The sequence below is a fragment of the Malus domestica genome, chromosome 01, assembly GCF_042453785.1.
Source record: "Malus domestica chromosome 01, GDT2T_hap1".
Taxonomy (NCBI): Eukaryota; Viridiplantae; Streptophyta; class Magnoliopsida; order Rosales; family Rosaceae; genus Malus; species Malus domestica.
Window position 1 is genome coordinate 27120476 of NC_091661.1, and position 112615 is coordinate 27233090.

A 112615-nucleotide genomic window follows, 5' to 3' on the forward strand; every position below is an offset into this window, starting at 1 on the left:
ATTTTATCTAATTTTGATATTTCAAATTTATAAGATTATCTCTTTTGGTTTTCCATTATTTTCATCAAGGTGGGAACCCACAACACACAGGCCAAACAAAGTTATTTCTTTTGGAATTTTATCATAGTCTTTATTCAAAACATATGACCCCATATTTATTTTATCTAATTGCATATTCTAACTTTATAATTTTAGTCTTTTGCTTGTTAGACTTGTCTATCTCTATAATTTAGTTTTGATTGACGTTCAAAAAGCATGTTACTTGTGCTAATTGTTTGTTATTTTAAGTTTTCATCTTTAACCAACCTTTTTTTTTCTTCTCAATATACACACATATTTGAAGCTCTTATTATTTAGAGTTTTCGATTCTTAATCTGCATTGATTGTAGGAACATCGTATTGAACAGATGCGCTCCCTTTTACGCACCCAAATTTGATTTCATTTATTTTTTCCTATAAATAGTTTTTAACTCATTAAACATGTTAAAGATATGGGCTTTTAGTTCTCGACCCAAAAACAGAATAAAAAATGAAGTGGGATCAAGCCATGCTTTGCTTTCTTCAAGGGCCTTACCGACCTAGAAACCTTGTCATCCTTTGCTTTCGGACTAGTTTCTTCTTTTTTATTTAGCCTTTATTTTATTTTTATTTTGTGAAACGCGTTCTATCTAGTTTTTTTGTTATAATTTATAAGTGATAAATAAAGTTTGAACTCAAGATGCAATAGATTGAAGAAAAAAAAAAAATCTAACCATTAGGACATTCCATCACTTACAAGGTGACGAGAGCAGGAAAAAAATGAGTAAAAATCACTGATCATTGTATAAATATAGTCAAACACGACAAATAACTCTAGGGTTAATTTGTGAATCTAGGAAATATATAATCTCTTTTATAGAAACAATAAGGACAGTATTGACTTTTCCGATTTTCATTCATGCTGCTTTTACTCAGTTTTACAAGACCTTGCAAAATTTAGGATTAGGTTTAGGTTTATGTTATGTTTGGGTAAGCTGAGTTTTTCTTTATTTTGGATCCGTAATAAGTATTGATAGCAATTAAGCACACCAAACACAGTCTAATCTAATTGTGATTTAGTAGAATAAAACAAGAATTTGCATATATCATTTCCCGCAACGCAAATGGAAGGGATGGAAAATGCAGTCCGGCACTCGTGGGGGAGACAACCAAGGACTTACCACTTCGATATCTTATTTGGAAGAAACTTTTGTGTGTGTGTGTGTGTGTGTATTGTTTTGGTGGAGACAACCAAACGTGTGGTGAAGGAATCATATCCTCTTTGAATATCGAAGTTTGTAGTTAGTGGATGCTGAGATTCAGGTCATTCAAAAGAGGAAGAGAGATCAAAATCTTTAGTTTGTGTAAGAGTTAATAGAACGTAAGATTTAAAATGAGTAATTTGAATCTCTGAATTTGCTGAAAGTCCGTAGATATTCTCAATTCCTGGTGGAGAGACAACCAAACGTGGACTTAACCCTATATATATAACATATTAATTAACATATATGCATATTCTCATCCATCCATAGCGACCAGTACTGCACCAGAACCACATTGGACGTACTGGGGACTCTGCAGCACTATTTTCTTTTTAATCGAGAGCTGTGCGTGCCCAAAGAACGACAGGCTTTTTGCATATGCATCCGTGCAGGATGCAGCTGCTTCAATACATGCATGTACGTATATAACCCATCCATGAACCAAACAAATAAAACAAATATTTTCCTAAAAATTACCCGAGTCTTGGTTTAATTATTACAAAATTCAGCTGTTAGGCTGCAGTTCTGTGCAATTTTTTGTATTGTCATGTTGCAATTTTTCTCTCGTTCTTTTCTGCTCCTTAATAATTAACAGATACGCATCCTTTCTTTTTCGAAATGGCTTTTGTGATCTTGGAATTTGATGGGTCAATTTACTTCTCCAGTGTGGGACTACATGTCTTTTGAATAAGATCACTAACTTTTGAAGCTGTCACGACATCACGTAGTACTGTCTGTAGCAAAAGAAGCAGATTAAATTATTAATCCACTTTTTGCAAATTGCAGTTCTTGACTTGTAGTAGTGGATGTAGTCAAGGAGGAATCCTATTAGTAATTTAGTGCTAGCCTTTGCTTCGTCGTCCTCTTCAGCTTCTGCTAATAATTAGCTTTGGTAATGGCAATATATAAATCAAGAGGTCGCACTTGGTGCGATGGCAAGTGCCTTCGTCCATGAGCGGTAGGTCTCGGGTTCGAGACTTGGGAGCAGCCTCTCCATAAATGGGGGTAAGGCTAGCCGATATTTACCTCTCCCAGACCCTGCTTAAAGCGGGAGACTTGTGCACTGGGTACGACCTTTTAATGGCAATATATAAATCATTGGTTTCAAACACATGGTATTGTGGAAGATCAAAGTTGCGCATATCGAATCTTATAAAATATATAAAATAATGTGACTTTGGATAATTTAAGAGAAATGCCAAGAAGATTCTTAAAAAAATGATTTTTCATAGATTTTTTGTCATTCCACAATTTATTGTCAATATTATGCCAATATTATAAAATAGTATGCCAAAAACATGACGCGGTAGAAAGTTTATAGAGAATTCTATTTTTAAGAGTCTCCTTGGTGAAATTTCAAATTAAAGATGAAGGAGATGTTTTTTGCACTTCCATTTATTTATTCTTTCATTTTGTTCATTGGTTCTCCTTTAATTTGTTCAATCCAACAATTTAGAACAAAAGAAAAGAGTGCAGGCTAGAAGAAGAAAAATAAGTGCGGAAATCATTTCCTACTCGAAAAACTGTTTTACTACGAAAAGGCAAAACTCTTGCTTCAACAAATAATCACCACCTGGATTTGCAAGAGGCCAATACAAACGATGTAAATGTTTGCTTCAGAAAATGGAGAAGCAAAAACATTGTTGTCTGTCATATATATAATACAGAAACCGTGTTTCCAGTACTTAAATTAAAATCAAAGATCAAATAATGGCACTAATGTAGACGTTTTCATTGTCTCAATATTCTTCAAAGTGGAAGTGGTCTTCTCAACCAACAAGTGGAAATAATAAAAATGCCAACGGACTTTAGCTGATACTCCTTGTCAGTTTCTAATTTAGAAGGGACAATTAGGAGGCATATCAAATCAAAAGATAAAAACTGCCCAACAAAACTTCACTTCCTGTGATGAAACCGTATCCTCGCCGGATCCTCTTTGTGAGGATTCCAGCGATTCGTCAATTTTGTTCGTTTATTGTACATGGTGTGATTAGAAATTTTTTAAAATATTTTTATTTAAAATTAAACACGAACAATACTTAACAAAAACTGACTGTATGATGTACGATGAACGGACACGATGAACGGATCCTCACCAAACAAATCCAAAGAGGATCCTGTTGGTCATGTGATATGATTAATGTCTTCCAAGTACACCTATATTGCCAGTCCCATATCAACTTAAACCGCCACCAATTCTGATATTCAAAGACTCTATCATTAAGAAGCAATTGTTATTTAGGTATTGTGAATCAAATATAATTGTCGCACGTTAAAGATGAGACTGTCCATGGATTAATATCAAAGTGAAACGACTCATTCAAAAAATTGATTCTAGTAGTGTCCAATTGCACCAGTACCTTTTGACCACATGAACGGTAAAGTTGGAGTTCAATATTAGTGCAATTGGAAAAGAGTTGAACGACTTGAACCCAACAATTGAATATAAAGTAAATTGTCACAATAAAAGTCTTTTGTGTACAATATGTATATATGACAGCTACACTTAATTAAAATATATCTCCCTTGCTTCCATGACTCTTTTTTCATGTCCCTTCCACTTGTATTTAGCATTATTTTCTATGCATTGCATTGTAAATAGACTATCTTTTTACTACTTAAATAGCTCAAATGGGACTCAATTTTTCTGATCAACTTGTAGTTGACATCGCTCAGCTGGCAGTTATATGCTCCCATCGCCAAGGCTCCCTTTTCCAAAGATAAAAGATCAGAAAAAAGAGAGAGGTAGATGCTCTGTTCACTGTCGCAATTTTCATAAAAAAAAGGATGAAAACTGGAAAGACACTAGTGTAATTGCTCAATCATGATCCATCTTTTAGCCTTTTTTTAGCTAATCTTTTTCATTCCCTAAAAATTCCTAACTTTCTGGAGGCTCAAACAGTCAACTGGGTCATTCACTATTCACTATGATTATTTACCTTGGGTATAGTTTTTTCACACCAATTATGCTTTTGGTAAAATTCGTTAAAATTTTGAGTGCAATGGAGGATGCAAGAATAGATAGATAAATGAGGTAAACAGTAGATTTCAGGTCGAGATTCTCTCCGAATTTTATCATCCAGACTCTAAAGACAAATAATATGAACTACTCAATTGAATTTGACGGTCACCATTAATTTATTACAGTGGCTCACTTGACACAAATTAAGAGCTCTAATCTCTCTTTCATATATAAACTAAAGGTTAAATTTCTTTATCGTCAGGCTTTAAAAATAAACATCCAAAGAGGATTCAAATTCCACGAACTTTAATTTTCCTCATTACACGGTTGAGAAATTTTTTTTTGCCAAGTGTATCCAAGTCAATTCGGAAAGAAGGAAAAATAATAATAATTAGGGGCAAACAACTGGCTTATTAATTTGAGTCAGATAATCATTGACAAATAGAAAAGTCCCAGCATATCGTTGGCCTACAATATATGGATAATACAACAAGGAAATGATATTTAATAACCGACTATTTTATTTTTATTTTTATAAACCGTAGAAGGAGGTACAAACGTTCTTGCTGCTGTATGCGATGACAGAGTCTCCATTTTCAAAGATATCTTTTTGTTAGGAGTGCCATATTATTTATTTCAAACATGTCTAGCATATGAGTGCAGCATACGAAAAGCTGCGTTGAAGTGACTCCACATGGTGCCAAGTGGCATGCGACTTTGATCCAATTTGATTCATTGGTGATGCTTGTTGCTTGGCAATGTAGTCGACCTGCATAAAATGGAGTTGAGAATGGAGATAAGGGACAGTGTTTCATTTGGCATCGTATGATTAGTTTGGAGCACTGTTATCTTGGCGTTTCCGTTTTATAGAAGTCATTATCTTATGTAACTCATTATCCCTGGTAATAAATGATTCACATTCTGCATCATCAAGCTGTATATCCTTTACCTTAATTAATATTTGACTTTGCGCATGATTAGAATAAAAGCAAAACTCATGACAAGTGCAGAAAATTAAACCATTTCAACTGCATGTATATATAGAGAGACAAGCGGGGCTCTGGGAAAGAGGAAAATAAAAGAGCTTTGGAGCAGTGGCTTTTGGGAAGCAGAAAGCATGGTAGAGGATAAGGCTACGGAAGAAACCATGGTAGATGAGGAGAAGGAAATATCATCAGAACCCTTGAAGGCTACTACTCACTTTGTGCTGGTCCATGGCATAAGTCACGGGGCATGGTGTTGGTACAAAATCCGGTGTCTCATGGAGAGTTCTGGCTTCAAAGTTTCGTGTGTCGATCTGAAGAGCGCCGGCCTCGATCAATCCGATGCAAATTCAGTCCTTTCTTTTGATGATTACAACAAGCCACTCCTGGACTTGCTGTCTGCCCTCCCTGAGAATGAAAAGGTCTTTTATTTGGTTCACTAATCATGATTAATTATTTTTTTGTTTAATTATTGGAAACATGATTGGGGTTGTTTTGTCTACTTGATTAATATTTTCTGTGCAGGTAATTCTGGTGGGACACAGTGCTGGAGGGCTGAATGTAACTCAGGCCACTCTCAAGTTCCCAAAGAAAATTCTCTTAGCAGTCTATGTTGCAGCGACAATGCTCAAACTTGGGTTCTCCAGTGATCAAGATTTTAAAGATGTAATATATTTTTTTAATTCCTACTTAATTCCTCTTTTAATTAAACTATATTTTTATTATGATTTAATTTGAATTTAACATGGGAATTAAACTGTGAGTAAGCAGTCATGCATGACAGGTTGAATACAATTTTGATTGGAAATTAGTCTGGTCTGCTGTAGTTTGTAAGATCCCAATGTTGGTAATGGCTGCCAACTGCAATAAAAAACAAAATGGTTGTTCGGCCTTAATTATCTCCTAAGAAATAATTAAATAATTAATTACACCATTAGTCTTTGAAGCACATTTGGTGAGGAAACAAACCCAAAGTTGGTATTGTGGAAACTTATTAAATTTTGATTACAAAGTCATTAGTACTTTTCAATTTTTTTTATTCTATCACAAACAATGCATAGCAATCTTATATTCAAATTAGGGCATCATGTTTCCAATCAAGCCCAAATGATTGAGATGGGGCCAATTACTTTTTTTTTTATTTTTTTTTACAAGTAATAACGGATGTAGAAAAATCGAATTCTGAAGTTCAGTTTCAACGATGAATACTCTTAATTAGTTAACTGAGTTCCAAGTCTTTATAATTAATTAATTTATTGATAATAATGTTTGTTTGAAACAGGGGGTGCCAGATTTATCTGAGTTTGGTGATGTGTATGAGTTAGGGTTTGGATTGGGATCTGATAAACCTCCAACAAGCGCCATTGTCAAGAAAGAATTCCAACGCAAAATCTCATACCAATTGAGTCCTCAAGAGGTATAAATAATATAAACCAATAATTCTATCACAAGTGGATTGAATAATAGGTTGTGCCAGCCTTTTCTTTCTTCTTTTAGTGGTGGGCTCTTGGCAATTTGTGTTAGTCCTTTGCTTTGCTTTTGAAGCAAATTGGATGGTCTTGAACTTGTGCATCAGCATCCTTCACATGATGAATTCCAATATGTGCATGAATTACTTTTTTTTATTTTATATATTTTTTTATAGACTGACGTGTTGAGAAAAATTCTTTTATTCGATCTTTTGTTGTTGTTAATTTTGTCTAATTTATTGACATGGTAAAATCTTAACATGTAGAATCATCATGAAGAGCTTAGATTACTTTAGGTTTTGAGTATGGTTAATTCTTTTGGGTTTAGCTAGGTTAGTTTTTAGTTTGTTCCACATTCCTAAAAGATAATACGTCATGTACAAAATCGCCCTTCACATGATCCTTCACATGATTGATGTACTTGCATTCAAGTTTTAGTTCATCTTAATTAGTATAACATAAACATGTTAGGATTTTCCTATCGATCGTCCATGCACTCGTGTTGATTTCTTCTTGTTGATAAAACGAGAGTCCTACTACGATTAACCGTCAAAGCATGGACTGTCGGTAGCATATGCAGCTCATGCACGCAGGTTAATAATAATATCATCCCGATTTTCCACAGGATTCGACGCTAGCTGCTATGCTTTTGAGGCCAGGACCGCTCTTGGCAATAACGTCAGCCCGTTTCGCAGAGGACAGCATCGTTGACAAAGTGCCGCGAGTTTACTTTAGAACGCTGCATGACCATGTCATAAACCCAGGGCAACAAGAAGCTATGGTAAAGAGGTGGCCACCGTCGGAGGTCTATGTTTTGGATAGTGATCACAGCCCCATGTTCTCCACCCCATTTTTGCTGTTTGGCTTCCTTGTAAAAGCAGCGGCTTCTTTTGGTGGACTTAAATAGTAGCCAGGACTAGGAGCCTGGATTTTTCATAGTTAATTGGATTTTTTTTTTAAATAACATAGGGGAATAAGAACATTTAAATTTCACCAATTGGATGTGTGGGAACAAAGTTGTAATAAAATGATTGTGCATGGTAAACATGAATTTATGTTTTTTATTTTGGGTATAATTAGTATATGAATTATTTGGATACATCTTTGGAGTATGAGACATTTCCAATACATAATTGCTTTTGTTTTTGTTGGTCATTTAAAGTTGAGAAATGAGAATGAGTAAACTATCTGCTAATATCATCGAGTTTTTATATCTTGGTTGTGGTTCTGTGTTGCAAGCTGAGTTAGGAACGATTTTACATGGATTAAGAGTGGCTTCTCTACATAGTTGGTTTCCTCTTATTATTGAGTCTGATTTTAAAAATACAGGAGATATGTTTGGTGAGTTAGCTTGCGATCCTCAGCATCCTCACTTTAACTTGGTGGCTTCTTGGAAATCTTTAATGCATGATGGCAGATGTAGGATTCAACACACTTGGGAACTTGGAAATCTTTAATGCATGATGGCAGATGTAGGATTCAACACACTTGGGAAGGGAACTATGTTGCGGATAAATTAATTAGCAGGAATTGTGTTGGAAAATATTAGTATTTTGATTTATTTGAATGTTTGGTTTACGAGCTTAGTCCGTTAGCATTAGGGTTATGATTTCTTACTCTTTAGGATCATGGTTAGTTTATTATAAATAACATGTTTGTTATTCAGTCGAGAACATGTTAGTCACGATGTAGCCTCTGATGATTTTGTAGCCGTTTCGGCATTCTTAGTTTGTTTAATAATATTCTTACCATTTTGTAGTTTTGTTTGTTGTACATTCTCATATTTAACTTGGTTATTATTCGGGATTATATCGACTTCTCTTCGTTATCAGTGTTTGTCATTGTTTATTTTTCCAGTTTCGATTCGTGGAATATTTTGTTTTTTGGTTGTCATTCATAGTCGAAAAAGATAAAAAAAAAAAAAAAAGAAGAAAAAAAGAGGACGTTTCTGGAATTGAAGTTTGGACCTGTGCCGACGCTGGATCGAGTCGATCCATCCTCTGCTATTGTTCCTGTATACGCTGTTGCCTGTAATCCCGACCAATATCCGCTGCCGTGCTGAACCCACCACCAGCCATCAGCCTTCGTACCAGGCCTGCCCCCTTCGTCCGTATGTGAACCATTCCACATACGCCATCGTTGCACCACTGTACCCATTGTATGCACACCTCCGTTGAATCCACTGCACTCGCAATTGTATTGTTAGTTCTGGAGAAAACCACTGCCCAGAAAGAAAGGTTGAAGGGAAGAAGAAAAGAAAACCGACGAAAAGAAAAGAAAAAAAAAAGGACAAAAAAAAAAAGAAGATCTTTTAGGTTGTTTGTTTTAGGCCCACACGGGCAAAGAATAAAAAATGGTTAAGTTTGTTTTAGGCCCACACAAGTTGTTGGCTTTGTTTTGAAGTTGAGAGTTTTAACAAAACACTTTATTTACTGTTTACTTTTAACGAAAAATCACATTTTTACTTTTCTCTAGTACTATTCATTACACATTTTTTTGTCTCTTTTCATTAAAACTAAAGTTTTTTTGGACTTTTCGTTAGTTTTCCTTTTGAAGTTTGGGGTATCTGCCGTTGTCTTTCGTAATGAATTCTCGAGTGTTCGGAATGTTGACCACTTGAGTGATAGTTGCCAGAATTTTTTGGCATTGTTCGTTTGTTGGTACAATTGAGATATGAATATCTCATCCGTTTAGTGACAGGGAGCACTCATGTGCTTTATTTTCATACTCACATATTAGCATGTAAGAATCGGAATCACTTTGCAAGTTAAGTCAAGTTTGCATGTCTGCCAGTCCGCCTAAAGAAGCCAATTCGCATTTGCTTGTTTGCAAACCCATATCGTATACCGCCATGAGTTTGACCGGGGATGTTGGAAAATATTAGTATTTTGGTTTATTTGAATGTTTGTTTTTCTGGGCTTAGCTCGTTAACATTAGGGTTTTGATTTCTTACCTTTTTGGATTAGGGTTAGTTTATTATAAATAGCATGTTTGTTATTTAGGCGAGAACATGTTAGTCATGATGTAGCATTTTGGGATTTTGTAGCCGTTTCAGCATTCTCAATTTGTTTAATAATATTCTTATTATTTTGTAGTTTTGTTCGTTGCACACTGATATTCAACTCATTGGTCCTTCTTTGGAGTATGGTTGTCATATTTTTGAGGCTCCTCCCCATAGTGTTGGTGGTTTGGTTCAGGGAGATTTATCGGGAGTTACTAGACCAAAATTTGATTAGTTGTTTTAGTTTTTGGTGGCTTTAGGTTTGTACTAAAAAAATGCACGCATCGTATGATGCAGTTATATACGATAACAATTGTATATAATTTTGGAAATTTTTGAAGATTTATCTCTATTAAAAATCGTCCACAATCAAAATTGATCTAAAATTTGAGGAATTTTTTTGAAATAACGTCACATTGACATCTCCTTTTTCGATAAATCAGAAAGACAGTGAGAAAAATGTGATCTAACATGAAAACTATAAACCTTATCGAAAAGGAGACCTTTTTAGGATACACAAATCGCACGAAATATCTCTAAACCATTACTATTTCAGCTTCTGGAACTTTATCTTTGCTAACAATGGCAGCACTAGCTTCAACTGCCTTCTCATATGCACTAACGGCTGTCACACCATTGCCTCCAAAATCATTGTCCTCCCCCGAAACCTCCTTAAGTGACCGGCCCTTTGTCTCCGGCACCAAGAAACTGAAGAAGAATCCGATCAAATTATTCACAGCAAGCGCCTGGATCGCCCTTTGCACCCCTTCAACCTCATGAGTGTAATTCTGCAGCACAAATGCAGCAAGTATAGCCCCCGCTTTGCCCGCGGCCGCTGACACCTCGTGGCATGTGAACCAAAATCTAGCCGGGAAAAGCTCGGCTGACACGATGGAAGCCGTACTGTTGGGTCCAAAGTTTGCAAAAAAAAAATGCCAGCCCATATAACAAAGTGAACAATTTGGTGTGACCCTTGCAGAACTCAAAGGTGGAGTTTTTATCTCACACTCCTCTCCCCTAAGATTTCCGTACTGAAACCCTAGAACTCCCATGAAAATCGACATCAGTACAAACCCCCGAGCTGGATGGTTTTCTTCCAAGCTTGTCAATTGTGAACACAGTAAACCAGTAACCGGGGAACCGTGGCAAAAAGTGCTACTAGCAGCATTGCTCTGGAGAGCTTGTAGACTTCTTCAATTGCATTCATTGCCGAAGCCCTAGGTAAAAGTCCAATTGTTGAGAGAACTTGTCCCACTACTGCACGTGGGTACAATATTCCTTGTCAGCAGACTACCACATGGTTTCGACTCCTGTGCTCTGATGTGTTGCAGCATGGGCAGCAAGCACGCCACCTTTACCACATTTGTTTATTGCATGCATTTGTTTAAATGCATGCGTGTGTGTAAGATGTATATAAAACAAACTGCCATTACAGCAGTCAATGAATCAATACACAACCAAATATTAAACTTAATATGGTATCAGAGCACAGATAATCCTTTGCTCTGCTCTGCCTTCACTCTTCCGCTGCTATACTGTGTACAGCCACAACCTGCTGCAAGCTGCACACTCGCTGCACACTCACTGCAAGCTGCATACTCGCTGCCTTGCCAAGCTACTACACAGCCATCGTCGCTGCACACTCACTGCAAGCTGCACACTCGCTGCACACTCACTGCAAGCTGCATACTCTCTGCCTTGCCAAGCTACTACATAGCCATCGTCGTTGCTCTACCTGCTAGCCATTAAGCACAGCCGCAGAGCACTGCCATTAAGCACAGCCGCAGAGCACTGCCAAGCACAGCCACTGCCTGCCGACATGGCAACTGACTCTTCCAGCAAACACACCATGGCTCTCACTTCCGAGCAATATCACAACCTGCTTGCACTCCTTGATAAGAGCCAATCCAACTCCACATCTAATCATGTCGGTACCACCTCTACTATGAATAATTTGTCAGATAGAGTTTTTTGTGCTTCTGCTCTCAATAAGGGAAGAAACTGGATTTTCGATACAGGCGCCACAGACCACATGGTCTACTCACCAAGCTTAATGACCACAAGTGTTCCGGTATACAATCGACAAGTGCACTTACCCAATCATGCACTTGCCGATGTCACACACATTGGCACAGTTCATCTCTCGAATGATCTCATCCTTCACAACGTGCTTTGTGTTCCATCATTTAAACTGAATTTAATTTCTGTCAGCAAACTCACTAATACCTCCTCTTGCTTTGTCATCTTCACTGATAAAATGTGTCTACTTCAGGGCCAACGATCGGGGAAGATGATTGGGACGGGAACTGAACGAGAAGGACTCTACTACCTTGATAATGTGATGAAAACCAGGTGCAATTCAGCGTCAATTGTTGCCTCTTCTTCTTCTCAGCTTTGGCATCAACGCCTTGGCCATCTTTCCAACACGACCTTACGGCATCTCTCTACTTGCATTAAAAATTTGAATTTTTGTAGCATTGATGATTGTTTGATCTGTCCATTAGCCAAACAAACACGTGCTCCTTTTCCTTTGAGTTCTATCACCACAAAGGCTCCTTTTGAGTTAATTCATGTTGACATTTGGGGAGGTTACCATTTTCCCACTATCACAGGGGCACAATATTTCTTAACTATTGTGGATGATTTCTCAAGATGCACATGGGTTTATTTAATGAATCACAAATCAGATGCACGATCTTATCTCATCACTTTCATCCACCTTGTTGAAACACAATTTTCCACACGAGTCAAGGTTCTTCGTAGTGATAACGGTCCAGAATTTTTAATGACCCAATTTTTTTCAGATAAGGGGATTCTCCATCAAACAAGTTGTGTCTCTACTCCCCAACAAAACGGGGTAGCAGAGCGCAAACACCGCCACTTACTCAATGTTGCTAGAGCCTTACTTTTTCAATCTCATCTTCCTAAGAAATTTTGGGGTGACGCAATCCTCACTGCCACTTATCTCATAAATAGGACTCCCACTCCTCTTCTTCAAGGCAAATCACCCTATGAAATACTTCACCACAAACAGCCAGCGTATGCACATTTGCGAGTGTTTGGTTGCTTATGTTTTTCTTCCACCCACCACCATCGTCCCACAAAATTTGATGCAAGAGCCACACGGTGTCTTTTTCTTGGGTATCCATATGGCACAAAGGGATATCGAGTTTACGACCTTCACACGGGTAAAATCTTTATCTCCCGTGATGTTATTTTCCATGAACATGTGTTCCCTTTTTCATCTTCTGCTGCAGTTTCACCACTTGTGTTTCCACATACTCAAGATACTGCCTGTGATGATCCCATCATTCATCCGTCCATTCTACTGGAGCAGGATTCCGTCGATCCATCCTCTTCTTCGCCGGTGAGTCCTGTTTCGGTTTCATCTCCTTTTCTTTCCACATCACCACCTCGTCTTAAACGACCCACTCATGCACCTGATTATCTTCAACAATATCACATCGACATCAACCTCCCTTCTCGGTCTGTCCCTTCATCTCACTCGGCGTTGACCAAAGTACCAGGTACTCCTTACCCTTTGTCTGATGTCCTCACATACGATCGTTTATCTGCTCGACATCGTGCTTTCACCACTTCCATTTCAGCTGCCATAGAACCCAGCTCATTCTCACAGGCTATACGCGACCCTCACTGGCGTTTAGCCATGGAAGAAGAACTGGCAGCCCTTGCTGCGAATAGGACATGGTCTCTGCAACCATTGCCCCCTGGCAAGAAGCCGGTTGGATGTAAGTGGGTTTACAAAATCAAATTTTGATCCGATGGATCCATTGAGAGATATAAAGCACGCTTGGTTGCCAAAGGTTATAGCCAAATTGAAGGCTTAGACTATCGAGAGACCTTTGCTCCGGTTGCAAAATTGACTACAGTTCGTCTACTCCTTGCTGTTGCCTCGGTCCAACAATGGCACCTCCACCAGCTTGATGTTAATAATGCTTTCCTCCATGGTGATCTTGAAGAAGATGTCTACATGTCCTTGCCTCCTGGTTTCAGACGAAAGGGGGAGACACGAGTTTGTAAACTTCATAAATCTTTGTATGGGCTTAAGCAAGCCTCTCGTCAATGGTTTATCAAACTCTCTTGTGCTCTTAGAAAGGCCGGTTATCAACAATCCAAGGCAGATTATTCATTGTTCGTCCGAAACCATGATGGTAAATTCACTGCCCTCCTTGTCTATGTTGATGATATTATCTTGGCAGGAAATAACATACAAGCAATTGAAGATACCAAGTCTTTTCTTATGAAGCAATTCAAGTTGAAAGACCTTGGCCAATTAAAATATTTCTTGGGCATTGAAATTGCTCGCTCTAGCAAGGGGATCACCCTCTCACAGCGAAAATATGCCCTTGAAATACTTGAGGATGCAGGTCATCTTGGCGCAAAACCAGCCACCTCTCCTATGGAGCAAAACTTATCACTCAGAAAGGACGAAGGACAATGGGTTACTGATCCTTCCTCTTATCGACGACTTGTTGGGAGACTAATCTACCTGACAATCACGCGCCCTGATTTGGTGTATGCTGTCCACATTCTTAGTCAATTTATGGAGAAGCCTCGAACTCCACACTTGGAGGCAGCCCAGCGAGTCTTACGATACGTTAAGCACACACCAGGGCAAGGTATTTTCCTTTCTGCAAGAAGTCCAATTCAATTGAATGCCTTTTGTGATGCGGATTGGGCCAGATGTCGAGACACACGACGTTCTACCACCGGATACTGTGTATTTCTTGGAGAATCCTTGATCTCCTGGAAAAGCAAGAAACAAAATACCGTGTCACGTTCTAGTACAGAGGCGGAGTATCGTTCAATGGCAGCAACTTGTTGTGAAGTCACTTGGTTGAAATCTGTTCTACAAGACTTGGGTATCAAACATAAACGTCCAGTCAAGTTATATTGTGATAATCAAGCGGCACTTCACATCGCTTCGAATCCGGTCTTTCACGAAAGAACCAAACACATAGAAATTGACTGCCATCTTGTACGAGAAAGGGTTCAAAGTGGAATGATCGAGACATCTCACATCTCAACCATGAAACAACCAGCCGACATCTTCACAAAGCCACTGAGCTTATACCAGTTTACGACTTTGCTTTGCAAGTTAGGAATAATCAACATCCATTCCAAACTTGAGGGGGAGTGTTGAGAGAACTTGTCCCACTACTGCACGTGGGTACAATATTCCTTGTCAGCAGACTACCACATGGTTTCGACTCCTGTGCTCTGATGTGTTGCAGCATGGGCAGCAAGCACGCCACCTTTACCACATTTGTTTATTGCATGCATTTGTTTAAATGCATGCGTGTGTGTAAGATGTATATAAAACAAACTGCCATTACAGCAGTCAATGAATCAATACACAACCAAATATTAAACTTAATACCAATGGAAGGATAAATATCCTTCTGAGTTAGCTGGAGGCTGTAAAATGCAATGTCTAGTAAGAACCAGGTGGTGGCGGTACCGAGAAGATGTGTGCCGTGCCGCCTAAGAAACTCCCTAGAAAACAATTCATATGCGGAATTTGGATCAACTAGGGGTTTGGTACCAGATTCTCCGACCGGTATGTCCCTTTCGAGGACTTTAGCCATGTCTGCATTGGCCTTGTCATGACCTCCTGCATCCAAGGCAGTGTACCTTGCAGTCTCGGGCATTTTAGTCTCCCATAGAAGGTCAGAAGGACTGCGCCAGTTCGCGACACAAAATCGCCTTCTGGCTGAGTGGAGAGGACAGGATTAGTCCAAAAATCATCAGCCTGATAGGCTAGCAAGTATAGTTTGGACACGAACATGGCCATGGCTCCTGAAACCAAAATGCCGAATCCTTGCATCGCAAACACAGCTGCAATGAACCCACCCTGGGTTTTTTGGTTGGCGTATTCGGACATGATCACAGCCGAGAGGGGGTAGTCCCCTCCAATTCCAAATCCGAGCTAAAATCAGAAGAAACAGAGAGTTGTGACAACGCCTTGAGCACTGCGGCCAAAGTAAAGGCCGGAGGCCAGAGCACATCCCACCATTGTGACTAATGTGATTCCATAAACTTTTTTTCTACCGAGTTTGTCTCCAAGCCAGCCAAAGAGGAGTTGCCCTGCTAGTCCCGAACAAAGCAACCCCTGTTATGGCATTGTTGATGTGGTTAGGCAGAGCGCGGGGCTTGTTCTTTGAAGGGTCGTAGTAGTAAAGGCGGCCTATGAGTTTTGTGACGGCAGTGATGGCGAGAAGAGGTCATAAGCATCGGTGAAAAATCCCATGCCGGCAATGACAATCGCCTTGTAATGATAGAGTTGAGTCTTGGCATTGTCGAGAGACGAAAATATGGTTTTTTTACCACCTGCCATGGCAGAAAGTTGTGTTTTTCGGCGACGGAGTGACAGATCCGGGGAAGGGTTTGCTAAAGATCTAAGTGATGATTTAAAAAGATCAATGGGGCGGAGATTCCTCTGTTTTGTTTTGGATTTTGGAACTTTGACAGATTTTGATTTTCCTTTCCTATATTTCGAGAAATTTGCACTGTGATTAACGATTAATTTGTTTGAAAAGCCGTTAGTACCGAAAGGACACTAATATCTGGGACAATTTTCTATATATATATGTCTGTCTCTTTCTGTCATTTCTTGTCTGGTATACAAATTGCCAATGCTGAACCAATACATAGTTTTAGAAAGCTTCACATACAAGAAACGTATTCGGATGTATGTAAAATTGGTTGTTTTCTTCATTTTCATACAGATTTCCTCTCAAATAATGCTGAATTTTGTCCGACTGTGGTTATCTTATCATTTTTCATTCGGATGCAAATTGAATTTAATATCGACTTTTTTATAAGCTATATCTGTGTGTCGGAGTATCGGTGTCAAGAATTTGTCTATGTAGGGCTATTAACAGAAATCTTGTACTGCAGGTACCTTGTCTATGTAGGGTTACTAAAATAGCATTCCGTTTCCTTCAGCTCCAGAAACCTTGTGCTGCAAGCAACAAAGATATGTTTATGAAGAGAAGATATAAAAAAATCTCTGATTTGATCATATAACTAGTTAATATGGACATCATTCTACACGCTGAGGCCGGATTGATTTTCAGGAGAATATCCAGAAGAAATGAAAAACGAAAAAATTCATCACAAGAGTAATCTTGGAGACTGGGTTGCTAATTGAGCCACGACGGCTGCTGTCTTCTTCTGGAGCTCTGGCTTGTTTCCTCCGACGAGTTTGTCCACTTGTCTTCCATCTTTAAGAAAAACGAATGTCGGAGTGGCCTTTATATCCCATGAAGTACTCAACTCCTGCAACCCCAGATTAAGGGAAGGAACATTTCATTGGCAGCTGCAATTCTATACATCTGTTCTACGCAAATAATGCAATCAAATAAGAAATCATTTGTACTTACAGCGAGAACGTCAACATCCAAGGTTAGAAATATGATAGAAGGATATTTATCTGCAAGCTCACAGTAGGCTGGTGCAATCATAATACAGGGCCTACACCATGATGCACTGAAATTTGCAACAACCTGTTGGACAGTTTTCAATAGAGAAGATATTATGAGAGAGAAAATTCGGGTTTAGGGTTGCACATCATCTCTTATGAGCCCGATTTTGGTTACATTTGGTGCACGAAGGTTTGCTTGTTTATCGTGATGTGAACAGGTCATTACGTTATGTGAAATAACGGTAAGAAAAGTCACATTACACGAACTCACAATAAGAAATGGTACATTATGCGAATGCACGAAATCAGGAAGTTAAGAGCGCTGCAAACTTACAATTTTTCCATCCTTGATTGCTTCTGATAACTTTTCCTCCCAACTTTCCATGGTCTTTATGAGGTGCACATTTCTGCCGGCAAGATGATGACCCTCTTGATGAACCTCATCGATATTGTGTCCGGAACACTGCAAGAATTGAAGCATTTTGTCGGAAGATATGCAGAAAAATGTCATTTACCTGAGAGGCTTCTAAATTATCATCTGTTTGCATACAAAGAAACTTACCATAGAGCAGCAAATTCCCATTGAGTGTGCACAGATGAACTAGGAATATATTTACCAGAAACATCTATCAAAGTAAAAATGAAAACCTTGTCAGGCAACCAATACATGCTATTGTGACTTCTCGTGTCGATTTGGTCTAGAGACATTCGCTTAGCATAAAATGAAGAAAAAACCCTCAGAAAAAGGGTCCCGTTCTTCATTCCTCCAACTTTTCTCCATGGAAATTTACAGGCAGTGGTACATTTGAAATGAAGAGCAAACAAACATGAACGCCCTCATTTTTCGTATTAATTTGAGCTTTCGAATTTCGATGCCAAGTAAAAAAGATAGACAATACAAGGCTAATTGATGTTAATTTCATGAAACAATAATTTCAATGGTGGAATGCTCATGTGAAATTTTATTAATTACATGAAAAAATATCAAATTATGGAGGATGAAGGGAAATGTTTGATCAAAACAATGGCATTATGTTTGTGGATTAATGAGAAGATTTACCTTTGGCAAGCTTTAATCTTCATGGTGATTAAAGCTTAATCCGCAACCAAGGATAAAGAAAAAAAAAACCCCAGAAATTGGGATTAAGAAGATGGAAGAAAGGGATTATGATAGGAAAGTTGAATTTGTGGACGTCGATTCAAGAAAAATGGGAAAATTATATATTGCTCAAACGACAACAGAGCTGGCTTGCCATATAAGGTGTAATTAACACAAATAATCAGATATTTGGAGTTTTTATTTGGACTAAACAAAAATAATATGACAATATGAAGTAATATTAAGGGTTCGTTTGAAAAGTGTTTCTAAATAACTGAAAGCGCTTTTAGAGAAAAGTTAATGAGTTACAAAGGCAGTATTTCTTGCAAGAAACACTTGTTATGCCCTTCTTGTAGCCTTATAGGAAATACTTTTAAGTAATTTTCCATGATTTACTTGCATTTTTATTAACGCCTTCAAGTTTTTTAAACAGAAGTTATGAGTTGTAAAAAACCGAACTGAAATATGATGAGGGACAATGTTTTGATTTTGTCTTTGATTGATAAATGGTGGAAAAAACCTAGTACGTCCAATTGTTTGCAAAAATAAATTGTTAATGTTTGTTACGGAAAATTAGTTGTCATATTATTTGGAAGTAATTTCAAGTTGAATCGTTTGACTTTACAAACCTAACTATGACTACCATTTTTAGGGGATTGAGTTAGACCCTGCACCAAAATTCTGTGTTCGGTACTCTCATCCTTAATATCGCTTGTATCAATGAGAAAAACCGATTGGAGACATACAGAGTTTTAACTGAATGCAAGTTCTAAAATAATTTTGGTGATTGTGATGCTGAAAACAAAATAGCATTGAACATTATTTCCAAATTTCCAAATTTCCAATTGCATTCTAATGACAATGCTTAAACAGGTAAAAAAGAGTACAAGAGTTTTTTCATGGGGTTTGCACATCAAATTTCGACTCGGAGGATTGCCTAGTTTTCGTGTCGGATTGCCGGAATTCCTCTATCATTCTGACTACTTCATCCATGTTGGGGCGTGTTTCGGGCAATTTTGTTACGCATGCCAGAGCAATCTGCAGCATCTGCACCATCTCTTCTTCACTGTGTTGCTGTTTTAGAAGTTCCAAATCAAAAACCTCAGCTGTCCACTCCTCAAGCACAACAGATTTAACCCAACGCGGAAGATCAACCATGTTGATTATTGACTCAAACATGTAGTCAAAGTCCAAATCTTTGGGCTACTTTTGTGGTCAAAATTGTTGGATGGCATGCTACATGTGGGAAACCAAAATTGGATGCACTTATGCCTAATTCTTTTTGACTTGATGTTAGGCCTTTGGCCATTGATGTCTTTGAGAAGCTTTTCTTTAGCTATAAAAGGAGAGCAAGGTGTAGCTCATAAGCATGGAGAAGTAGAGAAGAACAAGGAAGAGAGAAAAATAGCAAGAAGCCATTTGGCATAGAGAAGAATTTTCTCAAATTGTCTTGTTTTGTATTTTTGGTTTTCTCTTCCTATTGTAAGTGTGAGAGCTTGGGGTTATTTGGGTCTTTGGGAAATTGAGTGATAAACACTATTGTATGTTCTCATTGATTATAGTGGAATACTCCGTCGTCTCCAAACTGGATGTAGGCATTGCCGAACCAGTATAAATCTTGGTGTTCTTGTTGGTGTTGGTTTTATTCTGTTCTGTTTTACTATTCACTTACAGTCGTACGCCGCTTCCGCACAACAAGTGGTATCAGAGCCCAGTTCCGTGAATAGTGTTGGCGCTACAGTTCAGTGAACAGTGAACTGTTACAGTATCTGTGAACAGTATTGTACCTGTGAACAGTGCCGTATTTGTGAATAGTGCCGAGTAGATGGCTGGAGATAAAGATGAATCTGTAAGGAAGGAGTCAGCATCGTCTTCGTCTACATCCAATAGACATCCAACCACTACTACAAGGTTAGAGGTTGATAAATTCAATGGCTCTAATAATTTTGGTATGTGGCAATGTGAAGTTATGGATGTGTTGTATCAACAAGAGTTAGATATGGTTCTGGAAGATAAACCAGAAGATATTGATGACAAGCAGTGGACGCGAATTAATCTTCATGCTTGTGCTGCTATTCGATCATTCCTTGATAAGGAGTTGAAATACCCGTATATGAAGGAAACTTCTGCTAAGGAGTTATGGACGAAATTGGAGGAGAAGTATATGACCAAGAGCGCAGAAAATCGTCTCTTCTTGAAGAAGCGACTCTTCCGATTTCAGTATCGTCCAGGTATCTCTATGCACGAACACCTCAATGATTATAATAAAATACTTGCTGATTTAGCAAACCTTGATGTGAAAATTCCTGACGAGGACAAGGCACTATGTTTGTTAAATTCATTGCCTGATGATTATGATCATTTGACAACTACTCTGTTGTATGGAAAATCCGAGGTGAAACTTGATGAGGTGTCTGCGGCATTGGTGAATCATGAGTGTCGTAAGAAGGAACTGAAGACTCACAATTCACAAACCGAGGCATTTGTTGCAAGGGGTCGAACAGAGGAAAGAAAATCTGGGAAGCGGGGAAAATCTCGTTCAAAGTCACGAGGGAAGTTTCCTGCTAAAGATGAATGTGTTTTTTGTCGCCAAAAGGGTCATTGGAAGAAAGACTGTCCCAAATTGAAGAACAAAGAGAAGGAGAAAGCAGGTTCTGAAGCAAATATTGCAAAATCTGGAAATGATGATGATTTCGAGTTTGCTTTGGCTAGTTCATATGCTGATGGTCACTCAAATGAGTGGATTTTGGATTCAGGTTGCACCTATCATATGTGTCCCATTCGGGAATGGTTTTCTAATTTCAAGGAGCTGGATGGTGGAGTTGTTTTGATGGGTAATGATAATGCCTGCAAAACACAAGGGATAGGCAAAATCTGTTTGAAGATGCATGATGGAACAGTCAGAGAATTAAGTGATGTTCGGTATGTACCGGATATGAAGAAAAATCTCATCTCACTGGGTGCATTGGAATCTAAGGGTCTCAAGATCACCATGGAGGGTGAAGTTCTTAAAGCTGTGTATGGGGCACTGGTGGTGATGAAAGGTATAAGACGAAATAACTTGTATTTCTTGCAGGGGAGTACAATTATTGGTGGAGCAGCTGTCACCGAAGCTGCTGACGCAGATAGCACAGACACCACGAGGTTATGGCATATGCGTCTTGGGCATGCTGGTGAAAAAGCGTTGCAAGGATTGGTGAAGCAAGGCTTATTGAAAGGTGCAAAGGCATGCAAATTGGAATTCTGTGAGCATTGTGTGTTGGGTAAGCAAACTAGAGTAAAATTTGGCACTGCTATTCACCACACTAAAGGCATTCTTGATTATGTTCACACTGATGTTTGGGGACCTTCCAAGAATGCATCTTGGGGAGGTAGCCATTATTTTGTCTCCTTTGTTGATGACTTCTCTAGAAGAATATGGGTGTACACCATGAAGCGTAAAGATGAAGTCTTGAAGATATTCCTGAAGTGGAAAAAGATGATTGAAACGCAAAGCGGTCGAAAGATCAAGACTCTCAGATCAGACAATGGGGGTGAATATAAGTCTGATCCTTTCTTGAAAGTTTGTCAAGATGAGGGTATTGTGAGGCACTTCACGGTTAGGGAGACACCGCAACAGAATGGGGTGGCGGAACGCATGAACCGTACTTTGCTTGAGAAAGTTCGGTGTATGTTGTCTAATGCTGGATTAGGCAAGGCATTTTGGGCTGAGGCACTCACTTATGCAAGCCATCTCATTAATCGATTGCCAGCTGCTGCGAACGAGGGCAAAACGCCCATGGAGGTATGGTCTGGTAAACCTTGTACTGATTACAAGTTTTTACACATATTTGGTTGTCCTGCTTACTATTATGTCAGAGAAAGCAAGTTGGATCCAAGAGCAAAGAAAGCTCTATTTATGGGCTTTAGCACTGGCGTGAAGGGATACCGACTCTGGTGTCCAGATGAGAAGAAATTTGTTGTAAGCAGAGATGTGACTTTTGATGAGGCTGCTATGGTTAATCAGAACAAGCATGAAGGTGAAACTGAAGCGACCAAAACCATGAGGAGCTCAAAGCAGGTGGAGTTACTGAAGACTCCAGTTGTTCCAGTAAGGTCTGATGTTTCAAACACTAGTCCTACAGTTAATTCTGATGATGAGGACGAGGATGATGAAGAGGAGGCACCTACCCAAGAGCCTCCACAGCAACAAGACTATATTGCAACCAGAAGATCGAGAAGGGAAATCCGAAAGCCTGCTCGATTTACTGATATTGTGGCATATGCACTTCCCGTTATTGAAGATGATATTCCATCCGCCTACAAAGAAGCTGTCATGAGTTCAGAGTGCGAGTTGTGGAAGAAATCTATGGATGAGGAGATGAAATCTCTTCATAAAAATAAGACTTGGAAGCTGGTTCAGTTACCAAAGGGGAAGAAAGCAATTGGTTGTAAATGGGTGTATGCCAAAAAGATGGAATCTTTGGGAAAAGACAATGTAAGATTCAAAGCCAGATTGGTAGCTAAAGGCTATGCTCAGAAAGAAGGCATTGACTACAATGAGGTATTTTCTCCTGTAGTAAAACATTCTTCTATTCGTATTTTGTTGGCTTTGGTTGTGCAGTTTGACCTTGAGTTAGCCCAACTTGATGTCAAGACTGCGTTCTTACATGGTGATTTGGAGGAAGAGATTTATATGTCTCAACCAGAAGGTTTTAAGGTTGCTGGGAAAAGCATTGTAAGTAGATATATGCATAATCCAGGAAAAGGACATTGGCAAGCTGTGAAATGGATTCTACGGTATATTCTGGGTACTGTGGATGTTGGTTTATTGTTCCAGCAGGATAAAGTTACTGGTAAATGTGTTGTTGGATATGTGGATTCTGATTACGCAGGTGATTTGGACAAGCGTAGGTCCACTACTGGTTTTGTATTCTCTATTGCTGGAGGTCCAGTAAGTTGGAGGTCGATTCTGCAATCTACAGTTGCTTTGTCGACTACTGAGGCAGAATACATGGCTGTGACAGAAGCTATAAAGGAAGCCATCTGGCTTCAAGGGTTGCTTGATGACTTAGGGGTTCAACAAGACCATGTGGATGTTTATTGCGACAGTCAGAGTGCTATTCATTTAGCAAAGAATCAAGTTCATCATGCACGTACGAAACACATTGACGTGAGGTTCCATTTTGTTCGTGAGATTATTGACGAGGGAGATATTCTTCTTCAGAAGATGGGGACCGCTGACAATCCTGCGGATATGTTAACGAAGCCAGTTTCGTTGCACAAGTTTAAGCACTGCTTAGACTTGATTGGCGTTTGTAAAATTTGTTGATTGCCCCATGGGGGATTGGGAGATGACTATTTGGAGTTCTACTTAGAGGGTTTGAGTCAAGGTGGAGATTGTTGATTATTGACTCAAACATGTAGTCAAAGTCCAAATCTTTGGGCTACTTTTGTGGTCAAAATTGTTGGATGGCATGCTACATGTGGGAAACCAAAATTGGATGCACTTATGCCTAATTCTTTTTGACTTGATGTTAGGCCTTTGGCCATTGATGTCTTTGAGAAGCTTTTCTTTAGCTATAAAAGGAGAGCAAGGTGTAGCTCATAAGCATGGAGAAGTAGAGAAGAACAAGGAAGAGAGAAAAATAGCAAGAAGCCATTTGGCATAGAGAAGAATTTTCTCAAATTGTCTTGTTTTGTATTTTTGGTTTTCTCTTCCTATTGTAAGTGTGAGAGCTTGGGGTTATTTGGGTCTTTGGGAAATTGAGTGATAAACACTATTGTATGTTCTCATTGATTATAGTGGAATACTCCGTCGTCTCCAAACTGGATGTAGGCATTGCCGAACCAGTATAAATCTTGGTGTTCTTGTTGGTGTTGGTTTTATTCTGTTCTGTTTTACTATTCACTTACAGTCGTACGCCGCTTCCGCACAACAAACCACGCAATCATAACCCGGATATTGAAGCGTGGTTTTGCCTGTCAGCCTTTCTAAGAGGAGCACACCAAAGCTATAGACATCAATTTGTGAGTGATTTTCCGCATGTCAGTTGCCTCTGGAGCGCGATATCCCATGGCCCGGGACATGGCTGGAGGGAAGTTCATTAGAGGACACAACCCTGCGTCCGAGATGCAAGCCTCGAGTTCTTGGGTGAGGAGGACGTTTGTGGACTTTATATTGCCATGGCTAGATTTTGAACCCTCGGAATGAATGTGGGCAAGTCCCTTGGCAATTCCGAGCGAAATCTTTACTCTTGAATCCCAGTCTGGTGGAGACCTCCCAGCATCACTGCTTCCTACAAATCCATCGGAACAACAACAACAACAACAAAGCTTTATCCATCGAAACAATGAAAATAAATTAAAGTAACTATAATTAGACTTTAGGATTTAGATTAGGCATCATACCATGCAAGTGTGCAAACAAGCTTCCTGTTGGCATGTAGTTGTACACCAAAGGCTTATCATCTTTGGAGAAATAATAAGCGAGAGGAGGCAGGACATTCTGGTGCTTCCCTACCCTCTCCACCACCTCCATATGCTGCTCAAACTCCCTCTTCCCCACCACAACTTCCCTCAACCGCTTCACCACAACCGTTGTTTCCTCATCCAATACAGCTTTGTAAGTTGTTCCGAAACTTCCTTTGACGAGAACTTCCGCTGACGCTCTCAGCAGATCCTCAAGATCAAAATTGTAATAGCAACCTTCAAAGAAGAACAGCTTGTTCTTCTCAGCCTCTTGCACTCCACTCCCAAAATCCTTAGGCATCTCACCCTTTCCATCACCCGCAGCCTTCCCTTTCAACATCCCGCCACCTACTTTGTTAGTCCGTTTCCAGCAGCATATGACAACAACCAGGACTAGAAGAATAAACACTGCAGAGCACCCAAATGGCATGACAATAATGGATCCCGGGCTGAGTATTTTTATGAGTGTAGCATGGTGATTTTTCAGAATGGTTGGCGAGGGTGGCAAGAAAGCAGAGGATGCAGAAGGGGTAGAGGAGGTGGTTTTAGAACAATTGTTGAGAGGTTCTCCACATAACTGAGGATTCCCAACAAATGAAGAGTTCGAATATTTTTCGAGGGAATATGGAACCGAGCCATTCAAGTTATTGTAGCTCAAATTCAAAAGCTTAAGTGCAGGGAGGTTCAGATTGGGGATGGCTTCAGAGATGAAATTGTTTTGGAGGCACAACGTAGTGAGGCGTGTAAGATTCTGGATTTTGGTTGGAATGCTTCCGGAAAAGGAGTTGAAGGAGAAGTCCAAGACAATGAGGTTGGGAGGCAGAGAGGCAGGAAGCATGCCGGAGAAATTATTGTGTTGGAGGTAAAGGTACTCCAAGGAAGGAATGGATAGGATATCAGAAGGCAGACTTCCATAGAGGAAGTTGGAGCGGAGGCTGAGGACTTGAAGAGTATGAAGCTTCCCTATACTGTTGGAAGGGATGGAACCGAAAAGTCCAATCCCCGGAAGATGGATGGCAGTCACTCGTTTTGTTTAGATTGCAAGTGATTCCAACCCAAGACATGCAAACTGGCGTGGAAGCATTCCAGTTGAGTTTTCGGATGTGGACAACGGTGGCAGCAAAGTTGAGGAGGGCTTGTCTATCCGAGTTCAGGTCAGAAAAAACTGAGGAAGGGAAAGGCGGAATAAGGAAAAGGAAGATAAGCGTGCAAATGGAGACCTGAAGCTTCATGATTTTCTGCTTAGAAAGAAAATGATACAATTAGAAAACTCCGAAAACAAAGTTAAGAATCATGCAGAAGGGATACAGATAGCAGCGAAAATTCATCTACATTTCGGGTTTAGGATGGCAAAGAGTGGCAAAGAACCACTCAATGACTTGGGAAAATCCCAGAGGATTGATCACAACTGTGTTTGAAAAGTGTTGTGCTAGATAAAACGCCTCGCTTTATGCCTTAGCGATTTCAAACTTCGGATCAAACACAACCCAAACAAAAAGGTGATAAAAGAAAACCCACTCAACTCAGCATCAAAGGTCACATAACTTGAGACAGATTCCATTAGGGATAAATAAATATGCTAGCTAGCCTGTCTTAATTCTTATGATTTGAATTTCTTTCAAAAAATTACAGTGGTTGTTCAAATACGAATTCGACGCATTTTTACCTACTAGGAAAGCACAGAAGATTAAAAACAAAAACATGGATTAGTGAAAAGTAATCTCTATATTTAGACGGATTAATCATGGGTTTTTTTTTCTTTTTTTTTTCTTTCTCAAATCTAATTATTACACACATAATTAAGCTAATAACATTATATAGGACACACCAATATCAACTTTATTTGTTCATTAATACTTATAAAGTCATTACACTAGAATTTTCTTTCAAAGAAAATTCTAGTGTATTGACTTTATAAGTATTAATGGCTTTGGTATTAATTAATGAACAAATAAAGTTGATATTGGTGTGTCGTCTATAATGTCATTAGCTTAATTATGTGTGTAATAATTAGATTTAAGAAAAAAAAAAAAAAGAAAAAAAAACCATGATTCCAAACCTCCACAAACCACAAACATGATTTCAACCAAATTTCTTCTTCTACTCCGCCAACACCAACTTCAGCCCATCTTTGCTTTTCACCGAGCAAGCTGCATTGTAGTCCGCCATTGGAATATTAGCATACTTGTCTGCCAGTTGCACCGCAAGCTCATCCTTCTGATCCCACCGCTTCCTTGCGGATTGGGAGCTTCTTGCTCTGGAGCCTTCTGTGGGGCAGATTGAGATGTGCTCGCCCCATGGTGGGTCGGTGCTACCATTAAGGCTTTCCCAAGACTCTCTACATGCGCATTGATAGATTTGCGTGTCTCTGCGGACTCCTTGGAGATCAAAGATCGTAGTGCTGCTATCTCTCTAGAAACTAGCACGCTGAGATTGTTGAATCTGTCCAGCAGTTGTTTTGAGATTTCTCGCTCTGATGCAAATTGAACATTAAGGCGCTCGACTGTCTGGGTGAGGGTGTTAACAATTCCCTCAAGTTTGTTTGCTGCAGACAATTGGTTTGCGAGAAGGACAGCTGACAGGTATATCGATACCTCGGATTGACCCCAATCTGTAGGGCTTGCACAGTTGAGAGTCCACATGTTCTGGATATGCAGATGGTCTAGCATGACTCCTTTCTCACTGGACATGTTTAGAACCATTGTCTCAAATTCTCCTTTATTCCCCCTTGATGGGGTCTTCTTGTAGGTGGGATCTGGATCTCGAGGTTGTCCAAAGAAGTCAAAAGCAATTCCCTTTGGGTCGGTAGGAGGTAAGACTGACTGGGATGGATTTGCCGCAGGAGGTGTCGGTGTGACTTGACTCTCTGTAGGATTGTTGACAGGTATCCCATACATGCTGACTGGAAACTCGCTGGTTGACGAGACAGGGCGATCCGCAGTTGCAGAGCTTGAAGTGGGCTGCCCAATCTGAGGAGAGGTTACCACCGGAGGAGTGGTTGGTGGCAGGTGCGGAGCACTGCCAGGGGCTGTTGTATTAGGAGGAACCGGGTCTTGATCTTGCCAGTTGAATAAAGGACTTGATACATCAGGCGCTAGCGTTATCTGAGGATACGAAATCTGGCCTTGTTTGACTGCGTCCAGCTTCTCCATCATTTCCTTTAGGACTTGTGCTGCAGCGCTTTCGTCTTCAGCAGTCGACATCCTTCTTGACCAATAAATAAAATTCTCAACAAGATACAAAACTTGACAGGTAGAACACTAACGGTGTTCCTCCTCATTAATCATGGGTTTAAATTAACTGGAAAATTTCATGGTTCAAACATATAGAGGAAAAAGGAATGGCATCTCTACCAACTTTTGTAAATTGGGAAAAGGCAAAATGCACCATCTTTAGTCAAAAGAAAAAGAAATAAAGAAAAGAGAGCTTGATCATCACCAAAATATAAGCTACAGTGAACCTTTTCCCCTAAAAGAAAAAAATTATACACTTCAAAGTTTAACACAAGTGGGAAAAGCAATCAAATATACAAAGCAAAATGGTGACAAAGATGGAATCCAAGAAGATAATCTTCCTAAAGAAAAAGGAAAAGAAAAACTAACGAAAATAATTTGAAAACTTTGAGTTTTAACAAAAATGTGTATAAGTGAATAGTATCAGAAGTGACTTTTTAGAGTACAAATATTATTTTCGTTAAACGTGAATAATACCGGAAGTGTTTTGTTAAAACTCCCGAATTTTACATGATTTAGTTGCCTTTTGTTGCAGGTTTGCTAAAAAAAGAACGTTACTTGGTTCTTTACCTGTAACGAGTCATTCATTTTAAACTGTCAATCATTTGCTGATACATATACACAATTGGAGAAGCACGAAAAGAAACGTTACTGCTGCTAAACTGTAAATTGAACAATCCCGAATTCTTACAGGTAAGAAGCCAAGTAATTTCCACGACGTAATTTTAACTTGGGATGATCATTCATGCATTTTGAGCCAAAGTGTTCCTGCAGATCTTACAAAACAAAAGTAAACTTAGTAAAGAACAATGCCAGAAATATCAACTCAGAAATATACAAATACACTGATGCGCTATAGAACTGTGGAAAAGAAGAACTTGTATCTAAAATTTAATCATATGTGGCTCAGAAAAAAAATCTACCTGAAAATCTGATCAATCTGTCACAGATTTCCGTGCTACTTGAAAGTCAAGGTGTGTGAAAATAGTTGAAGAGGCTGAGAGTGAGTGAGACACCAGTTTCTTGCACTTACTTTTCTCAGGACGAAAACCAATGGAAAATGAACTTATTATTTAAATAAAACGGGAATATAATTTTTATTTTCCCCTTAGTTTAATGAAAATAATAATAAATATACCATAATTGATAGAGAAACGGAATTTTTTGATAAATTAGTGATTTTTTTTTCATTTTAAAAAGGGGATAAGTGGGTGCCAAAGTTATAGCAGTCTATTATTTTAGGAGTTGTGAAGACTCACAAAACATTTTAACCTCTCTTGATCACCATCTTGTAGATCACCAACGTAAAAAATCAAACTTAGAACGAGTTGTATAGAATCAGGACTAGAATTCGCTCCGACCACTGAACCACCACGTAGTAATTAATGAATTGGTGATTGGAGGGTAAGAATGTGAGGTATGGAATATAAAGAAAATAATTAAAATATTATTAAATAGAGGGGTCAATTTATTCTTCAACAGTGACGTCGGCAATTATATATAGGAATAACAAACCAGAAAAGCTAAATGCAGCTTTAATATAAAATAGATAAATAAATATACTGCAATGGGGAACAGAATCCATGGAAGCATGCATCACTCAGAGTAAGGACTGAGGAGAGTTGGAATAGGGACTGGAGGGAGAGCAAACTGCTCCCATGTCATTGTCCTGCCTCTTACTCGTCATTTTATTTGGTATTGGTTAGGAGTTGGGACAAATCATTGTTGCACAATTCTTGCCACAAAACTCGCATACTGTGCGCGAAGAGATAAATTTTGGTAGGACTGTGGGATTGGGGTAGTTCTCACATTAAGTACCAGCTTGGTATTGTTGAAATTTTAAACAAAACTGGCATGCGTTTAAGTATTTGGCAAACATTTTAAATTGGTTTTTTTTTTCTTCACAATTTTAGGTAAAAAAAAATCAAAAAACTGGAACTGTAAAGACAGTTTTAGAAAACAGTTATTTTCATCTCATTAACGGGTGAACAGTAACATTTAAAATGAATTTTTCAAGATTACAATTATGCCCTCCTTTCTCTATACGCTATCAGTCTCGAACCAGATCTGAAATTTGGGGCATCCTAAGTGGATTAGTGAGAGGGTCAAGTGTGACCAAAATACATGATTTCTCTTTTTTTTTTTTTTTGAGAGGTGCCTTATATATGATTTTGAGAAGCATCCTACATATGACGTGATCAGACCAATTTTTTTCTCTAGTAGAAGGGCTTGTCCAAGACAAAACCTTTTAAAAAAAATTAAGATTCACACATCTTTAGTTACTATTTCAAATGTTTTTTTTTAAGAAACACGAGTGCTTATCTTTTATTAGAAACACGTCAAAATTTTCATAAAAATTTAAGTGCTTTAAAGAGCCCCTTCTTCAAACGGTATTACAAGCGTGATTGGTTTTATAAAAGTAATGTTGGAGATTGTGATGCTGAAAACACAATAGCATTGAACATTATTTCCAAATTTCCAATTGCATTCCAAAAACAAGATGACAATGCTTAAACAGAAAAAGAAAAGAAAATAAAATAAAATAAAGAGTACTGGATTTTTTTCATGGGGTTTGCACATTAAATTCCGACTCGGAGGATTGCCTAGTTTTGGTGTCGGATTGCCGGAGTTCCTCTATCATTCTGACTACGTCATCCATGTTGGGGCGTGTTTCGGGCAATTTTGTTACGCATGCCAGAGCAATCTGCAGCATCTGCACCATCTCTTCTTCACTGTGTTGCTGTTTTAGAAGTTCCAAATCAAAAACCTCAGCTGTCCACTCCTCACGCACAACAGACTTAACCCAACGCGGGAGATCAACCACGCAGTCATAACCTGGATATTGAAGCGTGGTTTTGCCTGTCAGCATTTCTAAGAGGAGCACACCAAAGCTATAGACATCAGATTTGTGAGTGATTTTCCGCATGTCAGTTGCCTCGGGAGCGCGATATCCCATGGCCCGGGACATGGCTGGAGGGAAGTTCATTAGAGGACTCAACCCTACGTCTGAGATGCAAGCCTCGAGTTCTTGGGTGAGGAGGACGTTTGTGGACTTTATATTGCCATGGCTAGATTTTGCACCCTCGGAATGAATGTGGGCAAGTCCCTTGGCAATCCCGAGCGAAATCTTTACTCTTGAATCCCAGTCTAGTGGAGACCTCCCAGCATCACTGCTTCCTACAAATTCATCGGAACAACAACAACAACAAAGCCTTATCCATCGAAACAACGAAAATAAATTAAAGTAAATATAATCAGACATTAGGATTTAGATTAGGCATCATACCATGCAAGTGTGCAAACAAGCTTCCTGTTGGAATGTAGTTGTACACCAAAAGCTTCTCATCTTTCGAAAAATAATAAGCGCGAGGAGGCAGGACATTTGGGTGCTTCCCTACCTTCTCCACCAGCTCCATATGCTGCTCAAACTCCCTCTTCCCCACCACAACTTCCCTCAACCGCTTCACCACAACCGTTGTTTCCTCATCCAATACAGCTTTGTAAGTTGTTCCGAAACTTCCTTTGCCGAGAACTTCAGCTGACGCTCTCAGCAGATCCTCAAGATCAAAATTGAAATAGCAACCTTCAAAGAAGAACAGCTTGTTCTTCTCAGCTTCTTGCACTCCACTCCCAAAATCCTTAGGCATCTCACCCTTTCCATCACCCGCAGCCTTCCCTTTCAACATCCCGCCACCTACTTTGTTAGTCCTTTTCCAGCAGCATATGACAACCACCAGAACTAGAAGAATAAACACTGCAGAGCACCCAAATGCCATGGCAATAATGGATCCCGGGCTGAGTTTTTTTATGAGTGTAGCATGGTGATTTTTCAGAATGGTTGGCGAGGGTGGCAAGAAAGCAGAGGATGCAGAAGGGGTAGAGGAGGTGGTTTTAGAACAATTGTTGAGAGGTTCTCCACATAACTGAGGATTCCCAACAAATGAAGAGTTCGAATATTTTTCGAGGGAATATGGAACCGAGCCATTCAAGTTATTGTAGCTCAAATTCAAAAGCTTAAGTGCGGGGAGGTTCAGATTGGGGATGGCTCCAGAGATGAAATTGTTTTGGAGGTACAACGTAGTGAGGCGTGTAAGATTCTGGATTTTAGTTGGAATGCTTCCGGAAAAGGAGTTGAAGGAGAAGTCCAAGACAACGAGGTTGGGAGGCAGAGAGGCAGGTAGCATGCCGGAGAAATTATTGTGTTGGAGGTAAAGGTACTCCAAGGAAGGAATGGATAGGATATCAGAAGGCAGACTTCCATAGAGGAAGTTTGAGCGGAGGCTGAGGACTTGAAGAGCATGAAGCTTCCCTATACTGTTGGAAGGGATGGAACCGAAAAGTCCAATCCCCGGAAGATGGATGGCAGTCACACTCGTTTTGTTTAGATTGCATGTGATTCCAACCCAAGACGTGCAAACTGGTGTGGAAACATTCCAGTTGAGTTTTTTGATGTGGACAACGGTGGCAGCAAAGTTGAGGAGGGCTTGTCTATCCGAGTTCAGGTCAGAAAAAACCGAGGAAGGGAAAGGCGGAATAAGGAAAAGGAAGATAAGCGTGCAAAAGGAGACCTGAAGCTTCATGATTTTCTGCTCAGAAAGAAAATGATACAATCAGAAAACTTCGAAAACAAAGTTAACGAATCATGCAGAAGGGATACAGATAGCAGTGAAAATTCGTCTACATTTCGGGTTTAGGATGGCAAAGAACCACTCAATGACTTGGGAAAATCCCAGAGGATTGATCACAACTGTGTTTGAAAAGTGTTGTTCTATATAAAACGCCTCGCTTTATGCCTTAGCGATTTCAAACTTCGGATCAAACACAACCCAAACGAAAAGGTGATAAAAGAAAACCTACTCAACTCAGCATCAAAGGTCACATAACTTGAGACAGATTCCATTAGGGACAAATAAATATGCTAGCTAGCCTGTCTTAATTCTTATGATTGACATAAGAAATTGATTTAATTTCTTTCAAAAAATTACAGTGGCTATTCAAATACGAATTCGATCGATTTTTACCTACTAGGAAAGCACAGAAGATTAAAAACAAAAATATGGACTTTTGAAAAGTAATCTCTATATTTAGACGGATTAATCATGGGTTTAAATTAACTGGAAAATTTCATGGTTCAAACACATAGAGGAAAAAAGGGATGGCATCTCTACCAACTTTTGTAAATTGGGAAAAAGCAAAGTGCACCATCTTTATCCAAAAGAAAAAGAAATAAAGAAAAGAGAGCTTGACTTCACCAAAATATAAGCTGCAGTGAACCTTTTCCCCTAAAAGAAAAAAATTATGCACTTCAAAGTTTAAAACAAGTGGGAAAAGCAATCAAATATACAAAGCAAAGTGGTGACAAAGATGGAATCCAAGAAGATAATCTTCCTAAAGAAAAAGGAAAAGCTCAATATTCTGTGAAAGATGGAGGGTTTGTTGTGTGCTACAGGTTTCCCTTGGTATTGTAGAAGCATGAAAAGAAAAGTTACTTCTGCTAAACTGTAAATTGAACAATCCCGAATTCTTACATGTCAGGAGCCAAGTAATTTCCACGACGTAATTTGACTTGCGATGATCATTCATGCATTTTGAGCCAAAGTGTTTCTGCAGATCTTACAAAACAAAAGGAACAGTGCCAGAAATATCAACTCAGAAATATACAAATACACTGATGCGCTATACAACTGTGGAAAAGAAGAACTTATATCTAAAATTTAATCGCATGAGGCTCAGAAAGAATCTACCTGAAAATCTGATCAATTTGTCACAGATTTCTGTGCTACTTGGAAATCAAGGTGTGTGCAAATAAGCAAAGTATAGGAGGCTGTATAGGGTGAGAGTAAGTGAGATACCATTTTCTTGCACCTACTTTTCTCAGGACTAAAACCAAAGGAAAATGAACTAATTATTTGAATAAAACGGGAATATAATTTTTATTTTCCCCTACGAAAATAAAATAAATATACCATAACTGATAGAGAAACGGAATTATTTGATGAATTGGTGGTTGTTTTTTTGTTATAAAAAGAGGATTAGCTGGTGGTGAAGCTAAGACAGTCTTTTTTTTTTTTTTTGAGTCGGGATGATTCGTAATAGCTTTTCAATTCCTAGTCATCATCCTATGATTCACTAGCGTTAGAAATAGAACTTCGAACCAGACGTGTGAAATATGAACCTAAAATTCGTCACAATCACTGAATCACTATGTGATGGTTAATGTATTGACGATTGGATTCGAGGAGTTATGAGGTAAAAATGTCAGTTATGCAGTATAATTGATATAATTAAATAGAGCACTCAACTTATTCTTCAACAGTAACGTCGGCAACGCAACAGAACATTTCTCAACCAGAAAAGCTAAATGCCGCTTTAATATAAAATAAATAAATATAGTGCAATTAGGAACAGAATCCATGAAAGCATGCTTCAGTCAAAGTAATGAATGAGGAGAGTTGGAAGAGAAACTGGAGAGCAAACTGCTCCCATGTCATTGTCCTGCCTCTTACTTGTCATTTTATTTGGTATTGGTTAGGAGTTGGGAAAAATCATTATTGCACAATTCTTGCCACAAAACTCGCATACAGTATGAAGTTATGAACAGATAAATTTTGGTAAGACTGTCGGATTGGAGTAATTCTCACATTAAGTACTAGTTAAGTATTGCTGAAATTTTTAAAAAAGTTGATGCCTTTTAATTGTTTGGTAAATATCTTAAATCGGCTTTTTCATCTCATAACACGGGTGAACAATAACATCTAAAATAAATTTTTCAAAATTCCAATTCTACCCTCCTTTCTTTGTAGTATTGAAACCAGATTTGAAATTTAGGGCGTCCTAAGTGGATTGGTGGGAGGGGGCTGGTTTGGTATTGCTGTGCTTTGAAAAAAAGCTGCTGTGAGAATAAGCGGTTGTGCTGTGAGAATAAGCGGCTGTGAAATAAATCAGCAGAGCGTTTGGTAAACTTTTTTGTAAAAGTGCTTTTGGAAAGAAAAGCAGTCTGATAGTGGGTCTTTTCATTAAAGGAGCACTGTAGCTCCCATGTGCTTTGAAAAAAAGCCAGTTTTCCAAAGCTGCAAATAGCAGCTTCAGCTTTTTCCTTTGATTTTAGCTTATTCTCACAGCAGCTTCCAAAATAAGCCTTTTTTTTTTTTCAGTTTACCAAACACCTAAAACTCTCACAGCTTTTTTTCATAGGTGCTTTTTTTTTAAGCACCTCACTCCCAAACTAGGTCTAAATGTGGCCAAAATACATAATTTCTCATGCTTTTTGTGAGGTGCCTTGTATATGATTTTGAGATGTGTTATACATATGACGGGATGAGACCAATTCTTTCTCTAGTATAAGGGCTTGTCCAGAAACAAAAACCTTTAAAACTTTTTTTTAAACACAATAAAAATTTCATCAAAAATTGAAGTGCTTTGAAGAGCGCCTAGCAGATACTTCTTCAAACGATATAACAAGCTTGATTAATTTTATAAAATGCTTTTAGTCATTCTAAAAATGCTTACAAACAACTTATAAGTTAGGAAGAGAATAATTCCCTTATACCCTAATAAAAGTATTGAATACCCTTGTAATTACTAATGGGAAATTTTTAATGTTGCTGCGTTGTTATGATGAATTATCAAGCATGATATTATAATTGGAAAGTGATTCTTTTCGGATTTCTTCCATCAAATTCATCCCATCAATCAATTTGAATCTTTAAAATTTGATTAAATAATTAAAAATATGAGATCTCTTTAAAAATTGTAATAACTTTAATCGTTTGATCAAATTTTAAAAATCTAGATTAATTGATAAATTTGATGGAAAGGATCCGAATCTCCTGATTTGACTTCAAACCCAACACTTTACACCACCAGAATTCAGAACCCTAATTAAATAAAAAGAAGTCATCAACTCTCAAATGGTAGGGTCCTTTATAAAGTAAAAGGGTCTAATTTCTGAAACTTTTTTCTGATGGAAAACATGGTCCCTCAACAGAAATTATATCATGGTAAGTTGTCTCTTCCGAGAGTTGGTAATTCCCAACAACTTCAGTACTAGTACTGCCAGGAAAATTGGAATACCAAACTCGTTATTCATAATCAACCATTAACTTTTTATTTTAAGTGCGTCGAATTTTAGACGTTTTATTTATCAATGAAAAGAAAATAGCAAAAGAATAATATCAAACTCGTCAATTAAATGAGTCAAATTTTATACATTTCAGTCATCAATGAAGAGAAAACCTCATGTGAATTATATGATACATCAAACGCATCATCTGTAATCAAGTATTGAATTTGACATTTAATTGAGCCGCATTGATTGATAAGAAAATATAGTATATGAACTAAAGACGAGGAAAGAGATTTGAACTGAAATCAATGTCACTGACCAAGACTAACCTAATTGTATGAGTAGTTTGCTGTTGCTGTTCTCGTATTTGATGGAAAGGGATCCTTTCCGGATCACTTCTATCAAATCCATCCAATCAATAAATTTAGACCTTTGAAATTTGATCCAACGGCTAAAAATAGGGATCCCTTTAAAAATTATAATAACTTTAGTCGTTATATCAAATTTCAAAAACCTGAATTTATTCATTATATGGATTTGATAGAAAGGGATCCGCCGTATTTGATATCCTTTCTCTGTTGATGTTATCAGGCTAATGTTATTGAGACACTCACTGCCGTGCGATGGATGGACAGACTGACGTCGCGTGGCAGTTCTTTCACTTGCAGTTTCAGGCTTGCTTGCTTTGGAGGGACTATTTTGTAGGGTTGCGCACTACGGACAACAGTGAGTGAGATAGAATTAGGGTTTCCGTTCTAATAATACGGAATTTGGTGTAAGAGTTTTTAACACTTGTATTATTGGATCGGACATTACATGACGATGAACCTGTTATATATGTAAGGTGCTATCGAGAAGAAGAGAGCTGGTTTGTGTGTTCCGGCACACGGGCTATGTGGTTCGGAAGCCCATACTGAAGTTTTTCTCCGACTTCGCATGTTAGTCTTTGCAGTTTCATGGATTATGGTTCAACACCGTAGGAGCTTTGAGAACTGAAGCAGATTTAAGAGTGAACTTTATAAGATCATGGGCCGGTTCAAGAACTTGTTTGTTGATTTCATGGAGAAATTGAAAGTTTCAATCACAACTGCTCTCATACCTCCTAAGAATAAGGCTTAAATATTACATCTCATAACGTAAAATTAAAAGTGCTTTATGGCTTCTCCTAACAGCTTTAGGTGTTTTCGGCAGTAGCAAAAAACACCAGTCCCAAATGGGGAGCAACCTACATGGGACGGACGCTACAGCAGTGTATGTAAGACCTTCCCAAATGAAAGGGACACTAACTTGAAAAGAAGAATCGAATTAACTATGTTTGATGACCAAGCAAGAGATCGAATCGAAGGTGCTGGAAAATTACGAGACCTTTCACCCTTCAACCACATAAAAAACAGTCATAACAATCCGAAGTAAGATCACAAAGTTTCGAAAGAGGATGAATATTACAAATCAGAGAAACAAATAATCAAAGCCATTCTTTTTGCTTCAGCTGTTAGTCTGTCATTTTTATTTGCCTCTTTGGCGCCATCTTAACTTCGAAATTTCCAAAGCTGGCTGTTTGTGGTACAAGGTAACTTCAACCAGTAAAACTCAACTCTGCAAAACAATGCAAGGGTAGCCGACACCAACAATCTGATACGATGGCCGAAGACTTGCGCATTATTTACAAACTCTTGTATTTGGAAGGAGCATGAACAAAATCTAGAAAAACAATCACTGTGACGGGGTCTTTTCAAGCTTTTCAATTTCTTCACGGTGCTTTCTTTCGGCCTCCTGAAGTTCTTTTTCAGCATCCTCCTCTTCTTCAATCTGGTCAAGATTATCGAATTCCTTGGATGCAGCCATTGCTTTCACAACCGGATCTCTAAGCTCAGAGATGAGTCCACCACCAACTTTGTACTCTTCTTCATCGCCAATCAGGTACAAACGTTGGTCAGGTCCTGATGCCATGGGAATGTCAACTGCCAGTAGCTTCATATCATACTGCATAAGAAGATGACACCCTTCAATGAGAAAAACTTGGTCATCCAAGTACGGATTTTCAACACCCCATCTACTAACTAACTAATGTAAAGCATCATTTGATTAGTCAAGTCCCAGAGCATGCACTCAATCTGCTCTGTTTGACAGGCACTCCATCTGTTGTTTAACGAGCAAACTTCTACCAGAGGAATCACAGCAGCAGATAGTACACAGACTGCAGTATAATTTTACCAAGATACATTCTTGCATGCACCCAAGGAGATCAAGGAGGAAAATTGAAATAAAAACGAATGCTTAAAAAAAGGTCGTACCCAGTGCTTAAATAAAAACGAATGCTTATGAAGAGAAAAATTTAGGAGCATCCAGCATATCACAAATACAAACCTGGCCTTTTTTCTTCTTTACTTCAACACTAACCAGACCCTTCCTCTCAGAACCTCGCACAGGGAAAATGAGGAAACACCGCTTGCTCCTAAAAGTTGGCTTGAACTTCTTCAATGTAACCCCACCTCCGGACATTACATAGGCTCTTAGATCTGATCCTGAGAGAGGAGCACCCATAACCTCGAGAATCCCAGCAGAAGTATTAAGCTTCCTCATGGCGATTCTATAAACTTTATCAGGATTGATTGTGAATCTCGAGCGGATATGAAGGCCCTAAGAGTAGTAAAAAAGAGCACATAACTCTCAAGTAGTAAACTATAACGAAAAGCAAGATTGTCCTCTAACAGGAAAACAAATACACCGAATAAGAAAATATCACGATTTCAGTTCATGCTATCCTATAGGTAAAGACTTGAACTTTTGATCATACATAGACTCCGAAAAACAGTAAAACTGAACCCATTGGAAAAGAATCTGAATAACTTCATTACAAATCCACCACTAGAGGTTGTAGACTATAGTTCTAAATCATTAACTTGGGTAGCAATTTGTGCATTCTTAGCTACTTATAAATCATTAAATTGACTAGCAATTTGTGCATTCTCAGCTGAGCTACTTATATGTCATTACAAGATCAGCTAGGGATTCAGAGGAACTTACAGCGAATGCGACAATGGCGGTAGAAAGGGCGAGGAAGCCATACTTGGCCATGCCTTCAGAGAGTCCAATGAAGGTGCTAGCAATCCCAAACATGAGCCGCCACAGCAGAGCACACACCAACACTGCGCCGATTCCCAACAGCACCAGATTGTTCCTCTTCCAGAACGCCTCAATCTGCAACCCAATGGCCCCCTGATACCGCGAGAAAGCCGATGACACCGCGGAAAGCGGCTTATCGAACACCTTCTTTGCATCGATTTTGCTGAAATTCGACGGCTTGACGGAGAAGAACCTCATGCCCAGGCCGTAACCGAGTCCCGGCCCGGAGTAGCTTCCGCCACCGCCGCCGGGGACTGGTTTTGGGTGAGAGGGGAATTGGGGAGGAGGCCCATTGGTGGAGTGGTAGCTCCTCCTGGCGGTGGAGAACGGAGGAGGAGACGGAGACGAGGGTTTTGAGATTTGATTGCGGTGGAATCTAAGCAGGCCTTGGATGATCCCAGACGAGGGTTTTGACATTTGAATTTTGGGCGTGCGTGTAATTTGGGGATTCGATTAGGGATTTGGATTCAGCTTCACCAAAATGCAAAGACTTCAGTCGGATTTCGATTTACCAAATTCAACGGCTTTTTTCACCTGCCCGCATTTCCCACCATTAAAAATTGGTAATTTCCTTTTGCTCTCTTCAGTGAAGACTCGTTAGCGCGCGGTCATTTTTGGGAAGCCGCCATGGATTCTGGTAATTAAAAGTTGTTTCCAAAGGAAATAAAAAAAAACCCTGCAAATGGACCTTAAGCTCAATTGGGAGTTTGGTCAAGGGGACATGGCTACAATTCTCACCCCGTTTATTTTGAATTCAGATCCCCTCCGAATCTTGTCTAAACCGAGAGACTGCGTAATCCGAAGTTGGAGAAAAATTTCGACTTTTAATTTTTATGAGGTGGATCAGTGAGATGGACTAGTGATGATTGTAAAATTTGAAATGAGTAGTCTGACTTACTCAGTTTCTTAACTCATAACTATAAGATCCAAACAGGATTTCGATTCGTTTATTTTTACGTTTTATTGAATACATCATGATACTGTAATTTTTCTAACTATTTTGAGCTAGATAATTGTACTATTGTCAATTTCCATACAACATACGTGCTCGTCAACTATGAATCAAATAAAGTGTATACGTGACTTCAGTACTTGCTAATTATATACAAATAAATCTACGCTCTCAATCGAATCGGGATCAAATTATGTTTCTTCCTTTTAAAAAATGAGGCATAAGTAACTACAATTGTTTAGGAGAATCAATGCACGAGGAGATGAATCTTGGATCCCAAGCCATGATAAATTGCACACTATTCTGTACCAAAAAAATCAGGCCCTTGATACAAGGTTAACTCGAGCAACCGTGTTGCTAGTCCGACGGCGGTCGGGAGTCGAAATCGTTCACAGAATAGTAGACCGACAGTGGTCAGGATGCAACGAGTGGCAAAATAACTCCAAATAGACCTGTAAATGGGTTGGGTTTATCAGGTTTGAATTGGGTTCAATCCGACCCGTTAAGTTAACAGGTCATCTGAACCTAACATGTTAAGCTAACGGTCATCCGAACCCGACCCGTTAAACTAACGGGTCACCCATTAACACCCGTTAACAATTATTATTATTATCTTTTTGCATAAAGTTTGTTTTTTGTTGTCAAGACTTTATTGAAATTACTAAAACATTATCAACTAACAGGTGCTAACGGGTTGAACCAAAGTGACCCGTTATTTAACGGGTTCATCCGTTAACAACCCGACCCGTTAAACATCCACCCAAATACTAATATTAACGGGTCGGGTCCAAAATGTCAAGTCTACCTCCAAAGAATGCTCAACAAAATGATAAACCAACATTTAGTGAAATGATACTGCGTGTTTAGATAAGTCTAACCAGCGTTCACAAATCGCAAATACCATATACCATATTCGTTTGATTCGAACCAGACGAACCCCAAAAGAAATACTCAGCATGAGTTCTACATAGATGCTATGATAAAAGCAATATCATACTTTCAAGCAGTCGATGGGGCAGGTTGAGTGAGGAATGCTTTTCCGGGTTGACGGTTGGCCAGAGGACCATGGCATCTAAGAAGCTGCACAATCAAATATTAAGAATCATTAGTTACGAAGGGCTGCACATACATGTAAACCCTTCGGACACTAAAGTAAATGATAAGGTTGAAGAATGACAACACAGAAATCGGCATCCAACCTTTCCATTTTTGATAACTTGCATAACAAATAATAGAATGTAGGATATAATGAAAAAATCGTGTATTACCTTAGCGTTAACGCCATCTGGCTGGATTCGGCCTTCCTTCTTGTAATTCACGTAATCAGCACGGCTAAACTTAGTGAAACCCCTGAGAGAAAGGATATCAAGATGTTGTGCCTTGGCCCGTTTGTCAGTGCGGAAACGAGATTCAGATTACAACCTCACCAAAATCACACTCAGTTGAACAGAATAAAATACAAGAAATAAAGACACCAAGAGAATTACGAGGTTCGGCAAAAACCTGCCTACGTCCCCGGAGAGATATTGCTCTTCACTATGAGAATAACTAGTACAAAATATACATGAGTTAAATTGACATAACCCAAATCCCAATCTCTTGTACACTCACAGAATTTTTCCAAGAGCCTCACTCTTCCCAAGAGTTTCTCACTCTCACTCTATTTTCTTTTCCCTATGTGTTTTCCGGATGCTCTCTCTCTCCCTCTCCCCTTCGGCTCCTTGCAATTAAATGGACAGAAAAGTGAGTCAACTTCTCCTTTTTTTCATAGACACAATGATGATCCATCATGCTCCCTTTTCTCAAAACCCAAAACCACTTTCGGCATGCAAATGGGAAATGAATAAAAAATGCCAAAACAAAGGAATCCCATGAAACATCATCATTGTCTTCTACTATTAGCCAAAATGAGATATGGACATATTTGGCCACTATTCCGAAAGCATAACACACAAAGTCACATAATTGTTAACAGCTCAAAATATGAGCCAATCACAACAATCTCCACCTTGGCGAATATACTGTGCAAAAAATCCTTGCACCCATCACCAAAGTCCATTGGCCTTAAGTACCAGCATACACACTCTGAATAAACCTCGTTGGTCCTGTTCCGATTCAGTCACTGCCAATGCATGTGCAGCTGCTGCAAGCTAAAAATCACAATTTTAGTTTCAGACAGGATCTCGACACATCCTCGTCTCCTCCAACAGTTTTTTTTTTCCCCTTCTTTATTGTCTGCAACCTGGAAACTTGTCAGTGCACCCATTTCCAGCAACACCCGTCGAGCCAGACAAATATTCCTCACACTTCTCCTCCTTCAGGACCATCTCATCACCTGTGAATCCCATAGCTCCACCTGCTGCAAAACCCCTGCAACACTTGAGACTATACATCACCAGGAGAAGTGTTGCTTCGAGTACCTAGAGGGCATACTCGAAGTCTTCTGCCACAAAATTGCTACTACTCGGACCAAGATCATCCTTTCTTTTTCTCAAAGGACAATTTATCTTTTTATGCCCGAATTCTTTGCAGTTGTAGCATTGTAGACCCTTGCCTCCGGAACCGGATTTGAACCTGTTGTCTCTCTCAGATCCTTCTCCCAATTTTCTTCCACGATTCCAACCTTGAACAGCTAAAGCAGTGTCGTGCCCACCATCAACAATGGTCTTCTTCTTTTGTGTATCATAAGACACCAAAGAAGCCTGCACCTGCTCCAAACTTACTGTAATTTTCCATGCAGTAAAGTTTCACAAGGTTCTTAGACAAATCTGAAAGTGAGGTAAGAAGAAAGAGGCCTTTGTCTTCTTCCTCAACATCAACTTTCGCAGTTGATCTAAGCATCCCTGAACACGACTTCCATTTCTTCAGGCTTCCATTACTCTCCTTTACCAAGAGTAAAACCGCATCTCCCATTAAACTGCTCAACTGAAAAATTCTTGGTGAACAACAAATCTGGACCTCCAACGAACCAAAGCCTCCAACGATGCTCTGATACCAATTGTTGTGCCTTGGCCCGTTTGTCAGTGCGGAAACGAGATTCAGATTACAACCTCACCAAAATCACACTCAGTTGAACAGAATAAAATACAAGAAATAAAGACACCAAGAGAATTACGAGGTTCGGCAAAAACCTGCCTACGTCCCCGGAGAGATATTGCTCTTCACTATGAGAATAACTAGTACAAAATATACATGAGTTAAATTGACATAACCCAAATCTCAATCTCTTGTACACTCACAGAATTTTTCCAAGAGCCTCACTCTTCCCAAGAGTTTCTCACTCTCACTCTATTTTCTTTTCCCTATGTGTTTTCCGGATGCTCTCTCTCTCCCTCTCCCCTTCGGCTCCTTGCAATTAAATGGACAGAAAAGTGAGTCAACTTCTCCTTTTTTTCATAGACACAATGATGATCCATCATGCTCCCTTTTCTCAAAACCCAAAACCACTTTCGGCATGCAAATGGGAAATGAATAAAAAATGCCAAAACAAAGGAATCCCATGAAACATCATCATTGTCTTCTACTATTAGCCAAAATGAGATATGGACATATTTGGCCACTATTCCGAAAGCATAACACACAAAGTCACATAATTGTTAACAGCTCAAAATATGAGCCAATCACAACACAAGAAGCATCAGCAACAAAAACTGAAGGATTCTTTCGTGAACAACGTCCCGAACAACTAATTGCTACTCTGAGTTCTGGTAGATAATAACTTTAAGGTTCCACCTAGAAATCTACTTATTTCCAATAAAATTTAAAGCCTATGGCACATTGATACAAAATTCCGTAAGAAGCATACCATCTCGAAAAAATCAAATTGCATCAAGGCTTGAACTTGCAAGGCAGAAACATAAAAAGGCAGAATAACAAAAGCATACCACTTCCTGCTGACAATAATCTTTTGGCGACCAGGAAACTTGAACTTTGCACGGCGGAGGGCCTCCTGTGCATGTTGACTGTTGCTATCCCTGCAGCGAACAGACAAGAGGACTTGCCCGATAGCAACTCGAGCACATGTTCCCAGTGGCTTGCCAAACGCACCTCTCATTCCAGTCTGGAGCCTATCAGCCCCAGCGCATGAAAGCATCTTGTTGATGCGCAGAACATGGAACGGATGCACCCTCACTCTCAAATGGAAAGTATCTTTCCCAGCATACTTTGTCATGTACTTGTTGCAAGCGATGCGAGCTGCCTCAAGCGCCTCACTCGAGACATTCTCCTTCTCCCAACTCACAAGATGCACACAGAAGGGGAACTCATCAACACCCCTCTTCTTCATTCCAACATCATAAATTCTGATCTTGGGATCAGGGACACCGCGACAGAAACGCGATTTCGGGTATGGCTTGTTCTTAATCTGCCTATAGCACCTCGCAGGCCCTACAACATTACCAACCAGAACCAAATTATCACCAAAACATGATTACGGCACAAAAGACTTTACAAATATCCAATCTAAACGAATCACATTTATACAAATCCAATTAAAAAACAAACGATCTTCTCACGCAACCAAGAAATTGCAAATTTTACACAGAAATTAATCATAGTAAACCGAAATTACAGCATCTTAATAACAGATAATCTCAGTATTAACAAACTAATCACGTACAAAATAATCCCATTTCTGTATCAAAAACAGAAATCTACGTAAAAATCGTTTAACCACACAAAATTCAGAGAAAGATTACGAAAATCGGTTCGATTAAAAACATCAAAATCCATCCAGCACTAACAAAATGGTAAACTCGATTGGATCTTAACATATAAAATTCGATGGATACATGTATAATACATCGATGTGCGAAGAAGGAAGAAATAATAACAGGAAAAATAAGATAAAAGCAAGAGAGAAGAACTCACTCCTTCCCATGGCGAGCTCTTCGATTCTCCTCCTCCTGTTTACGCTTCCGGGAAGAGCACGCCTCACAAACCTTATCACAGGCTTTTTATACTCGGTAACCCCGCGAAAACCCTACTCCGGCCTAAGTGGTTTCATCATAAAGGCCCAACTAAAGAGGCCCAAAATACTTTTCGATTCGGGTTGACCCGGTTCTGAACTGCTGTGCGTCCGATTGCCTGCTTGCTGCCTGCTTATGCATTTCATCTCTTCCGCTGCCTGGTTGGTCGATCCGGTCATTTCCTACATGATTGGTGAACGCGTTACTAAAATAAAGGGATTTCGGATCAATGTGTTAATGAGTTTATCGTTATCATTTATTAGGTAATCCGTTAACACGTCAAATCATTATTTTGTCACCAATAACAACTCAACAAGATGTTATTTGCTCGATTAGACAATAAACATGATAATTTCTTGTATAACTTGTTAACTAGACATGAAATGAAATGACACTTTAATAATCGTGTCGTTATTGGGTTACTTGTTAAGAACCAGTTAAGATAACGAATTTAACACAACATAATCAATTAAGATAACGAATATGACACAAAATCAATATAAACACGATAAACACGACCTATTTGCCAGGTAGTAGCCTAGTAGGTAATAGCTTACACACAACTCGCCAAGTGGCTTGCATAGCTTAGCGATACGTGTAAAGCTAATACCGACGTGGCCCTCTTTGCTGCCTGTTTGTGTATTTTATTTCGGTTCCGGATCTCTTTCTATCAAATTCACCTAATTCGAAATCTGAATCGTTAAAATTTGATCTAATGCTTACAAACCTCCAAACAGATATCCCTTTAAAGTTATAATAAAGGTAATATGTATCTATCGGCCCGATCCGAACAGGTGGATTTGGTGGAAAGGGATTTCATTTCTTCAGCTTCTAGCTCCTACCAACTGAACTGTTAACCAAAACTCGGAGGATTCCAGAAAAAAACTCCAAGAAACGGAAGATGAAAATCCATCACGTAGCTTGCTTGGAGGACAACTACTCGTACCTGTAAGCCCAAATCCCCACTTTTCATCTCAATTTCTGGTTATCCTGATTAGGGTTTTATTAATGCTTAATTATTGATCATTTCTAAATTCATTTGTTATTGATGATTAGAATTGTTGACGAGAGTACAAAAGAAGCGGCGGTTGTGGATCCAGTTGAGCCTGAGAAGGTTCTGAAAGCAGCCCAAGAACACGGCGTCGATGTCAAGCTCGTCCTCACCACTCACCACCACTGGTATGTTTAGACTTCCTCATCCAATTTACCATTCAATCCCTCATATTCATACTGATATATATATATTTGTTTTGGATATTTTTATGGGGATATATATCTTAGTTGGGTAGATGATTGAATATTTATGCTCACCACCCTAATACAGGTGGTTGGATATTTGGAAAAAAAAAATTAAACCACTTGTATTATGACACTTGTTGTATTGGGGGCGTGTTCCCGGCACACTGAAAAGTTCTCATGATGGTGAAGCTCAACACCCTATTTATCTGGGAGATGAGTTTAATTTTTAAGATATGTGCAATAGATAGACACAAATCTCAAAATTTAAATTCATCCAACGGTGATAAATATGGTGGTGAGCATTATCACAACTTGAGGGTGGTGAGCAAAAATGCACCGGCCACACATGGTGTGGTTTAATTGTGTTTGCTGTTGTGCTGATACTGAATATATGTGATAGGGATCACTCTGGTGGGAATGAAAAGATAAAGCAGTTGGTGCCAGGGATTAAGGTGTATGGCGGTTCTATTGATAATGTGAAGGGCTGCACCGATAAGGTAGAAAATGGTGATAAGATTTCGCTCGGGGCTGATGTTCACATATTGTGTCTTCACACACCTTGGTATACGCCTTCCTACAGATTTTTCATTCGTCAGTATCTAGTTTTCTTAAATCTTCTATGTGATGGACAATATGTTAGTCTCTTTGCACTAATTCCTTGCCTATTTTTGGACTGCGTGCTTTGTAAATAGCAACAGCGTATCATTGCCTTTCGGTTACATGAATGTTTTCAAGCTCTGCATTTGTTTGGGATCGAAGCATGGGTGCATATAGTTGTGATAGAGAATAGGAATCAAAGCCTGGCAATCTAAAAATATATATTTGAGTCGTAGAACCGGCTGATCAATTGATTTGTTGCTTCCATGCTATCTTAGCAAATTGTAATTCTACGTTGCCCTTTAAGCTTGATGGTTTATTTAGTGGATTATTTAACCTTTTCAATGTATGTACCATAACCTTTTCGATGTTTATAATTTCGGTCTTGCTTTCACCAGCCACACTAAAGGTCACATAAGTTATTATGTGACTAGCAAAGAGGGAGAGGACCCAGCTGTTTTTACTGGAGACACACTGGTAAGTTTGCATACTTGAGTTCCTTAGTCTAAGTTTTTATCTGAATGCATTGTGCAAAATATATGAGTTATTGCCTTGCATAATGAAGTCGATATCTCGTCTGTCATGGATTTCCAAATAGTTTGAATTGAAGGGCTAAATTTCATGAATGGTGTCAGTTTAGGGGGCTATATTTTATCTTTAGCCCTTGCCCTTACCATTAGACATGCTCTTACTGTCCTGTGTGTAGTTCATTGCTGGTTGCGGGAAATTTTTCGAAGGAACCGCAGAGCAGATGCATCAATCGCTATGCGTAACTTTGGCTTCATTGCCAAAGCCAACTCAAGTTTACTGTGGCCACGAGGTAAAAGAAGATTCTGGTTATAGTGACATAGTCAAAACTATTAAAAGTTGTATTCAGAGCAGAAACGTAATGATAAGTTTTGTATTGGTCCAGTACACTGTGAAGAACTTGCAATTTGCTCAAACGGTTGAACCGGACAATGCGAAGATAAAGCAGAAGCTATCATGGGCACAGCAGCAGCGTGAAGCAGGCCTTCCCACAGTTCCTTCAACCATAGAGGAAGAGATGGAGACAAACCCTTTTATCCGTGCCGATCTACCAGAGCTTCAGGTTTGCTTATTCTCCTACCATTTCATGGTTCCCAATTGGAATAAAATAACGATGAAATCTTATGGAAACTGATGTCACAGTTTGCAACTGAACCCAAAGTGTTGTCCAACAGCACGCATTCTATCGCCAAGTTGTGCCATACACTGCATCCTTATGAAGAAATATTTACTTGTTTTACAGGAAAGGGTCGGTTGCAAAACCGCCGTCGAAGCTCTTCGGGAGATAAGGCAGCGGAAGGACAATTGGAGGGGCTAATCGATGCTCCGTTCATGTCATCTTTCTTTCGGTTTTTCGTTTCAACAGAAATCGGACCTTATATATGTAAAGACAATATCTTTTGTTATTGTAACTTGTTGGTTGGACCATGAATGTCTGTAAAACATATGCCGACCGTCGACACCTAAAACTGTTGCTTTTGATGTATTATTATTGGCTTTATTATTTGTTGATTTCGGCCAACCTACCCCATGAGAGTGGGCAGGTAAGTTGATTATTGTTTGATTTCTGGTCTCTTTTTTTATTAAAATATAACTTGATGGCGTCATTTAATATTACGGTCTGTTTGATTTTCCTTAAAGACGAGTTTAAATTAATATTATTTGTTTGAAAAAAAAATAGAAAATATAGCCTGGTGGGGCCTTTTCTTCTCCTACAAGTAATCTCGTAATTCTAATCCAAATTATGAATTTTCTTTTATATAAAATGACCCTCATTAAAGAAATTAAATAAAAGCATATGGCACCTGGGAAGTGCAATTGAAAAAAGAGAAATAATTAGTGGAGTCGTTGGTCGATTGCATTGTCCAAACTCTGGATAGGGATTGAATCGGTTTCACCCTAAAATTGAGAACATGTCAACTACGATAGAATCGTTTGGTTTAGTTTTAACAAATAATTGAAGAAATCGAACCAAACTGAAGAAATTCCGGACAGTTAAATCGTTTTCACCCTAAAATTGAGAATGTATCAATTACAATAGAATCGTTCGATTTAGTTTTAAAAAAGAATTGAAAAAATTGAACCAAACTGAAGATATGTTGGATAGTTAGATTTAGGCAGTGTTTGCCTTCAACTTAATAATTTTTTTTCTTTTGCATTTTTCAACTATTTTTAGTAGTGTGTTACAATTTTCATTTGTTTAGCAAATCATCCTACAAGTTAACAAGTGAGCAAACTTCAAACTTCAACATTTAACAATTTCTTGCACTTCAAAATTGTTATCTAATAACAAACCAATGAATATACTGCACGTGCAAACCATAATAATTTAAAGATTAATACGTAACTGAATAATTTAGTGCTCGTTTGGATGTACTTTTAAAATGTCTGAAAACGCTTTTGGTTAAATTGATTTTGAGTACCAAAAGCACTTTAAGTGCTTTTTGAAAGAAGCATCAGATGTGTGCTTATTGCAGGAAGCACTTAAAAGTGTTTTTTCAAAATCCACTTGGATTTTTACTAAGGATTTGTATCAAAAACATTTTTACCAGAAGCACTTTCAGTCATTTTAGAAGCACATCCAAACAAGTCCTTAATTTAATTGAGGCTAATTGATTTGATTCGATTCTCTTGCCATTTTAATCAAAATGAAAACTAATGAAAATGGCTTGAAAATTTTGAGTTTTAACGATAAGGACAAAATAAAGGGTAAAGTAAATAGTAACAAGATTGACTTTTTAGTATAAAAATATGATTTTTTACTAAAATAAACAGTACTGAAAACTTTTTGTTAAAGTTTCTTTTATCAAAACCAAGGTATTAAATATCGGTAATATCGGAAATATCGGTATTTCGAAAACACGGAAATATCGATGGAAATATCGGTAAAATATCGATATTGATAAAAATTACATGGAAACCACGGAAATTGTAAGAAAAACTTGGAAATTTTTATTGAAACTTTGTAGGATGTTTATTTAGTCAATTATCTATTAGTTTATCACAAAAAATTGGAAGAAAATGCATTGCATGATGGATTTAACTGATTTAAGTTGATTATATAGCGAGCTGGCAAACATTGTGAGTGTAGAAAACATGTAGTAATTAATGAAAGAAATTTAAACACACCATAATCATTTATATATAATGCAAATTTTCAAAGTATAATTCGTGAATTAATGTCTAATTGATGATAAATAGAAAAGACTCTAATATGGAATTAACCTTCACCTTGTCCATTTGTTCTAACGCTTAAAATAAACTATGGATATTAACTTAAAAACGAAAATTTTTAACTTGACACAAAAATTAAAAACCTAAAATTTCTTATTTCCCACCCTCAAACTTAAATCACACATTGTCCTCAAGGTGTGAAAAATAAATAAATAAAAAATAAATAAACTGTAAATAAAAAGAACCTAAACTCAAATAAATATACTAAACTAAATAAAAACAGGAAAAGAACACAAAAAAAAAAACTAAAGAGAACTGAACTAACAGAAAAACAAAAGAAAAAAAAATTAGATATGAATTCACATGGGATGCTCTGCATCCCTCTGTCTCGAGACCAGAGCCGAGCCAACGGCTCTTTGCATCAACCCCGAGCCCAAAACAGCCCTTGATGTCCTTTCCATTTTTTTATTGTTTTGTAGAAACCAAAACAGCCTTTTAGAAAAAGGAGAAAGGCTCTCTCTCTTAGACCCCTCACTCTCTCTCAGTTTAGTTCTCAACTCTATCTCGTTCTCTCACTCCCGTTCTCTCACTCCATTTCCCCGATCGCACCCACACCCAGGCACACCCAAATTTGTCCACCCCGATGCCAGCGCAGCATCTCCACCACCCTCATGAACCTTCCCTCCCTCTCCTCCGTCTCTGGGAAGCATGGCGACGCGCAGAGGAACGCCGATGACCCCAAGGACACCCAGATCCGGCGAGGCCGTGAGTGTCGAGCCACTTTCCGAACACCTCCGATCGTTTCACGGCAAACGGAAGTTATAAAAACGTTCATCTCGTCTTCTATTTCATTTTCATACCTAGATCGGAGTCTAGGGTCCTGTTTTACAGTCGGCTGGAGCTTCTACAGCTCCGGCGTTCTTCTCCGAGAAGCCTGTTTCGATATTATCGTTAATTTCGATAATATCGCGATATTATCGATAATATCGCGATATTATCTCGAAAACCATTTGGATAGTCCAAAAAAAATTGGTACCCCTGAAAACCGATAATATCGGCGATATATCGCCAATATTATCGGCATTTCGGACCATGATCAAAACCAAATCAAATCAGCCAACCTGATAGACTGGTCAATCCGTTTGAACTGACCGGTTCGGCAAGTTCGACCGGATTGGTACCACGCCAAGGGTGGGGCAAAGTCAACACGTTACTGCTAACAGCCAAAACATTGGCCAATGCAATGACGATGAATAAATAAAGGAATAAATAAATAAAGGAATAAATAAAATAAAATAAAAAAACGAAAAGCAAGACAGAAAAAAGAGGGGAGGGGAGGGACCAGTGAGGAAGCCGACGACGCGTAGCTTGCCGTTCATCTTACTCGAGCAAGAAAACTAAAGCTTTGATCCCCAAATTTTGGTTCAAGCTTTGGAATTTCCAGTCGCAGCTCTCCAAGTAAATAGGGCGGGCCCGTTTTATTCAGTCTGGTCTGTCGTTTTTTGACTGTTTCTTCTTCAACGGTCGGTCGTCTCTGAATCCGTACGTTTCGTCGGTACAAAACCGAAAGGTTGGTTCTTCTGAAACCCCAAAGGAAGAAAATTTAGGGTTTTCGGTTTTCATGGAGGTTTCTTCCGGAAGTAGTAGTCCCGCCAGTGGGGGAGCCACTGGGAATAACAGCAACAGTAATAGCAATACGTCGTCGTTCGGGTCTATGCAATTCCCCGCCCTCCGGTTCTTCCAGTCGCCGCTCTCATTCGTATTGGATTACTCCGGAATACTCTCTCCCAGCTCTTCCCGCCGCGATTCCGATGTTCCGGTGGTCAACGCTGGAGTCGTTGCCGATTCTCGGCCACACTCCCCTACGGCCTGCACCTCCGGGTCGAGCAACACCAGGGAGGTTTCAATTCGGATTATCGGCGCCGGCGAGCATGTGGACCGTGGGAACGGGGGTGCGACGGTGCCGGTTCAAGGGGAGGAGAATGGTGGTTCGCTGGGTAGGGTTCAATCGTTGGATAATCAGGTGGGTATGGTCAATGGGGTCGGGTCGGACGAGAGAGTCCCCTTGGTGGCTCCGTCGTCTCCGGAACACGCTGGGGATACTGGGAATGGCGCGGAGGATAGTTCTAGGGATTCTGCACACCAGAGATATGATATTCAGCAGATAGCTAGGTGGATTGAGCAGATTCTTCCGTTTTCGTTGCTGTTGCTCGTCGTCTTCATTCGTCAGCATTTGCAAGGTACTCACTTTCACCACCTGCTTACTTCAAATTCCAAGTGCCGATTGTGGGTTATTCTAGTTGTTCTTAATTTGCAGTTATCTATAATTTGCAAGGATTTTGGCTTTAGTTTTAAGTTTGAATCAACTTAATGTGACGAAAAACTTGGCCTTTGCTTTGTAAATGTGCAGCTGTAGTGTTTTCGGTTCTGTTTATGTTACTTTAGAGGGCCTATTCTTTGCATTCTCTAGTATATCTTTGTTTTGCAATCATTCTCTTGGCCCATTTGGAGTTGAGTCACATCCATGTTCTATGGTAACGTTAACTGTTTCTAATAGTCGGTGACATAAAACAGAAATGCTAGCTTTAGGGAGCTCAGTGCCTTGTTCTTTTATCAACTATCATAGAGATGCCAATGTGAGAGACTGTAACATCGTATACAAACACTTAAAATCTTGGTAACAAGTTTTCTTCCGCCAGGCTCATGCTGAATAGTTTTCTGTCCTAAGAATAACTTAAGTCCGAATATTAAGCCTATCGGGTGCTAAAAATATCCTTTCTCGTAAGTAGTGTGATTAAATTGTCAATGGCATTATCTATATGCAAATGAATGGCAATCACTTTTTCACCTAAATTGAGTTAATGTACTTCTCTTGCATTTTTTTTTCAATTATTGCAGAGCTGTATTCATTTGTTTTTTGGGTTGAGAACTTGCAGGTTTCTTTGTCACTATATGGGTATCAGCTGTCATGTATAGGTCAAATGATGTTGTTAAGAAGCAGACTGCTCTAAAGGTGATGTAATACGTCTTTAATTCTATGAGATTGTTTTGTTCATTCTTCCGCTCTGAGATATGCTCAATTGCTAGATCAAATATCTTAAACAGTCATTGGTTTCTGCAGGGAGATAGAAAAATCTCAGTTCTTGCAAGTATTGCCGGTGCTTTTATGCTTCATGTAGTAGGTGTTTACTGGTGGTATCGAAGTGACGATCTTCTATTCCCATTGGCAATGCTTCCTCCAAAAGCAATACCACCTTTCTGGCATGCCATATTCACCATTTTGGTAAATGGTAAGGAGACGGTCTTTTTTGCTGTAATTAATTTCTGAATACAATTGTTTTACTAATATATTAGATGTAGGGAATCTGTTGCAACCGTAAGAAGAGGATGTAGTGGATGTGGGGATAGAATGACAATATGTTTCAAGTTTTGTATTGAAATCATCAACTTATCAACTTAGAACTTATCTGTTAATGTGGGGTTGAGCAGTCGCTTTTTCTGGTTCTATATAGAATTCATGCTTCTGTCCTCTGTTTGTCCCGTTCATGTTGCCTGTTTATTTGCACTATGCCACTGGCCCACTGCTATTCTAGTGCAATACTTGTCTTTCTTTGAATTTGTGGTAGAGTTTCTCTAAATTCTATTACTTTCAGATACCATGGTGAGGCAGGCAGGGATGGCTTTCAAGTGTTTGTTGCTTATATACTACAAGAATGGCAGAGGCCATAATTATCGTCGGCAGGTGATATGATACTGAGACTATGAATTTCCATAATCATATCATCTTCAAGTATCTCATAATTTGGAGTTACTCTCTGAACGTTGTTATCTCATTTTGAAGGGTCAAATGTTAACTGTAGTTGAGTATACACTGCTGCTGTACCGGGCTTTGTTACCAACACCTGTTTGGTACAGATTTTTCCTTAACAAAGACAATGGGAGCCTCTTCTCCTCACTTACAACGGGATTATATTTAACTTTTAAGCTAACATCTGTTGTTGAGAAGGTAAGCCTATAAATAGTAAGCTTTTGTAGTGGAAATAATGATATACTTTTGGCACTTGAATTGGATCAATTAGTTATATTTTGTTGCATTGCTTTAGGTCCAATCCTTTTTTGCTTCCATAAGAGCATTGTCACGAAAGGATATCCATTATGGGTCTCATGCAACATCAGAACAGGTATGACATCAAATTGAATTATTTGATTTACTTTGGATTCTGGAAAGGGTTGAGATCACTTTTTTCTCTCTATGAGTTATAGCCTCAAGTTATATCCTTCATTACCCAAGGAAAAAAAGCTCTACCCATCCTTTATGCATCCTTGTTTAATGTTAATCTTTGACCTACTACTCTTGGTTTTTATTTTCCTGATACCGAAGTAGAATCTAGTTAGTAACATATATTTTGAAGTTTATAAGTTTTAATCTTTTATTTATAAGTAACCTCTTCCTGCCTTTTGGTAGTAGTGTGCGGTTAACTTGTTTACTGGAACAACTTTGAGGTTTCTTTCCTAGCTTGAATCAAAACTTTGATATCTCTTTTCATGCTAAGAGTTCATCTAAAAAACAATGATGATTTTCCATGTATGTGCACATATGTTTTTATGCATGCAAGCATGTCTATGAAATGGCCGGTTAGAGCTTAACATTTGTCACCTAGAAAGGTGGGTAGTTTCAGTTTGGTTCCTCCCTTGCTTCTGTATGCATTAATCCATGTTTAGTGTTACATGGTGAATACTGTTATTGTTTTTCTGCCTAAGTTGTTACTTGTGCATTCTAGCTCACACGTATATTGAATCAGGTAAACGCAGCGGGAGACCTTTGTGCCATTTGCCAGGAGAAGATACATGCTCCGATTCTGTTGCGCTGTAAACATATTTTCTGCGAGGATTGTGTCTCTGAATGGTTAGCTTATTTACCTTATGTTTCTCATCAAGTTTTAAAATCAATGATCGCAATATTATATCAGAAATATTGGAATGTGAGTTTCTTATGGTTTGTCTTGTAATGCTTCTTGCGTGTTGTTTATAAGTATTAATGATGAGCCAAATATCTCTCTTTAAAAGGGTCATGGCCTTGGAACAAAATTCTGCCTGCGGCAAGTTTCGCTTTGCGCCAAGTAGTTTGGGACCCATCTATTTGCTAGTTGGGTCAACTGCATGACACTTTTTGTGGATGTTGTTGGTTCGTGGTTGAACTAGAATCCTACTAGGTCACTACTGGCTGCGGCTAGTATGTTTCAACTGTTTTACAATGTCGTAGTGCTTCGCTTATGTTCACCTTTTAACCCTTTCAACTAACTGACAACTACTTACCTTTTTTCAGGTTTGAGAGAGAAAGAACTTGCCCGCTATGCAGGTCAGTAGTAAAACCTGCGGATTTGCGAACATTTGGGGATGGATCAACGAGTTTATTTTTCCAGTTTTTCTAAACTCCGAGTGTTCTACCTGTGGAGCGTAGATATATGAGCAGCGTTCTTGAGACGGTCTCGCTTTGGTTTTGTTATATAGGCAAAAATGAATGTATGTCTGATAGCATTGTATCATCATCAGGTTGCCTCCAGGTAATCAGATGGAAAGGTATAACTAGAGGAGACGAGATGCGGATCGATATTATGTCAATATGTTGCAATCATGAGGTCATCCATGATCCGAATGGATGATGAAAAATAGTAGATGCAAAACCGTGGCCTCTGATAGCCGGGGGACCCCTTTTCATGTGTTATCTTCTTTGTATAGATACGACTCTCCTCTCTCTTCACTAATAATTACAAGTTATTCTCATGCATCTCTCTGATCGCGGACACAATACCTCATCTACATTGTATTTTGGTCACACTCGACTCCTGTGTCCTGTAACTGCGGACTAAAGAATTCTTCCTGTTACGAGAAACCGAATAGGGGTTTTATACAAAGGTGAAGTGATTAACAGCTGAGGCACTTGCACTATTTCCGATGTGAGATTAGCAAGTAACAAAAGATCGAGGTTAAATGAGTTAGAAATAATCTAAAAGAATATTGCCTGACAAAAAAGGGAAAACAAAAATTATTAGAGTATGAAATGCACTCCTTACATAACCTTTACAAGGACATAAATAAAAGAGTTGCTAATCCCTTCACATGTTTACACATACTTTGATTGGGTAAAGTTATGAATCCGCAAAAGAAGAAATGAGAATGAGATCAAGAAGCCTCCCAGTTAATATGATCTTTTATTTATATTGCATTGGATTATGGATTTGAAGTATTCTTGATTTTCATACATTGGATTACGGATTTGTAGCGAAACCCTTTTTATATATTCCACATGTTAGTAAACTTAAGATAATTAGAACGTGAAATAATTATAATACTCATGTTTTAGTAAATGCGGGAAAATAAAAAAATTGGAACGACCGATATCATTTCACGTAAGTGAACATGCTATTGCATAATCCTTTCAAAACCCTCCATTTAATCATCTGTAGGGCTCATTTCTAACTATTGTCCAATTGCCTTGCTATTTGAAAATTCCTCCAAACATGCCATTACACTTCATGACGTTGCTGCATGCCACGAAATGCAATATATAAGAAGCCTAAGTGGTCCATTAGCTTTTGCATTAAAAGTCAATGAACCTTTTAAGGAGGTTTTTTTTTTATATGAGTGACATGAATCTAATAAGGATAATGCCGGATCCAGAATTGTTGGTGGTCCAATGACATAGCCTGGCTTGCTGTTGCTGCTCCCCACAGTATATGGCTCCAGAATTGTGGAATCAAAGTCGTACCATCCTCGTCATCCGTCCAATCTTCATGTCTTTTTTTAGTGCTGAAAAAAGTAATACAAAAACGGCTCATGCATTCACACATTTGGTCAATAATCCAATATTTTACTTGTTCACTTTCCTTATGCTACTCAAATAGTTTCAACTTGTGTCTTTTGGGACCACAATTTGGCAAAATCCTTTATTTGTTTTTGCGTCATGGATCTTTGGCTGAGGAGTTGACGCCTATAATTTGCATCATTTGGTTATTGCTTCTTGGGCATTGGAAGTTTCTGACTGCTATCAGTTTATTACATATTTCCCCTTCATGTTTACCAGCAATAGAGCTTTCGAAGAATCTTTGGACCAGCAGGCTAGGGTTTCCCCCAACATCTTTACTAATAAGCATCTATTTCCTTCTTGTACTTGTAACTTGATAGGCCTACTTAAAGAGTTTTTTTAGAATAGTTAATGATATGTTTGACATTGCTTCTAAAAGGGTTAAAAGTTTTTTCTTTTACAACTAATTAAGAACACTTCTGATTACATCTAACATAAAACTCAAAGAGCTATAGTTTGTAAAAGCTTTTTTGGAAAAACACTAGCTAGACTCAAACATGTTCAAATTTTAAACGCTTCTAGCATAAACGTTTTTTAACAAAAGTGCTTTCTACATAAAATAGTCATAGACTGTGGTGCTTCTAAAAAATCAAAAGCGCTTTTAGGATATCAAAAGCACTTTTATATATAATAGCGTTTGATATAGAAAAGTACAATGCTTTTATGTGAAACACATTGTTTCTTACAAAAGTTCCAATATGTTTCTAATAAAACCGATTCTAACAAAACCCTAAAACATCAGCACCCTCAAACATTCTCGTTGTAATTTGATTTCTAGTTGGCCATTACACTAAAACCAGACTGAAAATTGAGACCATCTGGTTTTTTGGTGGTGGCAACGATAACGTAGGACTGTCGTTCAGCAATTGATTTGATTCTTGCGCACTTCCCCATTGAGCAATGAGTGTGTAGATTTTATGCCATGGTGAAAAATGGGAATATTGCAGTCTCTCAGAGGCTCAGACATTGTATACAATATGATGATGGCAAACAAGACTAAGCTAAAAAAATGCACAGATGCCCGTCTGGTTTCCACAATCAGAGAACCGACTGAATTTGTGCATTCCCTCTTTAACACCCAACACAATCAGAATCTGGAACTGTAGCTATAGCTACGTCCGAACTCGATGATGGAATAACTGTGCTAGGCAAGGGCTATGGCTGTCATGTAAATTTGTCCATTTTTTTAAAAAAAATTCATCCCAAAGGAACAGTGCCTATGGTGAAAAAATTGTTAACAATGATAGCATTTCTCGTACATAAAGTGAAACAGGATGATGGTAAAACCTGTCTCGGTAGAAAATGATAAAAAGAACATGACGTGACTCATGAATTTGATTGTGTCTTTTGTGCGTACATACCAACCCTAAAACTGAAGGGATCCCCCCCTACTGGCTACTACTGCCACTGTGGTATTTACTGTTTAGAAACAGAACAATTTACATCCTTCATTGATTGCTGCAGAGGCTTTGAAAAGAAAACCCCAAGTGGTAGCTACAGTGGGAGTGGGACTGTGATAGTGCACGCAGACGCAGTAGGCTCTCAGACAGAGACGTGGGCTGTCGGTTGTACACATTCCATAATATTTTTTTGGGTTAATTGTATTTTACACAAGAAGTTTGGGAGTTATTTGTAAAATCCGCTACGAGTTGCAATTTTTGCATAATAAATCACATAGTTTCTGAATTGTATTAATTTAACGTCTTTGTCAATTTTACGGTCTAATTAAACTTTAAATGTTGATGTAGCATAGACTTGATGTACATTTTAAGCAGATGTTGACCATCAATTTTAGTGTTTAGTCTATGTTACATTAGCACTTAACGTCTAATTAGTTGGTGAAATTGACGGAGATGTTAAATTGGTGCAATTCAAAAACCACGTAGTGTGATATAATGTAAAAATTTAAACCACGTGTTTCATTTTGCAAACGACATCCAAATGTGTAACATACACTTAACCCTATTTTTACCATATTTTCTTGTCTTTCTTCAAATAAATTGCTTTGTACAAGATGATGCTTTCCTGCAGTGGTGGAAGTAAATGTATATGGGAAAGAGATCCTTTCCGGATCTTTCCCTTTAAACCCAGGAATCAAGTGATCTGAATCTTTAAAATTTGATCAAACGGTCAAAAATTATAATAGTTTTTGAAAGTTTTTACTAACTTTTCTGTTTTTAGCCATTCGATCAAATTTTAAAGATCCGGATCACTTGATTCTTGGATTTTGAAGGGAAAGATCCGAAAATAATCTCCTTCCATGTATATGTGGTGGAAATCACATTTGTGTTGATTTTTTTTGGGTCAAATTAGGATTGATGTATGTTATGTACCATGATAACAGAAGGCTACAGTACAAACTCCAAACTCATATCCAATCCATGTCTATATATATATGTGTGTGTGTGTATTCTTGTCCTTTGTTTGCGTCAGCCAAATTGTTGTTTACATGTGCGTGTTGGGGTGGGTGAGTGTGACTCTGTGTGTGTGTGTTTGAGAGAGAGAGGAGAGACTGCTTAGAATTATCTCTCACAAATCCTTCCATGTTTACCTTCATGACTATCTTACAGCGAAAACTCTCCTGAAAGCAGAAAAGTGACCACCTCTCTCCTCTCTGGCCTGCGTGAGATTTCCTTAGATCTTGAGTCGCTTTCCTCTGTCTGACTCTCATATGGCCAATGACCCATCATTTCCTTTTGCCTTAAGACATATTAAAACTCTCCCTCTCTCTCTCTCTCTCTTCTCGGCAACTCCCTTTTCTTCTTCACCTGCCAGGAAAATAAATATGGATTAGGGTTTTGAACAACGCTACAACGCTTCTAATTACTTAGATTCTAGGGTTTCGTAGTAGTCTCTTCCACTATTTTGTGCACTGTTTGTGGATCCTATATTCTGCAGACATGGACTACTACTAGCTGCTTGGAAGTTTCATCACAAATCAATGGTTTCTTTCCTCTCTCTATATATTGGTACTTAAGTAGTTTTTATTGGGATTGGGGGATTTTACTCTCTTCTAGCTGCAGTACTTTGGTCTGATATTGTATTTGGTCATTTGAATTTTGTTTAAATTGATTTAGTCTAAAGCAGAAAATGGGTTTTATTTGTAAGATTTAAGTCTGTTTATATTACTATTAGCCTCTTCTTTTAAGTGATATAGTGTTCTCGTATGATTAGGCCTCTTTGTGTTTCAGTTTGCTACAGATTCACTTGTTAGCTTAGCCTCCTCAAAGAACGAATTTTTTTTTTTTGAACTGTAAAAAAATATGCCATCTTCTATTTAAATTCACTTAACGAGTTATTTTTCAACTGTAAATTTATATGCTCGTGATGAAACTTGGGTTCTTAATCAGTAAACTACTCTAGATTTCTGAAATAGACAGTCTTAATTTATTTTAGCCTTCTGGGAGAATCTGAGACAAACATAACTTTTAAATTGTGCGTGTTGGACCTACTCAATGAATTAGAAAATTTTGTGGGTAGTGATAAATAGCCATATTTGGGACTGAGAAAAGAATTCGCACTTTCTGAATCTATATATCTTTACCTATTTAGATCTTCCCCTTTCCCCTTAAGAATCCATAGAAAGGATTAGGGTTGCTCTTAATTAAGCTAAACCTTGGGCATTTTTTTAATGGAAACAGCTCTCGATATAATGAAATAGCAAGCTAGCCCTCTTCCATATGAAAATTTGACTAAACGAATTCAATGTCTCTTTTTTGGACTAAGAATTCAATATGTGTTTGTTTTTTATTTGCAGATGCTGATGTTGCTTTCATTGATTTCAGTTCGTCGTAGTGAAAGTGGTGCAGTTACATGGTGGGTTTAATTTACATGAGCTTAATTTATTGGTTTCTATGAATGTCAGAAAGCAACTTTAAAGTAGTAGTACGACGAATTGAAGGAGTGAATGTGTAGGGCAGTAGAAATTAAACTGTTGCATGGTGGGTTTTGCTTTATTTATTGATACAAAATTACTATCCAATATATTAATTAGGTCTAAAATTACATGGTGAGTAATGAAGAAATGGTGAGAGAGAGCTTTCCTCAGTCCACTCATGGATAGGATTTGATAGGGTTGTCGAAGTAGCTGCCGACTCATTCACTCAAGCACTCAGTAGAGATTAAAGGAGTATCCGGTCTTATTACTTTCCTTCATTCCTGCTGCACATTCATATGTTGCTCTCAGATGTGGCACTTTCGGACCGGACTAGAAGCGGCTGCAGATGGACCATCATCGAATGTGGGACTTATGCCTTTCCGAAATCATCAGACAATTTGCTACTGTGGTTGTGTGAATGATGCGGGAGATATTTTACATCCCTCTTTCTCTGCGCTTGGACTGAAGGGAGCTCCTCCTTTCCATTCTCTCCACTTTTCTCCTTACTTTAGTTAAGGTTTAGCTGCCAAAATTTTAATTAGTTTCATATGCTTATATTTCAGTTAAAAGAGTTGATCATTATCATCGTATCATCGTCACTCTTTCCCATATCTTACGTGCTTAAGTTAAGTGATGATTAACCATTTGATATTCTCTCGCGAGAAATACTGTTAGCAACTGTCAATCTGACCCGTTGATTAGGTGGTCTCTTGTTGAAAAGTGTAGTTCAAATTTATAGTTCGGCAAGTAAATTGTCGGATGTATACATGCACTTGTTTTGTTTCAATAGTAAAAAGCCCGTCCTGAATTTCGGACTGGGATCACCTCCTAATCTCAGCTTTCGGAGTAAACTGAACAAAACATCTCATCCTTCCATTTTCATCTTGCTTTGTTTTGTGTGAGAATTTTTAAATGTTTAAATTTATTTTTGGTCATAGTATAAAAAATGGAAGAATGGGATGCTTTGCACAGTTTGCTCTGGAGGTGTGATCCGGAGATGATCCCAGTTACTGAACTTCATGGGTTCTACTTTCTAGTAGGTGTACTCTAGCTAGGACTAATGAAGGGGCCTACGTCGAGTGCCTTCTCTTGTCCATTGAGTTGATCACAGCTTTCCCATTGTCCTCCTGTAATCAGTTTACCCAGTCCCTTTCATTTCCTCTACTTTTTTCACCCGACAAGTAAATCTTGGTCAGGTGCTTTTATCTCTATTTACCTTCCCATTTTTCTAGATAATGTTTTCAGTCAGTAACTTTTCCCTTTTCCTCATGTACTTCAAAGTTCAAATCATGTGCATGCCATGCCAGTAACATGCAGCAGCATCAAGCATTGCATGTATATTAGCCAAGCATTCACCATTCATAACATTTCACTGAAAATTTTCCATGAATCTATGCTCTTTTTTTTAGGTTACAGGAAATTGCGTTTTCTGCAATATTGGCCAAGCATTGCTCTGCTTATTTGTGTGTGTGTGTGTATACGTATATACGTATTATATAAATATATATATTTATGTATATTTGAGGCAGAAGGCCTCGGTTCTCTCATTCTTGCATTGCATGTGTTCATCGAAAGACGTACCTTTTGTCACATTTTTAACTTCATCTGGAGTTGAGCCGTCCGGTCTTCTATGCTGTCTTGTCTTTCGTTGATTTATTATTAATTTTTAATTACAGCGATTTATCTAGTAATAGAAGATGCTTAATCCGTACTTAACCAAATACTTTAAAAATAATTGCCATATTTGTGGAACAAATAAGGAAATTAAAGCCAGCATTTTATATATTCGAATCAAAGCTTTGTTGGAGTTGGGTCTGGTTTTTTTTAGTTATTTCTGGAACTGGACTGTGAGTGGTGTTTAAAGTTTGATTATGTAGCGATGTGATGACTGTATATTTCCATATTTGGAACGAATGGAGTTCATGCCTTAAGTCCTCTTTTGGAAATCAGCTTTTGTTTTAAGGCAAATTGCAGAGACAAGCTTGGAGTGCGTCCACTAATATCTGTAGAATGTGCTGCAGACTGAACTAGGTTGTTTTAGCATTGTGATCCTTTTATTATTTATTTTTCTTTAGGAGTTTCAAGTTCCAATGTGGTTGATGCAGCTCCAGTACTGTCGTTTATTAGGATCAAGTTCAAATTTATTGTTTTATTATGGACTATAATTTAAGTTAAGTTTTGAAAGAAATGCTAGAGAATCTTTTCAATAGTAAGGTATTTCATGGATTCTTTATCGTCTCATAATATAATGTTAATTTTATATTAATATTATAAAATATTGTGTAAAAAATATGAGTGGGTAGAGCGTCAATGGAGTCTCCTTAACAATACTCATTCTGTAAATTATATGACCTAATTGTTGATGATTGAATTATTACCTAAGTTTTGATTAACATGCCTATTTTATGTATGTGACTTATAATATGGTTTACAAATTTGGTTTGAAAAATAATCAAAACTCATTATTTTCACCATTTACACCAATCTTTTTGTGTGTTTTTTTTTTGGGTAATGATAAATGACCAGTATTTGCTGGTGGTAATTCAATTATAAAGCAGTTAAGAACATAGAATTTTTAGGGTTTGGGGTTTAGAAAGAATATTAAATGATGAAAATAGAAAATATAATTTTAAATACAATATTGCTAGTCTATTAAGAGACTAACTATATCTCATTTCCCTTAATGTGGATAATATCGTTTGTTTAAAAAAACAAAAAAGACTTGCAATTTGAAAATGTGAGTACAAGGTTGCTAGCATTTTCATATAGGCCAAATCGGATTAATAGTCTTCGTGGTCATAGGGTATTCGGAGGATTGCCTATGTGGTAAAAAAATTAGGATTTAAATTCTTGTGGTGAAGATTATTAGCAAAATTAACCTAAAAAACAAACTTGTGTCCAACTTAGTTAAGTATAAGGATAAAAATGTCCAACCACACTCTTTATTTCTGCTAGCCTTCTGTTCCTCTCTCTCTCTGTCTGTGTAATTATACATCCACGATGCAATGCAAGGCCACGATCGGATCAAATGCAGTATCTCCACTTCCAATTCCACCTTTGATAGTTCCCCGAAGCTTCTCCATACCTTCAAGCAGTCAAAGAGCAATGGCATTGCATGTAGCAAGACATTTGGAGTCTCCTTAAGTTCCAGGCAAGGCTGAAGAAGTTGTTTCACCTCCATTGTCGCCAATTTCCCTATCAAACCTCAAACCAGTATCAAATGTTTCTGAAGTGGCCTCTCAATCTAGTCCGATTCGAGGTTAGCGTGCGTTTTTCAGTATTTTCCTCACCAGTTGATGTTCCCTTCTTAGAAGTTAGAACTAAATTGCTCCAGCACCGGACATATATATGATGGGGGGTGGATGTTGGAACAGTTTGTGCTTCATTCTTCTTGCCATCTAATTTATTATTTGTTGGTTTGGCAGCTGATGAACTGGGATTTGTTGGTTCTCAATCTAGTTCGATTCTAGGAAGCTCATGAAGCTCGCTTATCTTGGGTGAAGAAACAAGGGGAGGTGAAGCACAAGGGGATACCTTTGGAGATGAAGAAGGTTGGGGATTTGGTAAATGAGATAGCATTCCGGAAACTAGTTGTGGTAGTTCAGCTCGCGAGGAGACGCGTGTTGATCCGATCGTGGCCTTGCATTGCACTGTGGAGGTATAATTACGCAGACACAGAGAGAGGAAGAGAAGGCTAGCAGAAATAAAGAGTGGTTGGACATTTTTATCCTTATACTTAACTGAGTTTAACAGAAGTTTGTTTTTTGGGTTAATTTTGCTAATAATCATCACCACAAAAGTTTAAATTCTAATTTTTTTACTGCATGGACAATCCTTCGAATACCCTATCGCTGGGGACTATTAATCCAATTTTGCCTTTTATATATCATTTGCATTAGATGATCAGTTTTCACTCCTCGAATACAACTTTTAACAAAAAGGAAAAGGAAAGAATAAATACTCATTTTAGCCTCTCATCCGTCCTTATTCAATCTTGATAATTACCCCTGGATTGGCTACCGAATCACCAATTAGGAGTAAGATTTTTTTCTCTTTTAATTCCCTTCTCATTTCCTCTCATCCTCTTACATTTTTCATTTTGTTTTTTTTTTTATAAAAAAAAAATTAATATAAGATGTTGATATGATTTAATCGTGACTGTTTAAATAAGAAGAAATGATATACAAAAAAGGGAGAAAAGCCTACTCTCCGCTTGGATATTAGGTACGGCAGTCTCACCTGTTCGATGGCTAACACCAAGAGAAAAATAAAAAAAAGATCGTTGGAGCTTTTGTTCTTGAATTTCGACCTAATTGGGGTTTTATTTCCTAAATTTAAAATCCGTGAATATGGTTCAATTTATGAACTTATCACAACTAAATCAATAGTCATTTTGGATAATTCTGTCAAAACTTTCGCGTTTTATATGTCCTTTAAAATCTTTTGTTTCTAGATTAAGGTTTTAGTGAAGTCAATAAAAAATACTATTAATAAAGAATGTGCTTGCTATACTTGTGTGTATCTAATATAATTACCATATCGACTATCACATGGTAATTGTATTAATACATGAATGAGGATCCTCTTTGTGAAGATTTTGAGAATCCTTAAATCATGTTCGTTCATCGTATATCGTGCGATTAATTTTCGTCATGTACTGTTCATGTTTAATTTTAAATACAAATATTTAAAATGATTTCTGACTGCACAATGTATAATGAACGGATATGATTTGAGGATCCCCATAATCTTTACAAAGAGAATCCGGAGAGGATACTCATTCTTAATACATATATTCATATGAACTATTATGGCCCTGAAATAATGATGATACAAAATACATGTTGTTGTGGTCTATTTTATCTGACAGATGGACTAGGGCCGGCGGCAGAGAGAGAGAGGAGAGAGATGTGTGTTTGTAGATTTGTAGGGGAATGTGTGTGTTGTTATCCCTCCTACATTGTGCCTTTATTTATAGTAGTAAAGGGAGAGAAGATATTCCTTCTCCTCCAAGTAATACAAGTTGTAATAGGAAAGGATAACTAGAATCAAATCTTATCTAGGATTTACACAATCATACTTAAACTAGGAATGTTTACAACACTCCCCCTTGAGTGGGTAAATACTCAAGGTAGATTCAGCATCATGCAGAAGTTGAGGAAGTCGACTCGTCGGCAATGATTCCAAGGAACAACGCTTATTCTCATTAAGGTAGGAACTTGCATAAGTAGTAAGTCTCACTAAAAAACCCTAAGGCTATGGCAAAAACCCAAGTAGGGACAAAATCCATAGTCTAAGGAAAAATGCGTGAGAAATGCAAAGTCAAAAGAAACGTCTACAGGACGTCATCAGGGATATGACCAGCCCAAGGTGGGTGCCTCGTTAAAACCTAGTTAGGTAGCAAAAACCCAGTGGGAAAAATGCTCCTAATCGTAGGGAAAAAGAGTACATTAAGATCAAGCAAGTATCCAGAAGATACTCCCCCTGAGTTTGACATAATTCCACAGAGAAATAGCAAAGTTACAACTCAGAAAGTTTACGCATACCAATTCCATGAACAAGCTTCTGAAACGTCGCCTTCGGTAATGATTTGGTGAAGAGGTCGGCCAGATTGTCTTGTGATCGGATTTGCGTGACTTCAATCTTCTGATGCTCTTGTTGTTGATGTGTAAAGAAGAACTTCGGCGCAATATGTTTGGTGTTGTCTCCTTTGATGTAACCCTTCTTGAGCTGTTCGATGCAAGCTGCGTTGTCTTCAAAAATCGTCGTCGGGGCATTAACGGCGGGATGAAGATCACAGGAGCTTCGAATATGACCCACTACTGCTCTCAACCAAAAGCATTCCCGAGTTGCTTCATGTAAGGCGAGAATTTCAGCATGGTTAGACGAAGTGGCAACTAAGGTCTGTTTAGTTGACCTCCAAGATATTACGGTGCCTCCAACGGTAAAGACATAACCCGTCTGAGAACGCGCCTTGTGCGGATCAGATAAGTATCCAGCGTCGGCATAACCAACAAGGCGAGAATCAACCCAATGAGCATAGGGTGCGGCATCACTCGAGGATTCGTAGGGATAGAATAAGCCCAAATCCGTAGTACCCTTAAGGTAACGGAAGATGTCTTTCACGCCAGTCCAATGTCTGCGTGTTGGTGCATTGCTGTATCTTGCCAAAAGATTAACAACGAAGAAGATGTCGGGTCTAGTGCATTGAGCTAAGTACAATAAAGCGCCTATCGCACTTAGATAAGGAACTTCAGGCTCCAAAATCTCTTCATCATCCTCCTTCCTTCGGACGGAAAGGATCTCGCTTTGCATCTAGCGTACGAACGACCATAGGAGTACTCGAAGACTTCGCTTTATCCTCATTAAAACGGCACAACACCTTCTGGGTGTAGTTCGATTGATGTACTAGGATTCCATCCGAACAATGCTCTATCTCGAGACCGAGACAGTATCGAGTCTTACCTAGATCTTTCATCTCAAATTCCGACTTCAGGTGCGAAGCAGTTCTCGCGAGCTCTTCAGGAGTTCCGATGAGATTCATGTCATCGACATATACTGCAACAATTGCAAATCCGGAATGTGACTTCTTAATGAACACACAAGGGCATAGTTCGTTATTCACATATCCCTGACTAGTCAAATACTCACTTAAACGGTTATACCACATTCTTCCGGATTGTTTCAAACCGTATAGTGAACGCCTCAGCCGAATTGAGAGCGTGTTCCGGGGTTTGGAAATATTTGAACCAGTCAATGTAAGTCCTTCGGGAACTTTCATATAAATTTCCGTATCAAGATCCCCATAGAGATACGCGGTTACTACGTCCATCAGCTGCATATCCAGTTTTTCGGAAACTACCAAACTGATAAGGTATCGAAAAGTAATCACATCCATAACGGGTGAGTAAGTTTCGTCATAGTCAATCCCGGGGCGTTGTGAGAAACCTTGTGCTACAAGACGAGCTTTGTAACGCACAATTTCGTTCTTCTCATTACGCTTCCGAACGAAAACCCACTTGTAGCCAACGGGCTTCACATGTGGAGGAGTAGGAACTACAGGTCCAAACACCTTACGTTTCGCAAGTGAATCAAGTTCGACTTGGATTGCTTGTTTCCAGTTTGACCAATCAGCTCTACGTCGACATTCATCAACGGAACGCGGTTCAATGTCATCGCTCAACATGATCTCAGTAGCTACTGCAAATGCTAATGCATCGTCAACAATCATCTCATTTCTACGCCACACATCATCTAAGCTAGCATAATAGACCGAAATCTCACGATTCTCGGGAGGAGGATTCGTCTCTTCAAGGACGCTTCCATAATCTAGAATTTCCTCATGAGTTGGGTAAAATGAGTAAGTGATAGTCGGATTCACGGTAGGCTCTTCAGGACCTTGTGCCGTGGTTTTCCTCTTCCGGGGGTGTGAATCCTTTGAACCAAGGGGTCTGCCACGCTTTTGTGTAGGGGCAGATGATTGGCTAGCCGCTAATGTACGTGGATCACCAGAATTGGCGTCCCGGGCTTCCAGGAGGGTAATCCGTCGTACATTTGGTACATCCATCTTTGCAGGCGTATTCGCAGCTGGAATATGTGATCTTGTCACGCGCGCTAGATCGGTGAAAGCATCTGGCATGCTCTGAGCTATGCTCTGGAGATCTAATATGCGCTGCACTTCAGCTTCAGACTGAGCGGTGCGGGGATCTAAATGAGACAAAGTGGGAGTCGTCCACGATAATTCGCGTCGTTCATTAGGAATGTTGACGTTCTTATCTCTCCCTAACGACGGGAAGACTGTCTCATAGAAGTGACAATCCGCGAAACGAGCGGTAAACAGATCGCCTGTCAAAGGTTCTAAGTAACGAATAATCGAAGGAGAATCATATCCGACATAGATTCCCATCCTTCGCTGAGGCCCCATTTTTGTACGTAAGGGCGGCGAGATCAGCACATAGACCGCACAACCAAAAACGCGCTGATGCGATATGTCGGGTTCGCATCCGGTGACCAACTGAAGGGCACTAAATGGTTGTGTCGCAACAGGCCTCAGGCAGACCAACTTTGCTGCGTGCAATATTGCATGGCCCCAAGCAGCGATCGGGAGCTTGGTACGTATGACCAACGATCGAGCAATCATTTGTAAACGCTTAATGAAAGCCTCTGCCAGGCCGTTCTGGGTGTGAACATGGGGTACATGATGTTCAACTTCAACCCCAACCGACATGCAATAGTCATCAAAAGTTTTAGATGTGAATTCTCCAGCATTATCCAATCGAATAGATTTGATCGGATAATCAGGGTGGTGAGCCCTGAGCTTGATAACCTGAGCCAACAGTTTGGAGAATGCAGCGTTCCTTGTGGACAACAAGCACACGTGTGACCAACGTGTAGAAACGTCAACCAAAACCATAAAATATCTAAATGGTCCGCAGGGAGGTTGAATCGGTCCACAAATGTCCCCCTGAATCCGTTGTAGAAAAATGGGAGGATTCGAACGAATCTTGTCATAAGAAGGCTTAGTAATAAGCTTTCCCATAGAACATGTTTGACATGCAATTTCATGGATCGAACCTAAGCTTCGGGTTAGTGGATGCCTGTGTGAAGTTTTGAGGATACGGCGCATCGCTATTCGTCCAGGATGTCCCAAACGATCATGCCAAAGTGTAATTTCGTGCGCGGTCCCTGTGGTAGGGCCGGCCACATAGTGGCATTCTATGGGGCGTATGGTCGTAGTATACAAACCACTCGGGTTATGCTCCATCTTCTCTAGAATACACTTCTGGCCATATTCGTAGGAAGTTACGCACAGAAATTCAACTCCGTTTTCTACGTGGGTTTCAGCGTGGTAATTGTTATCTCTAATGTCCTTGAAACTTAGTAACGTTCTTCCGGAACGTGGAGAATAGAGTGCCTCAGCAATGGTCAAGATTGTACCATTGGACAACATTATACGTGCCTGACCGTATCCTTCGATCAGGTTGGATGGGCCTGAGAGGGTTGTCAGAGGTGCATTCTTAGGTACGAAGTTAGTGAAATAGATGCGTTCACGCAAAACAGTATGCGTGGTTGCACTATCTGCCAGACAACTAACTTTCCCACTAGTCATACCTAGAATGAAAAATTAATTTGAATCGGTCACATGCATAAAAGTTTATAAAAACAAGTATCAATTCAAAATAATTTCATTTATTCAAGGAAAAAACTTAATATCCAAAATAAATCGCCAACTAATAATCCAAAACATAAAGGAAAATTGTTCAAAATCAACCAAAAACAAGGGGGGGTTCGGCCACAAGGTGGAATTCGGCCCCAATTGTCTTATTTTAACTGAAAAATAAGTCTATGTCTAAGAGTCTAATCTTCCATAGGAGTGGTATCCTCCTGAAAATCAGAAACCTCCATCTTTGTAGTCTCCGGTTCGTCCACTTGCAGGAAGTTTGATTCAAACTTCGTACGACGAGAATGATATGCATCCACAACCTTCTTGGGAGCACGGCAAATACGGGACCAATGGTCCTTGGAACCACAACGATAGCACATATCGTCATTCATTGTGGCAGGTGCTTTGCCCTTATTCTTGAAGTTCGGGGCCTTGGGAGCGAGGTTTGGGCGCTTCTGGGCTTTGTTTCCTCCCTTGGATGGGCCTTGGCTCTGTTGACCTTGGTGGGATGGCTTCTGGCCGCCCTTACCACGCCTCTTTTGGCGTTTTGGGTGCTGATTAGTGCTATAATGTGCTTCAGGCACATCAGTAGCCCCAGTAGGTCGAGCTTGATGATTCTTCATCAACAGCTGGTTCTGCTTTTCAGCAAGAAGTAAAACAGAGATCAAATCCGAGAACTTAGTGAACTTCTGAGCTCTATATTGTTGCTGCAGGACAATATTAGAAGCAGAGAAGGTCGAGTAGGTCTTCTCCAGGAGATCCTCTTCAGTCAAAGTTTCATTGCAAAACTTGAGAAGTGATCGGATTCGACAAACTTCAGAATTATATTCATTCACAGACTTAAAGTCTTGGAAGCGCAAGTGCTGCCAGTCGTGTCTTGCTTCAGGCAAGAATATGTCATTTTGGTGATCGAAACGATCAGCCAAAGCGACCCATAATGCACATGGATCCTCCTCAGCAAGGTACTCAGTTTGCAGAGCGTCATGAATATGTCTTCGGATGAAGATCATAGCAGTGGCTTTTTCAGCTTCGCCAACAGGTGCATCCGTTGCTTCTTCAATAGCAGGATGCAAGTTCTTTGCAGTGAGGTGGAGCTTCACATCTTGAACCCACTTGAGGTAGTTCCTTCCAGAAACCTCTAAAGCGGTGAAGTCGAGTTTGTTCAAATTCGACATGGTCCTATCAAAATAGATGGACAAGATGTGGTTAGTGTAATGGAGAAAAATCAATCCATTCACATAGGAGTAGAACATACAGGTTCTAATAGACATGTATTGATTTAATTTTGCATGAAAAACTTCGGGTTTTCATGGGTGATATGTTTAAGTGAAAACTTCGGGTTTTCTAACAAGACATGTGTATAAGAAACTTCGGGTTTCAAAGTAATTATGAACTTCAGGTTCATATATTCCTGCAGGCAAACACAAATATATATGCAAACAAATATGCAAAGAATATATGCAGAAATATTGTATAATGATAAGTGAATTAATTTATTTTTGGTCTTCGGGGCCAAATTAAAGTGTGGGTGAAAATATAAAAAACCCATATTATTTAAAAAAAAATTAAATAATAAAATCTCGGGGCCTAAAAGTATAAGCCAAGAACCCTCGGGTGGGATTACAGGCCCACGGGGTGAGAAGAGGGGAATGGGCTGCTGTGTGCAGCCCTAAAATTATTATTATTTTTTTTCGTTTTTTTTTTTTTTTTTTTTTGTATTCAATTATATTATATGCATGTATAATTTTAATGAATCACATATTTACGTGGATGCATATGCAAATAATAGTTTCAATGCATGTACATATGTAGGATTCAATTCATGACAAATATCAAATTCACATAATTGTAGCAATTTTGATTATGAAGCATACACAATTTATGTAGAATCTAAAATACGTTAAACGTAAAGTTGGGTCATGCATCATGGTGAATGTTCATGCTATCAGGGCTTGCAAAATATCGAGTTAAAAGCCGTTGTTTAGAAAGAACCTGATTGCGTGATGATATAGATGAACTGGTTTGATGCAGAAAAATTATTTCTTCAATTTCGGCTTTCATCTTCAAGCTTGTATCACGTTCAACATAAGAAGAAAAATAAATTGAATCAATAACAATATATGAATTCAATAAAATCAAGATTTAATCAATTAAAAATAATTGAAACGTAATACTCCCTTGATTGTAGACGAATAAATTCTCTTTAAATTCTTCTAAGCACATCGTGAAGAGCGTGCTGATAACGTGTTGTGGTCTATTTTATCTGACAGATGGACTAGGGCCGGCGGCAGAGAGAGAGAGGAGAGAGATGTGTGTTTGTAGATTTGTAGGGGAATGTGTGTGTTGTTATCCCTCCTACATTGTGCCTTTATTTATAGTAGTAAAGGGAGAGAAGATATTCCTTCTCCTCCAAGTAATACAAGTTGTAATAGGAAAGGATAACTAGAATCAAATCTTATCTAGGATTTACACAATCATACTTAAACTAGGAATGTTTACAACACATGTAAATATTGTGACTAATTGAGACGAGAAAGAACCTTATAAATATCAGTTCAAAGACCAAAACACCTAATTGGGCTAATTTTCAATAAAAAAAAGTTTTTAATCTTAAAATGGTTATTAAGATTGTCATTACTATTTACTTTAATCATTGATATTGCCAACCGTCAACTATTTTGGTCATGCCATAAAAAATCTCCATTCAATTGAGGGTATTTTTGTAAAATCAACATTTTCACTTGAATTTGTGGTTTTTTCAATTTAACTGAGATTTTTTTACAAAAGAACCAAAATGACGATGAACAATCTCATAGTCACATTTGTTGATTTTAAGGGGGGTGTATTCAATTGAGATTTTGAGGGATTTTAATTCTTTTAATGAATCCATGGGTATTCAATTAGGATTTTAAGTGATTCTCTGTAATTCAATGTGTATTCAATCAGAATTTTAAGATAATTTATTAAAATCCTTAGAAATCCGGGTGTATTCAATTATAATTTTAAAAATGTTTATAACATTCCAGGTGTATTCAATTAGAATTTGAATTTAAAGAATTTAGAAAAGTTGAGGAATTAGAGGAAATTAGAGAGATTTTGTAGTGTATTTTAAGCATCCACAAATCTCACCTCTCCCCATGAGATTTCAAGGGAATTGAATCAAAATTTTACATGAACTCTCTACAAATCAGTTAAATTTCATAAAAATTTATAGATTTATAAATCCATTAAAATCTTTTAAATTCCTAATTGAATACACATCCTAAATCTTGGTGACCCAAGGGAAGAGTTATAACAATCGCATGACTATTTCGGCTAGAACAAACCTTAAAAAATTAAAACTAAATAGAGAGGGGAAAGGAAATAAAAAGAAAAAATCTAAAATAAAATAAAAAGTGGAAAAACAGACGTCTCCTTGTCGTCTCCTCTCGCCTCGTCTGGTGCGGATGGCCAGTTTCGGATCGAAATTCAGCAATCGACTCTCAAACTATGAATCTAATTTCGTCTCCTTCCTGCTGTTCTCCTCCACTCCCCTCCTCTCTCTTTCTCCCATGCATATAATTAATTAATTCGATTAGTCATTTTTTGTTTATAGAACATCTGCGGCTCGAAGAAAGATTCAATTTTTTGCTGATCACTGACGATGTAGCAACTGTAAGTTTGTGAAAATTCGTAATTTTGGTTATTGATTGCTGGAATATGATCCTATCTGAAAATCAAGCTGTCCAGATTTACTTGATCATGATCTTCTCATTGCTTTTACTGTGAAAAGATGGATAATTTATTGCAAAATGTGCTTAATTTATTGGTGATCTGCTAGGTTTTAAATCCAATTAGTTTAATCTGGTAATGGGTATTGGAGATTTTCTTTAAAGGATGATAATTTATATAGAATTTGTAAGTTTTATCTCTTTCGGGTTACTTTTTGTTTCGAATTAGTTGGATTTAGCATTCTTCACAATGTTGATTTGATATTGTTATTCAGTTTTTATACTTTCTGTTTGACATTGTTGCTCCTGATGAGTAATTGGTCATCTCCTCTCAGCTTTAGTAACTGATATAAACAGCTTTTCTTGTATTTGAAGAATTTAGCATTGAATTTTTTATTTTTTATTTATTGGAATGGCAGAGTTGATATTGTGGTTATCCATCTTTGATTCGGGGTTATCTGTCGTGTCGCATGATTTTTGATTGTGGAAGTGGGTTGTAACTTGTAAGTGAGCCTGATTCCGACATGAGTTCAACAGTGTCAACATCTCGAGGAATACATTCACCTGCAAGGCTTGCCATGCACGAATCACCGGATTCTGGGGCTTCTGGTTCTTTTAGCCCGCTTGAACCAGACACTAATGACAGTGAAACGGAGTTGCTCTCACTGTTTTGGAATCAAGACAACGGTTGCTTCTCTGCCGGCACAAGCAATGGATTTCGCATCTACAACTGCGAGCCTTTCAAAGAAACTTTTAGACGTGATTTGAAAAGTGGGGGATTCAAAATTGTGGAGATGCTATTCCGATGCAACATTCTTGTACTTGTTGGTAGCGGGGACAATTCACAATATCCGCCTAACAAGGTTATGATTTGGAATGATCATCAGAGCCGATGTATTGGTGAATTTTCATTCAGGTCTGAGGTTTGTGCAGTAAAGTTAAGGCGCGATCGCATAGTAGTTGTTCTTGAGCACAAGATATATGCTTATAACTTTATGGATATGAAGCTGCTGCATCAGATTGAGACTGTAGCAAATCCTAGGGGATTGTGCTGCCTTTCACACCATCCAAATACATCTGTGCTGGCTTGCCCAGGCCTTCAAAGAGGACAAGTTCGAATTGAGCATTTTGGGCTGAACGTGACGAAGTTAATCAATGCTCATGATTCTCATATTGCATGCTTCTCCCTGACAATGGACGGGCTGCTTCTTGCAACTGCTAGTAATAAGGGTACTTTGATAAGAATATTCAACACAATGGATGGGACTCATTTACAAGAGGTAGCATATTGCATGTGAACTTTTAGTAATATGTTATGGTTGTTCTTCAAGTTTATGATGAATGGGTTCAGATTCTGTATGACAAAATGAATTTTTTAAACTAGCATGCTGTGAATTACCGAATAGAAGAACAAAGTTCATTTGTATTTATATATTAGTCTATTGCCTTTCTGTAGGTACGCAGAGGAGTGGATAGAGCAGAAATTTACAGTATTGCTCTCTCCCCAAATGTCCAGTGGTTGGCAGCATCAAGTGACAAGGGTACCGTGCATATATTCAGCCTCAGAGTTAGAGTACTCGGGGAGGATTTATCCGCTCATAATTCTGCTCAAGGGCCAGCAATGTTTCAGCAGAACTCTTCAAATTCCCCGGATCCTCTTATTTCTCCAAACACCAGTGCCAATTCTAGTTCATCATTGTCTTTCATGAGAGGTAATAAAATTGTGCTCAAAATTTATTTTCAAGACTACCATGTGTCATCTGCTTGGATACTACGTGTCTACGTGTTAAAGTGTGTAAGGGACTTTGGTTTGGATTTCTCCGTAACTTCTTGCCCTTGAACGGTTTTAAGTGTTTTCTTCTAAAACTAATCTTTTGGACAATTGCAGGGGTTTTACCAAAATATTTTAGCTCCGAATGGTCATTTGCTCAGTTCCACTTGCCAGAAGACACTCAATTCATTACCGCATTTGGTTCTCAAAACAGTGTCATCATTGTTGGCATGGATGGGAGGTATGCTCTCTCTTTGTGTGTGCATGTATGTGTTTCTATTTGTCCTTGCATTTTCCGCTGGCCTAAAATAGTTGAAATATTCGAGTAATTATTCCTCAACGGTTCATCTAGGCCCATGATTGAAATTATAAGTTATTCCTCAACAGTTCATCTAGGTCTGTGATTGAAATTATAAGTAGTTTTTGTTTCGTAATGAAGATTACTTAAAATCGATCCCCCTTAAGTTTTCCCCTTTTTTTTTTTACCAATTCATTTGTCCCCTTAAGTGTTTTCTTCACTTGGTGTGATGGCAAGTGCCTTCGCCCATGAGCGATAGGTCTCGGGTTCGAGACTTGGGAGCAGCCTCTCCATAAATGGGGGTAAGGCTAGCTGACATTCACCTCTCCCAGACCCTGCGTAAAGCGGGAGCCTTGTGCACTGGGTACGACCTTTTTTATTTGTCTCCCACCCCTGCTTCACTGATTTTTTTTCTTCTTCTGGTTTATCAGTTTCCACAAATGCAGTTTTGATCCAGTGAATGGAGGTGAGATGGTGCAGCAGGAATATGTACGCTTTCTAAAAACCGAAAGCAGGCCAAGATAGAATTTCGAATGATTCATTCAACCATACATTCTTTCATCCCTTGTAAATATTGATTCGGAATCTCTGTTGGATGTAAATATTTGGAAGAGTTATGTTCCTTTTCACCGCATCTCGTAAAATAAAGCAATCTTTATAGCTACATTGCCAGAAGCAAAACCTGTCCCATAAATTGCTAGGATTATCAATCATAACAGTGTTGTTTCAGCTTCAGAAACGGCACAATACATTGAAACCGAAACAATCTGGTTTCTCGAACAATCTTGATCGTGCATTTTGTCCAAATGTTCCAAGTTCTGGCTTGAAAAATCTCAGTCCAATACAATGGTTGTATGGGAAATCCTTGTATATTGAAGAATAATACAATATCTGTAAAACCCCTTCCATTACAGATCGCTGTTTGGATGTTTAATAGTTGTAATTAAAAAGCAACCAACAAATGTTCATTTCATAATCTGAAGCTAATTACAATCATGGTCAGAAAGGAGGATCAGTTGATATGGTAAGACTAGCATCTTGTAAGCCAGAAGGAACATCGAATCCTGACATGAAGTCATCACCAAAGATCACAGCACCTGCCGCCAGCGCTCCAGCACCGATTCCCATTCCAACACCAGCTGCTCCTCTACGGCCCGGCGGTGCTCCAGATGCTGGCATATTGATATATGTCTCCTGCATTCGATCTGTTCTCGGGATAAAAGTAGGTATGTAGCCAACATTAGAAGGCGGGGGAGGCGGTGATGGAGTTCTAGGCGGCTGATAGCTCGGCCCGCCTGCTGGTGGGTAGCTTGGCCCCCCTGCTGGTGGGTAGCTTGGCCCCCCTGCTGGGGGGTAGCTTGGTCTGTTTGCTGGCAGGTAGTTTGGTCCGCCTGCGGGCGGGTAACTGGTTGCGCTGGCTGGTGGGTAACTTGGTCCGACTGCAGATGGATTGGAATAGTTTGGAGGGAAAGGCATTGGTTGTGCATATGGGGAGTTGATACGGAATTGATCTTCCGGCCTTTGTTGTCGAGCTACAGGTCGTATCGCTGGTGCAGATCCGTCTCCGGTAGCCAAGGTGATAGTAATGCTGTTATCCATAGGTCCTCCTTCACTGCCTAAAAACAGAATTGAAGTCGATAACCACATCACATTCGAAACTCAATTTATACAAGATCTTTCGAAGTTTTTCGATGAATTATGAATACCTGTGTACGAGCTTCGAGCTTCCATATCCTCAGAAATACGTATTGAGACATCGACGAACCCTTGAGGTTTGTTGGAATTCTTTTTCCGCAACTGGTAGCTCCCAACTTCTTCAGCTCCATGCCTCGGAGCCTCAGAGTTCTTGTTATGCTTAGCCAGAAACTCTCTCAGGACAATAGTTGCCGTCCCCTGAAGCTTTTCCCGGAGGAAGATAGGCTCTCTGCTGTACACCTCAACGTGCAGCGCCAGATCCTGCAAGTCCGCCTCCGAGCCCTCAATCAAGGTAGCAAACTTGGTTCTCCACACCGGATTCTCATTTCCAGAAGCATCAATCTTGGTGCAGTACTTGTTATTCGGATTAGTCCACCCAACAGCATACCACTGGAGCTTCCACAACGAAGACGAACGCCTGAGCCCTCGGGCGGATATCAAGCACACTTCAACCCAGAGCTTCCCCATGCCAGGCTAGTTGAAGGAAAGGGAGGAGCTGAGAGACAACTTTCTTGAAGAAAAAGAAGGGAAGCTGTTTAAGCATTATCTAAACTGCTACTTTACTTTGGAGGTGAGATAACTTTTATACCGTACCGACATTGTGGGGTAACGATAACCCCTTTTGTCAAACTTCTTTTCCCAGCCAAAAGTGCTTCACAGATGGGCAGGAATCGGTAATTAACAATACAAAAAACACACATGACGAATTGAGCATGTAATAAAGTTAAAAACAATATCGGCGTTGTTAGAGTAGGGCTCAACGGATCCACCGATCCAAAAATCCAACATGATATCAGAGCCAGGTTTGAGCCTCTGCAAGCCAATGAGCTTGTCACCAAGAAGGAAACAAGCTAGGACTCTTAATAGAGAGCCGACCTCTGAGTTCCATTGAAAACAAGTCTGGACTCTTAACATAGAGCCGATCTCTGAGTTTCAATTGCTAATGTGTGGATCTTCATGTGTGAACCACTAAATGGGGTTACACGTGAGGGGGAGTGTTGGAATCCCACATCGACGGGTGCAAAAGAAAACAATGGGTTTAAATATGATTGCCTCGAGGCATTTTGTGATTAAATCTCACACCTGACGGATTGCTCAATTCTAACTCATATCCTAAAAAATCCAACAAATATGACTTTGAAGGCTATCTGTAACAATGAGACTATTAGTCTTACAGGTAGACTAGCTTACTCCCTCCCTCCTTCAAGAGAAGAGTCCATTTTGGGTCTCGAATGTCGATGCTTCAGCCAAGGGTATATCGAGGCTGGGGTTGACGATTTCTTGGTCTTCTTGCATTCTAAGGTATTTAAAAGGGGTGGAACTTGCAATAGCTTTCGACCGGCATGTTTATTCATCTGTTGATTGCCTTCAGGATCAGTTGGAACACTACATATATACATCATTGCAATGGAGGCCAAAATGACATCCCCAAAGCCACACCCTTAGAAGAATGACCTGAAATTAAGATTTACAGCAGATATATTTTCACCAACTTGAGGCTTTTCGGCATTCAAACGAGATTGGTATAATTTGTTACCTCTCATCTTCTGAGCAAAGGGCTGCTATGTCGTATAGATGTCTCTACTTGTGAGTATTCTGCACAAGTAATGGAAAGCTTTTTTCTCATTTGAGCGTCTAATCCACATAGGAAATTGGTTGTAAGAGAGGTTTACAGTATGCAACTGCGAAGATATGTTCCAAAACCAAGTCGGTGGTATCTGAAATTCCTGTATTGGGTAGGATTAGAACCACCAATTGCGTTTGATTCTGATTCCACATAGGAAATTCAGGCCCTGGATGCCAATAATCCAACCATAAACGCCGAAGTTGGAAAGGAGAAATCCAGTCTCGACTAGTTTTCAAAGTCTAGTAAACGGTATCGTCCTCCATCTTGCTCAACTATTCGCAGTACCATCCTATCTGCACTAAAATTCTTGTTCAATGGTGGTCCGCAAATTTCATTGCCGATAAAGCCAGACAAATCAAGACTTTGAAGCCGAGTGCTTATTAGAATTTCTCCAGTCAAAATGTTGTAGGACTCAGAAATTTCAAACTCCTCATGCTTTGTGCAATTTCTCCCTGAACCATTCAAAATGTGGTCAGCAATGAAGATTTGAATGGTTCACTAATTCAACACCATTAGAGGTGAAAACAATGCTTTCAGCTTAATCAAATTTTACTTTTATCATCATAAAAGTGGATAATCACCAAATTAATCTTCTGAGTTCTGGCTGGGAACTGGCAAATAACAATAGAAGTGCTTGTTTGAACATCGTAAGTGCTAGTTTTTCGCCAATGCCATGCGCAGATTTCCGTTGCATAAACCAACACTCAAAATTCAGGAATGGTTGCAAAGTTGGAAACCTGGTCATCAGTAGTATGTTTGACAGCTCTAATCGGCATCGCCATGAATTTATGTTGTATAACTTATATGACTCAAGTACGTGATGGGGATGAATACCTGAGACATCTCTATATCGATGTTCAAACGGAAACTTGGTGCAACGAAAATTTGAAAACAATGCTTTCAGGTCATATCAAAGTGAATAGATTGTGTCATTGTAATTCTCGTTGTAACATTTGTAACATTTGCGACAAAATCACAACCAAGCAAAAAGAACAGCATTGTGTCAAAATTATTCAACAATTACACCATAAATTTTTCCTACGATACTATTTAGGAATCTTAAGATAACATTGCTCAATGGCGTGTCTACCAGCAACAAACCAAGTAAAGTCCAAAAACCGAACATGAATCCCAATCCCAAGCTAACATAGAACCACTTGTCTTCAAGCAAATTGTATTCTCTGTCTTTCTCAACTGCTGCCGGTATCACCCGAGTTGCACTGCAATCGTCAAGTGGAGCACCACAGAGTTCATTGCCGATAAAGCTGGACGGATCAAGGCTCTGGAGCTGAGTGCTTTCTGGAATCTGTCCCATCAAATTGTTGTCGGACAAGTTTAAGTGACTCAAGAATGTCAAACTCCTCATGCTTTGAGGAATTTCTCCATCAAGCTGGTTCATCGAAAAGTCAAGAGATTCAATTCGTCTCAAGTTTCCAACCTTTGAAGGGATTCCTCCAGTCAAAAGATTTTTTGATAAGTTCAGTGTTCGTAAATGGAGTAGGCTGGTCAGTTCCTCAGGGATCTCTCCGGATATAATGTTGTTCGAAAGGTCCATGCTAGTTACCAATCCAAGAATTTCGCGATATTCCATTTTTCTACCCTTGGTCACCAGGATTGCTTCGACTAGGTACCTCCCATAAGAAAAAATGTCAAACAACAAAATATTCGGACTGTTTGAATTTGACAAGGTGGCCATGGCACTAAAATTGTGGAAGCATCTTGGTATTGTCCCTGAAAGATTGTTATCCGCTAGGTCCAAGATTTGGAGATTTATGAGATTACAGAGTTCATGAGGAATGTCTCCATGAAGCTTGTTCGAACGGAAGTTCAAAAGCATCAAATTTGAGAGGCTTTTCCCTATCCACATTGGCAAGCTTCCGATAAACTTATTCCCACCAAGGTCAACAACAGACAACTCGGTACAGTTCTGTAGGGACAGAGGTAATTCTCCGGATAGTTGATTATTGAGCAACTGCAATGATTTGAGGTTGAACAAGTATCCAATGGAGCTTGGAATGTACCCAGTTAAATTGTTGCTTTCCAAATTTAAGACCGCCAACTTTTGCCAATTCATCCAACAATCAGGAATTTTTCCGGTGAGAAGATTTTTTCCAAGATTGAGAAGATAGAGTTCTTTTGGTTCGTCCACACTATCACAAAAGAAGCGGGAGACAGATCCGGAAAAGGATGAATTGGAAAGATCTAGCATATAAACTGTGGAGGGAAGCAAAGGTAATGAACCATTGAACCGGTTAGAACCCATGTCGATCACTAATGAAGGGCCAACCACCATATCTTGAACCTCTCCACACAATTGATTGTGAGAGATATTCAAATAAAGTAATTGGAAGATAAGTTCCAAAACCAAGTTGGAATTGCACCCGAAATCCCTGTATTCGACAAGCTTAGAGACCAAACTTGAGTTTGTGATCGAAGCCAGTTAGGCAATTCAGGCCCCAAATGCCAAGAATCTAGGTATAACTGGTGAAGTTGAAAAGGAGGAAGCCATTTTTTACTAGTATTCAGAATGAATGAGTTTCCTTTTGCATTGAACTCCAGCAGTCTTGTGAGCCTAGTAAAATGGACTTCAGACACCACGCCTTCTAATGAATTATATGACACATCCAAATTCGTAAGAAATTCGAGCTGACCAATAATTTCTGGAAGTGTCCCATTGAATTGATTGTCAGAGATGTCTAGGTTAACTAGGAATGACAAATTCCCTAGTGACACTGGAACGGGACCTGATATTGAATTACCAGAAAGATCAAGGTTGCTTAAACTTTTAAAATCTCCTATCTTCTCTGTCAAATGACCAGAAAGATTGCAATAACTCAACGACAAAGACTTCATTTTAGCTGAAGCACACACACCGGACAAACTGTCGATGATTTCTGATACCTTTCCAACTGTGAAGTTGTTCATCGACAGATCAAGATCCATCAACTTACAAAGCTTTTCCAATGACTTTGGGATTTTCCCTTCCAGCTGATTATTATCCAACCGAAGGCTAACAATGGATGTCAATTTTCCAACGGAGCTTGAAATTTCACCCTGCAAGTGATTGCTAGAAAGAAACAAGGACTCGAGATTGCTAAAACTGTACAGCCATTCAGGTATAGTACAATTGAAGAGGTTCGACTCGAGATTAAGAACTTTAAGACCAGTCATGTTTAGAATACCATGTGGAATTGGTCCTTCAAGAGAATTGTATCCTAGATTCAAAGAAGCAAGGTCTTTATGGTTGAACAGCCATTTGGGTATCGGAAGACTAAGATTGTTCAACGAGAAATCAATTTCCCTGAGAGAGCTGATGTTTTGTGGATAGTTTGGGATTGGACCCCGGAAACCACAGTTACCGAGGGAAAGAGAAACTAGATTTTCAAGACTGAAAACCCATTTGGGAATCGAAGAAGCAAACATGTTTGCAGAAAGATCGAGAATGGCAAGCGAAGTAAAATTAATTGAAGGCAGAGGTGGAATGTGATCAAGTCTGCAGTCGAACATATGCAACTCTTTCAAAGAGGGGAGCATGTTTGTGACTTGCAACCAGTCGGATGCTTTGCTAAGATCAACAGAGTTCATGTCCAGGTGTTCCAAATGAGAGAGACCAGAAATCCATTGAAGGTTCTCAGCCTTAAGCATGTAATTACTGAGAGAGAGGTAGCGTAGACTCGAGAGATTTCCCAACTGATGAGGAATTATTCCTGCGAATCCTGCTTTTGAGAGGTTAAGATATCTTAAACTTCTAAGAGAACCAAAGAACTTTGGAACCTGTGCTTCTTGAAAATCATTGTTGCTTAAGTCCAAGTAGTTGAGATGCTTTAAATTGAGCAAAGAATGACTTACCTTGCCACCCAAGGAAGAGTTGAAATTCAATGAAGGGTTGGAATTACCAAGATGAAGCTTGCGGATGTGACCAGTTAAGTCATCGCAGATAACTCCGGTCCAAGTACAACAGTCGGAATCTTCTTCATCAACCCACGAAGAAAGCCGATTTGCAGGGTCCTTGAGATCTTGCTTGAACATCAAAAGGGATTGCTTTTCGTTTTCTTTGCAAAGCGAAGTCCAGCCCAGATTTTCATTGCAGGAACCAAAACTAATTGAAATGGTTGCAATAGCTAGAGCCCTGATTAGAAGTAAAACAACTATCATGGTTATGTCCATAAAGTTTTAGTTTATGAATTAGATGATGTGCGCGCGTGTGTATATATATACATATACATACACAATGGCAGACAGTCAGACTTGTTGAACCTTTGACAATGTTGAAAGGTTGAAAATTCATGCAGAAATAATCAAAGCTTTGATTATTTTATTTTTTTCGGACTTTCATCTTCCCCCGAAATTAACGGAAGGCAAAGTCACCAGCCTTCGTTTTCTTGAAAATTGACAGATCAACGTTCCATCGAAGTGGTGCTCTCTGACCAAATTGAGTGGTCGGTGGTGTCAAACAATCAGCCTATGCTAATATTAATCAAAAAGTTCACAAGTGGCAGCACCGCTCATGAATACAAGTTATATAGAACAGTCACTTGAGAAATGTAGTCGAAATACAAACTTTTACATTCAACGGGTAAAAACCAAGTCTTGCAATCTACAAAAGTAGCTACATGTATTGAACAACTACATCGTGAAGTTTAAATACAATGCTATTCAGGAATCCAGAAAGAAGAATGCTCCATGGCATGTTTACCAGCAAAGAAACAAGCACGCTCCAAAAATTGAAGAAGAATCCTAGTCCCAAGCTCAGGTAGAACCACTTATCTTCAAGTAAACGGTATCCTCCTCCTCTGTCTTGCTCAACTGTTGGCGGCACCATCCTATCTGCACTGCAATTCTTGTCCAGTGGAGCTCCGCCAAAGTTCATTGCCGATGAAGCAAGCTGACCAAGGCTCTAAAGCTGAGTGCTTTTTGGAATCTCTCCCGTCAAATTGTTGTAGGACAAGTTTAAGTTAATCAGAAATGTCAAACTCCTCGTGCTTTGGGGAATCCAACCATCAAGTTGGTTCATTGATAAATCCACAGACTCTAACCATTTCATGTTAACAAGTTCTGAAGGGATTCTTCTGGTCAAAAGATTTTTGGATAGATTCAATGATTGCAAACCGCGGAGGCTGGTCAGTTCCTCAGGGATCTCTCCTGATATCATGTTCTCTGAAAGGTCCATGATTACTACCAATCTAAGCATTATCCAACCATATTCTGCTTCTCTCCCCTTTGTCACCAACTTTACATTATCCAGATAAGTGTCGTACATCAACAATACCTTGTAAACATCTGGCGTGGTGGTCATGGCACTGAAATATCTTGGTATTATTCCGGAAAGGTTGTTATGTGCAAGGTCCAATACGTGGAGACTTTTCAGCTGACAGTTCATGAGGAATGTGTCCTGGAAGCTTATTTGAACGAATGTTCAGAACCCTCAAATTCGAAAGGCTCTCTCAAATCCATGTTGGAAGGCTTCCGGAAAGCTTATTTTGGCCAAGGTCAACAAGAAGCAAATTCGAACAGTTTTGCATGGACAAAGGCAATTCTCCAGATAGATGATTATCTTGCAACTGCAGTGCTTTCAGCTGTTTTCAGTACCCTATGGAGATTGGAATATTCCCAGTTAACTTGTTGCCTTTCAAGTTTAAAGTTAACAACAATTTCCAGTTCATCAAACAATTAGGAATTTCTCCAGTGAGAAGATTGTCCCGAAGATATACAGAAGTAAGTTCTTTTGGCTCGTCCATCCTATCACCGAAGAAGTGGATGAGAGATCCAGAAAGTGAAGAGTTTGCAAGATTTAGTATCCTTACTGAGGAGGAAACCAGAGGCAATGACCCATTGAACTGGTTAGAACTTAGGTCAATATGGCGCCCCACAACTATATTTTGAAGCTTCCCATGCATTTGGTTGTGGGAGAGATTTACAGTATGCAACTGCAAAGATATGTTCCAAAACCAAGTTGGAATGGTATCTGAAATTCCTGCATTGGGTAGGCTTAGAACCACCAATTGCGTTTGTGTTTGAAGCCACATAGGAAAATCAGGCCCTAGATGCCAACAATCCAACCATAAACGCTGAAGTTGAAAAGGAGGAAGCCAATCCTCTTGCATTATTGGCATCTAGGGCGTGAGCTGACCCTATTCCTTGTAAGAAATTATAAGATATATCGAAATCAGTCAGCATTCCGAGCTGACCAATACCTTCTGGAAGAGCTCCCTTAAACTGGTTGTGAGAAATGAGCAATCGGGTTAAGTGCGATAGATTTCCTAATGACTCTAGGATGAGACCTGATATTGAATTGCACGAGAGATCAAGGTGGATTATTCTTTTAAACTTTTCAACATGCTCTGTCAAATGACCTGAAAGATTATTAGACCCCAACAACAATGACTCTATTCGAAATGAACTGCACCCGGACAAACTCTCAAAGACTTCAGATACACTTCCATGGAACCTGTTGTGTGACAGATCAAGATGAATCAACTCACAAAGCTTGTCCAACGAAAGATCAGTTCCCTTGAGAGATGTAGTGGCATTTGTGGAGGGATGGATGGAAACTGAACCTTGGAAACCACAACTTTTGAGAGAAAGAGAAACTAGATTTGTAAGACTAAAAACCCATCTAGGCATCAAAGAATTAAATGGGTTCCCGAAAAGATCGAGGATGGAAAGGGAAGTAAAATTTATGATAGGCAGAAGAGGGGGAATGTGATCAAGTTGACAATAGACCATACGTAACTCTACCAAAGAGGGGAGCATGTTCACTGTTTTCAACCAGTTAGATGATTTGCTAAGATTAACAAAACTCATGTCGAGGTGTTTCAAGTGGGGAAGACCAGAAATCCATTCGAGATTCTCAGCCTTCAGTGTGTCATCACGGAGGCCAAGATACCGTAGATTTGTGAGGTTTCCCAATTGAGGAGGAATTAATCCTTGAAAACCAGCTTCTGAGATGTTAAGATATCGTAAAGTTTTAAGAGAACCAAAGAAGCTAGGAATCTGCAATCCTTGAAACTTGTTGTAACTCAAGTCCAAGTAGTTAAGATTCTTCAAATGGAGCAAAGAAGGATTTACCTTACCACCCAACCAAGTATTCCTATAGTAGTTATCTCCATAAGACTCATGGATATCCTGATGAGAATTGGGATTAGTGAGGCGGAGCTCGCGAATGTGACCAGTTAAGTGATCACAGACAACTCCAGTCCAATTGCAACAGTCTCCATAACTAGTCCATGACAAGAGCCGATTTGAAGGATCCTTAAGATCTTTCTTCAACATCAGAAGCGCTCGTTTCTGACCTTCTTTGCAAGGTACACCCGGACTTCCGCTGCGTAAACCGACACTGAAAAATGGAATAATGGTTGCAATAGTTAGAAACCTGATCATCAGAGGTAAACCAGCTCTCATGGGGCTCTCCATAAAGTTGAGTTATATGAATCAAGTATGAGCAATGAGGGTGTGTCTATATATATATATATATATATATATATTTCTAGATTAATAATTTCCACAACAAATTTCTTAAATAAGTTATATAATCTTTATTAAAGGAATATAAACTTATTTGTAGTCCACATTATTGACTAGATTTCATATCTTGAACGTCAAAGGTTGAAATATTTCAACATTTGACGTTCAAAATTTGAAATTGCAACGTTTGATGTTCAAGCGTGAACAATGAACTAGACTATCAATTTCCAGTTGTTAGAGCTTTGATTTAGATTGTACAAGTAGTTGTGCTCGCGTGTTGTTGTGGGGTTAAAAATATTGTCTAAGGTGTAGAAAGTATTGAAAATATGTGTCAAAGAATATTGTTTATACATATATTACATCTGCAAACAAAATATGCATATTGTTAGAAAGAAAGAATGTGTTTACAAACTTGTAGTGAAAAATATAACAGAATCCTGGAACACTCAAATTATTGAATTAGTATACAAACTTATGTGTATTTATACCAATACATACATGTGTGTGTTATATTTGGGGTCAATTCATGAATAAGACTAAATAGAGATGGTCTTTTTCACCCTGATGAAGTATGAAAACGTACGAGTATTTTGACTTTTACCACCAGAACAAAGAGCCGTCCTTATTCTTCACGAGTCAGTTCACCCCATACCATTAAGGACGGAGCTTGAAATTCTTCTAGTGGCGGCAACCCGAAAAATAACTAGCAAAACTTTACTATAGTATGGCTGCTTACACCCATAAGATAATGAGGATGATTTCAAATAATAACATATCACAGTTCCATCGTTACAAAATTGCACTGTAGTAGTGAAAAGTGGTAATGTGAATAGAAAAATCTTAACACGTGAGAGGGGAGAGAGGAGTTTTTTTGTTTGAATGATGGAACAAAAACACTTGTAAATCGTGATCGTATAACATTTAATATGGAGTAGAAGTAGTTTTTAGATAGTGCTTGATATTAGATACATAAAAATAAATAAATAAAAGCACACGACCGGAGTCTGAAAGTGGAATTGACAACAGTGCATGCTTCCAGTCCAAGGTCGACCAAAATTCAAATTTTTTGTCATCGTAATTTCAAAGAATTAGTCTTTTATTTATTTATACTAGCTTAAATAAACGTATTATGTATCACGATTTGACTTTGATCCCAAGATAGCTCTGTTTTCTTGTTCGAAAATTGCCCGTTTTTGCTGCCGAGGACATATTTGGTTCCATCAAATTTTCAAATGTCGTGCCTTCCTTCAGTCACCCGCAGGCCGGCGAAGGCGGCAAGCTTAGTAAATCCAACTCGTGTACAACTGTATATATATACAAGCGATAATGAGAGAGGAAAATTGAACTTACAACCTTCGAGACGGAAGCAAATGTTAACCATTTTAACTACAAGCCTTTGGACCAATGTGGATGGTTATCAACGATGCTCCAATCTTAGTCAAGCTGTTATCAATAAAAAAGTTGGCAATTGAAAGCAACAAGCAGGAGATGGATTGTAATTGTCTAGGAAAAACCAAAACCAAAAGTTTGAGTTCATCTCAGCATTTTCATATAAACAACAAAGCATAACTTCAAACTCTTATGTTCTCACGAAATGGAAAAGGTACGATAAAATAGAACTGCGGGCACACTGACATGTTTAGTCACGCAACATATTCATCCAACCTTCATGGCCGAAAGTTCCACGGGTTCCAATCACATCCCTCAGAGCTTGCAGGAAGAGCTCCAGCGTTTGATCCCCCAGAGTGCCGAAAGTCACAAGGAAACATGTTTGTTTCTGCGGCACCTAGCCCTAGTGAGCTTGCAGGAGGAGCTCCAGTGTTTGACCCCCCTCCACTCCGACCATGCCCAAACCATTGATCTATGTCTGACAAATTTATAGGCCTCATGCTGATTCCAGAGGCTGGTGTGCCCGAGCCTTGCCCTTGCTGCTGGAATGGTTTGAAGTCAGGTATTTGTGGTCCTATCTCCGCTTGCCTCAACCCGTTCAGACCTTGGCTTGCCTGCTCGAAACTATTACTTCCATACAGTGTGCTTCCACTACCACCCATAGGTTGAAATTGATGCTGTCCACCTCCAAAACAATTTGAGTTCAGCCCATGTGTGGAGCCAAAGGCTGGGCTCCAACTTGAATTAGAAATAATTGGAGGGCAATGCCACCTTATCGAAGAAGGCGGTGACTGGCCATAAACCTTTTCACAGTTCCCCCTTAGATCTGAAGCAGGCAGACCAGCTATAAAAGGATTCCTACCCCTACCAACATCAGTCCCAATGCTGTTGTTAAACAAGGCATTGATTGAGGGCACAGTCCCAATATACTGACCATTATGGTGCTCAATGTTTGTTTGAGCACCGGAGTATAGAGGTGGGGTGGAACTCCGAAGGATATTTGAAGGTTGAGTATTTATGATGCCATTCTGAAATAATGCCACATTAAGATCTAGATCACTAAACTGAAAGTTTGAAGTTGAATTACAAGGATTAAGAACTCCGGCTGTTTGTAACTTCTGCTCGGCAACCCCTTGCGCTGTTACAAGCAAATGCAGAATACTGAATTAAGTCCTTGATCAATATCTCATATGAAATAAGGATAGTCGAGTACTTTATAATTACTGTAGCCAAAATGTAAATTTCAAAGTTGAACTTGGGGCATGCGTAGTTTGTACTTACACCGACCCCTTAAAGGCATCCCATAAGTTGACCTATCAGCATAACTGTTCATGATGTTCTTGCTCCTCTTACCAGCTCTTGATATTTTCGAGGAACATACACTTTCAAAACTTTTATAATCTTTCTCGAGGGCTTCAAACAATTCCACCGCTAGATTTTTCATATCACAAGCCTGGACAACCATAAATTGAATATAGTTAAGGAGAAAATGGAGATTTCAAGAGCATAAAATGTTGGTCAACCTTGACGATAACAACAGTGCTCAGTGGACTGACCTTTCGATTAAAGATGGAAGATGGAGCGTTGTATGACATTGCATTACTGAATACCAAAAACACATCGTGCTGTACATCAACCAAAGGAACATCAAAACTAAAGCACCAGATTTGTGTATCAGTATTAACAATACAATCACAAATGTGATGGAATGGAACACAGTTTCTTTTAATCCTACCACCATAAAGTAGAACAAAAACTAAATTTGATAAGGAAACTTATGAACCAAACCCAGCCGACCTGTTTACGCCGAAACAAATGTGTATACACATGCTGACTCAAATTTTTCAGCAAATACAGAAGGGGAGAGGAGATTAAATACAGAAGCTCAAAAACCAGTTCTCTCTTCCGAGCCTTACTGAAAGGAAAAACAAGTAGAGAACTAAGGAGTATAGAAGCACACCTGAAATTCTTCCAGTGTTCTGTAGCTTCCTCCACTGAGTTTTTCTGAAATCGTGCCGAAATCCATTGGCTCTTTAATGATATCATTGTACCCTTTAACCTTTCACATCAAGAACCATATATTAGCAACTATAAAAGTATATACACTTGGAAAGACCATAAATAAAGAGGGCAAACCTCTTGTGGGTTTACTGGTTTTGCAAACATATTGTACAAGTCTTTCCTGTAGTTAAAGTTGAAGAAAGATAAAGGCATTAACTTTCTTGATGAGGAATTCACTGAAGAAGGAGCTAATCACTTATACGAGCAAAAGAAAAAAAATTTCACTTCGTAAATATTATAGCATGGCCAACTATATATACTCCCTAAGAAAAGATGTCATAACCCAGAGTTTACTTTTGCAGAACGCTAAGAAGCAGTTCAAGCTTCCCTGATTCTGGTAGAGGTGCCTCCGATAGTGCAGCTACTTGATTAAATACAAGAAAAATGAATTAGTGAGTCTTTTCCATCATAGCATAAATATATATAAAGTTGCAATTTAAATCTTAAGAGGAAAAGAAGTACATACCACCACCAGAGTTTGTACAATTGTTGTTGCTCGAATTACCAACCTACAATTTATGAACAAAAGAAAAAAGAATAAAAAACAATGACACCTGTGCAAAATCCACAATAAATAAACTTGTCCTTCCATTCAAAATAAAATAACTTAAATAAAACACAAGTATTTAGAAAAGAATGCAGAGTGCCTACCAGATTTTATTACTAAGAAATTATGCTTGATTAAAAAAACTCAAAACAATAAATTAATCATCATATAGTCTGATATATTTATTTAATATCAGGTATACATACATAAATATATACTATGTTAACACAATTCAACATTTCCACCTCTTGTTCAATAACTGTTCCAGTTTTCACAGCATTATTAAGGACACACCTCTGTTTTCAAAGGATGCTCATTTCTACTTGCAGCCAGATCTTGGACAGGTCTACTCTTAACCCTTTTTCTTCTCCGTTTATGGCAGGAATCATCTTCTTCAGAAGACACATCCTCTTCTGCATAACATATTAATGTGCCCTTACTTTCCGCCCTTGATTCAAGTTCCAACAATCTCGCACTTCTTCTTCTTTCCCCATTCGACATCATTGCTACTGCTATTTGTTATTTTCCAGTCTCCTGATCCATAAATCAAGTGATAAATATTAGGGATGAAGCATGGTAATTTCAAGAAGACTCTTAGATATTCATGTTATATATTCAATTTTGGAAAAGTAAAAGTGTCAGAAAAATTAAAGGCACTGAAATTCCTTGTGATTCCACAAAAGTTTAGTTTTAGTAGAAGGGTAAGGGTTACATCGGATATATTTGTTCCTAAACTAATCTGTGGGGAGGTTCTCAGACTTCACAAAACCAAGTTCATAGGTGCTCCTCTTACTACAAAACTCACTTAAGAGCATAGTTAGAAAACTCACTGAACTTTCATATTCTCTCACATCCTCTTAGATAGGAAACCATCACATCTTTCAGGCTTTTTTTAGATTGGGCCCCCTTTTCATCTCATTTAAAAAACTGATTTGCATTATAATCCACCATGAAAAATGGGGAAAAAAATGAATGAACTGATGCCACCTGATCTTAGATTTACAATGTGATGGAACACAAATTCAGGTATTACTCAACTGAAACATTGCAAGTTTTACAATAAATGCAAACCAAAAAAATCAAACCCACAATCGTATTTTACTCTGCAGAATGAAATATGAGTAATTATGTTAACTTTCATAAGCTAAATTTCTTATTTGCAGTGAAACATGAGTAATTATGTTAACTTTCTTAAGCTAAATTTCTTATTCGCAGTTCAATCTCCTAAAAGGACACTTCAGGGAATTTTCTAGTCCAATTCTAGTAGAATACTTATTCCAAAAGAACAACAGGCAACCTGTTTCTGCATCAATGAGTACTACCACCACCATATTTTGGCATTTTCCACAAAAGAAGATGCATAAAAAAAAAAATACTTACTGAATGACAGGCTACATAATGAACAAAGCAAATGTGTTTTTTCCTTATTTATTTGTTTCTTCATTATATTGCTAATTTGATAGACCTGTTTTTTCTATGAGGAAAATTTCTGTCTTTTGTACCTAGAAATCCCTCAACCTGCATTCTGGACCTGGATTCGAATTAGGGACATGGCAGAACACTACAATCCTTTGACATTCTAATTTATAACCAAACTAGAGTATACAAGGTTATCTTTTCCTCCATCCATTTGACTTCTCCCCCTTGGGCATGAACTGTTTAACAATCTGATAAGCAATCAGGTGTTGGAAGTTGGAACTAAGCTCTGATGCCAAAAATAATATGACTCTGGGTTTAGCTTTATATCCAGCTAGTGTGCTTGAAGATCTGATGCCAATGCAACTGGTTCCAAGCCTACTCCAAATCTATCATTTTTTGTACCAGCCACAACAATTTTTACATCAATGAACTTCCAAGACTACTCCAAATCCATCAATTCTTACCAATCACAACATTTTCGGCATCAGAGCTTCTCTAAGAGGCAAAATCTTAACGCATCAATATCATAAATTGATGACAACCACAACATAAATGATAGGATTGAATACAATTAAGCCCAAAACACCACTTGATATAAAAACAATTAAAGAATCAACAAGGTACAAAGCCCTTTGGGAAGGGCTAAAAAAAAAATTCACTCTTATATTTATGATTATCAGAAATACTCTTCCTTTCTAGCAGGACTCACCTACCAGCAGATTACCTTGATTATTGTAAATCTGATATCCGTGCAACTGATCTACTCAAAACAATTCACCACTGGTAAACCTTCAATCCCTTTATATCCTGATCATGGCAGCAAAAATTATTAGTGAAAATACAAAATCATAGAAAGATTATCAAAGAGCAATCAGGATCTGCAATTGTTCTTCTTAGACTCTCCTGCGGCCATCAAAACACAATTGAAGACAAAATGCAAGACTTTCATTCAAAAGTGATAGTTACCAATTGCTCTTCTTCAAGAAACCGACCAGAGAAAGAATTTATAAGACCTGCACCGCGATAACATCGATCCTCATTGCTCAAATAAACCCTAAGAAGGCCATTTTATAAAGCGCCTCAATAAATACCACCCCCATTTAAGGTAAGCTAGGTGGATTTTATTGGATATGAACGAATAATGACTAGCACGGGACACCCGGTGCATGAAACACTTTACCTGACAAATGCGTTCTGCTGAACAAGTGCAGTGGCATTTGTCACATCTGGCAAAACACTGATAGTGAGAATAATGCATGGTTCAAAAACAAAACTTAACAGTTAAACTCAGATTTACTTCTCTAAACTGCAGTGATAAAAGCGATTAAAATGAACAAGAGCTTTATTTTTTTCAAAAGTCATGTAAATGAAAATAAAATGAGGAGTTACAAATTATTACTTTGCTTCATTTCCATGTGTGATTTTGAATTCATTCCTCATAAGCCTTTACAAACCAAATCTTCACTATTATAGCAATTTCTAAGTAACTCTCTTAATGAATGAACAAAAATGAAAAACACATATCTAGCTTAGATATGATTTCTGAAAAATGCATCATCCGTTATAGAACTTTTGAACTAAATCAGTAAATGAAGCACTTGATAATGCCTACAAACTCCTTGTGTGTTTCCCAAATATACTTCATTCGTTAGAGACTAGAACTAATACACTATTGGACTTTTCGAAGCTCTTGATAAAACCACATTAGTTTCTACATCTATTTATTGATTAATGCCTTGTGCGCAATGCTTTCAAACACGAACCAATTATGTGATAAGGCTTGTTCATATGGTACATACTACAAAGAAAAAAGTAAGTAACAATTCATGAAGCTAAAAATCAAGTCAATTATGTTAAATTTTAGATAAAAACGGCACTTAAATAAACAGGAAAATGCAGACACGGGCATACCAGCATCCATCTCCGCAACCATTGGAAACCGACTTATGGTGGTTTGAACCAATCCCAAGTACTCAAGAAGATTCTTGCAATATCTACTCTCACTGCAAAATTAATTCAATAATTGCATAAACTGCCTATGCTGAAAATTAACAAAACCCTAAGAGAGAAAGAGAGAATAGAATAAAAATTATGGGTTTTCTTACAAATACTCACTCTCAAATTTGTAAGCAATGATGAAAGCCCCAGAATTGTTGGACCCAGATGAATGATAAGGTGTTCTTGCACACTCTGAGAGTCTGAAGATATTCCAAGCAGCTGGAGCACTCAAAAGTTGTGATCTTTTGGGGTAATTTCAGTGGTTCTTTGTATGAAGGGAGGATTGAGAGCCCAAAAGTCCATAACTTTGATGGGTTGCACTGAGCTCCTTCTTCTGGGTCGGCATCTGACACCATTATCGCCATTCAAGTAAAAGAAGGCGGTGCTGAATCGATGCTGCTTCTTTGGTCTCTGTGAATTTCAGGAAACATGGTGGAGGAGGAGGAATTGGATAAAGCTTGTATGGAATTGCTATTTGCAAATCGTCTAAAAAATCTCGTGATGGTTTCAATCCAAGTTACAAAGTTGCAACGGAAACAACATAGGCGCCAACTCAATCATGTTTCTCATAAATTTGGTACGACACTACGAACCTTTCCCACAATTTTTTTTCGTGAAATTACATTAATCACCCACATATTCTTACATTACATCAATTTTCTAGGGTTACACCAAGGAATTTTTGCCAACAATACAAAAAATAAAATTAAAATTAGGGTTGGGTTGGGTTATTCACACATTCTTTTACCTTCCACGTACTTAAATAAATTTTTGGTCATTTGATTGAATGCATTAAAGAGAATAAAAAAAAAATTATTAAGGGTATGCTATCCACACACTCCATTTTACTTCGCACACATCCTTTGATAATTTCTGTCCGTTGATCTTCTTCATTCATCTTATTCGATAGCAGAAAATTAAAAAGGTGTGTGAGAAGTAAAATAAGATGTGTGGATATCACACCCCAATTAATAAAGGATGTTGTGAAACGTAAAAAAATATGTGTGAATAGCACTACCAAAAATTGTTGTGCATTCTTTTCTCTTGTATGTGATTCCATGATTTTATAAGGAGATTGTTGTTAACTCCGTGACACATTATCATGCACTTATTTTTCTCTTATTTGGTTTATTAGAGAGAAGTGCATGATGACTTTGTTTGAATGCATTCCTCTCATCCGAATGTAATGTACATATTTCTTTTAGATCCATAGATCGTTCGATTATAAAGACAATGTAAATTTGCGAATTTCATTCGGATGCATATTATCGGCCTATTGGAATGACGATGTAAATTCACTAAGTTATGTCTGAATTTGCTTTCTGTATTGTTTATTTGGTTATGAAACAATTACTATTGATTTCATGAGTTTTGACACCTTCGAGTGAGATGAAATGCGAACAAATTTCAACTCCTAATAAATAACGAGTCATTTTTTATTACAAGTAAATCAAAACTTGGCATATGTATACAAATACTAGATAGTAATTGAGCAACGAAATTAAAAAAAAAACAATAAATTATATAAGAAAACGTTCATCTACATTCCACCATCCCACATTTTGCAGACATGACATATTTTATCTATATAATTCCGATCAACAAACACCTAGCTATCTGCTTGGGGTTTGGATTCCATCTGGACCCAAATTGTGAAGATCTTATTGATCCTCACATCTTAGTTATTCATAGTGTATCGTGCTGTTAAAAGTCATTTAACTTTTTTATTTAAAATTAAACACAAATACTATCTGATGAAAAATGGCCGCATGATATATGATAAATGGATAAGATATGAAGATCCCTAAGATCGCAGAGATGATCCTCTTCCATCTGCTTGAATCATTTTGACTTATTTTTCAATCAGTCAACAGATTTTCTGGAGAATAATATGTACACCATTTCCTGGCCCCACAATCATTTTGTAGGCAGGAGAATGCTTGTATTTTGGAGATAGAGAGAAAGAAAACTTGGAGATAACAAGTGAGAGCACAACCTTCAGTTCAACCATGGCTAAGTTTTTGCCCAAACATGTCCTAGGCCCCAACCCGAATGGGATATAAGCTTGGGGAAACTTGCATGCCTTTGAGACTCCATCGGTGAACCTCTCTGGTTTGAACTCATTTGCATCTGGTCCCCAAATTTCTGTGTCTCTGTGCAATGTTGGGATCAATGTCCATAAGCATACGCCTTTTGGAACGGTCATGTTTCCCACTTGAGTGTCTTCGAGTGCCTCTCTCGACACAAATGCGGCTGGCGGATATAGACGCATGACTTCTTGAATCACCATGGCCATCTGCATGGTCAAACAATCTAACATGTTATGTTTTCAGGTGGACTATTGTTTCAATGTGCAGACAATACTTAGTTGTACTGTCACACTGTCAATTTGGATCGTCAACTTAGTAAGACTTTGTTTGAATGTATAGTGACAACATAGTATGGTATCAGAACATTACTCAACATTGAACATAATTAACTAACATAACGAGCAATGCAAACACCCGTACCGTTTTCAACTGAGGGAGGGAGTTTGCGTCCGGCAGGCCATCCGGGCAAGCTTGAACCAACTCCGTCCTGATTCGGGCTTGCCACTCGGGATGTAAAGCGAGAAGCATCAAACACCAAGAGGCAGCAACAGCTGTGGATTCATGGCCTGCAAAATATATGTTCTTGCAGTTGTCAACTATGAAGCCCTTGGATGAACCTTTCCCTAGGGTTTGGTCATTGATGGCTCCCTCTAGTATTGTCTGCAACAAATCTTTTTGGTCACACGAGCCTTCTCTTTCTTCCACTGCCTCCCAGATCAAAGACTCAATCTCCCTCTCCAAACAGCCTATCTCGTTTGTCTTCTTCAATCCACTGCATTTTTCAGCATTTATGAATTATTTTTTCGTGTAGCGACAATCGAATGTAATCTAAACTGCCAACTACGCTCAGATCTGCAGTTTAGTGTACATTGTTAAATAATGGAAAGTTTACGTACCCCAAATTACTAAAGAGGAAGTTTTGCTTGGATATCACTTCTTGAAGACTTCTAAGCTTTTTGAAAATCTCTTTGCCCTTTACGTAAGAGCTTCCAAAACAAGCTCTTGATATAACATCTGCAGAGAAATCTCTCAAGTCCTCATCCACCTGAATCTCCGCTCTCACACTGCCTTGTGCTTCAATGGAGTCCTCCCATTTTCTAAGCAATGTCTGTCCAGACTCCAGCATCAGCCACACCATGCCCTGCCACATTATCTCAATGATAAGTCTGAGTTTACATATTAATCATGGAATAAAACATTTTTTCATTGTTCGAAATTTTGATTCGGAACCGGATTTAATTACCTTGACTTTGTCTGAGAAGAACTCAGGGGCAACAATCTTCCTTTGCTGTGACCAAACAATGCCATTGGACCTCAAAATGCCATTGCCAAGCATGGGTGCAAGTCTCTTGCTTACATAAGAAGGCTTGCCTAAATCCAAACTCATACACTGGTTCATCTCCTTCACTAGCTCTGGGTTGTTCACATACAAATGTTGCCTCATTCCTGTTGAATATGTGTACACTGGACCTGCAAGCATTTCATACTTCATGTCACTACTTTTCTTACCAACAGATAAAAGAGAGATTATAACTTGGAACATCTTTCAACGTTCGAAAGAGAAGTACAGTAAGATAAGAGCTTTTTTGATAATATTTATGCAGGAAACACTTTTGCTTGTAAGTGTTATTGCTGAAAACACTATTATTAGAAGCACATCGGAAAATTCATTAAAAATCTGAAATTTCTTCCCGTCATTCCTGACGAAACACTTTTGAATGTTAACTTTTTCTAACCAAATCATGTTAGAGCGTTTCTAGTTATGTTGAAGCGTTTATGGTAATTTGAAAGAACAGATATGAATTGATCATGAGCATATTAATACATGATTTGGAGGAGATGCCCACGTACCGAAGGAATTGAACAAGGTAATAAAGAACAGAAATGAAGCCCATTTTGATCATTCGAGTACTTCAGATATGGCCCTCCCATGGTACAACCATTTTAGTCATTACTTAATACTCATAAACCTTCATCTAAATCTTCAAACTTTTATAAAATAACTTTTATTTTTTGTTATATTATCAATCATGCCACATCAACAATTTTGGTTGATAATTTTGAGAATAAGAATTTTTATAATCTAATACTATATATTAGATGTGGCCCTACCATGTTCTAATCATCCTAAATAAAATAGTAAAATTCTAGTATATTGTATTAAAAATTTGTACAAAGTGGTCACTTAAAACTACGGTCTAAAAATATTTCTCTATATTTATAAGTGAGAGGTTTTAAATTGATTCTCACCAAAGGTGAATTCGAACCAAATTATTATGGCTAATCCATTGTGAGACTTAGCTAACTCTCCCGCTCATTTGTGTAGATAATATCATATGCATTAAAAATATAAAAAATAATATTATTTTACTTAGTTTAAAAAGTTGACATCCCATATTTAATTGTATCTTAAAATAAAGAGAATATACTTAGAAAGTAACAAGATTTAATATTTCTCTATTTGTACACCTTGGATTCTATTCATTAGTTCTTAGGTTCCGAGACATTGACATGATGTTTATTTATTAGCAAAAGAAATGTAATTTGAAAGAATGAATACGTTGTGTAAACCTTGGCTTAAGCATTTGCAGACTAGGATATTTTATTTTTACCTTCATTGTTAAGCGTGTGTTATTCACTTCAAATCCAGAAATTGATCATTGAAAAAGCTGTACTCATTCGGCATCTTGTACTTGCTATGTTTATATTAACAAATCTCCATTGCTTCTTGTCGGAAAAAAAAAAAAAAAAAAAACACACACACACGATATTTTTATCTACTTTAACTTATATAAGATTTGAACATGAATTTAAAAGACACATTGTTCAGACTAATTAGCTAAAGCGTAATATAAGGAATACTAAAATTTGAATTAAATTTGCAAACCAAATAATATATCACCAATATAAAATAAACACGTTAATAAATACTAAAATAATATCCAATCATCAACAACATCAGTATGTTTTTAAAGGAATCAAATGGTGACTTCTGCCAAACAGTTCACCTTTTCAGAAGCAGAGAAAAATCACAAACAACAATATATTTATGAAATTTAATTTAAAATTTTAATTTTTCTAACATTTATGCAAAAACATATACACAACCCTAAGATGGCTTATTTTTGACATGCCCTAGTCAAACTCTGACAGGTGTGTATGGAATCCAAGCATCTTAAAAATGGTTTGCATAGGCCAGATTCCGCCAAATCCCATTGACTGAGCGGGACCATTGACTCCCCTCTTCAATCTCCAAAATTTTCACAGCAAAAATCAAATTCTTATGAACTCTATTTTCTTCTTAGCTTTATTATATCCATTCATTTGTTTGGATTTATTTCCCTAATAAATTTTCTGTTTTCATGTTTAATAAAGAAAAAAATTTACAGACATGTGTAGGAGTCATAGCCTTTGTGTTACGTATAAAAATTCATATATATAACATATATAGCAGGCCACAGATAAATGCTTAAAGAACAAACATTGGATTGGATGGGACTAATTATAACAAGCAGAGAAGGATTAATGAATACCGTATTGTTTTCTCCAGTGTTCGAAGTATGGGAAGAGAGTGGAGGTGTAGTCATGGGCTACAAACTCAGCAGCCAGCAGGTTTGGAGGCTTCAACTCTTGCTGTTGTTGGATTTTCTGCATCTCGGGAAGATTCCCATACAGAAAAGAAGGTGCAGGGCCTTTGATGCCTTGCAGTCGGAGATTCCTTCTGACCCTCTCGGATTTTAGCCAAACAGTGCTGTAGAGGTGGAGGAAGAAGCCAACCAGTCCCACGACAGCCATGGAAGAAATTATTCTCAACAGAAGAGACACCTCCATCTCTCTCTCTTTCTCTATCTCTCTCTCTCAGTTTCAGTATGATATATATAGGCTATGAACCAGCAGAAATGTTATTATCAAACGTTTGTCATTTTGAATTATTGATGTAAATATACTTATATTTATTTTGAATATTATAAAATATGCTAATTGTCTAACAAAAAACTATTACCACAGTCGCTTAGCTCCATACAAGTAAAGATGTATTTATTTCTTTCTTAATTGCCAATCACATTATAAATATTTTATTGAAGCCAAAAAAAGAAAACATGTCAATTCTAGTTTGTGTGCAATGAAGAACGACTTATATATTCGATAAAAAAAAAAAAAAGAACGACTTATATATATATAAAGAGTTTAATATTTTTCTATATAGAACTGAAGCATTTACCATTGTATTCGTCTATTTTCTTCACTACAAATGAATGTCTTATTGGTTTTCGATTTGTCTTTTTTTGTTGTTGCAAAAGATGATCTATAAATGATATTCTAAAAGATAGATGGTTCGGATCATTAAAATACATTACGGAGTGAGCCTCACAAAAAATATGTGTTAAAAGTTATGTAAAAAAATTGGTACCAAGGTTCCGCCCCCCTTTTGTTTATTAAGCAAGTGATACCACCCTATCTATTCTAATTTGGATCCACTTTGAAAATAATTTATTTTTGAGAAATGATTTTTGAAGAATGCTAACTACTTTCCCTATTTACATTTTCTTACTTATTTATTTATAACTCATCACTTGACACGTATATTCTACTAACAAATTGAATTACATAATTCATGTTTTTGAGGTAGAAAATTAGAGCTAAGATTTTAATATATTAATTATATAATTTAATTTGTTAGTAGAATACACATATCAAGTAATGAGTAGAAAAGATACATAGAGTAAAGCAAATGAAAAAAAAGAGACACCATTCCTCACAATTTTATACATCATTTTTCTCCTTTTATATACCTAAATTTATTTCCGTCTCTTAATCCTTCTTGATTTTTCTTTGCTTCATTCGAATTTAAATGCAAATAGTAGCCAACTTCTCTGGTCCTTTACTTTGACAGGCAAGATATTGACATATGTACTAAATAATCAATGAGGAAAATTGTATGCAGATTTGATATGTCTGGCATTATTGATATAAAATAGGACTCTGCCCAGTAAATCTGTACTAAATAATCTGTACGTGGAAACACATAAAAGGTTGAAGAGCTTACCATGTTTAAGAGCATGTTTAAGAGAAGGGAAGAGAAGGGAAGAGAGAGAAAAATACTAAAATGATTCTCTTAGAGTAAGATTTTTTACTATTTAATAGTTTAACGTTAATTTTCATATTAATATTATAAAATGTAAAAACATAAAAGGACTCAAAGTTCACCGAAAAGTTTGCATTTGAGAAAATCTCTTGAGCATTTATCTTATTAATATGAATGGATTAGCATTATTTGCAAGTCGGTAGGCATGAAGCCCAAAAAGGAGCTGCAAGACAAAGGCACGTTTTAACTCTTTTATCATAATGAATGATCATGTACTTGTTATGCCGATGACAAGATTGATGAAATGGACAAAATCAATTTCGTTGAATTTAATTTTATTAGGGTTAGTCGGCAATCTTATACACTGATGTCCGCAAGTTAAATACGGTGCTGATGACATGCATTTTTACACATATAATAGGATCCAAAATTAAAAAATGGAAGTTTATGTTTTGCTACATATGAAGAGATGTCGTCTCCAAAATAATTTAGCTAAGTTAGTTAGAACAATATACTTTCCTTTTTACATCTAAATTAGAAGAATCGAAATTCATGCATGATGAAACAAAATGCTTAGAGCCTGTTACTTGCAACCACATAAGCGGTTTTCCATTTGTTGAGCCTGATAATGGACAAGGATCCTCTCCTGAGCTAAGGATGAGGATCCTCCTCATCAATGAGTGTGGGCCGTTGGATGAAAATCCAACGGCTTATTCATCCAACGGCTTCAAATAAGGAAGTCCCTTTAAAGTTATAATAATTGTAACCGTTGGATTTTTATCCAACGGCCCACATCTCTTAATAAGGAGGATCCTCATCCTTAGCTCAGAAGAGAATCCTGGTCCCTTATAATGGTACGGGGATCTTGCGAGGGAAAAAGGCCCACGATTTTATTGTAAATGATTTATTATTTGTAAAAATAAAAAAAATAAAAAAAGCATCGATAACATTTTAGTAAAAATGGAGCCCAATTACAAAGTGAAACCTCTCTCACACCAACCATTTTAGAGTCAAACGAGAGTGGGTGAGGTTGAGTCCTATCCCAAAAAAGAAATATTTTTGCTCATCGCTTTAAGGTAGTAGTGATGTCTATCACTCCATAATTACCGTTGGATGAATTTAATTTAATTTATTTGTTACATAAATTTTAAAATTCAAATTAATCCAACGATAATTAATATAGCGGTGAGCAAAAATTACACTCTCCCAAAAATAAACTTCTTCAAATTTTGTTTCAAATTAGCAATAGCACATGCAAGAAAGTAAAAGTATTTGATACTTTATTTGAATCCAATTTTTTAAATTAAAAAACACTTGTATAGTTTTAGGTCTTAAAAATTTATTTGGTATGACTATTTTACAAAAATGAACTCAAGATTAACTTAAAAACATTAAAAATAGTTTTTAAAGTCTTTAAACTTAAAATCCATTTTTTATATTTTCTCTCTTCCCCTCTCACTCCAAATCTCTTTCTCTTTTCTTCTCTCTCTACACATTTCCTTTCTTTTTCTTCTTTCTCACTCCTCTAGTCTGCTCTCTTCATTTTCTATCTTCATTTTCTATCTTCTTTATCTCTTCCCTCTTTCTTTTTATCTCTTCTGATCCTTTCTCTTTCTTTCTTTCCCTCTCTCTCTCTCGTCCTTCTCCCACTCTTGCGACCTTTCTCTTTGGATTGCTTTTGTTCACTCTAAGTTTTAAGATGTAAAATTTTTAAATCTTATATCAAATAAGTTTTTTAACCTTAAAGAAATTTATTTTTTTAGAAATAATGTTCTTAAGAAATATTTTTTTTAAATTATGAATTTTTTTGAATAAGACACCGAACAGATCATAAACATCTCATCGATATTATCTTAATAAAGTATTTAAAATACATAGACTAAATAATGGATTTTAATCTTGGAATAATAGATGGCGACTCCAAAACTATGTGAATCACACGCTTCGAGTCCCTTCAACAACCATCACTGTTGTAGATGCACGCGGGATGGGCTATAGTAATATGGGAGTGGCAACAGTGAAAGTGGCGATCCCGGGCTCCACCTAAGCTAGCTAGCTAAACCATTGGCGAGCGGAAATAGTGATTTACAAAGGAGGAGGATTATTTCCCCTCTTAATCTCTTTTCTCTTCTCTTCTATTTGAACAGTCATGGTTAAATCACGTCAACATTTTATATTAATTTTTTTATAAAGATAATAAGATAAAAAATAATGTGTGAGAGAAGGGGAGGGAAAGAGATGATAATAGAATGAGAAAGAATCCTACTCTATTTACAAAACATTAAGGGGTGTAGTCAAACTAAGATTTTAAATGATTTTAAAAGTGATAAATTTGATAGGATTTAAGAGGATTAAAGACTCTTATAAAATTCATATGGATTTTAAAGAATTTGAATCGATTGTGGTGGATTGTGGGGGAAAGATTTGAAATCCTAGGGGGTGAGGTTGAATTCTTTTTAGTTTTGGTTATACATACTTTTTGCTTTCAAATCCCACAAAATCCACAACTTAATGAAATTCTCATGTATTCTAAAATCCTTTAAAATCTTTTAATTGACTACACCTAGATTTTAATGGATTCTAAAATCTTTTAATTGACTACACCTAGATTTGAATGGATTCTAAAATCCTTTAAAATCTTTTAATTGACTACACTATAATTTTAAAGTCTTTTAAAATCCTCTCAAATCCAAGTTTGACTACACCCATTTAACTACATGAGAAATGCAAGTATAATTAACTTAATTAGTTTCAGAGAAATACTAAAGAGACACTTTTAAAAGTGCGACTCTTTATGGACTTTCTGTTACCTCATTTTTTTGCATAATATTTTATAATGTTAGCATGAGAATTGACGTCAAACTTTGAGGTGTCAGAGAGTCCATAAAAAGTTTTACTTTGAGAAAGTTTCCTTAGTACTTCTCTTAGTTTGATTAGCATTACCCCAAAATTGTCTTAGTTTTTTTTTTAAAACAAAAAGTTTAGGGGAAGGGCATGATATCTTATCTCAAGGACAAGTCATACCACAAGTCTTTTTGAAAATTTACATAAAGATCTTAGCTCCATAATTTTTTTGTTTTTATAAATTGCCCACCACAAAAAAATTGTCTACATCGAAACTCGCTAAAGACTATCTTAATTACTAAAAGAGAAATGTTAAGGAGACTCTCTCAAAAGTGAGACTCTCTATGAACTCTATGTCAATTCGTGTTTTAGCACACTATTTTTTGTAATGTTGGCTCGAAAATTGACGTTAAACTGTGAGATGATAGAGAGTTTATGAAGAGTCTAACTTAAAAATAATATCTTAACATTTTTCTTACTAGAAAATAACACATGCGTTGCAATTTGCACACACTCATATGTGAGAAATTGACAAAAGATCTTCGAGGTTCCTAATTACTTTTTAGGACCACTTTATAGTTTATACTTGAGTTATCTCATATATCTAATGGACCACTGATGTGACCAAACTTATCTTGTGAATTGATCTTGTTTGAGAGGCTTTGAAACTATCTTCTTGTTTCCAACTCTCAACTAATTATGCCCTAATCGCACTTGCGGCCGAGATTGTTTGTTATACGAACATACAGAGTGTACCGTTATATTAGCACAACTATAATGACCTAATAGTTCAAATCACTATTATTAATTACGCGAACACATTTTGAATTACTAAATTAACATAATTTAATGATCCATGCAGCTATTGCACGAGAAAATTCCTCTCAACATTGTACAATTACGCATATCATTATTATTTTTATCCAATTACTTCTTGGATTACTAAATCAACGTAATTTTGTTAATCTACGGTTCAAACAGTTATTGCCAGCTAATGGCTATTGGTTGTAGGGGACTATTGGAATAGTAGCACAAGTATGATGCTCCAATAATCAGCAATGTTGTTATGCATTATTGAGTACAATAGAGAGGACGAGCTCTTACGCAATGAAAATGTTGTTTTTTTATGACCAAAAGATCATTGGTTTGAGTTGTAGAAATAGTTTATTTACAAAACAAGCTAAAATTATGTACAATAGACGTTCATCTTTCGATCATTGTAAAGCATGGGGCTTTATTAGCTTTTGAGATCGTCTTTTGTTGGATACATGTAGAAAGTAAAGAACAGGAACAGGCGGCCCGCGCCGTCCTTGGAACATAGGATTGCCCCGTGGCTAAACAATGTGTGGGGACTGGGGGTACTCCCTGTTGTCCATCAGACAGGTTAGGGTTCTTCGTTAATCAAATAGTCCTTCACTTTAAGGACAAGAGCCAGCCACGTTCCACTTCATCTCAACAATTTTCAACCATACAACACACACACATGGGCGTAGAGAGGAATGATGGGGATCCACCATCTTAGAGAAATTACAGAATGTGTTCAGTGAACTCAATTGTCAGTTTCACTGGTGAATTGTCGGGTGAATGAACGCGGTTGTAGCTGTTAGATTGACGAGTTCATCTTCTTTTTTGCGTTGTAATTTATCATAAGCAGTTGAGTTTATGTCAGCACGGTAGTTTTAAATGCCAAGTCTGTACATGCTAACCGTCGCTTAAGCCAACACCATTTTACATGCTAGGTTGACGAGTTCATCGTTCTTTAGTGCAATATAATGGCGTGTTTAAGTATCCGTAATTGGAATGAGAATGTGGAATTGAATTCAAATTACGGAATACTCCGGTATTTACTAAACATGGAGGAATAAAAAAAGCAGTGGGACCCACACAAATTTTGGAATTCAATTCCTTGTATTGGTTCCTAAATATAGATGGTAATCTCATTCCTGATTATTTGGGTAATCGGAATGACACTTTTGTTCCCTTTATACCCTCACTTACTTTTTTTATTTCCAAGACTATCCTTTATAAACCCATTAAAGTATATAAAATATTTGATTTGGGACAAGGGCATTTTAGTAATCATACTGGTTTATATTCCGATTCTGCTAAATTAGTAAACAGCTTTATGGAATTCTATTCCGATTCCAGAACATTTAAATAAACAGCTTTAACAGAAATATGATTCTGATTTCTCCTCATTCCAACTCCTTAATTCAATTTATCCTCAATTCAATTCTCGCTCAATTCAATTCCTCATATTTTCATTACCGTTACGTAAACGCGCCATAAGTTCGTCATAATCTATTGCATTTTGTCTAACACAACAGTTTAAACAATCACTTTTGCACGGTAGTTCTTAAGTAAGAACATAATTGTAGCCGTTAGATTGATGAGTTCATCATTATCTAACCATCCATTCGTGTTGGACTGTATGGTTCAATAATTGGTTACACCAAGACAGAAAGAGATCTCTTGGTTGGATAAAGTGGTGATACTATCTTGTTACTTCCAAGAAGAGAGAACAAAATACTAAATAACGTTATACTGTATTCATGTTGTACCAAACAAATCATTCTTTGCCATTTCCATACATGCAATTTCAAAGTGCCGTTTGGAATTTAGGTATAATGCATGACACTACAAGATACTTACGCATTTTTTGAAACCGTCATTAGAAGAAAGCATTTTCAGATAATCAAAAAGTGTTTTGTCGCGATATGTAAGAAAATAAAAAAGTGCTTCTAAATTATAAAAGAATTTATTTGTGCTTGCTAAAGAAATAACTCTTCTTTAGAAGTCACTTGGAATTTTAAGAAAACATTTGTTGCGCTTCCAATAAATATGTTTCTAACAAATCACTTACGATCATTAGTAGTTCTTACACAAACACTTGCACCATGTTAGAGATTACAGACTCGTTTGTAATTACTTTTAAAATGATTGAAACCTCTCTTAGTGAAAATTTTTTTTGAATCAATTTTTATAAAAATGCAAGTAAATCTTGTAAAAACACTTGAAGTACTTTTGAAACCCAAAAACATTTTCATCTCAACATGCTTTCAGTCATTTTAAAAGTATTTCCAAGCGAGCCCTACTTATAGAAGAGCTAAAGCATCTTATGGAAACCAAAAATGCTTCTACCTCCATTTGGAAGAAAACTTGGAAGAGCTTATGAATCATAAAAATACAATTTCTGGAGTAGCACTTGCCATGTGCTTCTTTCATTGAAGCACTAAAGACCAAAAAACCAAATTCACAGTTTGGGCTTTAAACCGGGCTTCCAAATTACAATTGGGCATCATGATAACCATCCGAAACCCAACAATGTTGGTCTAAACATTTGGATGGGCTCGTTCTGATCCAATATTTGATATAAAAGCCCACCAAACCGCCGTCGGTAATTGCCGTCTACTTTTCCAAAAAGAGAGATTTTTGAAAATGGATCAGAGCAAGACACACTGAGCATCCACAATCCGACAAACAAAAATCTCCCTCTCCGTCGCAGAGCTCGACCTCCGAGTGCTCCGCTTACAGAGAGGGATAGAGGGAGACGACGCCGTTTTGTCTCTGAAATTAGGGTTGTGTGTGTATGTGTGTGTGTGTGTGTGTGTGTGGGTGTCTCTGCAGCTAAAGCCCTAGATTTTTTGTTTATTCTCCTCCCGAATTTGCTTTCCTTGAGTTTTTAGGGTTTATGCGATGCTGCAAAAGATAAAAAATTGGGTAATTAGAGAGGAATTGGAGGAGTAGATATGTGTTACTCTCTGGTTCTGGGTTTGAAGTGAGTTTACTGGGGTTTTTCTGTGAGAGAAATTGATGGAAGGGGGAAGGAGAATCTCGGCGAGTCCTCGGCCTTGCAACGGTAGGAGAGTGGTGGCGAAGAAACGACCTCGTATTGGTGGGGTTGATGGGTTCGTCAACAGCGTTAAGAAGCTTCAGAGGCGCGAAATCAGCTCCAAGCGCGACCGTGCTTTCACTATGAGCGATGCCCAAGAGAGGTTTCGCAATATTCGCCTCCAGGTACTCTTTCTATCTTTGATGCCTTTTTACCTGTTATGCTTGGTTCGATGGTTTTCATTTAATTCGAAAACCAAAACTAAGTAATGGGTTTTTGTTGATAAGTTATTAGGATGTTAGATCCTCTCACAAAACTTGAAAAAAGGGGGTTTTGCTATGAATTTTTTGCATTTGTAGCTTAATTTTGATTGATCTTTCTGTTAGCTGTTAAGAAATGGATTTACTTTGTCAAGTTCCCTAGCAGAAAATCCTTCCTATGGCATTCAATCAACATAAACGTACTTATGCTTCTGTATTCGTGTGTGTGAATGTTTTAGTTAATACTTCCTGATTAGTTTGGGCAAATGCATCTTTTATTCATGTGAGGTTCTTACCATCAAATTTGTAGTGCCACGAGTAGTTGTTCTGGGTCGATGTCGTGTTTCTAATGCCAACACTTGAAAGCATGCTGTATAAAGAAGTACCACGATGCAGTAAGGAAGTTTTGAGTTTCAAGATTGGTGATTTGAATTTGTGCTGTCTAGTTGTCTCATGTTATTGTGTACACATGCATTTGAAATATGAGTGGAATTTTTTATTTTTTTACTTGCGGTGTTAGTGTGTGTCCGCAAAATCTAATTTCTGCTTGTCATGATATTTGGATGCATAGGATGAATATGATACGCATGATCCGAAAGGTCATTGTGCCATGGTTCTGCCTTTCCTGCGAAAGAGGTCCAAAATTATTGAAATTGTAGCAGCACGTGACATTGTGTTTGCCCTCGCACAGTCTGGTGTTTGTGCAGCATTTAGCCGAGGTAGTAGCTGTATTAGCTGTATTTCTGATCTTATATTGCATGCACTAGTCTTGTAACCTATAAATGTTTGAAAAAAAGGGAATATGTAATGTTTATATTGTTGTATGCAGAAACCAACCAGAGAATATGCTTTCTGAATGTCAGTCCTGATGAAGTGATAAGAAGCTTGTTTTACAATAAAAACAATGACTCACTTATCACTGTCTCGGTTTATGCTTCAGACAACTTCAGTTCTTTGAAATGCCGAAGCACAAGGATTGAGTAAGTAAAATTTCTCCACGCTCCCCCCTTCCTTCTAGATACACAGAAAAGGAAAGGAAGTTCAAAAGAAATGACAGTGTAGTTGTCCCAATTTACTTCCCTCTTCTCTTATTTCTTTCTGAATATTCTGTCAAATTGTATGATCCAGATACATACGAAGGGGTAAACCAGATGCTGGATTTGCTCTTTTTGAATCCGAGTCACTGAAATGGCCTGGTTTTGTAGAGTTCGATGATGTAAATGGGAAGGTTCTTACTTATTCTGCACAGGATAGGTAAAATATTCTGTCTTATCGGTCTTTGTTTTTAATACACTATTGTCTTCTTGATTTGATTTACCTTCCTTATGCTTCTATATTGTTACCAGTATATACAAGGTGTTTGATCTGAAAAACTATACAATGTTGTACTCCATATCGGATAAGCATGTCCAAGAGATTAAGATCAGGTAAGCTTAGTTCGGACGCCTCTTCCTTCTTAAACATGTCTCTGTGTGTGGCCACACACTCGCACTAGTGGTGGTTTATGCGTTTGGTACTCCTTTTGTTATTGCTTAGTGGACATTTATGTTGCTTCTGTTTTCCAATTTTTCTTTTGTTTCTGTTACAGTCCTGGGATCATGCTGTTGATTTTTACTAAAGCTAGCAGTCATGTTCCTCTTAAGATTCTGTCTATAGAGGATGGTACTGTTCTCAAATCCTTTAACCATCTCCTTCATCGGAATAAGAAGGTGGATTTCATCGAACAGTTCAACGAGAAGCTTCTTGTAAAGCAAGAAAATGAGAACCTTCAAATTCTTGATGTGAGGACTTTCTTGATATCTTGCAGAAGTACTATAATCTATTCATTTGGATTTACACGTCTGACTGCTATCATCTGTAGGTTCGCAATTTTGAGATGACAGAAGTAAGCAGAACTCAATTCATGACCCCATCAGCCTTCATATTTCTATATGAGAATCAGTTATTCTTGACGTTTCGGAATCGAACAGTGGCTGTTTGGAACTTTAGAGGAGAACTTGTGACTTCATTTGAGGATCATCTTTTGTGGCATCCCGACTGCAATACCAATAACATATATATTACTAGTGACCAGGATCTTATTATTTCTTACTGCAAGGCTGATTCTGATGATCCATTGTCGGAAGGAAATGGTAAAGTTGTTTTTTGCCTTACTACCACTATCTGATCTGATCTTTGACTATCCACCACTGGATCACCATTGGAGATCTAATTGGATGGAGGGTCCATTACGTCTTTGAATCTCTAACGCTGTTTAAATCTCTTTTGCAGCCGGATCCATCAATATCAGCAATATCTTGACTGGAAAATGCCTTGCTAAGATAAGAGCTACCAACAACGCTGAAAAAGAATGCATTTGTAGTGGTGAGGCTTGTGGCAGCAGTTGCAATTCAAAGAAGCGGTCCCTTTCCTCCCGAATTAGGAGTACAGTTGCAGAAGCCTTGGAAGACATTACTGCCCTCTTCTACGACGAAGAGCGCAACGAGATCTACACGGGCAATAGGCTCGGTCTAGTTCACGTATGGTCTAACTAATAGTTTCTCCAAGTTTATTCTCCATGTCCATTAGATTCTTTCTTGGTCATCTAGATGTTTGATTTGATCTCGCTGCCCCCCACCGCAACAACTCCCTAGAACTGTACCATTAATTCCCTCTTGTACCCTTAATCCCTTTGTTTTACCTTAAATCCGATTTCGTTCCTCGTGTCTGTTGAGCTTGAGAACTTCTTGTACCATTAGTCTCTTCGTTTTACCTGAATTCCGATTTCTTTCATGGTGGTGTAATATAAATGTAGAATTGAGTTTGCCTCGGTCCTTCGGACGCTCTTTTTATCTAATTTTTGGCACTCTTTTAACTCTACTTTCCTTTTGATTTGAAAAGTACCATGAGTGATTTTTTAGAATAGAAATGTTCTTAACGTTAAAAGTGAACAGTATCAGAAGTGTTTCGTTAATGATCTTTACTATAATTGGAGCTGGAAATGTTAGGAAGTGGAATTGGTGTGACCACACGAACATGGCGCAGCTACCTCACTTTTTCCTACCTTTTTCTGAGAGGGATAGGCTTTGTGTTGAGAAGTGGAGTTGGTGTGAAAACTTTACATGGATTAGAAGGCTCGCAATAACCAATCAAGCGTCATATGGAAATACCAAGGCATGTGTATGAGTGGATCGGCAGCTTTACGATTTGCCAACCGAAGGTCCCTTTGAGAGGCTCGTGCTACTTCTGCAGCACCACCACTCATTTACAACAAGATATATGGTCCCGTTTGCGATTACTTTTGTAGAAGCACTTCCAAGCAGCTTTTGATGAAAGCATGTTGATATTTTACAAAAACTCGATTATTTTTTATAAACACTTGAAAATGTTTTTTGAAGGTGTCAGACCTGTTTGAAAGTGCTTCTCTAATAATATTTTTGTTCATAAGTGATTCGAGTGATAACGCGTTTATTAAAAGAATATTTTATAAAAATGTAAATACTTTATGGATAAGCGCCTAACACATAAATCAATTCAAGTATTTTTTACAACCGAAAATACTTCTTTTTTTCATGTCAAACATCGTCAAAAATGTTTCTGGTAGTTTAAGTTTATGAACTCTTTTGAAAGTGCTTTTAAAATGACTAGTAGTTTTTTTAGAAAGTGTTTTTGGGTTCCAAAAGTATTTTAGTGAAATGTTTGTAGGCCCCAAAAATATTTGAAGTGCTTCATAGAAGAAGCACATAAACCCGTTATATGCTTCACTTTAAGTGCTTTTCAAGAATTAACTATCATTTTTACTAAGAATTGATTTAAAAAATATTTTCATTAAAAACGCTTTCTGTCATTTTAAAAATAATTTTAAAAGTAATTTCAAAGAGTACTTAATTATTTTAAAAACACCTCTAAATAATTTGGTTGTGGCAATTAATATTTTTGTTCAATAACACTTTTAAATTTTTATGTCCAAACAGTGGTGGCCCTATGTACGTGTCTTCTTCGTGCCGGCTGTTGTGCGTGACAACATATGCAACATTTTTCAAGAGGTGATAACAATACAGGACGAGAGAGAATTCGAGTTGTTAGTGACATGGGAAACGGAGTCGTTTCGTCTTGTATGTTGGATCTTAATTGCAGCAAATCGAATTCTGAAAGATTGCTTTCCTTTTGGAAACAAGTTCCTCTCTTTATTCTTGTCCTTGAATTTTCTAATCAACACGACACGAGCTGCATGTGAAATTGGGAATAACAAACCAAACGGCGGTCGCTTTTGGAATTTCCAACCCCAAAACATGGAAAGAAAAAGTTAAAAATAAATTAAATTAAATAAAACAATTACATTACTTGATTTTCACCTTTTTTTTTTTTTTTGAGAAATACTCGATTTTCACTTTGATTCTTTGTGATCTTGTTAATTATTACATTTTCATTAAATACTGTTTAGTTTGGGTTTGAAATCAAAGTCCTAATCATAAATAAACAGATAAATCAATTTAATACATGGAATCCAATGGGGGTAAAGTAATATGCAACTACCACCATGCCATTTAATTTTCTTTTAACAATTTT

The 112615-nt window shown here is 38.0% G+C and overlaps 12 protein-coding genes, 2 long non-coding RNA genes, 1 other non-coding gene and 4 pseudogenes across 30 annotated transcripts; 8 read left to right on the plus strand and 11 right to left on the minus strand.

Moving 5' to 3' along the window:
* Window positions 1–4999: 4999 nt before the first annotated feature.
* LOC103450773 (methylesterase 17-like) lies at window positions 5000–7793 on the plus strand. Its single transcript, XM_008390150.4, has 5 exons — window positions 5000–5144; window positions 5287–5647; window positions 5751–5891; window positions 6508–6642; window positions 7320–7793. The coding sequence occupies exons 2-5, from the start codon at window positions 5360–5362 to the stop codon at window positions 7599–7601; spliced, it is 846 nt and encodes a 281-aa protein (XP_008388372.1). The 5' UTR covers window positions 5000–5144; window positions 5287–5359; the 3' UTR covers window positions 7602–7793.
* Window positions 7794–10231: 2438 nt separating this feature from the next.
* LOC103438833 (low affinity inorganic phosphate transporter 8-like) lies at window positions 10232–16177 on the minus strand (annotated as a pseudogene).
* A 540-nt stretch (window positions 16178–16717) lies between these two features.
* On the minus strand, window positions 16718–18363 carry LOC103438733 (thioredoxin H-type-like). Its single transcript, XM_008377280.3, has 5 exons — window positions 18203–18363; window positions 17705–17768; window positions 17477–17605; window positions 17102–17224; window positions 16718–16997 (listed from the first exon to the last, which is right to left on the minus strand). Exons 2-5 carry the CDS (start codon window positions 17723–17725, stop codon window positions 16833–16835), a joined length of 438 nt encoding a protein of 145 aa, XP_008375502.1. The 5' UTR covers window positions 17726–17768; window positions 18203–18363; the 3' UTR covers window positions 16718–16832.
* Window positions 18364–19063: 700 nt separating this feature from the next.
* LOC103450775 (probable inactive receptor kinase At5g58300) lies at window positions 19064–26058 on the minus strand (annotated as a pseudogene).
* A 431-nt stretch (window positions 26059–26489) lies between these two features.
* On the plus strand, window positions 26490–26687 carry MIR7124B (microRNA MIR7124b). The gene is given in 1 exon segment (NR_121001.1): window positions 26490–26687. It is a non-coding gene; the product is annotated as a microRNA MIR7124b (primary transcript).
* A 3675-nt stretch (window positions 26688–30362) lies between these two features.
* Window positions 30363–33976, minus strand: LOC103450776 (probable inactive receptor kinase At5g58300). Of its 2 annotated transcripts, XM_070825786.1 has the most exons (4): window positions 33669–33822; window positions 33453–33536; window positions 31211–32510; window positions 30363–31101 (listed from the first exon to the last, which is right to left on the minus strand). In XM_070825786.1, exons 3-4 carry the CDS (start codon window positions 32502–32504, stop codon window positions 30488–30490), a joined length of 1908 nt encoding a protein of 635 aa, XP_070681887.1. In that variant the 5' UTR covers window positions 32505–32510; window positions 33453–33536; window positions 33669–33822; the 3' UTR covers window positions 30363–30487. The 2 variants fall into 2 exon arrangements, with proteins under 2 accessions (XP_070681887.1, XP_028958358.1); XM_029102525.2 differs by having other exon boundaries at window positions 33453–33976.
* Window positions 33977–37335: 3359 nt separating this feature from the next.
* Window positions 37336–40768, minus strand: LOC114824895 (uncharacterized). The gene is made up of 3 exons (XM_029102541.2): window positions 39017–40768; window positions 38357–38629; window positions 37336–37972 (listed from the first exon to the last, which is right to left on the minus strand). The coding sequence occupies exons 1-3, from the start codon at window positions 39530–39532 to the stop codon at window positions 37703–37705; spliced, it is 1059 nt and encodes a 352-aa protein (XP_028958374.1). The 5' UTR covers window positions 39533–40768; the 3' UTR covers window positions 37336–37702.
* Window positions 40769–40907: 139 nt separating this feature from the next.
* On the minus strand, window positions 40908–45076 carry LOC103414082 (large ribosomal subunit protein uL16-like). Its single transcript, XM_029102547.2, has 4 exons — window positions 44937–45076; window positions 43952–44453; window positions 41336–41417; window positions 40908–41147 (listed from the first exon to the last, which is right to left on the minus strand). The coding sequence occupies exons 1-4, from the start codon at window positions 44944–44946 to the stop codon at window positions 41067–41069; spliced, it is 675 nt and encodes a 224-aa protein (XP_028958380.1). The 5' UTR covers window positions 44947–45076; the 3' UTR covers window positions 40908–41066.
* Window positions 45077–45688: 612 nt separating this feature from the next.
* On the plus strand, window positions 45689–48386 carry LOC103438582 (hydroxyacylglutathione hydrolase cytoplasmic). The gene is made up of 7 exons (XM_008377115.4): window positions 45689–45982; window positions 46091–46213; window positions 46674–46835; window positions 47269–47347; window positions 47577–47690; window positions 47784–47960; window positions 48141–48386. Exons 1-7 carry the CDS (start codon window positions 45936–45938, stop codon window positions 48213–48215), a joined length of 777 nt encoding a protein of 258 aa, XP_008375337.2. The 5' UTR covers window positions 45689–45935; the 3' UTR covers window positions 48216–48386.
* A 2963-nt stretch (window positions 48387–51349) lies between these two features.
* On the plus strand, window positions 51350–55859 carry LOC103426445 (uncharacterized). The gene is made up of 8 exons (XM_008364531.4): window positions 51350–52311; window positions 53008–53084; window positions 53193–53361; window positions 53725–53813; window positions 53913–54077; window positions 54175–54252; window positions 54874–54977; window positions 55398–55859. Exons 1-8 carry the CDS (start codon window positions 51693–51695, stop codon window positions 55501–55503), a joined length of 1407 nt encoding a protein of 468 aa, XP_008362753.1. The 5' UTR covers window positions 51350–51692; the 3' UTR covers window positions 55504–55859.
* A 3476-nt stretch (window positions 55860–59335) lies between these two features.
* On the plus strand, window positions 59336–63020 carry LOC139197826 (uncharacterized). Its single transcript, XR_011583218.1, has 3 exons — window positions 59336–59880; window positions 60694–60752; window positions 62889–63020. It is a non-coding gene; the product is annotated as an uncharacterized lncRNA (long non-coding RNA).
* Window positions 63021–63825: 805 nt separating this feature from the next.
* LOC103426444 (uncharacterized) lies at window positions 63826–64625 on the plus strand. The gene is made up of 2 exons (XR_003773466.2): window positions 63826–64072; window positions 64239–64625. It is a non-coding gene; the product is annotated as an uncharacterized lncRNA (long non-coding RNA).
* Window positions 64626–73342: 8717 nt separating this feature from the next.
* On the plus strand, window positions 73343–76419 carry LOC103438484 (autophagy-related protein 18c-like). The gene is made up of 5 exons (XM_008377026.4): window positions 73343–73630; window positions 74106–74966; window positions 75143–75398; window positions 75575–75698; window positions 76187–76419. The coding sequence occupies exons 2-5, from the start codon at window positions 74211–74213 to the stop codon at window positions 76278–76280; spliced, it is 1230 nt and encodes a 409-aa protein (XP_008375248.2). The 5' UTR covers window positions 73343–73630; window positions 74106–74210; the 3' UTR covers window positions 76281–76419.
* A 186-nt stretch (window positions 76420–76605) lies between these two features.
* LOC103410258 (protein SRC2 homolog) lies at window positions 76606–78049 on the minus strand. Its single transcript, XM_008348991.4, has 2 exons — window positions 77462–78049; window positions 76606–77371 (listed from the first exon to the last, which is right to left on the minus strand). The coding sequence occupies exons 1-2, from the start codon at window positions 77916–77918 to the stop codon at window positions 76755–76757; spliced, it is 1074 nt and encodes a 357-aa protein (XP_008347213.2). The 5' UTR covers window positions 77919–78049; the 3' UTR covers window positions 76606–76754.
* A 2019-nt stretch (window positions 78050–80068) lies between these two features.
* LOC103417809 (receptor-like protein EIX1) lies at window positions 80069–83244 on the minus strand (annotated as a pseudogene).
* A 378-nt stretch (window positions 83245–83622) lies between these two features.
* On the minus strand, window positions 83623–86490 carry LOC103406465 (receptor-like protein EIX1; annotated as a pseudogene).
* A 1519-nt stretch (window positions 86491–88009) lies between these two features.
* LOC103406466 (uncharacterized) lies at window positions 88010–94511 on the minus strand. Of its 15 annotated transcripts, none has more exons than XM_070825766.1 (13): window positions 94073–94511; window positions 93869–93960; window positions 93138–93183; window positions 92924–92970; window positions 92682–92764; window positions 90833–91069; window positions 90458–90500; window positions 90286–90352; window positions 90067–90112; window positions 89891–89989; window positions 89487–89555; window positions 89212–89383; window positions 88010–89068 (listed from the first exon to the last, which is right to left on the minus strand). In XM_070825766.1, the coding sequence occupies exons 6-13, from the start codon at window positions 91040–91042 to the stop codon at window positions 88209–88211; spliced, it is 1566 nt and encodes a 521-aa protein (XP_070681867.1). In that variant the 5' UTR covers window positions 91043–91069; window positions 92682–92764; window positions 92924–92970; window positions 93138–93183; window positions 93869–93960; window positions 94073–94511; the 3' UTR covers window positions 88010–88208. The 15 variants fall into 15 exon arrangements, with proteins under 15 accessions (XP_070681867.1, XP_070681833.1, XP_070681874.1 ...); XM_070825732.1 differs by having other exon boundaries at window positions 90286–90355; window positions 90833–91071; XM_070825773.1 differs by having other exon boundaries at window positions 89218–89383; window positions 90833–91072.
* A 949-nt stretch (window positions 94512–95460) lies between these two features.
* Window positions 95461–99961, minus strand: LOC103406468 (cytochrome P450 714A1-like). The gene is made up of 5 exons (XM_008345453.4): window positions 99579–99961; window positions 97289–97515; window positions 96942–97186; window positions 96466–96817; window positions 95461–96251 (listed from the first exon to the last, which is right to left on the minus strand). Exons 1-5 carry the CDS (start codon window positions 99874–99876, stop codon window positions 95823–95825), a joined length of 1551 nt encoding a protein of 516 aa, XP_008343675.2. The 5' UTR covers window positions 99877–99961; the 3' UTR covers window positions 95461–95822.
* A 7305-nt stretch (window positions 99962–107266) lies between these two features.
* On the plus strand, window positions 107267–110926 carry LOC103438463 (uncharacterized). Its single transcript, XM_008377006.4, has 8 exons — window positions 107267–107992; window positions 108639–108786; window positions 108897–109047; window positions 109196–109321; window positions 109414–109494; window positions 109656–109848; window positions 109929–110199; window positions 110339–110926. The coding sequence occupies exons 1-8, from the start codon at window positions 107789–107791 to the stop codon at window positions 110599–110601; spliced, it is 1437 nt and encodes a 478-aa protein (XP_008375228.1). The 5' UTR covers window positions 107267–107788; the 3' UTR covers window positions 110602–110926.
* The last annotated feature ends 1689 nt before the right edge of the window (window positions 110927–112615 follow it).

What these genes read in the sequence shown, in the direction of transcription:
- LOC103438463 (XM_008377006.4), top strand. Translation starts at nt 107,789, where the DNA reads ATGGAAGGGGGAAGGAGAATCTCGGCGAGTCCTCGGCCTTGCAACGGT. An exon ending in TGCCGAAGCACAAGGATTGA is followed by an intron (nt 109,048 to 109,195) that starts GTAAGTAAAATT and finishes TGTATGATCCAG; the next exon opens with ATACATACGAAGGGGTAAAC. An exon ending in AGAACCTTCAAATTCTTGAT is followed by an intron (nt 109,849 to 109,928) that starts GTGAGGACTTTC and finishes TATCATCTGTAG; the next exon opens with GTTCGCAATTTTGAGATGAC.
- LOC103438484 (XM_008377026.4), top strand. Translation starts at nt 74,211, where the DNA reads ATGAGTTCAACAGTGTCAACATCTCGAGGAATACATTCACCTGCAAGG. An exon ending in ATGGGACTCATTTACAAGAG is followed by an intron (nt 74,967 to 75,142) that starts GTAGCATATTGC and finishes GCCTTTCTGTAG; the next exon opens with GTACGCAGAGGAGTGGATAG. An exon ending in ATTGTTGGCATGGATGGGAG is followed by an intron (nt 75,699 to 76,186) that starts GTATGCTCTCTC and finishes CTGGTTTATCAG; the next exon opens with TTTCCACAAATGCAGTTTTG.
- LOC103406466 (XM_070825753.1), bottom strand. Translation starts at nt 91,042, where the DNA reads ATGATGTCGAATGGGGAAAGAAGAAGAAGTGCGAGATTGTTGGAACTT. An exon ending in CTTCCATCTTTAATCGAAAG is followed by an intron (nt 89,384 to 89,486) that starts GTCAGTCCACTG and finishes ATGGTTGTCCAG; the next exon opens with GCTTGTGATATGAAAAATCT. An exon ending in GATGCCTTTAAGGGGTCGGT is followed by an intron (nt 89,069 to 89,211) that starts GTAAGTACAAAC and finishes TGCTTGTAACAG; the next exon opens with CGCAAGGGGTTGCCGAGCAG.
- LOC103450773 (XM_008390150.4), top strand. Translation starts at nt 5,360, where the DNA reads ATGGTAGAGGATAAGGCTACGGAAGAAACCATGGTAGATGAGGAGAAG. An exon ending in GTGATCAAGATTTTAAAGAT is followed by an intron (nt 5,892 to 6,507) that starts GTAATATATTTT and finishes TGTTTGAAACAG; the next exon opens with GGGGTGCCAGATTTATCTGA. An exon ending in ACCAATTGAGTCCTCAAGAG is followed by an intron (nt 6,643 to 7,319) that starts GTATAAATAATA and finishes GATTTTCCACAG; the next exon opens with GATTCGACGCTAGCTGCTAT.
- LOC103406468 (XM_008345453.4), bottom strand. Translation starts at nt 99,876, where the DNA reads ATGGAGGTGTCTCTTCTGTTGAGAATAATTTCTTCCATGGCTGTCGTG. An exon ending in ACACTGGAGAAAACAATACG is followed by an intron (nt 97,516 to 99,578) that starts GTATTCATTAAT and finishes AAATGCTTGCAG; the next exon opens with GTCCAGTGTACACATATTCA. An exon ending in TCTTCTCAGACAAAGTCAAG is followed by an intron (nt 97,187 to 97,288) that starts GTAATTAAATCC and finishes ATAATGTGGCAG; the next exon opens with GGCATGGTGTGGCTGATGCT.
- LOC103438582 (XM_008377115.4), top strand. Translation starts at nt 45,936, where the DNA reads ATGAAAATCCATCACGTAGCTTGCTTGGAGGACAACTACTCGTACCT. An exon ending in GAGGACAACTACTCGTACCT is followed by an intron (nt 45,983 to 46,090) that starts GTAAGCCCAAAT and finishes ATTGATGATTAG; the next exon opens with AATTGTTGACGAGAGTACAA. An exon ending in CTCACCACTCACCACCACTG is followed by an intron (nt 46,214 to 46,673) that starts GTATGTTTAGAC and finishes TATATGTGATAG; the next exon opens with GGATCACTCTGGTGGGAATG.
- LOC103410258 (XM_008348991.4), bottom strand. Translation starts at nt 77,918, where the DNA reads ATGGGGAAGCTCTGGGTTGAAGTGTGCTTGATATCCGCCCGAGGGCTC. An exon ending in AGCTCGAAGCTCGTACACAG is followed by an intron (nt 77,372 to 77,461) that starts GTATTCATAATT and finishes TTCTGTTTTTAG; the next exon opens with GCAGTGAAGGAGGACCTATG.
- LOC103426445 (XM_008364531.4), top strand. Translation starts at nt 51,693, where the DNA reads ATGGAGGTTTCTTCCGGAAGTAGTAGTCCCGCCAGTGGGGGAGCCACT. An exon ending in CATTCGTCAGCATTTGCAAG is followed by an intron (nt 52,312 to 53,007) that starts GTACTCACTTTC and finishes GAGAACTTGCAG; the next exon opens with GTTTCTTTGTCACTATATGG. An exon ending in GCCATAATTATCGTCGGCAG is followed by an intron (nt 53,814 to 53,912) that starts GTGATATGATAC and finishes CTCATTTTGAAG; the next exon opens with GGTCAAATGTTAACTGTAGT.
- LOC114824895 (XM_029102541.2), bottom strand. Translation starts at nt 39,532, where the DNA reads ATGTCAAAACCCTCGTCTGGGATCATCCAAGGCCTGCTTAGATTCCAC. An exon ending in CCGCCATTGTCGCATTCGCT is followed by an intron (nt 38,630 to 39,016) that starts GTAAGTTCCTCT and finishes TACTACTCTTAG; the next exon opens with GGCCTTCATATCCGCTCGAG. An exon ending in TAAAGAAGAAAAAAGGCCAG is followed by an intron (nt 37,973 to 38,356) that starts GTTTGTATTTGT and finishes CTTCTTATGCAG; the next exon opens with TATGATATGAAGCTACTGGC.
- LOC103438733 (XM_008377280.3), bottom strand. Translation starts at nt 17,725, where the DNA reads ATGGGAATTTGCTGCTCTATG. An exon ending in TGGGAATTTGCTGCTCTATG is followed by an intron (nt 17,606 to 17,704) that starts GTAAGTTTCTTT and finishes CAATTCTTGCAG; the next exon opens with TGTTCCGGACACAATATCGA. An exon ending in TGGATGTTGACGTTCTCGCT is followed by an intron (nt 16,998 to 17,101) that starts GTAAGTACAAAT and finishes CTGGGGTTGCAG; the next exon opens with GAGTTGAGTACTTCATGGGA.
- LOC103450776 (XM_029102525.2), bottom strand. Translation starts at nt 32,504, where the DNA reads ATGAAGCTTCAGGTCTCCTTTTGCACGCTTATCTTCCTTTTCCTTATT. An exon ending in CTTGTTTGCACACTTGCATG is followed by an intron (nt 31,102 to 31,210) that starts GTATGATGCCTA and finishes ATGAATTTGTAG; the next exon opens with GAAGCAGTGATGCTGGGAGG.
- LOC103414082 (XM_029102547.2), bottom strand. An exon ending in ATTATTGTCAGCAGGAAGTG is followed by an intron (nt 41,418 to 43,951) that starts GTATGCTTTTGT and finishes CCTTTCTCTCAG; the next exon opens with GGGTTTCACTAAGTTTAGCC. An exon ending in CAGATGGCGTTAACGCTAAG is followed by an intron (nt 41,148 to 41,335) that starts GTAATACACGAT and finishes TTGATTGTGCAG; the next exon opens with CTTCTTAGATGCCATGGTCC.